This window comes from Trichomycterus rosablanca, chromosome 3 (genome assembly GCF_030014385.1).
Source record: "Trichomycterus rosablanca isolate fTriRos1 chromosome 3, fTriRos1.hap1, whole genome shotgun sequence".
In the NCBI taxonomy this organism is placed as follows: domain Eukaryota; kingdom Metazoa; phylum Chordata; class Actinopteri; order Siluriformes; family Trichomycteridae; genus Trichomycterus; species Trichomycterus rosablanca.
This window is the reverse complement of record NC_085990.1, coordinates 55,336,696-55,480,874: the sequence shown is the minus strand read 5'-3', so window position 1 is coordinate 55,480,874 and position 144,179 is coordinate 55,336,696. Positions and strand designations below refer to the sequence as shown.

General features: G+C 42.0%; 4 protein-coding genes across 4 annotated transcripts in view; all 4 read right to left on the bottom strand.

The window, feature by feature from the left end:
* Nucleotides 1-7,832, bottom strand: part of LOC134310001 (NACHT, LRR and PYD domains-containing protein 3-like) — a 21,070-nt gene extending 13,238 nt beyond the window's left edge. Inside the window, exons 1-6 of the mRNA XM_062991503.1 lie at nt 7,727-7,832; nt 6,965-6,970; nt 2,448-2,559; nt 2,192-2,255; nt 1,163-1,361; nt 1-954 (exon numbers count right to left, since the gene is read on the bottom strand). The exon at nt 1-954 is cut by the window's left edge and continues 826 nt beyond it. Of these exons, the coding sequence (XP_062847573.1) occupies nt 1-954; nt 1,163-1,361; nt 2,192-2,255; nt 2,448-2,559; nt 6,965-6,970; nt 7,727-7,817 (1,426 nt within the window). The 5' untranslated portion in view covers nt 7,818-7,832. The remainder of the gene's footprint in view (nt 955-1,162; nt 1,362-2,191; nt 2,256-2,447; nt 2,560-6,964; nt 6,971-7,726) is intronic.
* An 18,070-nt stretch (nt 7,833-25,902) lies between these two features.
* On the bottom strand, nt 25,903-53,767 carry LOC134309985 (NACHT, LRR and PYD domains-containing protein 3-like). The gene is made up of 10 exons (XM_062991494.1): nt 53,727-53,767; nt 49,690-49,806; nt 49,435-49,495; nt 48,444-48,642; nt 46,473-48,255; nt 45,307-45,480; nt 44,687-44,860; nt 29,076-29,249; nt 27,166-27,339; nt 25,903-26,080 (listed from the first exon to the last, which is right to left on the bottom strand). Exons 1-10 carry the CDS (start codon nt 53,765-53,767, stop codon nt 25,903-25,905), a joined length of 3,075 nt encoding a protein of 1,024 aa, XP_062847564.1.
* A 21,112-nt stretch (nt 53,768-74,879) lies between these two features.
* On the bottom strand, nt 74,880-102,781 carry LOC134309980 (NACHT, LRR and PYD domains-containing protein 12-like). Its single transcript, XM_062991484.1, has 13 exons — nt 102,640-102,781; nt 100,430-100,546; nt 100,181-100,297; nt 99,179-99,242; nt 98,113-98,311; nt 95,918-97,712; nt 94,220-94,393; nt 83,488-83,661; nt 82,221-82,394; nt 79,056-79,229; nt 77,156-77,329; nt 76,262-76,438; nt 74,880-75,404 (listed from the first exon to the last, which is right to left on the bottom strand). Exons 1-13 carry the CDS (start codon nt 102,684-102,686, stop codon nt 75,395-75,397), a joined length of 3,396 nt encoding a protein of 1,131 aa, XP_062847554.1. The 5' UTR covers nt 102,687-102,781; the 3' UTR covers nt 74,880-75,394.
* A 25,897-nt stretch (nt 102,782-128,678) lies between these two features.
* LOC134309978 (NACHT, LRR and PYD domains-containing protein 3-like) overlaps nt 128,679-144,179 on the bottom strand; it is a 259,037-nt gene continuing 243,536 nt past the window's right edge. The window contains exons 18-19 of the mRNA XM_062991482.1: nt 132,767-132,943; nt 128,679-129,335 (exon numbers count right to left, since the gene is read on the bottom strand). Coding sequence (XP_062847552.1) covers nt 129,329-129,335; nt 132,767-132,943 — 184 coding nt within the window. The 3' untranslated portion in view covers nt 128,679-129,328. The remainder of the gene's footprint in view (nt 129,336-132,766; nt 132,944-144,179) is intronic.

Here is a 144,179-nt window from a genome sequence, read left to right as displayed (position 1 = left end):
CCTTGTGTTTGATCTGAAAGATCAGGAAGTGGCTGAACATTTGAGTCAGAGTTTTGGGGATCTCTCCACCCTCTGCTTCACCCAGCATTCTCTCTAGAACAGAGGCTGAAATCCAGCAGAACACTGGAATGTGACACATGATGTAGAGGCTTCTTGATGACTTCATGTGTGTGATGATATTACTGGCCATGTTCTCATCACTGATCCTCTTCCTGAAGTACTCCTCTTTCTGAGCATTACTGAACCCTCGTACCTCTGTTACCTGGGCTACACACTCAGGAGGGATCTGATTGGCTGCAGCTGGTCGAGAGGTGATCCAGAGGAGAGCAGAGGGAAGCAGGTTCCCCTTGATGAGGTTTGTCAGCAGCACATCCACTGAGGCTGATTCTGTTACATCCCACACAGTCTCATTGTTCTGGAAGTTTAGAGGAAGTCGACACTCATCCAGACCATCAAAGATTAAAATGATCTTGTAGGTGCTGCAGTTTATTGATTTTATTTCTTTTAATTCTGGAAAAAAATAATGAAGAAGCTCCATCAGACTGAGATGTTTCTCCTTCATCAGATTCAGCTCTCTAAAGGGAAGTGGAAACATGAAGAGAACGTCCTGATTGGCTTTTCCTTCAGCCCAGTCCACAATGAACTTCTGCACAGAGACTGTTTTTCCAATTCCAGCAACTCCTTTAGTCAGCACAGTTCTGATGGACGTGTCTTTAAAGAGGTTGTTACATTTGATGGGTTTCTCCTGTGTTGTTGGTCTCCTGGATGTTGTTTCAATCTGTCTCACCTCATGTTCATTATTGACGTCGCCACTCGAACCCTCTGTGATGTAGAGCTCAGTGTAGATCTGATCCAGGAGAACTGATGATCCAGGCAGTGAGATTCCTTCATTAATTCTTTTATATTTCTCTATCAGTTTGATTTTGAGGTTCTTCTGATAAACAGAGACCAGCTCTAATAAACAGAAGAACATGAAGATAAATATTTTACTGTATGAACCATAGTATCAAATCTAATGTTGTTTAATCAAATCTGTCTATCTTTTTTCATTAGTTCTCATTATTATTATTAAACATATAAAAACTGAACTGATCTGTGATTAAATCTGGACCAGTTTTGTTATTCCCAAATGAAAGTGATGGAATAAACCAGAAGCTCTTACTGGTTTGCAGTGTGTTGGCTAAATCTGTCTGGTTCATCTTCTTCAGGACATGTAGAGTGATCTTCAATACCTCCTCTCTGAAACTACACTGATCCTCCTTTACCTTCACCTCAGGGCATTCTGGGTAATCTGAACTCAGTATTGTCTTATATTTATTCAGCTCATTCTTCAACAGGATGACGACTTTCTGCTCCAGCTCCTGATTAACAAAACACAATAATAAAGCATCTAGAAGAAAAACAGGTACATTCAGGTCCAGAATTATCGTCACCTTTTGTAACAGTGAGTAAAATAATCATGATAAAATCTCTGTAAATCCTCCAGGTTTCAAAGTTCTTACATGTGGACTCCTTTCATTAGCGCACTTCGTAACATTACATCTACATTGATAATCAGATGCAATTCTCAGACAGAGCTGTTTACAGCAACTGATTAACACATCAACCACTACACTTTTATTAAGCTAAGCAGAGAGGTCAACACTCCCAGTAGTCACAGTACAGATACTCTAAGTAAGCCCACTTAAAAAAAAAACATACAGATAGGTAAAAATAATAACTGAGACCTGGATGGTAAATTGCCAAAAACATATATCCATGAACACTAACTTAACCTATTTACATCCAAAGCCCTCAGACAGGACCCAGTGGGTGTGGCGTAAATGCACCAAGTGCCACAATATTTATACAAATAAGGAATTGTAGTGTTATTGTTACATTACAGCTTTTCAGTGTGTTTTTTTTGTCAGATGACTAAGTATCAAAACAAAAGCTAACCCTAACCCAAACATGTCCTGAATAACTAAGTAAAATATTTTTTAAAACATTTAAAAAGAATTACACCACCAAGGGGTGGCAATAATTTTGAAGGTATGTGACTGTTCTATGAAAGAAAGGACAGAGTTACTATTTATTACAACAGATAAACTTTAATCATCTCTTATTAACCATCACACAGTTACCAGTATGAACATGGACATTTCTGCAATATAAAGAAGCACAAATTCCACACAAAGACTCTGATACACACCTCGAAAATGGAGTCCAACTTATTTCTGCTGCTTCTTCTTGATTTCTTTAATTTCTTTTGGTCTCTGTGAACAACCGAATCATCAATTTTAATGTAAACCATACAACATTTTTACATCTGCACAGCAAACAACAATAAACATCCAGCAGCTGTTTAACATCAGAACAATGCAGTACAATCAGAAACTCTCAACTTTCAGCAACAAATCAAGTTAATGAATTTAATCAGGTTAAATTATATAAAATATAATTCTGACCTCAGATCAGTAGAATAATCGCCTTCTCTGAATTTTATTGGAGGTTCCAGTGACTGATCACTCTTCATGGACACACAGCTGGGTTCAGGTGAGTCTGATCTTTTTCTCTTCACTGATCTAAAACACAGAAGAACAAACACTGGATTTTAATATGTGATTAATAAACATGTACAAAATGTTGAATGTTATTACAAATGGCATTAAACTTGCATGGTAATAAAATGTTAAAAATAATCTCCACCTATAAGTTATATAAAAAAATCTTAATAAATAAGGTAATAATGGAGCAAAATACATTTTACACATGGCCTACACTAGCATTACTAGCATGCTACATTTGGTATTAAGAAACACCTGATTTACCATTTTAAACTCACAATCTCAATTTATAAGTCTTTACATTTTATTTAATATATAAATACACTATATTGCCAAAAGTATTTGCTTGTCTGTGTTACACGGATATGAACTTGAGTGACTATCATTCTTAATCCACAGGGTTTAATATGATGTCGCCACCCTTTGCAGCTATAACAGCTTCAACTCTTCTGGGAAGGCTTTCCACAGGGTTTAGGAGTGTGTTTATGGGGATTTTTATCCATTCTTCCAGAAGTGCATTTGTGAGGTCAGACACTGACGTTGGACGGCCTGGCTCACAGTCTCCACTCTAATTCATCCCAAAGGTGTTCTATCAGGTTGAGGTCAGGACTCTTCTACAAGTTCTTCTACACCAAACTGGCTCATCCACGTCTTTATGGAGCTTGTGCTTTGTGCAGTGGTGCGCAGTCATGTTGGAACAGGAAGAACCATTCCCAAACTGTTCCCACAAAGTTGGAAGCATGAAATTGTCCAAAATCTCTTGGTATTCTGAAGCATTAAGAGTTCCTTTCACTGGAACTAAGGGGTCGAGCCCGACTCCTGAAAAACACCCCCACACCATAATCCCCCCTCCACCACACTTTTCACTCGGCACAATGCAGTCAGACAAGTACCGTTTTCCTGTTTTATACACCTGTGATTGGAACACAATGATTTGTATGGGTGAGTGAATACTTTTGGCAATATAGTGTGTATAGTAGGGCTGGCTCAATACCACTTTTTTATGTCCAGTACTGATACTGCATATTGAGTATCTGCCGATACCAATCTAATACTGTCATTTTTCCTCTCGAACAACTAAGCAGTAATAATACATGTCTCAATGCACCATGGGTAAAGTAGCTCTCTAAATAATGATGCTCAGACTGTGAAACAAATATTCTAAAGGTATAAATACAGAAGCTACATCATCAAAGTTATACAAAACTGCTGTTTTTATATTCACTTTTACACACAGAACATTTAGCACCATTTTTGGCTTGTTTAACAAAAGCATCTACAATTGGAAGATGTGGATGTCAATCAAAGTTCTGTCACGTTTTTAGTTTATGAAAAACCAAAGTGCGCTTATTAAAAAGAAAACCCTGCTGGATTTGTGCGAGGATAATGGTGCAGTTTTTTTTTTTTTCAGAACACTAATGGATTAGTCGTTGAGGATGTCAGAGAATCTCCAAGCTGGGACAAGACGATTTATACTGTGATTTTTATTGTGTTTAAACAGTGTGATTAGATGTGGCAGTAGTAGATTATTTTTATTGTGTTTAATAAAAATTAGACATTAGGTATTATTTACATTAGGTGTTACATTAGCTGTTACTTGCATTAGGTGTTACATTACACCTAACACCTACATTAACACCTAATGTAAATGACACTTAATGTAACACCTAAAGTAAATAACACCTAATGTAAGTGTTATTTACATTAGGTGTTACATTAGGTGTTTTTTACATTAAGCAACAGTATTGGATCGGACTAAACATTTATTTACTTCCAATATCTGATCCAGTGATTTTGGCCAATATCGGACCGATACAGAGTATAGGATCAGTGCCAGCCCTAGTATGTAATATATAGTTACAGATAAATATAATGGCAAAGCATTAAATATCCTGATATGTAAGTATATTCATTTATATCTTTTGTAAAACCATATTTGATGTGGGCGAAACCTCCTCCTGGAGTGAAGCACAATATACATTTGTCATGCTGACATGCAAAGAAACAAGCAGGCCTCGAAATACTGTCACAGGTAAATCAATGAACTGAAATGATGTCAGAAGCTTCAAAGCCAAGGCAAAGTTTTTAATATAGTGAATTATAAGTGTAATTATCTGGTTTGTTTAAATGTTAGAACTAAAACTGTAGTTTGCTCAAATAGAAGCTGTGAAGGAGATAAATATGAGTTTTATGTCTAGTTCACACTACACGATTTATGCCCCGATTTTTGCTCGTTGACTGATGCACCAGTTCGAAGGCAAACCAGCATTTATTTGGGCTCAAAAATACATAATTTTTTATAAGGGATAATCACACCGCTTTTCCATTTAATACAGCTTTCATCCCACTGGAGATATGGAACACATCACAGACTTTTGGTATCGCTATTCCACCAGTAAACCGACACAGGCAGCGGAGGGAAAGAAAACAGAAACGGGGAAAATGAGCTGGACTCTGCGTGAGGCTGAAAATAAAACCCTACAGACCGGCACTTCCAAGTTTGTTCCTTGCCAACTCCAGGTCTCTCGTCAATAAAATGGACGAGACTAGAGTGAAAACAACTCCTCACTGTGCGATGATCATCACAGAGACCTGGCTGAACTCCAACATCCCGGACGCTGCTATTGAACTCGCCGGCTACACCGTTTACAGAGCGGATCGGACCCGAGACTCCGGAAAAAGCCGAGGAGGTGGACTGTGTGTTTATGTCAACGACAACTGGTGTACAGCCACAGTCATCAGCGACATGCACTGCTGCCAAAACCTGGAACTTTTAACGGTAAGATGCCGACCATTCTTTTTACCGAGGGAATTTACCACAATAACAATCATGGCAGTATACATCCCCCCCAGACGCTAATGCCAAGTTAGCACTGGAAAAGCTACATGACAGCATTAATAACCAGCTGACTGCGCACCCGGACGGTGTTATTATTGTAGCAGGGGATTTCAATCATGCGGATCTAAAATCGGTCATGCCCAAATTCCACAGGAATGTACATTTCCCGACGAGAGAGAACTAAACCCTGGACCAAGTGTACACGAACATCTCAGGGATGTTTAAAGCCTCTCCAGCTGCACATCTAGGGCAATCGGATCATATTTCTCTTACTCTGATCCCAGCTTACAGACCAAAGATCTGCAGAACAAAACCAACTATCAGGACAGTACAAGTGTGGTCTGAGGAAGCCACCTCAATGCTACAGGACTGCTTTGATAGCACAAATTGGGACTTGTTCTCAGAGGGGACAGACCTGGAGGAATACACTGCTTCAGTCATAGGATACATAAACTTTTGTACAGACAATGTGCTAACACAAAGAACAATAAAGGTGTTCCCCAATCAAAAACCATGGATAAATGGCATGGTGAGGACACTACTTAAGGAGCGTGACGCAGCATTCAGGTCAGGTGACAAACAAACCTACAGTGAAGCACGAGGGAAACTTAAAAGAGGCATCAGGGAGGCAAAATGGAAATACAAACAGTGCATTGAGGACCATTTCAACAACAACAATGCACACAGCATGTGGAATGGTATAAAGGCACTGTCCGACTATAACACCACCAATGTCCTGCCTAATGATGATCCGACACTGCCCGATGCTCTGAACCAATTCTTTGCCCGTTTTGACACTCAGAATGTGACTCTGCCCATCCCGCCACTCACCAACCCAACTGCTGGAGAACCACCACTGGTTCTAAAGCACCACCAATGCAAGCAAAGCAGCAGGTCCAGATGGAATTCCCGGCCGGGTGCTGAAAGCATGTGCTGACCAGCTTACAGAGGTGTTTACCAGCATATTCAACCTCTCACTTCAACAAGCTGCTGTCCCAACATGTTTCAAATCCTCCACCATCGTTCCTGTACCCAAGAAATCAGCTTCATCATGCCTGAATGACTATCGTCCAGTGGCTTTAACACCCATAGTCATGAAATGCTTTGAGAAGCTGCTGCCTTCACACATCAGAACAGTCATTCCACCTGGCCTGGACATGTATGAATTTGCCTACCGACCAAATCGCTCCACAGAAGATGCCGTCACAGCAGCACTCCACACCGCGCTGACACATTTGGAGGAACCTGACAGCTATGTAAGGATTTTATTTGTGGACTTTGACTCTGCATTTAATACTATCATCCCCAATAAACTGGTCAGCAAACTGGTGAACCTGGGCCTGAATTCCTCAATGTGTACCTGGATTATGGATTTTCTTACTGGACGTCCACAAAAGGTCAAAATTGGCAACCTGATTAAGAAAGCTCAACAAAGACTTTTCTTTCTCAGGAAGCTGAAAAAGGCCAAGCTACCACAGAAACTACTAGTAAACTTTTACAAGAGCACAATAGAAAGTATTCTGACCAGCAATTTCACAGTGGGGTATTCAAGCTGCACTGCGGCCAAGAACTTTCACACGTGGACGTGTTGTATGCTGGCCGACTCAGGAAGAAGGCTAGCAGCATCATCAAAGACACCACACACCCCGGACACTCACTGTTCCAGCTACTACCCTCAGGCAAAAGATTCAGGACAATAAAAGCACGCACAAATAGACTAAGGAACAGCTTTTTTCCTAGAGCTGTGGCCTCCATCACACACCACAGAACTGGAAAAGGCTGAGCACACACTCACACACACACACACAGGACTACGGGTCACACACGGACTATGCAGCATTTGCACACACACAGTTAATATTTCATATTTAAAGCAAAAATGTAAATTCACTTTACAAGAGTGCAAAGATTTTTTTATTTTTATCTTTTAGAGTGTAAATAATTTTTCAGTGTAAATAATTTGAATTGTGATTACTACTACTGTCTTTCTTCTACTGTTGCTACTCTATTGGAGAGATGCCACTCGAAATTTCATTGTACTTGTGTGTATAGTGACAATAAAGGTTCTATTCTATTGTATTTCTAATTTAACATAGAATATACTTTTGATTTCTTTAATTTCTCTTTGTTTTTTATGAACAAGCGAGGCATCGAGTTTAAAGTAAACAATAATACATTTTCACATCTGCAAAGCAACCAGGAATAAACATCCAGCAGCTGTTTAACATCATCATACTGTAACAACACAACAATTCAGTACAATCAGAAACTCTCATCTTTCATAAACTACAAACCAGGTCAATAAATGTAACCAGGTGTGACTGGGAGTAAAGAACCTAATAGAATATAAAATATAATTCTGACCTCAGATCAGTAGAAGAATTTCCTTCTCTGAATTTTATGGGAGGTTCCAGTGACTGATCACTCTTCATGGACACACAGCTGGGTTCAGGTGGGTCTGATCTTTTACTTTCCATCAATCTAAATCACAGAAGAACAAACACTGGAGATTAAAATGTGATTATTAAACATGTACAAAATATATAATTATTACACTTGTGAAAATTTTTAATGTTATTAAAAATGTTATCCTAATTAACTTCAAACTATTTTGATTTAAATCTGATGCATGGTGTTTTTGCATGGATTAAAGCTCATTAGACAGAAGTGTATCACATTAAGTAATAAGGAACCAGTCTGGAGATTAGTGAATAGATTAGACAGTTACACACTGATGTAATGTTGTATATTAATTATAAACATTTCTGATGAAAGATGTTGCAATGTATGAAGTATAAAATATTAGTAAAGTTATTTTATAGTTTTTAAGTCTATATATATATATATATTTAAATATATAAATAAATATTCAATATATATAGAAAATGTTTTGTAATAATCATCTATCAACACTTTCCTAATTTAACATAAAATGTACATTATGTGTGTGATCCATTAATATCTGTCACACTGCTAGCCTTGGTGTGCTCATATGTGCCACGCCCCTCTTCTCCGTGAGCACACTCACTCCTGCCATGCCTCACTCCTGATTCGTCCCCCTGAGCAATCAGCCCCAGCTGATCCTAATCAGGGACCAGTTTAAAAAGGAGAGCTGAGGAACAGGCTGGCAGGGGTTATTTTGGTTTATGGTGGTTATTTTCCAGTGTTCCTAGCCTGCGTTTAGCCAGTGTTCCTAGCCTGCGTTTAGCCAGTGTTCCTAGCCTGCGTTTAGCCAGTGTTCCTAGCCTGCGTTTAGCCAGTGTTCCTAGCCTGCGTTTAGCCAGTGTTCCTAGCCTGCGTTTAGCCAATGTCCCTAGCTTATGTTTAGTTTGTGTTCCTAGCCTGTGTTTAGCCAGTGTTCCTAGCCTGTGTTTAGCCAGTGTTCCTAGCCTGCGTTTAGCCAGTGCTCCTAGCCTGCGTTTAGCCAGTGTTCCTAGCCTGTGTTTAGCCAATGTCCCTAGCTTATGTTTAGTTTGTGTTCCTAGCCTGTGTTTAGCCAATGTCCCTAGCTTATGTTTAGTTTGTGTTCCTAGCCTGTGTTCCTAGCCTGTGTTTAGCCAATGTCCCTAGCTTATGTTTAGTTTGTGTTCCTAGCCTGTGTTTAGCCAGTGTTCCTAGCCTGTGTTTAGCCAATGTCCCTAGCTTATGTTTAGTTTGTGTTCCTAGCCTGTGTTTAGCCAGTGTTCCTAGCCTGCGTTTAGCCAGTGTTCCTAGCTTATGTTTAGTTTGTGTTCCTAGCCTGTGTTTAGCCAGTGTTCCTAGCCTGTGTTTAGCCAGTGTTCCTAGCCTGTGTTTAGCCTATGTTCCTAACCTATGTTTAGTCTGTATCCCTAGTTTATATTCCCAGTCCGTGTTCCCAGTCCGTGTACCTAGTTCATGTTCCATACTCTTGTCATTCCCTTGTTTAGTTCATTAATAAATATCTTGCCCTACATCTCTGCGTGTGTGTCCGCCCCCTTTGTCTTGTCTTTGTTTAGTCCTTAGCCCCACCGTGACATAATAACCCCTCTCTAGGACACAGCGAGATGTTTAGTCTTAGTAATTTTCCGGAGTTTGACTCCATGAGGTTTCCTCTAATCTTCTTACTTTACAAGCCAGCTCCCTATGATGGAAGCGACCTTTTGGTTGAGGGCTTTCTGCTTCAGAGCCAGCTCTACCTGCAAAACCTTCTCGACCCGCAGCCTTCTGAAACACAAAAGGTGATGTTCATGATGTCTAGGCTGAAGGGTGCTGCGCGAGAATGGGCGAGGCAGCTCTGGACTGAGAAGGGAGCAGTGCTGAACTCTGTGCAAGAGTTTGAGGGCCTCATGCGAGCTCAATTTTCTCGTCGTCACCCCAAGGGCTCCAGGGGTCTTTTTGTTTGTTCACCGGCCCCAGTGCCGTGTTCTCAAGTTCGGGTCAGTCCTAGGCCGAGTTCGTCTGTCCAAGTCTGTCCAATGTCTCCAGTGTTTTCGCAGCTGAGTCCAGTTTCTCCAGGGTCCAAACAGCTGACTTCTGACGCATATCCAGGGTCCAAGCAGCTGATTTCGGACGCCTCTCCAGTGTTTTCGCAGCTGAGTCCAGTTTCTCCAGGGTCCAAACAGCTGACTTCTGACGCATATCCAGGGTCCAAGCAGCTGATTTCGGACGCCTCTCCAGTGTTTTCGCAGCTGAGTCCAGTTTCTCCAGGGTCCACACAGCTGAATGACGTTTCTCCAGTGTTTTCCCAAGTGACTTCGGACGCCTCTCCAGGGTCCTCACAGCTGAGTGATGTTTCTCCAGTGTTTTCGCAGCTAACCCCGGACGCCTCTCCAGGGTCCTCACAGCTGAGTGACGTTTCTCTAGTGTTTTCGCAGCTGACTTCGGACGCCTCTCCAGGGTCCTCGCAGCTGAATGACGTTTCTCCAGTGTTTTCTCAAGTGACTTCGGACGCCTCTCCAGGGTCCTCACCGTTGTTTCAAGGAGTTTCTCAAGGATTTTTGCAGCTGACTTCGGACGCCTCTCCAGGGTCCACGCAGCTGAATGACGTTTCTCTAGTGTTTTCGCAAGTAACTTCGGACACCTCTCCAGGGTCCTCACGGCTGAGTGACGTTTCTCCAGTGTTTTCGCAAGTGACTTCAGACGCCTCTCCAGGGTCCTCACCGTTGTTTCAAGGAGTTTCTCAAGGATTTTTGCAGCTGACTTCGGACGCCTCTCCAGGGTCCTCACAGCTGAGTGATGTTTCTCTAGTGTTTTCGCAAGTGACTTCGGACGCCTCTCCAGGGTCCTCACAACTGAGTGATGTTTCTCTAGTGTTTTCGCAGCTGACTTTGGACGCCTCTCCAGGGACCTCGCAGCTGACTGACGTTTCTCCAGTGTTTTCGCAGCTGACTTTGGACACCACTCCAGAGTCCTCACAGCTGAATCAAGGAGATTCTCAAGGATTTGTGCAGCTGATTAATGACGTTTCTCCAGTGTTTTTGCAGCTGACTCCGGACGCCTCTTCTCAAGGGTCCACGCAGCTGACTCCGGACGCCTCTTCGCCAGGCTCCACGCAGCTGATTCCGGACGCCTCTTCTCAAGAGTCCACACAGCTGACTCCGGACGCCTCTTCTCAAGGGTCCTCTCAGCTGACTCCCGAAGCCTCTTCGCCAGGCTTACCGCAGCTGACTCCCGACGCCTCTTCGCCAGGCTCACCGCAGCTGACTCCCGAAGCCTCTTCGCCAGGCTCACCGCAGCTGACTCCCGAAGCCTCTTCGCCAGGCTCACCGCAGCTGACTCCCGAAGCCTCTTCGCCAGGCTCACCGCAGCTGACTCCCGAAGCCTCTTCGCCAGGCTCACCGCAGCTGACTCCCGAAGCCTCTTCGCCAGGCTCACCGCAGCTGACTCCCGAAGCCTCTTCGCCAGGCTCACCGCAGCTGACTCCCGAAGCCTCTTCGCCAGGCTCACCGCAGCTGACTCCCGAAGCCTCTTCGCCAGGCTCACCGCAGCTGACTCCCGAAGCCTCTTCGCCAGGCTCACCGCAGCTGACTCCCGAAGCCTCTTCGCCAGGCTCACCGCAGCTGACCCCCGAAGCCTCTTCGCCAGGCTCACCGCAGCTGACCCCCGAAGCCTCTTCGCCAGGCTCACAGCAGCTGACCCCCGAAGCCTCTTCGCCAGGCTCACCGCAGCTGACTCCCGAAGCCTCTTCGCCAGGCTCACAGCAGCTGACTCCCGAAGCCTCTTCGCCAGGCTCACCGCAGCTGACTCCCGAAGCCTCTTCGCCAGGCTCACCGCAGCTGACTCCCGAAGCCTCTTCGCCAGGCTCACCGCAGCTGACTCCCGAAGCCTCTTCGCCAGGCTCACCGCAGCTGACTCCCGAAGCCTCTTCGCCAGGCTCACCGCAGCTGACTCCCGAAGCCTCTTCGCCAGGCTCACCGCAGCTGACTCCCGAAGCCTCTTCGCCAGGCTCACCGCGGCTGACTCCCGAAGCCTCTTCGCCAGGCTCACCGCAGCTGACTCCCGAAGCCTCTTCGCCAGGCTCACCGCAGTTAATTTCTGTTCCTGAGTTGGTGCCCCCTGATGGCACTCCTGTTCCTGAGTTGGTGTCCTCCGACGGCACTCCTGTTCCCGAGTTGGTGTCCTCCGACGGCACTCCTGTTCCCGAGTTGGTGTCCTCCGACGGCACTCCTGTTCCCGAGTTGGTGTCCTCCGACGGCACTTCTGTTCCCGAGTTGGTGTCCTCCGACGGCACTTCTGTTCCCGAGTTGGTGCCCCCTGATGGCGCTCCTGTTCCTGAGTTGGCGCCCCCTGATGGCGCTCCTGTTCCAGAGTTGGAGTCCTTTGATGGTGCTTCTGTTCCCGAGTTGGCGCCCTCCGATGGCGCTCTTGTTCCCGAGTCGGTGCCCCCTGATGGCACTCCTGTCTCCAAAGGCGCTCCTGTCAAGTCAGCACCCCCAGAGGGTGCTCCTGGTTCTTTATCAGCACCCACCGACGGCGCATCTGAACTTTTGTCATGCCTGCCTGAGGACATTTTTAATGACTTCAAATTTACCCCGCAGGGCCCAGGACCTCCTTGTTTTTGTTTTTTTTAGGCACTCCAGGTGTAGTGCCTTTGGGAGGGGCATCTGTCACACTGCTAGCCTTGGTGTGCTCATATGTGCCACGCCCCTCTTCTCCGTGAGCACACTCACTCCTGCCATGCCTCACTCCTGATTCGTCCCCCTGAGCAATCAGCCCCAGCTGTTCCTAATCAGGGACCAGTTTAAAAAGGAGAGCTGAGGAACAGGCTGGCAGGGGTTATTTTGGTTTATGGTGGTTATTTTCCAGTGTTCCTAGCCTGCGTTTAGCCAGTGTTCCTAGCCTGCGTTTAGCCAGTGTTCCTAGCCTGCGTTTAGCCAGTGTTCCTAGCCTGTGTTTAGCCAATGTCCCTAGCTTATGTTTAGTTTGTGTTCCTAGCCTGTGTTTAGCCAGTGTTCCTAGCCTGCGTTTAGCCAGTGTTCCTAGCCTGTGTTTAGCCAATGTCCCTAGCTTATGTTTAGTTTGTGTTCCTAGCCTGTGTTTAGCCAATGTCCCTAGCTTATGTTTAGTTTGTGTTCCTAGCCTGTGTTTAGCCAGTGTTCCTAGCCTGTGTTTAGCCAATGTCCCTAGCTTATGTTTAGTTTGTGTTCCTAGCCTGTGTTTAGCCAGTCTTCCTAGCCTGTGTTTAGCCAATGTCCCTAGCTTATGTTTAGTTTGTGTTCCTAGCCTGTGTTTAGCCAGTGTTCCTAGCCTGCGTTTAGCCAGTGTTCCTAGCTTATGTTTAGTTTGTGTTCCTAGCCTGTGTTTAGCCAGTGTTCCTAGCCTGTGTTTAGCCTATGTTCCTAACCTATGTTTAGTCTGTATCCCTAGTTTATATTCCCAGTCCGTGTTCCCAGTCCGTGTACCTAGTTCATGTTCCATACTCTTGTCATTCCCTTGTTTAGTTCATTAATAAATATCTTGCCCTACATCTCTGCGTGTGTGTCCGCCCCCTTTGTCTTGTCTTTGTTTAGTCCTTAGCCCCACCGTGACAATAACAAACACAACATATAAGATAATGTACAGTAAATACACCTGACTGGATCTTGTGATATCTGGCTGTACAGTATCTTCATCATTATCATGTAAATCAGACATTTTTATACCAAACATCTCATGAAACAAATATTTAAATTTTTGTTAAATTTTTAAAAAAATATTTAACATTTTCCTTCTTTTATTCAAATAACAAAATCAAAACCTTCGGTGGTTGAACTGGACAGGAGGAGATACCATAATGTCTCAGAATTCAGTGTTCAGAGTTTATTTTTTACTGCTGTAACAGGAGTAAATACTGAAGATTTGTCTCTGAGCAAAAGAAGGAGAGAAATGCTAATAATGTAGTGATAACATGAACCAGTGCTGTATGGATTACTGTTAACACTACAGGTGATTATCAGTGATGTAATGTGTGGATTTTAGATTTAATTTTAAATGTGGCTGATAAACGATGAACCAATCAGAGAGTAAAATACAGTTAAGATTCTCTCAGAGAGTAAAATACAGGTGAGATTCTCTCAGTGAGTACAATACAGGTAAGATTCTCTCAGTGAGTAAAATACAGGTAAGATTCTCTCAGTGAGTAAAATACAGGTAAGATTCTCTCAGTGAGTAAAATACAGGTAAGATTCTCTCAGAGAGTAAAATACAGGTAAGATTCTCTCAGTGAGTAAAATACAGGTAAGATTCTCTCAGTGAGTAAAATACAGGTAAGATTCTCTCAGAGAGTAAAATACAGGTGAGATTCTCTCAGTGAGTAAAATACAGGTAAGATTCTCTCAGTGAGTAAAATACAGGTAAGATTCTCTCAGTGAGTAAAATACAGGTAAGATTCTCTCAGTGAGTAAAACTGATGAAATGTGCTGGAGATAAACAGTAAAAATCAGCCAGAACTTGTTAGTGTTACATACCAGCAATATCGATCTTAAATCACTTTACATACACTACATACTGACTACATAGTGAATAGAAGGCATTGTTATTGTACCCTACATAGTGTACAGGAGTAGGAAGTAAGAAACTATTTGAGATTCGGACTGACGGTTGAAAACTTATTTATGGAGTTTAATGAAGCTTTTATTTACTTTTCTGGAGCTTTTATACCAAATTACTTTAATCAGTCAGTAACAGAAACACAGTGAAAAATTTTTATTAATTATCAACATTATTTATTATTTATACTGAGAAATGAAGATAAGATAGGATAAGATAAGATAAGATAGCCTTTATTGTCATTGTAGTTATACAACGAGATTTGGTTTGGTAGCTCTCAGTGAGATCAGCAGCAATAATAAAATAAACATAGGATAAAAATATTAAAATATATTAAAAGAAATGTACTATATATACAGTATATATAAATTTACTCACCTTTTCTTCTCTTCCTCAGAGAGATTCATTTCAGAGCTCATTTCTCTTCCTACAGCAGCTCAACAGAATTCTTCTTTATGAAGTCTAGATTTATAACATTCACATATTACAGCTTTAAATTCAGTTTCTCACTGTGATTTTCTCCTGAATAACTTTATATTCCTCTCTTCAATAAACAGAGCTGATACTTTCACTTCCACTCAGAGCAGGTTGTTCTGGTTTATTCAGCAGAGGGGAGAGGAGAGTAGAGACAGTAGAGCACACACACCCATACACATACCTGTACACACCTGTACACATACCAGTTAACACACCCGTACACATACCTGTACACACACACACACACTAACACACAGATACTATACACACACACACACACACACACACACACACACACACACACACACACAGATACTATATACACTATACTACACACACACACTAACACATATACTATACACACTTTACTACAAACACTAACACACAGGTACTATACACACTTCACTACACACACTCTCAATTCATTTATTTTGATAAAAAAAACACCCAATCAGCTAATAGCAGCGCTGAGATTTTTTAGTCACAGTCTGAAGCGTTGTGTAACTACAATCTAGTGGCTTTTCCCTCTTTAACGTAATGAGGTAAACAACTCTCAACTCTCATGTAATTGCACAGCTATTATAAATGTGATGTCAGCAGATCATGTGGCACAATTTTGAAGAAGTAAAAAAAGAAAGCAATAAGTGGTTGCCACTACTAATACTCTAGTACAGTGGTTCTCAAACTTTTTAGACCGAGTACCACCCATTATCAAACCGAAACTTCCAGGTACCACCTATGTTTCTCATCACAGAACCATATAATATATATATATACTAGGGCTGTCAAACGATTAAAAATTTTAATCGCGATTAATCTCAGAATTTCATATAGTTAATCGCGATTAATCGCATAAAAAAAAATCTGTGTAAATGTTATAGAAAACAAGGATTTTTAAGTGAAATGTTACAATTAAAATGGTGAACACATTTTATGCTAAATGTACTGATGTTAAAAACTGCTGGGACAAGAGAAAACTGTAAGGGAGTTTTATTCACTCACATACTAGGCAGTAATACTATCCAATGGTTTAATGGACGTTTCTACACGAAGTGAGTGTGTTTTGACCCTTTGGGGCTTCCATAGTTCATGGACAACGTGCTTGACTCAGCTGTCCGGTGTTCTTTACCGTAACAGAAGAAGTTAATAAAAGTGTTCTGCTCCTGACAACTTGTGAATATAGTGTGTATTTATTTCTTTATTATGCAAGTACATCACTACGACACTACGACGCTCGGTTACATTATGTTAACAAACCGCAAATGAAAAACGGTGGCAAGTCCGACATTAAAACGTTTGTTCTACCAGTCAAGTCTCAACATGAACTAGAATCTGCGTTAACGGCACTATTTTTTTTAATCGCGTTAAATTGAGATCCCGTTAATGCGTTATTATCACGTTAACTTCGACAGCCCTAATATATACTGTATATTAGTGATGGGAATTATGGCTTCTTGACGGAAGCTGGATCTTTTGGCTCGGTTTCTTTCAAAGAGCCGTTCAAAAAGTGACTCTTCACGCTACTAGGTAAACTAGGTAAGACACCCTCGATATTAACATCAAATTTGCATTAAATGTAGGGCTAATTCAAACATCACTTAAATGAGAAAGATTCATTTCAAAAGGCAAAAACTGTTAAGCTTGGCACTGAGCCAACACAAAGGTTTTGGAGGAACCCCGAGGCGAACACCACACCACAGACACAGAGATGAGTATAACAAAAATTTTATTGAAACACGAGGCCAGGGGCAAATGAACTCAAAAGGGACAACTGGGAAACCAGGAAGCAACGGAGGATGAGAGTGGGGGAAGCCTGGACACCGGAACAGCAGTGAGGGAACCAAGGGGCGGGTGAAGCTGTCAGCAGAGAACCAGAAGCCTGGGTGATGAGGCTGGCGGAGCTCAGGAGAATCAGCAAGGAACCAGAAGGCTGGAGTGGCGGCCGAAGGAACTTGCAGGAACTCCGGAGACTGGAGAGAGGCAAGGAACCAGGGAACCAGGAGAGGAGGCGGCTGGGACCGGAACCGAGGAGGCAGAGAGTCCAGGGAAGAAAAACTGCAAAAACAGTCAAAATAGCATCAGAAAAACAACCAGTAGAGCTGAGCAGCAAAACGCCCACTTCAACGGACGATCTGGTAGTGAGTGAGTGAAAACCAGGGGCTTTTAAAGACTGAGTGGAAATGAGCTGATTGATGACAGGTGTGTCTGATTAGCTTGGGAGGAGATCCATTGGCTGAGTCAATGGGGTGAAGTTCCCCTCAGCTACACCAGAAGTCGCCAAACCTCTCCAACAGGTGCCTGATGAATAAGCAGCATAGGTGGAACTCCTAACAAGAACACTACAGGGAAGAGACAGACTGTGGTTGCATTTCATTAAGTTTCAGAAAAATCCTCTCTTGTACAGAGATGCGAGTGTGTTTGTTTCTGCTTTAAAACAGCAGCACAATGAAATAATCTGATTTAACAGAATTAAACAAGTTTATAGTTTATTTCTCAATTATTTGTAATTATACTACCAGCTCTCTCTCTCTCTCTGTGTGTGTGTGTGTGTGTGTGTGTGTGTGTGTGTGTGTGTGTCTCGCTCTCCGCAATACTGAAAGTGTTTCGGATTTAAATATCGACAATACACAGCTTTTATTACGATTTACGATTAATTCCCCTTTACTGATGGAAGCTGAATGGGTGGATTACAGCTGATAAGAACTGTGCAGAAATAAAAGATTCGGCTCCTTTCGTTCATTTCAAAGATCCGTTCAATAGAATCGGCATGTGAGTGAGTGGGATGCGTCTGTTTAGCGGAGCAGCCAGGAACCAGATCAGTGAGCTTCAAACGCAGATCTGATCTGATAAAAGCGAGAGATCTACTGATAACTTTACTGATAACTTTACTGATAACGTTTCGGAAATTTCCAGATGGAAACCGCGAACGTGAAGTATAGACGTAATGAAGTACGGTGTCTGCGTAGCCCCGAATGTTTTAAATAACACATAGTTTGAATACGATTTGTTTTAATTTACAGTGTATCACAAAAGTGAGTACACCCCTCACATTTCTGCAAATATTTTATTATATCTTTTCATGGGACAACACTATAGACATGAAACTTGGATATAACTTAGAGTAGTCAGTGTACAGCTTGTATAGCAGTGTAGATTTACTGTCTTCTGAAAATAACTCAACACACAGCCATTAATGTCTAAATAGCTGGCAACATAAGTGAGTACACCCCACAGTGAACATGTCCAAATTGTGCCCAAATGTGTCGTTGTCCCTCCCTGGTGTCATGTGTCAAGGTCCCAGGTGTAAATGGGGAGCAGGGCTGTTAAATTTGGTGTTTTGGGTACAATTCTCTCATACTGGCCACTGGATATTCAACATGGCACCTCATGGCAAAGAACTCTCTGAGGATGTGAGAAATAGAATTGTTGCTCTCCACAAAGATGGCCTGGGCTATAAGAAGATTGCTAACACCCTGAAACTGAGCTACAGCATGGTGGCCAAGGTCATACAGCGGTTTTCCAGGACAGGTTCCACTCGGAACAGGCTTCGCCAGGGTTTACCAAAGAAGTTGAGTCCACGTGTTCGGCGTCATATCCAGAGGTTGGCTTTAAAAAATAGACACATGAGTGCTGCCAGCATTGCTGCAGAGGTTGAAGATGTGGGAGGTCAGCCTGTCAGTGCTCAGACCATACGCCGCACACTGCATCAACTCGGTCTGCATGGTCGTCATCCCAGAAGGAAGCTGACGCACAAGAAAGCCCGCAAACAGTTTGCTGAAGACAAGCAGTCCAAGAACATGGATTACTGGAATGCCCTGTGGTCTGATGAGACCAAGATAAACTTGTTTGGCTCAGATGGTGTCCAGCATGTGTGGCGGCGCCCTGGTGAGAAGTACCAAGACAACTGTATCTTGCCTACAGTCAAGCATGGTGGTGGTAGCATCATGGTCTTGGGCTGCATGACTGTTGCTGGCACTGGGGAGCTACGGTTCATTGAGGGAAACATGAATTCCAACATGTACTGTGACATTCTGAAACAGAGCATGATCCCCTCCCTTCGAAAACTGATGAAGATGACAACTGCCTTGCTGAGGAAGCTGAAGGTAAAGGTGATGGACTAAACCCAATTGAGCACCTGTGGCGCATCCTCAAGTGGAAGGTGGAGGAGTTCAAGGTGTCTAACATCCACCAGCTCCGTGATGTCATCATGGAGGAGTGGAAGAGGATTCCAGTAGCAACCTGTGCAGCTCTGGTGAATTCCATGCCCAGGAGGGTTAAGGCAGTGCTGGATAATAATGGTGGTCACACAAAATATTGACACATTTGGGCACAATTTGGACATGTTCACTGTGGGGTGTACTCACTTATGTTGCAGCTATTTAGACATTAATGGCTGTGTGTTGAGTTATTTTCAGAAGACAGTAAATCTACACTGCTATACAAGTTGTACACTGACTACTCTAAGTTATATCCAAGTTTTATTTCTATAGTGTTGTCCCATGAAAAGATATAATGAAATATTTACAGAAATGTGAGGGTACTCACTTTTGTGATACACTGTAACTGATTTTATTAAAACAGAATTATAAGAATTTTATTAGTAATTTACACAATTTGTTATTTTTTTATTTATTATTATTAATTTTTTTTTCAGTGCATGTAATTACTTTTCCGAGATTATCTGGCGTACCACCTCGTGCTGCTTCACGTACCACCAGTGGTACGCGTACCACAGTTTGAGAACCACTGCTCTAGTAGGTAGTGTTTACATCATGTTTACAGGCAGTGGTTTAGTAATTGAAGGGTCCCTGGTTTAAGCACCAACACTGTCAGGTTGTGTCTGTTGGGTCCTTGAGCAAGGAACATGGACACTGGGAGAAATCGAACCCAGGCCCTTTCTGCTGTAAGGCAACAGCGTTACCCGCTGTCCCACCCTATGAATACGCCAACATAGAACATATTTTTTCTATTTCTCTCATTATCAACCCGCAAAAATGTGGATAAAACAGTCACACTGTCTGACTTGTACAGTTTTACACCTGATACTGACTCAGTTAGTGCACTAACCTACTGACATGAAGAAAAGCTTGGTTTAAAGAAACTCCAGTGACCCACACAAACCTCAGCCCCACTGACCAGTTTTGGAATGAACTGGAACATCAATCTAGGTATTCTTGACTAAAATCAGTGCCCAGCCATACAAATGCTCTTTTGACTGAGTGGGCACAAATTCCCACAGACATACAGTGGGGCCAAAAAGTATTTAGTCAGCCACTGATTGTGCAGGTTCTCCTTTTTAGAAAGATGAGAGAGGTCTGTAATTTTCATCATAGCTACACTTCAACTATGAGAGACAAAATGAGAAAAAAAAATCCAGGAAATCACATTGTAGGATTTTTAAAGAATTTATTTGTAAATGATGGTGGAAAATAAGTATTTGGTCAATAACAAAAGTTCAACTCAATACTTTGTAACATAACCTTTGTTGGCAATGACAGAGGTGAAACGTTTCCTGTAAGTCTTCACCAGGTTTGCACACATTGTAGCTGGTATTTTGGCCCATTCCTCCATGCAGATCTCCTCTAGAGCAGTGATGGTTTGGGGCTGTCGCTGGGCAACACGGACTCCACAAATTTTCTATGGGGTTGAGGTCTGGAGACTGGCTAGGCCACTCCAGGACCTTGAAATGCTTTTTACGGAGTCACTCCTTCGTTGCCCGAGCGGTGTGTTTGGGATCATTGTCATGCTGGAAGACCCAGCCACGTTCCATCTTCAATGCTCTCACTGATGGAAGGAGGTTTTGGCTTAAAATCTCACGATACACGGCCCCGTTCATTCTTCCCTTAACACGGATCAGTCATCCTGTCCCCTTTGCAGAAAAACAGCCCCAAAGCATGATGTTTCCACCCCCATGCTTCACAGTAGGTATGGTGTGCAACTCAGCATTCTTTTTCCTCCAACCACGACGAGTTGAGTTTTTACCAAAAAAGTTCCATTTTGGTTTCATCTGACCACATGACATTCTCCCAATCCTCTTCTGGATCATCCATATGCTCTCTGGCAAACTTCAGATGGGCCTGGACATGTACTGGCTTGAGCAGGGGGACACGCCTGGCACTGCAGGATTTGAGTCCCTCTCGGCGTAGTGTGTTACTGATGGTAGCCTTTGTTACTTTGGTCCCAGCTCTCTGCAGGTCATTCATCAGGTCCCTCCGTGTAGTTCTGGGATTTTTGCTCACCGTTCTCATGATCATTTTGACCCCACGGGATGAGATCTTGACCCCAAGGGAGATTATCAATGGTCTTGTATGTCTTCCATTTTCTTACAATTGCTCCCACAGTTGATTTATTCACACCAACCTGCTGCCTATTGTATATTCACTCTTCCCAGCCTGGTGCAGGTCTACAATTTTCTTCCTGGTGTCCTTCGACAGCTCTTTGGTCTTGGACATGGTTGAGTTTGTAGTCTGACTGTTTGAGGCTGTGGACAGGTGTCTTTTATACAGATAACGAGGTCAAACAGGTGCCATTAATACAGGTAACAAGTGGAGGACAGAAGAGCTTCTTAAAGAAGAAGTTACAGGTCTGTGAGAGCCAGAAATCTTGCTTGTTTGTTATTGACCAAATACTTATTTTCCACCATAATTTACAAATAAATTCTTTAAAAATCCTACAATGTGATTTCCTGGATTCTTTTTTTTTATTTTGTCTCTCATAGTTGAAGTGTACCTATGATGAAAATTACAGACCTCTCTCATCTTTCTAAGTAGGAAAACCTGCACAATCAGTGGCTGACAATACTTTTTGGCCCCACTGTAGTTCTGTATTAATAAATTCAGAAGCTAGAGGTGAATCTTAAGATGAAACTAAATCAAGAGATCAGACATAATTATTATAAAAGATTATTACAATTCCATCTTCATTATAAAGCAGGAGGTAATATAATTACTACATGCAGTCTAACTACATGGCTTATCACCTTCTGCTGTTGAGTGCTTAAACATCTCATATAGAGATCATACACCAACTCGGTATAACGGTATGAGCACTGGAATAACACTGATTATCTCTTCATCACGTTGCCTGTTAGTAGGTGGGATGTATTAGGCAGCAAGTGAACATTTTATCATCAAAGTTGATGTTAGAAGCAGGAAAAATGGACCAGCGTGAGGATTTGAGCGAGTTTGACGAGGGCCAGATTGTGATATCTAGACGACTGGGTCAGTATCTGTCAAAAGTGGTCCAAGGGAGGAACAGTGGTAAACTGTTGACAGGGTCATGGGCGGCCAAGGCTCATTGATGCACATGGGGAGCGAAGGCTGGTCTGTGTGGTCTGATGCAACAGACGAGCTACTGTAGCTCAAACTGCTGATGAAGTTCATGCTGGTTCTAATAGAAAGGTGTCAGCAAAAGGGGGACCAATACAGTATTAGGAAGGTGGTCATAATGTTATGCCTGATCTGTGTATATCCAAGTACACCCGATATTGTGTGTGTGTCTGTTTACAGTGATGCTAAGATTCCTTTGGGGCGTTGGCAGCGTATGATGATTTTTATGTTGGCTAACACGATCAGCTGCATCTTCACATCTACTGTACTGAACATCGTCGACCGCAGAGAGGTACGCATTTTTATTTATATTTTTAAAACAGAGACGATTACTTCAGGACGTTTTCAGACCTGCACTGATTTTTAGGTTGGAGCCACTGAAGGGAACTGTTAATGAATGCTTTAAAAGCAGCCCCAGAAACTAACATTTAAAATGCTGTATTTTGGAGGTCCTAAAAATGTTTTTGTGGCTCCAGATTCTGATCTTTGGCTCACCAAAAAGGTGCTCTGGAATTCACAAGACTATGTTGATACTAAAAGATATTCACTCCACAAGACAGCAATCATGTAATATGATTGGCTAAATTAGTGACCGGTTAAATTGCACCCAATTTAGATATAACCAATGTCCCTGTGTGCTGTGTCGACATATGGTGAGCAAATATAAAGATGCAGTGATTCAAAAATCCAGTGCATTTATAACATTTACATTTTGCAAATTTAAAGCGCAATCAAAGGGTGTTTTTTTTGGGATACCCCCTCCCCCACCTGCCTTGAGTATTTGAACTCTAAGTTCAGTAAATACTATGTTAGGTTGTGACAGTCAGGCATTTATGTGGGGGAGAAAAGAGTTTAGGGTCTGAATGCTTTTTCACAGCACTGTTTATGATTGTGTGTATAGGGGGGAACACTAAACAAGATGACGAAGAGATCGGCGGTGCAAAGCGATGAGGCTCAGACTGACAGAGAGCCGCTGGTTAGTGATGGAGATACAGGAGAGGAGGACAGGAGCAACAACACCTCTGTCAACTCCTAAACCCCTAAAGCTGTCAGTGGTTCAAACTAAGACTCGATCCGCACCAACATGGGTACATTAAACACATGGTTTAGTGTTTTATCTACACAAACGTGTTGAGTGTTTTTAAAGACATTAAATAGACTTTGCACATCTCACCCTCCTCTACCTACCATCTCTGCTTCTCTGGTTTTCTCTGTCTATATATTTTTCCTGTTCTGTGCTGTATAAATTTAGATGCTGAAGGGAAATGGATAAACACACACTTGGTCACGTGACCCAGTAAAATTGTTCAACCACAAGGTGTTACATAAACTATAGGGCCAAAAGTATGTGGACAATAAACTTGTTGGACATCCCATTCCCATTGCACTTGAGTGGAAACGTGCTGCATGGCTCATTTTAGGTTCCAGCACTGTGGGGTGAAAGGAACCTGGTTTAAGATGAATAAAGTTATTTTAATAAGGGACGTGTTTCATTTTCATTTGAATGTGAATTTTTATACTGTAAAATAAAAAAAAGATCTGCCATGAACAGAGTTGTTGTGTTGCTGTAAGCTCCTTTGTGACCCAACCGTCCACCCAACAACAGAAAAGTGGTCATCAGCTTTATTGACACTCAGTGCCTTATCAAGGCACTGGCCATACCCACGATGCCCTTGGCGGCTCCATTACCTCTCCCCACAATCGTGGTTGATCACTGGCTTCCGGAGTGGTTACCCAGCAAACTTGCTCCATCATTCTGCCGCTGGGTAACCACACTGAGAGGATCTCTCTTCTCCTCACCCAGGCTCCAGATTTGCTACTGATTCTGGGGTTCCCTTGGCTCCAGCAACATAACTGCAGGATCTCAATTGGTGCACCCATTCAGTGTCCATTTGGGCACCTCTCTGTCAGAAGACATGCTTCAGAGAAGTACTGGGTTCACCTCTCTCGACCATTTTTTCAGGCATTTTATCCACCACTTTGGTACCAACGTGGTGCCCCTGACTATCCTGCATAAGAAAACCTCAGGTGGGTTTCAGTGGATGTACAAAATCCTGAAAACATTTGATGAATTAGAAAGGTGTCTTGTTACAACCCAGCCAGGTGCTCAAACTGCCTGAGCCCAAGGTAGCTTTCACTGTCAAGGTTGATGCCTTTGATTTATTAGTCAGAGCAGTCCAGTCCCAACATGCAGACCTGACAACAGACTACATCCCTGCACATACGTCTCTCATTGACGTCTTGTCTCGTCATCATCGGAGATGAATTACTGTGTTCGGTCAGGAAGTTAATAGCAGTTAAGCTCGAACTGGTGGAGGAGACACCAACTGAAGAGGGCCAAACATAAATTTGTGGTCTGGACCCATCTCAAGTACAATCTCTGTACAAGCCCTTTTCAGACAGTGGGAACCTTCATCCGTCTATTTCCCCAGTGCCCAAAATTTTGGGATGCTATATGAAAAGACCATTTGGGAGACTCAGTGGCAGAAGCCTGATCAGGGAAATTATGTTCTGTCCCTCATACAACTGTCCTTGCAGTCCACCCTGGGCCTGGGGGGACACAGGACTTTTTGTGCAAATGATTTTGGTGACCTCTGTTGAACTGGGATGTAGAGGAGTTCTTTGTGGAATGCTAGGTTTGTGGTTGTAACAAGGACACTCAAACTCATTCTGCAGGCCTCCTACACCTCCTTCCCAACCTGTCTTGTCAAAAAAAAAAACAGAATACAGAATTCCCCTCATTGAATATTTAATTTTATGCTTAATATTACCCAAGTATTAGTCTTAGAGGATAGTGGAGAATGTGTAGCAACATGACTGTTTGTAAGTCATTCAAGATATACTGCCGCTTTATTTTATTATTTAAATGCTTTATTATAATATTTGTTACAATATACATTAATAATTACATAATGATGTTCAACATAATGTTAAAAACATCTGATGAAGTAAATCTAAGGGTAGAGCATCATGTAAATACAACATTTACATCTATAATACCCCCCCCCAAACTATGGTGTTTGTCACACCTCGATAGACAGACAGACAGATAGATAGATACTTTATTGATCCCAAAGGAAATTAGAGTCCCAGTAGCATTGTACATCAAATCAAATACACACTATAAAGAAAGAAAAAAATTACAACAATATAAATTCAAAAAAGTACAAACACTTTTGACTGATTGAATGTAACCTGAGTTTTACATATACTGCATAGCTACAGAGCAGTTATTAATGATGAGGATGGATTGAGTGTGAAAAATATATATATAATGGAATGGAATTAAAAAGTGCAGGAGGGTGTAGTTCCAAGTATATAGTAATATGGTACAGATTAAATATAGATTAAATATTAAATATAAGGTGATAAGTGAATATGTATTAAATGGTGGTTTCCTGTCCTCACACAGAGCAGCCAGCAGAAGATCAGTGTGATTACTGTATTTTGCCAAACATCCAGTTGGGACCCATCATGTCCAGGTCAATTCATGTGTGCATCATTATACTGGGGTTCCACTGTTGGTTAAACTGAAAGATGATGCTGATGCACCACTTCATATCTCTGCTCATGGTGAAGCTTCGGCCTGCCAATGAAGCAGCTCAAATTAAGGATAATTTTGTGCAGGTCACACACTGTAGTAGTGGAAGAGAGAATAAATATGAACATTATGTAACAGATGAGCAATAAAAATACAACAAAACACAAACAGCTCAGTAACTCACTATAGTGTCTCCAGTTTACAGTGAGGATCCTCCTGTAGATCAGTGAGAAGCTTCACTTCTGATTCTCCTGGATTATTGTCCCTCAGATTCAGATCTTTCAGGAGTGATGAGGAGTTTGATCTCAGAGCTGAAGCCAGAGATATAAGACCTTCTTCTGTAAGATAGCAACGTTCCAACCTGCAAGGAGAACGAGAACTCATCACAATTACATCTCAGCACACACACACACACACACACACACACACACACACACACACACACGACAACAGAATTACTCACAACAGACATAATCAACACATACACATATACACACATCCAACACACACACACACACACACACACACACACAATTCAATTTAAAAAGCTTTATTAGCATGATTGTTATTATTTGAGTTTTAATGCAACATTATACACTTGATTGTGATATTTATGATGAGTTGTGTTATGTTTCCATTTGTCCATTTATTTCTTTGTTTTCATTTTTGTTCCTTTTTCATTTGTTCATTTTTGGGATATACTACGGTGTCTAGTATGTCCCTCTATTTAATTTCTATGTCCTTGATTGTTTCTGCTTTTCACATATTGCAGTCTGGGGTTTTTGCTGTTTTGTCGCTTTTGTTAGTTGTTTCTTCTTGTGGTTTGCTAGTGCTGGGAATCAGCTGTGGGACAATGTTTAGGCTCTGGTACTTTAGCAGAGTTGACTATTTGTGATTTATCTCTATTTAGCCATGTGTGGTCAGTTTGGCAGCTGTCTCCTAAGTCACGACATCAAATGACTCCCTTGGTGCTGTTTAGGAAAGGGACGTGGGAAGGTCTTTACGTTGATATTTGCAAAAGTCTTTGTCAAAGATTTGCCCTGATATTAGTTTCTTTGCATCTTTTATGGTGCCTGCAATACCCATAATGCCTTTTTGTATTGTATTTTGTATAGTTTACTTAGTATCATGTCCACTCTGGTAGATTCCATCAACAAATATCTTGGCCAGTTGTCTATTGGTCCATGATGGTTCAAGCATGTTGTCAGTTCTGGATCATTCTTGTAGTCAAGAAGTTTGCATTTTGACCAGCCGATTTATTGGAGGGCCTCTCACCTCAGTATCTCTAGTTTACAGTGTGTGTGTGTGTGTGTGTGTGTTATAATCTCACCTCAGTATCTCTAGTTTACAGTGTGTGTGTGTGTGTGTGTGTGTTATAATCTCACCTCAGTATCTCTAGTTTACAGTGTGTGTGTGTGTGTGTGTGTGTGTGTGTTATAATCTTACCCCAGTATCTCCAGTTTACAGTGTGGATTCTTCAGTGCATCAGAGAGCAGCTTCACTCCTGAATCCTGCAGCTTATTGTGACCCAGGTTCAGATCTCTCAGATTGGAGGAGTTTGAACTGAGAACTGAGGACAGAGCTGCACAACTTTCACCTGTTAGATCACAACAAAACAACCTGAGAAAGAAAAGATAAAACATCAGATTATTAGAATCAGTGTGTGTGTGTGTGTGTGTGTGTGTTATAATCTCACCTCAGTGTCTCCAGTTTACAGTGCATGTGTGTGTGTGTTATAATTAGGGGTGGGGCGACTCGTCGACGTAATCGATTATGAAAATACGGCGATTTGCAAAAACTTCGCAAAGATGGCCACCCCCACTAAAAACATGGATTTTTCTGAGAAAGCTGGGGCTAAAAAAAACTCACACACGAGCATCTAAAGTTTTGGAGTGTTTTAAACAAACCCAACAATATGGTGCATCCCAGAATGCTTTTTTCTTGTTCTTTTTTTTGTTCTTGTTCTTTTCCCCCTTTATCTCCCATTTTAGCGCATCCAACTTCTGCCCGTCAATCATTTCTTACTAATGCTGGTCCCCGCTCCTGATTGAGAAGGACGAGGCTGCTCCACGCCCCCTCCACACATGCACAGCAATCGAACATCTCATCATTTACACTTGACGAGTGCAGTGCAGCACAGCGAATTATACGGAGGGCCACACCCTCTACCGCACTCCTTCCCATCTCCGTGCAGACGCCACCAGCCAGCAGAGGTCATAATCACACTAGTCTGAGAGAGAGTCCCCCTCCGGCTTAGTCCCGGTCCTATCGAACAACCGGCAATCATTGTTCATGTTGCTGCTCAGCCACAGCCGAAAGGCAGAGCCGAGATTCAATACGATGTATTCGTGATCTCGGCTCTGGTGAACAGCGTGTGTTTTACCGCTGCGCCACTTGAGCAGCTCTGGAACGCTTTTTTCAAGTCGGCATCAAAACACAACCGTAAGTTTGGCCATTTTATATTTTTCTGTTTACTTTAATGGCGCGCTGGAGGAAGACAAAAGTTAAATCTAACATTACAGCCTGTTGCTACAGCCTGTAAATAGTTTTATTTTCTGTGCATTTTATCAATGTAAAAATACGTTTACCAGTGATTACCTTAACTACATAAAAATACATATTACAACAGAATGAAGTAGTTCCAAGTTCTAACCATTTTAAGTAGAATGTTGATACTATACTGTATGTTAGGTGAAGAGTTGCTGTGACATACAGAGATAAAATAAAACTGTCACAGCAATTTAAATGTGAGGTCTAGTGTTTTTGAGACATCTATATGAGACATCTGACAACACAGTAGTGATGATGCCACTATCATTGTAATTCAGGTATGCTTTATGTTCTTTTTAAGGGTAAAGCGTTTTTCCACAAAATAAACCCATGCATAAATCCATGCTCACCAAGATGGCTGCCGAGCTTTCTGACAGCATTTTCCAGCTGATTGTTAAGACAAAAGAGTATTATTTGAACTGCACCATGTCTTTTACTGAAAAACTATTTTATTTTGTTCAGTGAATTCTATAATTCTCTGGTGCTGTTCATCCTTAAAGTGACTTTACATTGTTGTTGTTAAATGTTTTGCACTACATTTCTTTACTTAACTTTTACAAGCTCTTGCTTTCATTTTATAGATTTTATGTTAGTTGGAATACTGCCCTGAAGTGCATACTGTGTTAAGAGAAGATCAGAGAAAATATTGAAACATTAAGATAATTTAGTTTTTTCATTATTTTGGGTACATTTATATTTTTAAAAAATGAATAAATTTGTTATTAGATTAATATAATAATCGAAAAAATAATAATTAGATTAATCAATAGCAAAATAATTGCTAGGTGCAGCCCTTTTAATCTTACTTCAGTGTCTCCAGTGTACAGTGTGGATTCTTCAGTGCAGCAGAGAGCAGCTTCACTCCTGAATCCTGCAGCTTATTGTTACTCAGGTTCAGATCTCTCAGATTGGAGGAGTTTGAACTGAGAACTGAGGACAGAGCGTCACAACTTTCACCTGTTAGATCACAACCATCCAACCTGAGAAAGAAAAGATGAAACATCAGATTATTCACACTGTAGCGTTAAGATATTATCGATTAATTATACAATTAATAGTCCTTATACTGAGCACCAACGGCAGTTTAAGGATAACACACCGGTAAACCTTTTTCATAACACCTCAGTCCCTTTCAGTTGTTGAAAGTGCATGAAACTGATTATTTTCTCACCGAAGTAATTAAAACCACAGCACTAAGTTTCAAATTGTAATAAAGTTTATTAAACAAACAAAAACATAAATACAATGACGGTTACTAATTAAATGGCATAACTAGGGGTTAAGGATAGAATTATAATTCTCTAGGTGAGCCATTACATAAAATTAGCAGATGATTGAATGGTAGGTGGAAACCAGATATTTACAGCCTGATTAAAGCATATGCAACTGATTAATAGCGATAATTATTAACAATTGTAGCAAAATCAACCATTCACCGTGAGCATCTGAAAACGTGCACCTGCTGAAGGATAGCTGCAGGGGCGGATATGGCGCCGAAACACACCCCAACATCGGTTTCTCTTCAGGCCCTGATCTCTGGAGAAATAACTTTCTCCCAAGCACCACACCACAGCGACTGCTTGTTCAAAGGTGTTCAAATCGGACCGAAGTGCTCCCATTTCATCTCCAGAGGTTTCCAGATGTGGAACACTGGTCCGCATGTTTCTTGCAATTCAATGAATAGTTGAATTCTCCACATGCGATACCGATGTTGTTATCGGAATCGGATCGATACTTTAGTTTCATTTTTTTCTCCGCTACATTTAGCACGTTTCTCCCGTTTTATCAAAAAGTAAACGTGTGTGTGTGTGTCCTTCACATCTAACATGCACACTTTGCTCCTCCCTGCTCCACTGTGTTTTACTGTCGTTCGACCCAGTACAAATACATACAGCAGTGAGAGGCAGAGAGAAAAAGTGGATATTTTCATCAGTAAATTAAAAAGAAAGTTTTAAAACGTGTGTTTTTCAGTTTTAATGTTGTACTTTGTTTTAAGCCAGATAAGAAGTGTATTGAAAAAAATTAATTTAGTTTTATTATATTATTGTTTATGAACAAAAACCTTTCTATGAAAAAATAATTGAGGTTCTTTAATATTTTTCTGTACTTTATTTTACAAAAAAAAAAGAGTGTGCAATGAGAGGGGGGGGGGGGGGGGTGCTTTCTTATTATACAGTACCAGTCAAAAGTTTGGACACACCTTCTCTTCAATGGTTTTTCTTGATTATTTTTATTTTCTACATTGTAGATTAATTCTGAAGACATCCAAACTATGAAGGAACACATATGGAATTGTGTAGTGAACAAAAAAATGTTAAACAAACCAGAATATGTTTTATATTTTACCAACTCTACCTCTGCACAACACAAGTGATGTTCTCAAACACATTAAAAAAGCAAGAAATTCCAGAAAATGAACTCTAGACGAGGCACAAACGTTAATTGAAAACCATTCCAGGTGGCACCTCATGAGCAAAGCTGTCATTAAAGCAAAATATGCTACTTTGAAGAATATAAAATATAAAACATATTCTGGTTTGTTTAACACTTTTTTGTTTACTTACATAATTCCATGTGTTCCTTCACAGTTTGGATGTCTTCAGTATTAATCTACAATGTAGAAAATAAAAAAAAAATCAAGAAAAACCACAGAAATGAGAAAGCGTGTCCAAACTTTTGACTGGTACTGTATAATTGTTTCTCAACAAAACCCCCAGACTTCAATAAAGTTTATTACATTAATTAAATTACTGTTTATTCGCCTACAAACTGTAGTGGGTTATCACATGCACATGATTTAATAAGTAATTAACACAAAATCATTTATTAGTGAAAGCAAATTGATGATACATTCACCTCATAAATCATGACACACTAGGGCTGCAACTATCGATTTTTTTTGTAATCGAGTATTCTATCGATTATTCCAGCGATTAATCGAGTAATCGGATAAGAAATACCTTTGCTTTAATAAAGAGCAAAAATAAATACATATAAGATTAAATATGACGTGTCACAATGAGCTCCTGTGTGCCACGCCCCCCCTCTCCGTGAGCACACACTCACTCCTGCCATGCCTCACTCCTGATTGGTCCCCCTGAGCAATCAGCCTCAGCTGATTCTAATCAGGGACCATTTAAAAGGAGAGCTGAGGAACAGGCTGGCAGGGGTTATTTGGTTTGGTTTGGTTTGGTTTGGTTTGGTTTGGTTTGGTTTGGTTTGGTTTGGTTTGGTTTGGTTTGGTTTGGTTTGGTTTGGTTTGGTTTGGTTTGGTTTGGTTTGGTTTGGTTTTCTGCTTTTCTGGACTCTGTTTTGTTTTTGCTTGTATCTGTAAGGTTTGTTCCTAGCTTGTGTTTCTAGCCATGTCTCTAGTTTGTGTTTCTAGCCATGTGCTTAGCTTGTGTTACTAGCCATGTGCTTAGCTTGTGTTACTAGCCATGTCTCTAGTTTGTGTTATTAGCCATGTGTTTAGCTTGTGTTACTAGGCATGTGCTTAGCTTGTGTTACTAGGCATGTGCTTAGCTTGTGTTACTATGTTCCTAACCCTTGTGTTTATTAATAAATATATTTAGTTCACATCTCTGCGTGCGTGTCCGCCCTCCGTGTCTCGGGCCTTTAGCCCCCTCGTGACATAATAACCTCCCTACTGAGGACACAGCGAGATGTTTTGTGTTGGTAATTTTCCGGAGTTTGACTCCATGTGGTTCCCGCAGACCTTTGCACTTGGTAGGCCAGCTCCCTATGATGGAAGCAACCACAGTGTTGAAGCCTTCCTTCTGCAGAGCCGGCTCTATTTGCAGTACCTTAGTGACCCTCAGCCCACTGAAAAACAGCAAGTGCTGTTTATGATGTCTCGGCTGAGTGGTGCAGCTCGCAAATGGGCTAGGAGGCTCTGGACTGAGAAGGGAGCTGAGCTGAACTCTGTGCAAGAGTTTGAGGGCCTCATGCGAGCTCAATTCCCAGGTAGAAACCCTTATGTGGTTGGTATAGGGAGGTCTACTCAACCTCCCATACCCATAGGAGACGCTCCACGCAGCAAAGCGCCCACTGCAGCTTATACCCGGCATTTAGTGCCTACTGGGGATGTGACTATTTCCCCAGTACCCACTGCTGATGTGGTCCGGGTGCCAGTGCCCGCTCAAAATGCTCGTGATCGTCCCAGATCTTTGTTAGGTCAGTGTTTCAGAGATGGTCTGTCCAAACAGCTGACTTCTGACACATATCCAGGGTCCAAGCAGCTGATTCCGGACACCTCTCCAGTGTTTTCGCAGCTGAATGATGTTTCTCCAGGGTCCAAACAGCTGACTTTTTACGCATATCCAGGGTCCAAGCAGCTGATTTCGGACGCCTCTCCAGTGTTTTCACAGCTGAGTCCAGTTTCTCCAGGGTCCAAACAGCTGACTTCTGACACATATCCAGGGTCCAAACAGCTGATTCCGGACGCCTCTCCAGTGTATTCGCAGCTGAGTGATGTCTCTCCAGTATTTTCGCAGTTGACTTCGGACGCCTCTTCAGGGTCTTTGCAGCTGAGTGATGTTTCTCCAGTGTTTTCGCAGCTGACTTCGGACGCCTGTTCTCAAGGGTCCTCGCAGCTGACTCCGGACGCCTCTTCTCAAGGGTCCTCGCAGCTGACTCCGGACGCCTCTTCTCAAGGGTCCTCGCAGATGATTCCGGACGCCTCTTCTCAAGGTTCCTCGCAGCTGACTCCGGACACCTCTTCTCAAAGGTCTACGCAGCTGACTCCCGAAGCCTCTTTGCCAGGCTCAACGCAGCTGACACCCGAAGCCTCTTCGCCAGGCTCTACGCAGCTGACACCCGAAGCCTCTTCGCCAGGCTCTACGCAGCTGACACCCGAAGCCTCTTCGCCAAGCTCTACGCAGCTGACTCCCGAAGCCTCTTCGCCAGGCTCTACGCAGCTGACACCCGAAGCCTCTTCGCCAGGCTCTACGCAGCTGACACCCGAAGCCTCTTCGCCAAGCTCTACGCAGCTGACTCCCGAAGCCTCTTCGCCAGGCTCTACGCAGCTGACACCCGAAGCCTCTTCGCCAGGCTCTACGCAGCTGACACCCGAAGCCTCTTCGCCAGGCTCTACGCAGCTGACACCCGAAGCCTCTTCGCCAGGCTCTACGCAGCTGACACCCGAAGCCTCTTCGCCAGGCTCCACGCAGCTGACTCCCGAAGCCTCTTCGCCAGGCTCCACGCAGCTGACTCCTGTTCCTGAATTGGCGCCCCATGATGGCGCTTCTGTTCCCGAGAAGGCGCCCCCCGACGGCGCTTCTGTTCCCGGATTGGCGCCCCCCGACGGCGCTTCTGTTCCCGAGTTGGCGCCCCCCGACGGCGCTTCTGTTCCCGAGTTGGCGCCCCCCGACGGCGCTTCTGTTCCCGAGTTGGCGCCCCCCGTCGGCGCTTCTGTTCCCGAGTTGGCGCCCCCCGACGGCGCTTTTGAACTCTCGTCGGCGCCCCCCAACGGCGCTTTTGAACTCTCGTCAGCGCCCCCCGACGGCGCTTTTGAACTCTCGTCGGCGCTCCCCGACAGCGCTTCTGCTCTCTTATCATGCCTGCCTCAAGGCATACTAAATGACTTTAAATTTGCACCGCAGGGCCCAGGTCTGCCTTGTTCTAGTCTAGTTTTGTTTGGAAGGCACTCCAGGAGTAGTGCCTTTACGGGGGGGGGGGGGGGGGTTAGGGTTAGGGTTAGAGGCACTCACTCCTGCCATGCCTCACTCCTGATTGGTCCCCTTGAGCAATCAGCCTCAGCTGATTCTAATCAGGGACCATTTAAAAGGAGAGCTGAGGAACAGGCTGGCAGAGGTTATTTGGTTTGGTTTGGTTTTGTTTGGACAGTTTGTCTGTTTTTGTTTGGGCTTTGTTTGACTGCTTTTCTGGACTCTGTTTTGTTTTTGCTTGTATCTGTAAGGTTTGTTCCTAGCTTGTGTTTCTAGCCATGTTCCTAGCCTGTGTTCCTAGCCTGTGTTTCTAGCCATGTTCCTAGCCTGTGTTTCTAGCCATGTTCCTAGCCTGTGTTACTAGCCATGTTCCTAGCCTGTGTTACTAGCCATGTTCCTAGCCTGTGTTACTAGCCATGTTCCTAGCCTGTGTTACTAGCCATGTTCCTAGCCTGTGTTACTAGCCATGTTCCTAGCCTTGGTTACTAGCCATGTTCCTAGCCTGTGTTACTAGCCATGTTCCTAGCCTGTGTTACTAGCCATGTCCCTAGCCTGTGTTACTAGCCATGTCCCTAGCCTGTGTTACTAGCCATGTCCCTAGCCTGTGTTACTAGCCATGTCCCTAGCCTGTGTTACTAGCCATGTCTCTAGTTTGTGTTTCTAGCCATGTGCTTAGCTTGTGTTACTAGCCATGTGCTTAGCTTGTGTTACTAGCCATGTCTCTAGTTTGTTATTAGCCATGTGCTTAGCTTGTGTTACTAGGCATGTGCTTAGCTTGTGTTACTAGCCATGTCTCTAGTTTGTTATTAGCCATGTGCTTAGCTTGTGTTACTAGCCATGTCTCTAGTTTGTTATTAGCCATGTGCTTAGCTTGTGTTACTGGGCATGTGCTTAGCTTGTGTTACTAGCCATGTCTCTGGTTTGTTATTAGCCATGTGCTTAGCTTGTTTTACTAGGCATGTGCTTAGCTTGTGTTACTAGCCATGTCTCTAGTTTGTTATTAGCCATGTGCTTAGCTTGTGTTACTAGGCATGTGCTTAGCTTGTGTTACTATGTTCCTAACCCTTGTGTTTATTAATAAATATATTAAGTTCACATCTCTGCGTGCGTGTCCGCCCTCCGTGTCTCGGGCCTTTAGCCCCCACGTGACAACATGTCTCTTGAAACAAACTATATATTTTTATTACTTGCATAGAGGACAGTTTAAAGAGAAATATATACATAATAAACATATAATACATAATATACATAATAAACCAGGGGTGGGCAATTAAATATTCCAAGAGGCCACATAAGAAACTGGGACTGTTGTGGAGGGCCAGACCAATAGGGTGAACTTAATTCTGCTCAATATTAATTATATCTCTTTATTTACATTTACATTTTCAGCATTTAGCAGATGCCTTTATCCAAAGCAATTTACAATATAGTTACAGTTTACAGTCTGAGCAATTTAGGGTTATGGGCCTTGCTCAAGGGCCCAACAGCAGCAACCTTGCTGCCAGCGACCTTCTAATTACTAGTCCAGTACCTTAAGCACTAGGCTACAACTGCCCACTCTTTATTAAAAGCAGTAAATTGTACAGTTCTAATAAGCTGTTAATGTTTAGATGTTTATATCAGAAAATTAGAAGTAGGCAGAGTAAAACATCAACATTATTTCACTAATTAAACAAACATGCAAAAAACAAAAACAAATGTGAACAAAATGTGCAGGTTTTTAAACTTTACACTTTTTTGTTTGGAGTCTATTCACCTCATTTGTTTTTTAGTCCTTTGTTATTGTTGGATATTCTTTTTAAAATCACAAATCTGGTCCTGACTGCTTCAGATCTGGACGTGTTAAACTTTATCAACAATCCTTGTTGCTTGTGCAGTTTAGTTAGTGAAGCTTCAGGTGTGACCCCCCCGCATCGTTCATGTTCTTGTATTTCTGTTTAGTAATACATTTTTAGATGCCTATTTTGAGTGATTTAGAGCCTAGATTGTGATACTTAACCAGCGTTACACCTGACTTTAGTAAATAAACAATTCAGAAGTTCATGTCGTTTTAAAACTCCACCGTCAATCACAGTCAGTTCTGTTCGCATTACAGTGAAGCTGAAACACTCGCGCACACGTAAATCCAAACTTACGGATATTTAAAGACACAGCGCCCCATCAAAATCAGTCCTGTTGTAATGCATATTAGATGTACTTTTATTAACATCCAATTTTTAATTGCCGCAAACCACCTGCACACAGCACAATCGCGTTGTAAAAGTGAAAGTCCGTGCGGAACACCGTGAGCTGTGTATCGGTGTATGGGATAAACGATTCCTCGATGCAAAAAATTTGAATCGATTATTTTTAGTAATCGAATTACTCGAGTTACTCGAGGAATCGTTTCAGCCCTATGACACACTGCTCTTTCTTACATGAAAGTAAGTACAAAGTATCGGTATTGGATCGATATCGGTGATACTGGCCCTGTATTTACTTGGTATCGGATCAATACCAAATTTTGCAGTATTGCACACCACTACTAACTGCTCAGCCCAGGCTGGGCTGTCTCTTTTGAACATCCCCCAGCCGGGTTTAACAGCCGATGAGTTTAAACTTCACTTACGGTCACGTGACCAAAAAGGTTTCTGCCCACCATGCAGCTTAACTACTGATAGCCAGTAGGTGATGCTTAAACCTTAGTTTTGACCAAGAAAACTTTCCAAGTTGGCTCACAAAGGAATTTTGTAAAAGCTACTCTAAAGATTTAATAACTCATTTAAGCCTAGTTAATAGAACAAAATCTACAACTATATATGGGTTAACCAAGTCGAACATACAGAAATCGTTATGTGGTTAAAGCATGCATTTACATTTACATTTACATTTTCAGCATTTAGCAGACGCTTTTATCCAAAGCGACTTACACAATGAGCTGAACACGATTCAATACACGCATGCAATGCACATGTTCTTTTATTTTGGTGTACAGCAATGGTATAACACTATAATTTTAGTTACAAACAGTAAACCCTAAACCCCTATATAGAAGATACAGTTCAAAACTGTGAAAATTATAGATAGGATACATAGAGAGCATAATTATGTGTGTAGCATGTCGACGGTCACTATTCAATTCGATATAATACCAGGTAATAAATGAATTTGTCCTTTTGGGAAGAATTAACATAATTTTATACAAAATTCCAGGTCATGTGTGAAGTCACAAGGATTATGAATAGCCTGGGCATTTTTTACAGCAGGAGAAGTCATTAAGGGATTAAGCTCTTCCAGCCATGTATGTGTGTTAAAGGTTAGAGGTCCAGCATCAGCTTTGGCTAAAAGGGTTTTTATTGTGTGTGTGTAGTGAGAGAGAGAGAGAGGTCATGCTTAAGATGAGCTCCTGAACTATTTCAGTTCTTTTGTGTTTAAAATGAGATAAACTTTTGCAAAAATTTTAACAAACAAAATTTTAAGTTATAACAATTAGGAACTTTAAACAACAGCAAAATATAAAAAGTTAAAAAGGAAAGAAACAGAGGAACAAGAGGAACAACACAAAAGACAAAGTGAACTACAAGAGGAAGAACATTATTCAACAAAGAGGAATAACAGGAGGAAACATCAACAACAAGGAAAAAGGACAAAACCTGAAGGAAATAACGAGGAATTAGGAGACAATTTGGATTAAATACAGAAATCTTCCTGCTTTGTGAACACTCAGGGTAAGAGAGCTTCATTGAAACTACTGATATCTTTATTAAAATGGCTGGAGAAGCAGCAGTAGTAAAACCACGCTCTTTTGACTACCCTAAAAAGTTTACCACCAAGATGGACAAACAGGAATACAAACTTAATATTATGAAAGAAAACCCAGAAACCCTGTTTAAAGACTGTGAGATAATTAATGGAGAAAACATCACAAATCTAACATTCTTCACTGAGAACAAGAAAACCTGGCATCCAACGATCTGCTCCTACTTTAAAAACATCACCAAAAATGGCTTTGGTAAAGGACAGCAGATTCATATCTATGAAAACGGTGAAGAACTTTTAATTATTAACATCTACCATATTGGATCTGTGGTAATAAAAGGCAGTGAGGGGGCTCTGAAGAAACTTGAAGAGGTTTTTCCAACTCTCAAAACTCTGTGCCATATGGACACCCCGGCACCGTCCCCCTCCGCCAAAATACAAAACAACAGGACCAGTATAAAACCAGGTGTGAAGATCCCATCCACATCTAACAGTGGGAATCACACCTCAGACAGAGGAACCGAGCTAGGTGTGAAGTCCTGCACGACTTCACCACCAAGCCCACACCTCCACACCACCGTCACCCAGATCAAAGACTCTGTGGCTCTATTAGAAGTGGAGATAACAGAGTTAAAACAGAAGTTCCTCGCACACACTTTTAACAATAATGCACCAGAACCATTCAAAGAACAAATTGGACAACTGGAAAGGACAGTACAGGAACTGAGAAGGGACACCCAAAATTTAATAAAGGAGAGAGAAACACTACAGGCTGAACTGGTACACTACAGAGAGAACATGGAGAAAGAACATTCAATCCTCAAAACAGAACTAACAAAACTCATACAGGAGATGCACAAACATGACAAGATCATGGAAAAATTAACAACAAAGATACAAACATCTCCATCACATCTGGAAACAACAGCCTGCGCCACCCAGCTCACCCCTGGACCACCATCACCCACCTCCTCAGAACAACCCACTCCTGGGCCCTCTGCACAACCCACACCCAGAACGCCACTTCAGCCTCCTTCTGGCATCTCAAAACCAAAGGAAGGCACCTTACAGGAAACACCCCGCACCACACAGCTGGACGATCATCCACAACAAAGTGACCAACCAGCTGTGTCCCACACAGACACTGAGATCGCCATTCTCATAGACTCCAATGGCAAATTTTTAAACATGGAGAAACTTTTCCCAGGACAAAAAACCTCAAAAATCTGGTGTCCAAGGACACGTGATGTTTACGCATCTCTCCAAAATAATACCCTGGGTGAGCCCAGGTGTATAATAATCCATACGGGCACAAACGACTTGAGGGCGGAACAAGAGAGAGTCGGAGCGATGGTGTGCAGAGCTGCAAAGAGGACTGCTGAGACTTTCCCAAATACTAAAATTATAATATCTACTCTCCTACCACGACGAGACTTTCACCCAGACACAATACAAAGAGTAAACACGGACATTACCAGAGGATGTGCACACATCTCTAACATTCACATTGCCCACCACACCAACATCTCGCTCCATCACCTGTACGACCACGTGCACCTGAATAAACACAGCATCAGTGAATTCGCAAGAACTCTGAAAACTGCAGCACAGGGAATAAACGGAGCCACACACACACCAGGACAGCGACCACATCAGAACCACAGCACACCCATCAGGAGACCACCGACACACCCGTTTTCAACTGGACCTGCACAGCACTCCAGACCAGCACCTCGACGCCGCCCAATCCTTCCAACCCCTCCGAATCACCCAACCAGACCAGGACCAACCGGATCAGCACCTACACCAACGAACCACCAACCACAGAGAACCCCAGCAGCAACCCTGCAACGCCTCACCCACACCTCAGAAACGCAGCGCAGCTACGCTGAGGCCCTCAGAGGACCAGCGCAACAAAACGACATGGGTGAGATCAGTCAATTATTACAGTACATCTGCAATAAACTAAACTAAAGTAAAACACTGGACAGAATAATAACCACTTTGAAAAAATGTAACAAAATGTATATGCACATATATACAGTTATATAAATATCTATATTTAAAGATAAACATAAGTATATACATATGTATAAACACAAAAAAAAAAAAAAAAAAAAATATCTGATATTTTTACAAAGTTTATCTCATTTTAAACACTATACACTGTAATCTGCACAATGTCACTTACCGTTAGTAATTGGAACATCCAAGGCCTGAGCTCCTCAGCCTTCGGATTAAAAAGCGTACACACTGACTTCCACACACACATTAAAAACCTTGACATCATCATCCTACAGGAAACATGGTGCAAGGCCGACATGGTCACTCACTGTCCCCGTGACTACAGAGAAATCATATTACCCTCCCAAAAACTTAGCACAGTGCGCCAAGGCAGAGACTCAGGAGGTCTCATAATCTGGTACAAATCACACCTACACACGCTAATAAACACCATGAAAATTGGAAAATACCACATTTGGCTAAAAATAAACAAAACTATACTATCATCACAGAAGGATCTGTTTCTCTGTGCCATTTATATTCCTCCGTCAGAGTCTCCATACTACTCTGAAGATATGTTCTCAGAGCTGGAGAGAGAGACCTGCCATTTCCAAACCCAGGGAAACGTGCTCGTCTGTGGAGACCTGAACGCCAGAACAGGAACCCAACCTGATATTATAAATGAACAGGGAAACAGATTAATCAGTAACAACCAAATTCATAATACCAATTCGAACCTAAACCACAGAAACAATTATGATCATGTTACTAACAAAAATGGTAAAGACCTCCTGCAACTCTGTCGAAGTTTAGGTCTGTACATCGTCAACGGTAGAACTCGAGGGGACTCATTAGGAAGGTACACGTTCTGCTCACCTCTTGGTAATAGTACAGTAGATTATGCAATAACAGATTTAGACCCTTTCTCTCTCAGTGCATTTACTGTTAAACCTCTAACCCCTCTGTCTGATCACAGCCAAATTACTGTGTTCATCAAAAAGACAGAAACTAACCCCACCACACACACACGGCCCAGTAAGCTGTACAGCATCCCCAGATCCTACAGATGGGCCGAGAACAGCGTAGAAGAGTTCCAGAAAGCAATTAGCAGCACAGAAATCCAAATTAGCTTAGATAACTTTCTGGACACTGCGTACATTCACAGTAAAGAAGGAGTAAATCAGGCAGTTAAAAATATTAATCAGATCTTTAAAAATACAGCAAATAAAGCTCAATTAAAAATTAAATCTAAATCAAAACCTAAATCTACAAAAGATGACAGCTGGTTCGACAAAGACTGTCAAATGTTAAGAACAGAACTCCGTAAAATATCAAACCAAAAACACAGAGACCCAAACAACAGTAACACACGACTTCTTTACTGTGAAACCCTCAAACAATATAAACGTACACTCAGAACCAAAAAAGCTCAGTACACCCAAAAACAACTAACAATTATTGAACAATCAATCAACACACATCAATTCTGGGACAATTGGAACAAATTAAAACATAGAGAACAGGAAGAATTGGCCATTCAGGATGGGGATATCTGGACAACCCATTTCCAATCACTCTTTAAAAATGTAGAATTAGATTCAAATCCTGAACAAAATCAAATTATTAGTAAGTTAGAGGAACTGGAACGGGCTGTTAAAAACCACCAGAATCCTCTAGACTCTCTCATTACTGAGCAGGAACTTAAAGACAACATTAAAAAACTAAAAACAAAGAAATCATCAGGACCTGACGGGATCCTGAATGAAATGATCAAACACAGCAGCTCCAAATTTCACCTGGCGATGTTAAAAGTCTTTAACCTGGTTCTGAGTGTCGGTTCCTTCCCTGAAATCTGGAATCAAGGTCTCATAACACCCATTTACAAAAGTGGAGATAAATTCGACCCTAATAATTACCGGGGCATCTGTGTAAGCAGTAACCTGGGGAAGTTATTCTGTAGTATAATTAACTCACGATTATTACACTTCCTTACCGAACACAACGTCCTGAGTAAAAGTCAGATTGGTTTCCTACCAAATTACCGCACTACCGATCATATTTACACCCTACACACCCTGATCCAAAAATATGTAGTTCAAAATAACTCTAAAATATTTGCATGTTTTATTGATTTTAAAAAAGCTTTTGATTCCATTTGGCATGAAGGATTGTTTTATAAAATGTTAGAGAGCGGTGTAGGGGGTAAAACATATGATCTTATTAAATCCATGTACACAGAAAACCAGTGCGGAATAAGAATCGGCAGTAAGAGAACACATCTCATCTCTCAGGAGCGTGGAGTGAGACAGGGCTGCTGTTTAAGTCCAACTCTATTTAACATCTATATTAATGAATTGGCCTCCATGTTAGAGCACTCGGCCACGCCCGGTCTCACTCTACACGACTCAGAGATTAAACTCCTGCTGTATGCAGATGATCTGGTCCTGCTGTCCCCCAGCGCTCAGGGTCTCCAGCACAAACTGGACCTGCTGCAGCAATACTGTCAGACCTGGGCCCTGACCGTCAACCTCAAAAAGACCAAAATTATGACCTTCCAGAAAAGAGCCAGATCTCAGGGAACCAAACACACATATAAAATAGGACAGCACGAAATTGAGCACACTAAAGATTATACTTACCTCGGACTGAACATCAGTTCCACAGGAAACTTTAATCCGGCAGTAAATGAACTGAGAGAAAAAGCTCGCAGGGCCTTCTACGCCATAAAACGTCAAACATTCGTGGAAATTCCGATTCGAATCTGGCTTAAAATTTTTGAATCAATAATTGAACCGATTGCTCTATATGGCAGTGAAGTTTGGGGTTCGCTTACACACCATCAATTCCATAATTGGGACAAACATCCATTAGAGACCCTGCACACAGAGTTCTGTAAAAGCATCCTAAAGGTGCACAGACACACCACGAACAATGCGTGCAGGGCAGAATTAGGCCGATTTCCACTAATTATAAACATACAGAGAAGAGCAATCAACTTCTGGAACCATCTAAATGAGAGCGACCCCCAAACTTATCATTATAAAGCCCTGAAACACCAAGAGCTGAGCAAACATACCAGTCCCCTCATCCAACTGGTCCTGAGTCACTGCACCCACACACCACTAACACACACAGATACACCACTAACACACACAGATACACCACTAACACACACAGATACACCACTAACACACACAGACACTGTAATAACACACGCTGACACACCACTAACACACACTAACACAATAAAGACTCAGGAACAGGAGAAATCTGTAAACCCAATTAGAATAAATCAAATTACAAAAAAACTCAGAATTAAATATCTGAATTATTGGGAAACTGAAACTAAAACTCAAAGTAAAATGCTGTGTTATTTGGCCCTAAACAGACACTACAGTGCAGCAGATTATCTGAGCACAGTATCCGACCCTAAATTAAGAAACACCCTGACGAGGTACAGACTGAGCGCACACGACCTGGCCGTGGAGACGGGGCGACACACCCGGTCCTGGCTGCCCCGGGAGGAGAGGTTGTGCCAGCACTGCACTCTCAGTACAGTAGAGACGGAGCTGCACTTCCTCACCCGGTGTACCAAGTACCACCACGTCCGCTCCCAATTCTTCCCTAAATTTAACAACATCATCCCCAACTTCACCTCCCTCCCAGACCCCGACAAACTGCCCCACCTACTGGGGGAGCACAGAGAGAGCTGCACACTAGCAGCACTCTATACACACACCTGCCACCAGGTGAGGGACAGTGGGTGACCATGTCTCATACACACACACACACACACACGCACAAACTGATTGTTTTTACTACCTCATTATTGTAAATATTATACTTTTTATTGTTATTATTTTGCACTGTTTTTATTAATATTTTATTCTATTCTATATTTTTTGCACATGTAGCTGTTCTGTTTATTTTTGTTCTTTCTTATTTTTATTGTTTATATTTCCCTGTAACTTGCTTTGGCAATACGAATGTCATTATTTGTCATGCCAATAAAGCTTCTTTTGAGTTTGAGTTTGAGACTGCAGAGGGTCTGGGATGAATACACATGTAGAGCAACTCTGGATGCACTAAACTTCTTCGTAAGCAAACAAAAGGTCAGATTTACGTGGGGTGTGAAGAGCCATCTGGCTGGTCTGATTGCTACAAAAGCTTAAAGGAATATCTCAGTTTAAAAACTCTTACTTATACTTTCCTGATGTCCTCATCCTTGGCCCTTGTAACAATGCAGCTGTAAAACCTTAGGATAACACAGAAGATGCTAGAGCCTAGGTGTGACCTGTGTGTCTGACGGGAGGTAATTAAGTGTGTGCAAGTTGTAAATGTTGGGGAAGAAAGGTTTTTAGAAGTCATTTGAAAATGAGCCCATCCTGGCAGGGATGACGAGGTGAAGAGAACAATATAAAAAGAAATTAATAATGATTGAGGAAATATTCCTTTTTATCAGAGTTCCACTACAACACACAAGAATTAATCTTTATTTTTCTTCCCTTTTCATGTTGAATTTCATGAATGAATACATGTATGCAGTGTGGTTCTTAATTTCTCAATTCATGCTCTGATATATGTTGATAATTATAGATGAGATCATAAGAAAATGGACTGTTATAATTATTAAAATAATTAAAATAAGTAACAAATAAATAATTTAGATCCAAAACCTTTCAAACAATTTTTATTTATAACTTTAAAATGAAAACAGTTCTAGAAACGAGGGGTGGATGTTCAGTAGATGTTCTGAACCAGAGTGAGTCAATCAACACTTCATGTGCAGCAACATCTGATCAACTATGAAAGATTTGATCCTGAAGACCTGGACCAAACTGGTGGACATTTAGACCTTGCTCTCTCACAAACATGAACATTTCACTCCAGTATCTACAGTGTATGTGTGTGTGTGTGTGTGTGTGTGTGTGTGTGTGTGTGTGTGTGTGTGTGTGTGTGTGTGTGTGTGTGTGTGTGTGTGTGTGTGTGTGTGTGTGTTATAATCTCACCACAGTATCTCCAGTGTACAGTGTGGATTCTTCAGTGCAGCAGAGAGCAGCTTCACTCCTGAATCCTGCAGCTTATTGTGACCCAGGTTCAGATGTCTCAGATTGGAGGAGTTTGAACTGAGAACTGAAAACAGAGCTGCACAACTTTCATCTGTTAGATCACAACGAAACAACCTGAGAAAGGAAAGATGAAACATCAGATTATTCACACACACATACACACACACACACTGTAAACTGAAGTGAAATGTGTGTGTGTGTGTGTGTGTGTGTTATAATCTCACTTCAGTATCTCCAGTTTACAGTGTGTGTGTGTTATAATCTCACTTCAGTATCTCCAGTTTACAGTGTGTGTGTGTGTGTGATATAATCTCACTTCAGTATCTCCAGTTTACAGTGTGTGTGTGTGTGTGTGTGTGTGTGTGTTATAATCTCACTTCAGTATCTCCAGTTTACAGTGTGTGTGTGTGTGTGTGTGTGTGTTATAATCTCACTTCAGTATCTCCAGTGTACATTGTGTGTGTGTGTGTGTGTGTGTGTGTGTTATCTCACTTCAGTATCTCCAGTGTACATTGTGTGTGTGTGTGTGTGTGTGTGTGTGTGTGTGTGTGTTATCTCACTTCAGTATCTCCAGTGTACAGTGTGGATTCTTCAGTGCAGCAGAGAGCAGCTTCACTCCTGAATCCTGCAGCTTATTGCTACTCAGGTTCAGATTTCTCAGATTTGAGGAGTTTGAACTGAGAACTGAGGACAGAGCTGCACAACTTTCACCTGTTAGATTACAAAAATTCAACCTGAGAAAGAAAAGATGAAACATCAGATTTTTTGAATCATGGTGTGTGAGGTTATAATTGTTAACTGTGAGTGTGTGTGTGTGTGTGTTATTATCTCACCTCAGTATCTCCAGTGTTTTAATCTAAATTGTCATTAAGAACTAAATTTGGTTTATCGTCTCAGTTCAAAAGTGGAGGAGAATAGAATGACGGGGAGTGGATTCTATTTAGATTCTTTTTAGACTCTATTTAGATTTTATTTTGAGGAATGTAGAGAATATGAAATAGAAACTTTGCTACAAATGATCTTACAGTAAAACATCCTCTTTAATAAAGCCTGATAACAAGTATTAAACAGAGTAACAATCAGCTTACACGTGTCGCCTCAACTGTACAGTTTTAACAACAGATCATCTGTGAATCATGGAAATATTTTTTCCAGTATTAACATTGCTGTTTGTGTGAAAGATCATCTGTAGATGAAGATTTAAAGCTGTGTGGACATTAGAATGCTTGGGAAAATCTGTGGGTTATTGTGACTCAGTTAGCTTAGCTAATGCTAACATGCATCAGAGATACTGGTTTCCTTCTGTTTGATTCAAACAGCTGAGCAATATGCACATAGAACATGAGCTTACGCCACCCGCCACTAGGTAACCCAGCGAGCGTTCAGTTCACCTGGTTATCTTGCCGTACAAGCAAGTGTAGCGAAAAAGCCAAAAGTCAGTGAAGAAGAAGATTAAGTGAAGTTAATTTTTTTTAAGTAGCAATTAAGTTTAGCAATTAAGTGTAGCATAGTGTGTAAGTTAAATTTAGCAATATATTGTAGCATTAAGTGTGTAGCGAGTAAGTTAAGTGATAGAGCATGAAATGAAACACTCCCCCAACTTCCTCCGGCAATCTCCACCTCCACCTCAGATAATCAGCAGCTTTAGCAGAGCTTATGTTGCGTCACTACATTTATAATAATGGTAAAAAGCTGCTGCTGTGATATTAATGAAGAAAATACTTACTCAGCTCTTCTGGATTCTTTCACCACTGGCAGCAGCCTAAGGAGACCTTCATCTGATCTCTTATATTTACTCAAATCAAACTTCTCCAGATCTTTTTCTGAGTTCAGCAACACAAACACCAGTGCTGACCACTGAGCAGGAGAGAGACTGATTTCACTGAGACAACCAGAGTATGAATATTCATAACTGTTCAGGTAAGTTTGGACTTCCTGCACTAGAGAATGATCATTCAGTTCATTCAGACAGTGGAACAGATTGATGGATTTCTCTGGTGAGGGATTCTCCCTGATCTTCTCTTTGATGTATTTCACAGTTTCTTGTTTACTGTAAGATCTACTTCCTGTCTGTGTCAGCAGGTCTCGTAAGAGAGTCTGATTGGACTCCAGTGAGAGACCCAGAAGGAAGCGAAGGAAAAGGTCCAGGTGTCCATTCTCACTTTGTAAGGCCTTGTCCACTGCACTCTTGAGGAAATCAGACATGCTGGACTTGGTGAACAGATCAGACAGATCAGTGGTTTGTTGTTCTGTTGGATTTTTGCTAATGAAGCAGATAAATGCAAATAAAGCAGCCAGAAACTCCTGGACGCTCAGATGAACAAAGCTGAAGACCTTCCCCAGGTCTAACCCAAACTCCTCCTCTCTGAAGATCTGGGTGCACAGTCCTGAGTACACTGACACTTCTCTGACGTCAATACCACACTCTCTCAGGTCTTCTTCATAGAAGATCAGGTTTCCTTTCTCCAGCTGTTGGAAAGCCAGTTTTCCCAGTGCCAGTATCGTCTCTCTGGTCTGATGAGGGTCAGGGTCACATTTCCCATGATACTTTTGTTCCTTGTGTTTGATCTGAAAGATCAGGAAGTGGGTGAACATTTGAGTCAGAGTTTTGGGGATCTTTCCACTCTCTGCTTCACCCAGCATTCTCTCTAGAACAGAGGCTGAAATCCAGCAGAACACTGGAATGTGACACATGATGTAGAGGCATCTTGATGACTTCATGTGATTGATGATTTTACTGGCCAGGTCCTCATCACTGATCCTCTTCCTGAAGTACTCCTCTTTCTGAGGATCACTGAACCCTCGTACCTCTGTTACCTGGGCTACACACTCAGGAGGGATCTGATTGGCTGCAGCTGGTCGAGAGGTGATCCAGAGGAGAGCAGATGGAAGCAGGTTCCTCTTGATGAGGTTTGTCAGCAGCACATCCACTGAGGCTGATTCTGTTACATCCCACACAGTCTCATTGTTCTGGAAGTTTAGAGGAAGTCGACACTCATCCAGACCATCAAAGATGAAAATGATCTTGTTGGTGCTGCAGTTTATTGATTTTATTTCTTTTAATTCTGGAAAAAAATTATGAAGAAGCTCCATCAGACTGAGATTTTTCTCATTCATCAGATTCAGCTCTCTAAAGGGAAGTGGGAACATTAGGAGAATGTCCTGATTGGCTTTTCCTTTAGCCCAGTCCAGAATGAACTTCTGCACAGAGACGGTTTTTCCAATTCCAGCAACACCTTTAGTCAGCACAGTTCTGATGGACGTGTCTTTAAAGAGGTCAATACATTTGATGGGTTTCTCCTGTGTTGTTGGTCTCCTGGATGTAGTTTGAATCTGTCTCACCTCATGTTCATTATTGACATCTCCACTCAAACCCTCTGTGATGTAAAGCTCAGTGTAGATCTGATCCAGGACAACTGATGATCCATGCTGTGAGATTCCTTCATTAATTCTTTTATATTTCTCTATCAGTTTGGTTTTGAGGTTCTTCTGATAAACAGAGAGCAGCTCTAATAAACAGAAGAACATGAAGAGAATCAAATCTAATGATGTTTAATCAAATCTGTCTGATTATCTTTTTTCATTAGTTCTCATTATTATTATTAAACATATAAAAACTGAACTGATCTGTAATTAAATCTGGACCAGTTTTGTTGTTCCCAAATGAAAGTGATGGAATAAAACCAGCAGCTCTTACTGATCTGTAGTGTGTTGGCTAAATCAGTCTGGTTCATCTCATTCAGGACATGTAGTGTGATCTTCAGCACCTCGTCTCTGAAACTACACTGATACTCCTTTACCTTCACCTCGGGGCATTCAGGGTAATCTGAACTCAATATCTTCTTATATTTATTCAGCTCATTCTTCAACAGAGTGAAGACTTTATGCTCCAGCTCCTGATTAACAAAACACAATAATAAAACATCTAGAAGAAACACAGGTACATTCAGCTCCAGAATTATCGTCACCTTTTGTAACAGTGAGTAAAATGATCATGATAAAATCTCTGTAAATCTTCCAGGTTCCCCCTTTCATTAGCGCACTTCGTAACATTACATCTACATTGATAATCAGATGCAATTCTCAGACAGAGCTGTTTACAGCAACTGTTTAACACATCAACCACTATGCTATTATCAAGCTAAGCAGAGAGATCTACACTCCCAGTAGTAACAGTACAGATACTCTAAGTAAGCCCACTTAAAAAAAACATACAGATAGGTAAAAATAATAACCGAGACCTGGATGGTAAATTGCCAAAAACATAAATCCATGAACACTAGCTTAACCTATTTACATTCAAAGCCCTTAGGCAGCTCCCAGTGGGTGTGGCATAAATGCACCAAATATTTATACAAATATGGAATTGTAGTGTTATTGTTACATTACATCTTTCAAAGTGTCAAAACAAAAGCTAACCCTAACCCAAACATGTCCTGAATAACTGAGTAAAATATTTTACAACTTTTTTTCCAGCTATTTTTTTTAATCATATTTTACCACCAAGGGGTGGCAATAATTTTGAAGGTATGTGACTGTTCTATGAAAGAGGGAACAGAGTTACTATTTATTACAACAGATAAACAGGTAATCATCTCTTATTAACCATCACACAGTTACAGGTATATACATGGACATTTCTGCAATATAAAGAAGCACAAATTCCACACAAACACTCAGATACACACCTCGAAAATTGAGTCCAACTTTTTTCTGTTACTTTCTGGTTTCTTTAATTTCTCTTGGTCTCTGTGAACAACCGAATCATCAGTTTTAATGTAAATAATAAAACATTTTTACATCTGCACAGCAAACAGCAATAAACATCCAGCAGCTGTTTAACATCATCACAACAATGCAGTAACTCTCAACTTTCAGCAACAAATCAAGTTAATGAATTTAATCAGATTTAATCACATTAGAATATAAAATATAATTCTGACCTCAGATCAGTAGAAGAATCACCTTCTCTGAATGTTGTGGGAGGGTCCAGTGACTGATCACTCTTCATGGACACACAGCTGGGTTCAGGTGAGTCTGATGTTTTTCTCTTCACTGATCTAAAACACAGAAGAACAAACACTGGATTTTAATATGTGATTAATAAACATGTACAAAATGTTGAATGTTATTACAAATGGTATTAAACTTGCATGGTAATAAAATGTTAAAAATAATAAAATAAAAATAAAAATATTAAGAAACACCTGATTTACCATTTTAAACTCACAATCTCAATTTTTAAGTCTTTACATTTTATTTAATATATAAATACACTATATTGCCAAAAGTATTTGCTTGTCTGTGTTACACTCATATGAACCTGAGTGATTCCCATTCTTAATCCACAGGGTTTACTATGATGTCGCCACCATTTGCTATAACAGCTTCAACTCTTCTGGGAAGGCTTTCCACAAGGTTTAGGAGTGTGTTTATGGGAATTTTTGGCCATTCTTCCAGAAGTGCATGTGTGAGGTCAGACACTGATGTTGGATGAGAAAGCCTGGCTCACAGTCTCCGCTCTAATTCATCCCAAAGGTGTTCTATCGGGTTGAGGTCAGGACTCTGTGCAGGCCAGTCAAGTTCTTCCACACTAAACTGGCTCATTCACGTCTTTATGGAGCTTGTGCTTTGTGTACTGGTGCGCAGTCATGTTGGAATAGGAAGGGACCGTCCTGCATTAAGAGTTCCTTTCACTGGAACTAAGGGAGTTTTCAGCCAAACTCCTGAAAAACACCCCACACCATAATCCCCCCTCCACCACACTTTACACTCGGCACAATACAGTCAGACGAGTACCGTTCTCCTGTTTTATACACCTGTGATTGGAACACAATGATTTGTATGGGTCAGTGAATACTTTTGGCAATATAGTGTGTATAGTAGGGCTGGCTCAATACCACTTTTTTATGTCCAATACTGTTACTGCATATTGAGTATCTGCCGATACCAATCCGATACCGTCATTTTCCCTCTCGAACAACTAAGCAGTAATAACACACATCTTAATGCACCATGGGTAAATTAGCTCTCTAAATAATGACGCTCAGACTGTGAAACAAATACTCTAAAGGTAAAAATACAGAAGCTACATCATCAAACTTATAACTGCTGTTTTTATTTTCACTTTTACACAGAACATTTAGCACCATTTTTGGCTTGTTTAACAAAAGTGTGTACAATTGGAAGATGTGGATGTCAATCAAAATTCTATCACATTTTTAGTTTATTAAAAACCAAAGTGCGCTTATTAAAAAAAAACCCTGCTGGATTTTTGAGAGGGAAACTGGAAGCGGTGCAGTTTGTTTTATTTCAGAACACTAATGGATTAGTCGTTGAGGATGTCAGAGAATCTCCAAGCCGGGACAAGACGATTTATACTGTGATTTTTATTGTGTTTAAACAGTGTGATTAGATGTGGCAGTAGTAGATGATTTTTTATTGATGACTTCATGTGATTGATGATTTTACTGGCCAGGTCCTCATCACTGATCCTCTTCCTGAAGTACTCCTCTTTCTGAGGATCACTGAACCCTCGTACCTCTGTTACCTGGGCTACACACTCAGGAGGGATCTGATTGGCTGCAGCTGGTCGAGAGGTGATCCAGAGGAGAGCAGAGGGAAGCAGGTTCCCCTTGATGAGGTTTGTCAGCAGCACATCCACTGAGGCTGATTCTGTTACATCCCACACAGTCTCATTGTTCTGGAAGTTTAGAGGAAGTCGACACTCATCCAGACCATCAAAGATGAAAATGATCTTGTTTGTGCTGCAGTTTATTGATTTTATTTCTTTTAATTCTGGAAAAAAATAATGAAGAAGCTCCATCAGACTGAGATTTTTCTCATTCATCAGATTCAGCTCTCTAAAGGGAAGTGGGAACATGAGGAGAATGTCCTGATTGGCTTTTCCTTTAGCCCAGTCCAGAATGAACTTCTGCACAGAGACGGTTTTTCCAATTCCAGCAACACCTTTAGTCAGCACAGTTCTGATGGACGTGTCTTTAAAGAGGTCAATACATTTGATGGGTTTCTCCTGTGTTGTTGGTCTCCTGGATGTAGTTTGAATCTGTCTCACCTCATGTTCATTATTGACATCTCCACTCAAACCCTCTGTGATGTAAAGCTCAGTGTAGATCTGATCCAGGACAACTGATGATCCATGCTGTGATATTCCTTCATTAATTCTTTTACATTTCTCTATCAGTTTGGTTTAATAAAAATTAGACATGTTATTGTATATTAGGTGTTATTTACACTAGGTGTTACTTACACCTAAATAACACATAATGTAAGTGTTATTTACATTAGGTGTTACATTAGGTGGTACTTACATTAGGTGTTATTTACATTAAGCAACAGTATTGGATCGGACTAAACGTTTTTTTACTTCCAATATCCGATCCAGTGATTTTGGCCAATATCGGACCGATACAGAATATAGGATCAGTGCCAGCCCTAGTATGTAATATATAGTTATAGATAAATATGATGGCAAAGCATTAAATATCCTGATATGTAAGTATATTCATTTATATCTTTTCTAAAACCATATTTTATGTGGGTGAAACCTCCTCCCGGAGTGAATCACTGCATACATTTGCCGTGCTAACAAGCGAAGAAACAAGCAGGCCTTGAAATACTGCCACAGGTAAACCAATGAACTCAAATGACATCTGAAGCTTCTAAAGCCAAGACAACGTGAATTATAAGTGAAATGATCTGTAGAACTAAAACTGTAGTTTGCTCAAAAGGAATCTGTGAAAGAGATAAATATGAGTTTTATGTCTAGTTCACACACTATACGATTTATGCCCCGATTTTCGCTCGTTGACAGATGCACTAGTTCGAAGGCAAACCAGCGTTCATTTGGGGCTCAAAAATACATACAGAGTATATTGTATATAGTTCTGGTGAGAGAGAGACAGATAATGCAACGTTCAATTATTAACACATTTCTAATTTAACATAAAATATATTTACTTCTTTTTGATTTCTTTAATTTCTCTTGGTTTTTGTGAACAAGCGAAGCATCGAGTTTAAAGTGAACAATAATACATTTTTACATCTGCAAAGCAACCAGGAATAAACATCCAGCAGTTGTTTAACATCATCATACTGTAACAACACAACAATGCAGTACAATCAGAAACTCTCATCTTTCATTCAAATCTTTGGATTTTTAGATTTAATTTTAAATGTGGCTGGTAAACAATTAACCAATCAGTGAGTAAAATACAGGTAAGATTCTCTCAGTGAGTAAAATACAGGTAAGATTCAGTGAGTAAAATACAGGTAAGATTCTCTCAGTGAGTAAAATACAGGTAAGATTCTCTCAGTGAGTAAAATACAGGTAAGATTCAGTGAGTAAAATATAGGTAAGATTCAGTGAGTAAAATACAGGTAAGATTCTCTCAGAGAGTAAAATAGTGTTACATACCAGCAGGATCGATCCTAAATCACTTCAGATACACAACATACTGACTACATAGTGACTACATAGTGAATAGAGGAGATTATTATTGTACCCTACATAGTGTACAGGAGTGGGAGGTAAGAAACTATTCAGACTGACGGTTGAAAACTTATTTATGGAGTTTAGTGAAGCTTTTATTTACTTTTCTGGAGCTTTTATACCAAATTACTTTAATCAGTCAGTAACAGAAACACTCAGAGTGAAGACTTTTAATGAATCCTCAACATTATATTTATACACTATTTATATACACTATTTATACTGAGAAATAAAGATAAGATAAGATAAGATAGAATAAGATAAGATAAGATAGCCTTTAAGATAGCGTCATTGTAGTTATACAACGAGATTTGGTTTGGTAGCTCTCAGTGAGATCAGCAGCAATAATAAAATAAACACAGGATAAAAAAAATTAAATATATTAGAAGAAATGTACAATATATATATATATATATATATATATATATATATATATATGTCATATAAAAACCGGCTAAATTCACTCACCTTTTCTTTTCTTCCTCAGAGAGATTCATGTCAGAGCTCATTTCTCTTCCTACAGCAGCTCAACAAAATAGTTTTTTTATGAAGTCTATATTTATAACATTCACTTATTACAGCTTTAAATTCAGTTTCTCACTGTGATTTTCTCCTGAACAACTTTATATTCCTCTCTTCACTAAACAGCGCTGATACTTTCTCTTTCACTCAGAGCAGGTTGTTCTTGTTTATCCAGCAAAGGGGAGAGGAGCTACAGTAGAGGTACACACACACACACCCATACACATACCTGTACACACCTGTACACATACCTGTAAACACACTCGTACACATACCTGTACACACCTGTACACATACCTGTAAACACACCCGTACACATACCTGTACAGTTGTGTTAACATTTCATTGACTACAAATGCGTTAGAACACGTTCATCTCAAAGACGAGTTCGTTCAGAATCAGCTACTTATCACAGATCGACTGACTTGAACTTCTCATACGTTTCCGGAGCCTCAATGCATTTGCCCACAGAAGCTGAGCGTCTCTTCACTTCAATGGGGCTGTATGGGAGGTTTTTTTTTCATTGCTTCGATACTCGCCGGTCATTGGATAAACGATTTTGTCCCGCCCCCAGACGCTGAACGTCTCTGGGGGTGAATGGAGCTGTGGGCGGGTCTGGACGCTGAGCTTCTGCAAGATGATTGGAGGATCAGTTGAAAGGCTGAATCCCGTTTTGATTGACAGCTATCACTGGGAGCTTCAGTCCCATCGCCGATTTTGCGAGTGAAGTCGAAAGACAAACTGCAACCCATTTCAGGCCATTTTCTTTAAAAGGAACAGAGGGCACAATTTATATATAAATAAATTGACAAATTTTATGATGTAAGCCGACAATGAGCTTCCCCTCTTTGAAGAACCAGCAGCCGCCACTGCTGTACACATACCTGTACACACCTGTACACATACCTGTAAACACACCCGTACACATACCTGTACACACACACACTAACACACAGATACTACACACACACACACACACACAGATACTATATACACTATACTACACACACTAACACATATACTATACACACTTTACTACACACACTCTCAATTCATTTATTTTGATAAAAAAAACACCCGACCAGCTAATAGCAGCGCTGAGATTTTTTAGTCACAGTCTGAAGCGTTGTGTAACTACAATCTAATGACTTTTCCCTCTTTAACATAATGAGGTTGTCACGCGATAAACATGAACCAGACGCACGCGGAAATACCACAGAGTAAGTTTATTAACAAAAGGGTAATCCAAAAAACGAATTAGAAATAACAGGCAGAGTTCAAAACCAGAATATCCAAAAACAGGCAACAAACCAGAGAGCACAGGCAAATACGGAGGTCGGAAGACAAAAGAGGTCATACACGATAAAGACAAATGTATAGTAATTCAAAACGCTCGGTACGCACGCAAAACAACGGCAATACTTCGCAATGTGTCAAACAATTCACGGAGTTTAAATAAGATTCTGTGAATCGGTTACAGGTGTTGCGAATCAAAACACTGGTGACGCGGAACGAGAGAGTCGATCGGGATTGGCTGAAGGAGGGCAGGTGACCACCGCGTGAGAGTCCGAGGAACCATGGGGAATGTAGTCATGTAGATGTGACATTACCCCTCTCCAAGGAGTGTGGGACAGCTGAGGAACGAGGGCGACCATGACGACCACTGCCCCCAATACCGGACGCAGGTCCTGTTGTTCTCCTAGGACCATCACGACGCTGAACAGACGATCGTCCATTAGGTGGGTTAGCTTGTCATCTGGGACGTCCACGGGGTCTGGGAGCAGGTCTCTCAGGGTATCGCCGATGGAATTCCTCGATTAACTCAGGATCCAGAACATCGCTAGAAGACACCCAGCACTGTTCCTCCAGCCCATACCCCTGCCAGTCCACGAGGTACGGAAGCACACCCCTTCTGCGTCTCGAAATTATCAGCCGACGGACAGCATAGACTGGAGTACCCTCAATGTTGACCGGAGGTGGAGGTTCTGCATCCGGCGTGGCATCATCCAAAGGACCTGGAACAACCGGTTTTAGCAAGGAAACATGGAAAGCATTAGAGACACAATACTGACAGGGTAGTTCTAGTCTATACGTCACTTCATTGATTCTTTTTATAACTTTGAATGGCCCAATGTATTTAGGTAGTAATTTTCTACTTTCCTCAGATGTTCGGAAATCCTTAGTAGATAGCCAGACACGGTCCCCTGGGAGATATGTGGGAGTCTCTCCTCTACGTCTGTTGGCTTGACGCTTATAACGTTGCAGAATGTTCTCAATTTGGTGGGTCTGTTCCCAGATCTGTTCGCTTCTTTGCATCCAGTCATCAACGGATGGCACGTCAGATGGTAAAGCAGACCAAGGCATTAGAGGAGGTTGAAAACCTAACATGCACTGAAACGGTGTCACACCAGTGGTAGAGTTCACTAAGGAATTCTGAGCTATTTCAGCCCATGGTAAAAATTGTGACCAATCTGATGGGTTTTCATAACAGTAAAGTCTTAAAAACTTTCCCAGTTCTTGGTTAGTACGCTCACATTGTCCATTAGACTGAGGATGATAACCAGAAAAAAGACTAACGGTAACACCCAACCGTTCGAAAAATGCTGCCCATACTTTTTCCAAAGTAAATTGTGGGCCTCTATCTGAGACTATATCTTCCGGAATACCAAAAATACGGAACACAAAGTGAAAGAGACACTCAGCAGTTTGAAATGCAGTAGGTAGACTATGAAACGGAACAAAGTGGACTCCTCGCGAAAACCTATCAACAATGGTTAAAACCACGGTGTTCTCCTTAGATGGAGGTAAGTCAGTAACAAAGTCAACAGCCAAGTGGGACCAGGGACGGGATGGTACAGATAATGGTAACAATTTACCTGCAGGGAGTGTTTTTTGGTATTTTGCATTGTGCACAAGTGGTGCAAGAGGCTACAAAGCGGTGAATGTCCAATGACATGTTCTCCCACCAATATTTCCCCTTTAGTAATTGGTGCGTGTGAGTCTCCCCTGGATGGCCAGATGTTAACGAGGAATGAGCCCATTTTAAAAGTTTCTCTCGGCAGTTGACAGGTACAAAGGTTTTGTCTACCGGACATTGTTCAGGAACTCTTGTGGAGGAAAGTTCTCTTTGAATCTGCTCATCAACCTCCCATCTAATGGGTGCTAGGACTACTGAAGCTGGCAGGATGTTCAGAACCTTTGAACTGGAGTGTGGATCTGGGTACCTACGAGACAATGCATCAGCTTTGGTATTACGTGTTCCTGGGCGATAGGTGATCGAAAAATTGAAGCGTGAAAAGAACAGAGACCAGCGAGCTTGACGAAGTCTTTTGGCTGAACGCAAGTATTCCAGGTTTTTGTGGTCTGTTAGCACCACAAAGGAGTGTGAAGCTCCCTCTAGCCAGTGACGCCACTCCTCAAGGGCTAATTTTATGGCTAGGAGCTCTCTATCCCTAATGGCATAATTTCTCTCAGCTGGTGTCAATTTATGGGAATAGAAGGCAACTGGATGCAATTTGTTCTTCTCTCCCAAACGCTGAGAAAGGACAGCACCCACACCTACTTCAGAGGCATCTACCTCTATGATAAAGGGTTGTGTGGGGTCAGGATGTTTAAGAATGGGGGCAGAAGTGAACACACTTTTCAAGGTTACAAATGCCTTTTGTGCCTGCAGGTTCCAATTAAGTCTTTTAGCATTGCCCTTCAATAAACTCGACAAGGGGGCAGCAATTGTGCTGTAATTGTGAATAAACCTGTGATAGAAGTTAGCGAACCCCAGAAACCTTTGAAGCTCCTTTACCGAGCAGGGATTGGGCCATGTAGTAACGGCCTCAATCTTATGATCGTCCATAACCACTCCCTCAGGACCGATAACATAGCCTAGGAAGGAGACAGATGACAGGTGAAATTCACATTTTTCCATCTTGATATACAAATTGTTCTCAAGTAAACGTATTAAAACTGAACGAACATGCTGAACATGAGTCTCTAGATTAGGGGAATAGATAAGTATATCATCAATATATACAATTACATAACGTCCAAGCATTTCTCTTAACACATCGTTAATAAACGACTGGAATACGGATGGGGCATTGCGTAACCCAAAAGGCATCACTAAGTACTTGTAGTGCCCCCTAGTGGTGATGAAGGCCGTCTTCCACTCATCCCCCTCTTTAATTCTCACTAGGTTGTAGGCACTTCTAAGATCTAACTTAGAAAAAATAGATGCCCCACGAAGTTGTTCTAGGGCAGCAGGCACAAGCGGGAGAGGATAAGGAAACGGTTTAGTTATCTGAGTCAAGGCACGGTAGTCAATACAGGGTCGAAGACCCCCGCCCTTCTTTTTAACGAAGAAAAACCCCGCAGCAACAGGAGACTTAGAAGGTCTAATAAACCCCTGGTCTAACGCTTCTTGTATGTATTTCTCCATGGAACTCTCCTCTGCTTGGGTTAAGGGATATACTCTGGCCTTAGGAAGTGTGCCCTCTATCAATTCAATCGAACAGTCATACTCTCTGTGGGGTGGAAGCACAGTTGCTCTTTTCTTACTAAATACTTCCATGAGGTCGTGATACACCGAAGGAAGAACAGCGAGTACCTCACTTTTGTGACTCTCAATCGTAGTAGGGGAAACGGCAATCCTGGGAAACAGAAGACAGTGTTCCATACAATAATGAGACCAAGAAACTATTTCCCTATCTGCCCATGAAATACAAGGGTCATGCATACGAAGCCATGGCAAGCCTAATATAACATCATAGTCAGAGAGGTCCAGAACAAAAAACCTTATTTCTTCAGAATGAAGAGCACTTGTTGACATCAGTACCGGCTTGGTGAGGCGGGAAACAACACCTTTTCCAACCGGATCCCCATCCACTGCAGACAGTTTCAATGGAGAATTTAAAAGTTCCACTTGTAGATTAAGCTGTTCCACCAGTCTGGAATGAATAAAATTCCCTTCTGCTCCAGAATCTACCAGTGCTGGAAAGTCGGACATAGAACCAGTGCAAGTAAATGTTACAGGCAAAAAAAAAGATTTTGAAACCAAACCCAAAGCTGGTACACTCACCACATTATCGTGTGGAATGGTTTTCATGCGCTTTCCGGGGGTCTGCGCCTGGGGTTTGTGTGGGCGAACCCGACACTCTCGCAGAACATGGCCTGCTGTACCACAGTAAAGGCACAAACCACTGTGGAGACGTCGAATACGTTCATCTGGAGTAAGATGGGAAGCATCACACTGCATGGGTTCTGTAGACTCAGACTCCACATCATTCCTTGAACTGTGAGTAGGCCCAGATTGACGAGAACGTCGTTCTGAGTACACTATTGGAGCAGGAGTTTGGGAATTATACGAGACTCGGTGGCTCTTTAACTGATCCAGCCTAATGGACAAGTTAATTAATGCGTCCAGAGAGAGACCATCATCCTTACAAGCTAATTCTGACAGAATATCAGAATTGAGTCCATTTCTATAAGTAACAATGAGGGCTGGCTCATTCCAGCCACTACCAGCCGCCAACGTGCGGAATTCTAACGCATAGTCCGCAACTGAGCGACGATTCTGGCGTAAACGTGACAGAAGTTCCCCTTGTGAGCAACCCTCGTGAGGGTGATCAAAAACAGTTTTTATTTCTTCCACAAATGATGTATAACTGCCAGTTTGTACTCGGTCCCAGACAGTGGTAGCCCAAGTTAAAGCTTTACCAGTTAAACGTGAAGTGACTAACGAGATGCGTTGGTTATCGGTGCTAGGTGGAGAATTGGCTAAATAAATGGAGCACTGCAACAAGAATCCACGACAAAGATTAGGTGTGCCATCAAACATTTCGGGCAAGCTAACGGGAAAAACGTTACTTGTGTTAGCAACTGGCAAAGTTACAGCAGCCTCAGGACCTAAAGAAAGTTGCTGGAGCTGGCTAGAGATTTCTCTCATGCCCTCGGTCATTAGAGTAAGTTGTTCTTGCTGCTTACCCTGTTGCTGGGTGAGGGTGCTGACCGACTGCGTTATTGAGTCCAGAAGTTGGTGGTGTTGTCCCAGCATTTGTCCCTGGCTACTAATAGCAGTTTGTAGGTTGGTACTTTCCGCCGTCTGCATGGTGGCGAAGTATTATGTCACGCGATAAACACGAACCAGACGCACGCGGAAATACCACAGAGTAAGTTTATTAACAAAAGGGTAATCCAAAAAACGAAGTAGAAACAACAGGCAGAGTTCAAAACCAGAATATCCAAAAACAGGCAACAAACCAGAGAGCACAGGCAAATACGGAGGTCGGAAGACAAAACAGGTCATACACGATAAAGACAAATGTATAGTAATTCAAAATGCTCGGTACGCACGCAAAAGAACGGCAATACTTTGCAACGTGTCAAACAATTCACGGAGTTTAAATAAGATTCGGTGAATCGGTTACAGGTGTTGCCAATCAAAACACTGGTGACGCGGAACGAGAGAGTCGATCGGGATTGGCTGAAGGAGGGCAGGTGACCACCGCGTAAGAGTCCGAGGAACCATGGGGAATGTAGTCATGTAGATGTGACAGAGGTAAATAACTCTCAACATGTAATCGCACAGCTATTGTAAATGTGATGTCAGCAGATCATGTGGCACAATTTTGAAGAAGTAAAAAAAGAAAGCAATAAGCGGTTGCCACTACTAATACTCTAGTAGGTAGTGTTTACATCATGTTTACAGGCAGTGGTTTAGTAATTGAAAGGTCCCTGGTTTAAGCACCAACACTGTCAGGTTGTGTCAATTGGCTCCTTGAGCAAGGACCTTAACATGGACACTGGAAGAAATCGAACCCAGGCCCTTCCTGCTGTGAGGCAACAGCGTTACCCGCTGTCCCACCCTACGAATACGCCAACATAGAACATATTTTTTCTATTTCTCTCATTATGAACCCACAAAAATGTGGATAAACAGTCAGATTATCTGACTTGGACAGTTTTACACCCGATACTGACTCAGTTAGTGCACTAACCTACTGACATGAAGAAAAGCTTGGTTTAAAGAAACTCCAGTGACCCACACAAACATCAGCACCACTGACCAGTTTTAAAATGAACTGGAACATCAATCGAGGTATTCTTGACTAAAATCAGTGCCCAGCCATACAAATGCTCTTTTGACTGAGTGTGCACAAATTCCCACAGACATACTTCAGAGGCTTGTGAGAAGCTTCTCATAAAAGTGTCTGTTCTAGCTGAAAACATCACATAGAGGTCACTCTGTTTTATTACCATTAGTGTTAGTAATGGGACGTCCGAGAAGCTCATGGTCAGGTGTCCACATACTTTTGGTCATGTAGTGTATATATGAGTAGGTTGAATATAAAGTGAAGATAATAAAGGCTGTAAATGAATGTATATGTTGATGTAGTGATGAGTTTGGGATGAATATAGTAAAAAGGTGGTGGGTTTTGGAGACGGTGTTAGTTTACAGTAGGGCTGGGTATCGCCACTAATTTCCTGGATCGATTCGATTCCGATTCACAAGGTCCCGATTCGATTCGATTTTCTATTCGATTTTCTATTCGATTCAACACATTTAGGCATATTTTAGTTACATTAACAGGTTTTGTTTAAATATGTACAGATGTTTAGAGAATGAATGTGATAATTGTACAAAGAACACTCATTATTAAAAATATTTGTTTTTACATAAATAATTGATCCAAAACAAAAAACAGTAACATAAATTTTTTTATTATTATTTTATATGTCTGACACGCTACAATAGTGTACAGTATATGTAATGTAAACATACACCTGGCTGTTGCACAGCTTATGACAAGTTCACACTACACGACTTTCTGATTTGCCGGTTCACACTACACGACTGATCGGTGATGGGGGGTTTCACACTACACCATCAATCACCAGAAGGAATCTCAGATGAGTCTGTCTGGTCTCCCAAACTACGTTTTGTCACGAAAACACACGTGAGAAGTGATGAGGGGTTTAACACTCCAACAAGTAGCGAGAGATCAAAGTTTGTGCGCTGATGAGCAGCGTAATATCAAGGAGAGAAAAAAGGGAACCTGAGTGGATTTGGCAACACGACCAACAGGGATTGTTCTGTAGTAAGTTGGAGGTTAATAATAAATATTTAGTTTTGTAGAGAACGATCAGGTCAGAAATACTGTAAAACTCGTGTGTGTGCTGATATATTCTAATAGAAACTATATTACGCCCCTGCCCCACCCGTTTACAACCTCTCCCATGTGTTTCCCCTCGCTGTTTCACACAGTGATTGAGAGCCAAGTTTTGATCGCTGTTCCTCCCGAACGTAGTGCCGACCAGTCGCCGAGTGAAAATCAGGGCAAAAATCGTGTTGTGTGAACCAGGCATTCATTACTTGAGCTTCTGCCATGCTGAACTGATGTGCAGGTCGGATCTCGTTGCACGAGTAAACAGTGGCTGGTCACGCGAGATTAAAGGGGGTAACAGATTTCCGTGTACACCCTGAAAAGGGGCTCATTTCAAAGATTGATCTCGCGTTTATATGAATCGATATCGGATCATTCAAATAAAGATCGATTCGAATCGAAAAATCGATTTTATAAACCCACCCCTAGTTTACAGCACAGCCTGTATGGAGCGTTTAACCCTGTAAATAGAGAAAGTTCTAGAATCTTCTCACCTGAACGTTCCTCACTAAACTGGCTTTGATTCTCTCTATATGCAGGTATGGAATCATCTCTAAATCACTTCAATACTTTCTACAATTCCTATATTGGGATTGTTTAAAGCTTATAACATTTAATTTAACTGTTTGATAGTAATAAAGTTCATTAAAAAGTAGGGCTGTAATGCAATTTTTTTTAATCGAGATTAATCGCGATCAAAGAGCCAGATTAATCGCGATTAATCGCAAACTAATAATTAAGCAAAATTTGAACAGTTATGCACATTTTTATTGCAAGAACCATTTCAAGATGCAACACCAGTGGTGTAGGAGCTCATGGGCCCCAGTTAAAAAAAAAAAAAAGTTGGGCCCCCTGGTGAGTGTGAGTTAATGTCATGGAGAACCCCAGAAGACCCCCTTCCCTGGGCCCTGGTGCTTAAGCTTTCTGGCTAACCCAGAAATCATGCTTTGCAAAATATTTTAATCTAATATTATGCATCAATAACAAAACACAGATATGATTATTTCATAGATCTATTAAGAAAAGCTTTTAATACTGTGTTGTGCAGAAACATGAGTGGGAAATATTGTTCTAAATTACCATTTAAACACCTATAAATACCTAAAACAATCAATCAAGTTACCAGACATTATATATAAGTTATTGACTGTAGCTATAAAAAGTGTTAATTAATACATTCCATGTAAACGCTTAATCCATTTAAATATCAGATATAAATGTGTTTTTAAAAAACTACAAACATCATAAATCTAAATCATGTTTATAACCATGTGATAGAATAACCTGAATAAACTGTAGAGATGAAGCATCACAAATATAAATCATGTTTATAACCATGTGATAGAATAAGCTGAATAAACTGTAGAGGTGAAGCATCACAAATATAAATCATGTTTATAACCATGTGATAGAATAAGCTGAATAAACTGTAGAGATGAAACATCACAAATATAAATCATGTTTATAACCATGTGATAGAATAAGCTGAATAAACTGTAGAGATGAAGCATCACAAATATAAATCATGTTTATAACCATGTGATAGAATAAGCTGAATGAACTGTAGAGATGAAGCATCACAAATATAAATCATGTTTATAACCATGTGATAGAATAAGCTGAATAAACTGTAGAGATGAAACATCACAAATATAAATCATGTTTATAACCATGTGATAGAATAAGCTGAATAAACTGTAGAGATGAAACATCACAAATATAAATCATGTTTATAACCATGTGATAGAATAAGCTGAATAAACTGTAGAGATGAAACATCACAAATATAAATCATGTTTATAACCATGTGATAGAATAACCTGAATAAACTGTAGAGATGAAGCATCACAAATATAAATCATGTTTATAACCATGTGATAGAATAAGCTGAATAAAGTGTAGAGATGAAGCATCACAAATATAAATCATGTTTATAACCATGTGATAGAATAACCTGAATAAACTGTAGAGATGAAACATCACAAATATAAATCATGTTTATAACCATGTGATAGAATAACCTGAATAAACTGTAGAGATGAAACATCACAAATATAAATCATGTTTATAACCATGTGATAGAATAGGCTGAATAAACTGTAGAGATGAAACATCACAAATATAAATCATGTTTATAACCATGTGATAGAATAACCTGAATAAACTGTAGAGATGAAGCATCACAAATATAAATCATGTTTATAACCATGTGATAGAATAAGCTGAATAAAGTGTAGAGATGAAGCATCACAAATATAAATCATGTTTATAACCATGTGATAGAATAAGCTGAATAAACTGTAGAGATGAAACATCACAAATATAAATCATGTTTATAACCATGTGATAGAATAACCTGAATAAACTGTAGAGATGAAACATCACAAATATAAATCATGTTTATAACCATGTGATAGAATAAGCTGAATAAAGTGTAGAGATGAAGCATCACAAATATAAATCATGTTTATAACCATGTGATAGAATAAGCTGAATAAACTGTAGAGATGAAACATCACAAATATAAATCTTGTTTATAACCATGTGATAGAATAAGCTGAATAAAGTGTAGAGATGAAGCATCACAAATATAAATCATGTTTATAACCATGTGATAGAATAAGCTGAATAAACTGTAGAGATGAAGCATCACAAATATAAATCATGTTTATAACCATGTGATAGAATAACCTGAATAAACTGTAGAGATGAAGCATCACAAATATAAATCATGTTTATAACCATGTGATAGAATAAGCTGAATAAACTGTAGAGATGAAGCATCACAAATATAAATCATGTTTATAACCATGTGATAGAATAACCTGAATAAAGTGTAGAGATGAAGCATCACAAATATAAATCATGTTTATAACCATGTGATAGAATAAGCTGAATAAACTGTAGAGATGAAGCATCACAAATATAAATCATGTTTATAACCATGTGATAGAATAACCTGAATAAACTGTAGAGATGAAGCATCACAAATATAAATCATGTTTATAACCATGTGATAGAATAAGCTGAATAAACTGTAGAGATGAAGCATCACAAATATAAATCATGTTTATAACCATGTGATAGAATAAGCTGAATAAACTGTAGAGATGAAGCATCACACAGTTTCACTTCTGTCTCAATCAGTACCTGAGGGAAGGAGGAGGAGCTACGCGGTTTTGATGGACAGGTCTAGCAGCCAATGGAGATACTCTTTACAGAGCTTGCGTGATTTCATTCATCTTGTCATCAACACGTAAAAATAGTGAAAACCGCCAAAAGTAGTTTTTAATCGGACAGCGACGATAATTTATTACTTTTTTCTGTTTGACTGCGCTGGCAGGTCACAAGTGATGCAGTTTAAAACAGAAGATGCGGGCCGTATAAAAGCAGATCCGGTATCTGACATACTGCTTTATACAGTCCAGTGTGACAGCAGTGTTAGTAAAGTTCCGTGTACAGTTCATGCGCTTCATATCCTAATTCATCTGAAATACAGTTCATTACCACAGAGACACAGATTTACGTGGCACAAACAGCCTAAGAAAAGAAGTTAGATTAAACATTTTAATCTTGAACAATTTTTTTAACCGCGATTAAAATTTTAACGCGTTAATTAACTACAGCCCTATTAAAAAGATGTTAATTTTGGTTCATTAGTAACTAACCGATCTGAGGAATGTGGGCTAATGAGTTCTGCTAAAGAGTGAACATTAGTAGTCTTCATTAATAACGTGTTTATTTATCATTTTTACTTATTTGAAAGTGTTGTTAAATGTTTATATAAACTTCTAGTGGAGAAAAGTCTAATAAAAGTTTGTTTTTGTAGTTAATTGTGTCCGTTGATTCAAATGTAGCGATTCATACTAAGTGATTCAGATTAATTGATTCAAATGTACCGATTCAGACTCTGATTCAGTGAGTCGGCGGTTCTGTTATTATAAACTGGTTGCTGCTTTGTGACTCGTTTATTCAGTTTGCAGCTGAAATGGTATAAATTTGTATGTTCTCTGTATTTGAATGTAAAAACTTTGCAGACTAAACTGGGTTTGATTCTCTCTAGATGTGTCACTAAGGCGAGTTTGTCCAGCTCCGACCTGCAGTAACATTTACAGTTTAGTGCAAAATCATACATCATATGTATTGTATTCCGTGTAGAGATTTCCATTGTACGGTCTTTATTACCACCTAGTGGCGGTTGCCAGTAGCTGCTCTGATTGGAAAGTCTGTTAATAGAAATTGTGTGGAAAGGAAACAGAAGTAGAACAAAAACTCTTTTCTCTTCTCAAGGTTATAGAGTGAGCAGCTCCGTTTATCATCTCCTTTGCCTTAAAGTTCGCACAACCCGGCTTTATCTGTGAGTTTTGCTTTGTTTATAGTAATTGTACTCTGGTTTGTTAATATTTCATTACTCACATTGATTGTAATACCTACATGAGTATTTACCTGTTTGTTCTTTTTCACAGTTTTACAATATAGAAGATTACCTGTTTTTTCCAATAATAAATCCTGCCAAACACAACACTTGCCTGTTTCTTGGAGGATGCGAACTTGAAAATAGTAATTTTTGTTCGCTAGCTGTATAGCTAAATTGTTTTCCAGCGAATTTTAGTGAGGACAGCACAGTAAAAAGATAACCATCCACTGTGGGATTTAGGAATGATTTGAAGATAGACGAGCTGCACTGCAATTTATCATCATGGAAACCACAGACAAGCCAGTAGAGGTTCCAGTTGAAAGCAAAGCAAACAGTCCACAAGATGACGTGGATTCAGGTTCAGTTCTTTCTGACAGCCGTTCCAGGAAATCTCGCTCTTCTAGAGCCAGCTTAGAAGCAGCAAGAGCCCATGCCAAAGCAGAGGTAGCCAAAGCCAGGCTGGCCTTCACAGAGAAAGAGAATGAACTAAAAATGGAGAAAGCCAAGCTGGAAGCCAGGATCGATTACATCAATCTTCAGCGAGAAGCTGAAGCAGCCAATGCTGAAGCTGTAGTATTGGAGACAGCAGCAGCAGACATAGATGGCGCTGATCGAGTCAAAGGATTTGAGTTCCTACCCCTTCAAGAGAATGCACTAAAAAGAACTGATGACTATGTAACTCACCATGCGCTGAATTACTTTGCACAGGAATACAGACATGAGAAGGATGTCCTACCACCCCCTGCCTTTTGTGCTCACACCTCAACCATTCACCCAGGCACCTGACAATGAGAAGGATGTCTACCGCCCCTTGTCTCCAGCAGTTGTCATAGGGCAACAAGACTATAATGGTCAGAGAGGAGCTCAGTCACAAAGCATCAATAGGAGGCCAATGTACCAACAAAAAGATACAAAGCCGCTTCACACAGAGTTACTACAACCAAGAGCTTATGGTCATCAGCACAGTGCTCTCCCCAATAATCCATCACATTCGACCAACACCAATCAAAACACTACAACAGCTGATCTTGCCAAATTCCTTGCTAAGAACCAGCTAGTATCTTCAGGACTGGCAAAGTTTGATGACCTACCTGAACCCTTCCAAACCTGGAGGGAGACCTTCGTCAACACAATTGAAACCCTTGAGCTGTCACCAAGTGAAGAAATGGACCTGATGATCAAATGGCTAGGTAAGGCTTCCAGTGAGCAAGCATTTAGAATTAGATCAGTAAATGTCAGACAACCCGTGATTTGGGAAAAATTTAATAAAACCTATGGCTCTCCAGAAGTGATCGAAAGTGCTCTTTTTCTTAAAATTGAGAATTTCCCCAAGATTCATGACAGAGACAGTAAAAAACTGCAGGAGCTAGCAGACCTAATGATAGAATTGTATGTTGCCAAGAAAGATGGGTACTTGCCAGGGTTAGCTTACCTTGACACAGCAAGAGGAGTGAAACCCATTGTCGAAAAGCTGCCCTTAATTCTCTAAGACAAGTGGTTGTCTCATGGATGCAAATTAAATAGAAAACATGACGTTGCTTTTCCTCCTTTTTGCTACTTCAAAGAGTTCATCTGTAGGGAAGCTGAAGAGAGAAATGACCCCAGCTTCAACCTACCCACTTTCTCAACAACCTCTTATAAAAGAGAGAAGTTTGGTCAAATGAAACCTATCTTTGTACATAAAACAAGCATATCATCATCTGATATTGTACACAAAACAGAAAATCCTGATCGACTGTGCCCTATGCATAACAAACCCCACTCACTGAAGAAATGCAGAGGATTCAGGAAAATGAGCCTTGATGACAGAAAGAAATTCCTAAAAGAGAACAACATACATTTCGCTGCTGTGCTTCTACAACTCACCGAGCAAAATCTTGTGAAACCTCTATCAACTGTAAGGAGTGTAACAGTGATAAACACGTTGCTGCTCTTCACCCAGGGTCTGCTCCACAGCCACAGTTAAGTCTATGCTCTTCTTCAGAGAATGGCGGGGAGAGAGAGGATACAGAGCCACCAGATATTTCATCAAGTTGCACTAAGGTATGTGGTGAAGACTTCAAGGGCAGATCCTGCTCAAAGATTTGCCTCGTGAATGTGCACCCCGTTGGTAATACCAAGCTACAGAAAAAAATGTTTTAGATGACCAAAGCAACATGTCTTTGGTTAGATCAGAGTTCTTTAGCATATTCGGCATCAATGGAACAGCAGTGACATACACACTCAAAACCTGTGCAGGAAGGGTGAAATCAACTGGTAGAAGAGCCTATGGTTTCACAGAAGAATCTATTGATGGAAAAATACAAATTCCACTACCTACACTCATTGAGTGTAACGAAATCCCCAACCATAGATCAGAGATCCCGACGCCAGAAGCTGCATATCACCACCATCACCTAAAACAGATAGCACACAAGATACCACCTCTTGATCCTGCTGCCGACATCTTGCTGCTATTGGGAAGAGACATTATTAGAGCCCATAAGGTTCGTGAACAACACAATGGCCCTCACAGTGCACCATATGCTCAAAGGCTAGACCTTGGATGGGTCACAATAGGTAAAGTATGCTTAGAACACAGCAAGTGTCATTAAAACCTGCATCCTTGACAATGGAAGGCCAACTTGCCTTACTCCATGTGAAAACCTGATACATGTGAAAGAGGAAGAATCTCCCTCTGCAAAAAAACCACACACAGCACATCAGTGGTATCAAATGAAGATAGTCTTTTGCACGACGGAGAATGACAACCTGCTCGCTCACTCCATTAAGAACATAACTTTCTTTCAGATCATGGACAAGGAGTTCTTCCAAGATGACACAAACAGTTGGGTTTCTCCTCTCTCTTTCCACCATCCACGCAGATGTCTCCCTAACAACAGAGAATATGCTTACAGCCGTCTTATGTCATTGCGACAAAACCTGGAATAAAAGTTCAATTTACTGAGTTCATGCAAAAAATGCTTGACAATTAACATGCAGAACAAGCCACCACCGCTCAAAGAAGAGAAAGAATGTTGGTATCTCCCTACCTTTGGAGTTTACCACCCCCAAAAACCAGAGCAGATTCGTGTAGTATTCGATTCCAGTGCTCAGTATGATGGAATATCACTTAATGAGGTGTTGCTTTACTGGACCAGACCTTAACAACAGCTTCATTGGAGTGCTCCTCAGATTCAGAGGAGAACCTGTAGCAGTGATGGCGGATATACGGCAGATGTTCTACTGTTTTGTGGTATGTGAAGACTGTAGAGACTTCTTACGGTTCTTATGGTACAAGGGAAATGATCTTAGTAAAGAAGTGGTGGATTACCGCATGCGGGTTCATGTTTTTGGGAACAGCCCATCACCTGCAGTAGCAATCTTTGGCCTGAGGAGGGCAGAAAAGCACCATGAAGACGATTATGGCAGTGATGCCAGACACTTTGTTGAAAGAGAGTTTTATGTCGATGACGGACTTTGCTCATTTGCAACAGAAGCTGAAGCCATCGATGTTCTACGTCGAACACAGCAAATGTTGGCTAGGTCGAACATAATACTACACAAGATAGCCTCAAGCACAAGTGATAAATGCATTTCCCGCAGAGGAAAGAGCAAATGACATCAAAGACCTTAACCTCTAGCCTTGGGTTAAACTGGAACATTTTGTCGGACACCTTCACTTTCCATGTTCCTGAGATTCAAAAGCCATTCACACGTCGAGGCGTCCTGTCAACAGTAAACTGTGTTTGATCCACTAGGTTTCCTAGCCCCTGTCACTATTAAAGGCAGACTACTCCTCAGAGAGCTTTCAACTCAAGATACAGAGTGGGATACAGCTCTTCCTGAAGCCAAATTTGATGAATGGAGAACATGGCATGAATCATTGTCAGCTTTGAAGGAGGTGCATATCCCACGCACGTATACATCTATCTCTATGTCTAAAGCAAAGCACATAGAATTGTGTGTTTTTTCTGATACCTCTGTCAAAGCAATATCTGCAGTGGCCTACCTGAAGGTTACAAATGGACATGGTCACGGTGAGGTAGGTAAATCCAAGCTTACTCCCCAGCTTGAGCAGACAATCCCCAGGTTAGAGTTGTGTGCAGCTGTATTGGCCGTTGAGATTATGGAGCTTGTCATCCGAGAGATTGATCTTAAAGTAAATGCAGTACAACTTTACACCGATAGTAGAGTCGTATTAGGATACATTCACAACAAGATGAGAAGATTTTATGTCTACGTGAATAATCGTGTACAACGTATCCGACAGTCAACACAGCCAGAACAGTGGAGTTATGTTCTCTCTGAGCTAAACCCTGCAGATCATGGGTCCCGGTCTGTTCCAGCTGCTGAGCTTGCAAGCACTACATGGCTGACTGGACCAGCTTTCTTAACCAAGCCAACCAGTTCAGATGTCAACACTGAGAATGTGTTAGAATCCGCTCTTACCTGGTTACTTTAGTGTTCCCGGGTTGATTATTTTCGTTTGTATTCCCCCTCCCTGTGTACACTATTAGTTCCGTTATCTTCTGCTTTATTTTGTTTTCTTTTAGGTTTATATCGGACTTTCGCTTTTTGTTCTAGTTAGAGTTGTGTGTGTGTGTGTTTTTGCCTGTCCGGCTTCCTTCTCCCCCCAGCGGTACTGTTCCCGGAGATTGCAGTGGAAGCCAACTAATGGATCGCTGGAGGGCGGACCTCACTCACCTGTGCCTCATTTTCCACCTAATCAGCTACTGCTTATAAACGCCGGCTTTTTCACCACGCGTCGCCAGATTGTCTGCTTGTCACCGCGGTACAGTGACACCTGACTCCTGAGCAGCACTTTATTTTGTGAAGAACATTAACTTGTTGCAGTTCTAGCTGTTTTCAACCTTCCTGTTGTTTCTAGCCCAGCGATCCATACACCATCTGGCTTCCCTGCACTCCTGTTGGTTCCTGGACTTGGCTCCTTGCTCCCGTGACCTCGGTTCACCTCTCTCAGCCACTGCCCGTTCTTCCTCAGCCCCGGACGGCTTGGGACACCAACCCCCCCTTGGACCCGGACGAATCTCACAGCTTCTCTTCTCCTACAGAACCGCTCCAGCTGCTTCTTCAGTGTCCTCAGTTGTTTGGGCTCATTACTATTTCCCCTGTTCTTTCTGGAGTTCAATAAATACTCTTCGCCAACTGGTGGTCTTGTCTCCTTTGTTTATCCATACTTGGGTTCCCCTAAGTTACGGGTTCTCTCAACTACTTTGTAACAGTACAATCTGGCCAATATGGAACCCGTGGATGCACAAACAGGCGAGGACCTTACTGTGGGGATGGTCCTGAGCCGCCACAACCAGATGTTGGACACCCTCACCCAGCGGCTCGCGGACCTGACCCAACAGGTTGCCCGTTTTAGCCCTCCAGTGCCAGTTCCTCCCGCTGACCCCCAGGTTCCTTTAGCATCGTCCGCTGTTCCAACGGATCCTGTGACCCAAGAGGTCCCTCTGGAGACACCCAATCCTGAACCCTTTCATGGGGACTTGGACAGTTGCCGAGGTTTCCTGTTCCAGTGTCTGTCCATCTTCCGTCAGCGCCCCGCCACGTTTGCCACCGATGCCAGTAAGGTGGCTTTCATAATTGGTCATCTGAGGGGCAGAGCCCTCGCCTGGGCTGAGGTGGTTCAGTCCCGAGAGGACCCTCGGGGGGGGGGGGGGGGGGGGGTTAAGGTAGTGTTTGACCACCCAGACCATTCGGGAAGCGCCTCCGCCCGTCTATTTTTCCTACGTCAGGGTTCCCGGTCCGTGGCGGAATACTCAATTTTTGGGCCTTGGCTGCCGACTCAGTGTGGAACGAGGAGGCTCATCGGGAGGCGTTCCAGAGGGGCCTCATAGAACCCCTGAGGGACGAATTGGCAGTAAGGGAGGAAAATCCAGACCTTCATTCCCTGGTCGCTCTGGCGATCCGCCTGGACAACCGCCTCCGGGTTCCACTTCCTTGTTTTGTCCCCTGGAGCCCTCTGGCAGCCCCGTTTGCACCCCTTCATCCCCGATACAACAGCCTGAACCGATGCAGTTGGGGCGTGCCCGGCTCACCCCCGAGGAGCAGGCTCGTCACTTCAGGACCGGGCAATGTTTGTATTGTGGTGAGGTGGGCCATATTTTGCGGGCGTGCCCTACCCAGCCAAAAGAAAGGGCTCGTCAGTAGCCATGGGGGTACTGGCGGGCCACTCTCAGCAACCCCCACCACCCAGGGAACTCCACCTCCGGATTCAGGCCACCCTCTGCTGGCACGGTGGCTCGGTCCCCCTTCCAGGCCCTCATGGATTCGGGCGCTGAGGACAATTTGCTCGACGAGGGGCTGGCAAACCTGACTGGGTGCACCTTAGAACCCCTCGATCCCACCGCACCACACCTTTGACCCTTGTCCTCTCTGGAAACCACCGGGAGACCCTTTCATTCGCCGTTATCAAGGCCCCCCAGACCCCCCTAGTTCTGGGCTACCCCTGGTTAGCGCACCACAATCCCTATATTGACTGGGCCCTAGGACGAGTGGTGGTCTGGAGCGATTTCTGTCATGCCAATTGTCTGGTCTCTGCCATCCCACAGCCGGGGAACCCTACTCACATTCCTCCTAGCGCAGAAAACACCAACCTATCCAACGTACCCCAGGAGTATCATTTCCTCCGTGAGGTTTTCCGGAAAGACCATGCCCAGTCGCTACCTCCCCACCGACCCTATGACTGCGTCATTGATCTGTTGCCTGGTGCCCCACTACCTATCAGCCGGCTGTACAATATCTCTCGGGCTAAAAGAGGTGCCCTGGAGACCTACATTTTCGACTCACTCGCCGCTGGGATCATCCGCCCGTCGTCCTCCCCCTTGGGGGTGGGGTTCTTCTTTGTGGAGAAGAAGGACAAGACTCTACGGCCGTGTATTGATTACCGTGGGCTCAATCACTATTAAGAACCGTTACCCCCTGCCCTTGATCTCCTCTGCTTTTGAACCCCTGCAGGGTGCCACTATTTTCACCAAGCTCGATCTACGCAATCCTTATCATCTGGTGTGGATCCGGGAGGGCGACGAATGAAAGACAGCATTCAACACCCCATTGGGGCACTTCGAGTACCTTGTTATGCCATTTGGGTTGTGTAATGCCCCGGGGGTGTTTCAAGCATTGGTGAACAATGTGCGCAGGGACTACCTCAACCGGTTTGTCTTCGTGTACATTAAAGACATTCTCATCTTTTCCAGGTCTCTGGAGGAACATAGAGCTCATGTCCGCCAGGTCCTCTCACGGCTCCTAGAGAACAAACTTTTCGTCAAGGCAGAAAAGTGCGAGTTTCACGTGGACTCCGTGGAATTCCTGGGGGTGATTCTTGAGCGCGGCCAGGTCAGGGCCGACCCCCACAAGATTTGTGCGGTAACAGAGTGGCCTACCCCCACCTCGCGCAAGGAGCTCCAATGCTTCCTTGGATTTGCCAACTTTTACCGGCGGTTCATCCGCAATTACAGCCAGGTCGCGGCACCCATCACTCGCCTTACCTCCACCAAGATCCCTTTTACCTGGCCCCCAGAGGCCGAAGAAGCTTTCTCCCGGCTCAAGGCCCTATTTACTTCTGCCCCCATCCTCATTCAACCGGATCCCGACAGGCAGTTCATCGTAGAGGTTGATGCTTTTGATACTGGGATGGGGGCTGTCCTATCCCAGCGAGCGGGGCCCGATAACCGTTTACACCCATGTGCCTTTTTCTCCCGTCGCTTATCCCCAGCGGAGGCCAACTATGATGTGGGTGACCGCGAGCTGTTGGCAGTTAAACTGGCCTTGGAGGAGTGGAGGCACTGGCTGGAGGGGGCCGCTCAGCCCTTTATCATTTAAACGGATCATAAAAACCTATCCTGTCGGACCGTGGGCCCCAATTTACCTCCCAGGTGTGGAGGGCTTTCTGCAGGGCCTTGGGCGCGACGGTCAGCCTCTCGTCCGGCTTCCACCCACAGTCCAACGGGCAGGCGGAGAGGGCAAATCAGAGCCTGGAGGCCGCCCTACGATGCAGGGCCGCCTGCAACCCCAGGGGTTGGAGCTCCCACCTTGCTTGGGTCGAGTATGCCCACAATACCCTGATCTCGTCCGCCACGGGTTTTTCCCCCTTTGAGGCCTCCCTAGGCTATCAGCCCCCGTTATTTTCCGAGCAGGAAGCAGACGTGGCAGTTCCCTCCATTGAGCACCATCTTCGTAGGTGCCGAAGAGTCTGGAGGACCACCCGGGCTGCTCTCCTCCGGACTCGTGACAACAACCGCCGGTCGGCGGACCGCCATCGGAGACCTGACCCCCCCTACGCTCCCGGTCAAGTCGTATGGCTATCCACCACGAATATCCCTCTTTGTTCGGTATCCAAGAAACTGTCCCCCAGCTACATCGGCCCCTACGTCATTGAGAAAATTATAAACCCCATGTCTGTGCGTCCACCCCACCTTCCACATCTCTCAGCTCAAACCAGTGGCCTCGTCCGAGATTAGTATGTTCTCCAGAACATTTCCTACTGTCATATTTCTAGGTTATGTAAGACAAGCTGCTGCATTAGTATTTATTTAATGTAATTATGATAATATACTGTAACTGTACAACATTTATCAGAGTCACTTTATTGGCCGGGTACACTTTATCTCTGGCTTGGTAAAGACCAAGCCTGTCTCCAACGTGCAGCCCCAGCAACACTTAAACACATCCTGGTGGGTTCCAAGAACAGCTTAACTCAAGGAAGATACACCTGATGCCATAACCAAGTGCTGAGGAGCTTGGCCTTAGCACTCGAGTAAAAGAGAGTTACAACCAGTGCCGCCCCCCTTAATGTCCAGACTACCTTCCCACAGTTCACATCCTTTAGGAAGAGGAAAAACAGCAGACTTATGTACACTGAGCATAGCCAAGACTTTTTCCATCTAAGATTGCAGTTACTGGACAGACTGTCACTAGAAGATTGAAGGGATGTGGAGCTTCTGATCTCTGTTCTGCCCATGATGGAGCTTCAGCTTTCTAATGAAGGAAACATTTCATCTGGATACGAGCTGCAACACACGGGCTGGAGGACTTTGTTACAATATACTGTAGATAGAGAGAAAGAGAAACAAACATGAACAATAAAAATGTGCTTTTTTAAATGAAAACAAATCAAGAACAATCACTTTATACAACACACAGAGCTGCTGTACAGACTTGCTTCAGATCTACTCGTAATGAAGAAAATTTTATCTGTTTTAAAGGAACATTTAAAATCTCATTTTATTACTGCCAAAACCAAAATCCTAGAGATCTGAACCCATACAGCTGATACTTGTACACGGCGCTCCCGTATATTTGATCATCTTTTAAAATGTGTAATATGAGATTTATTTCCTCCTTATTTGCTGTTTTTGTGCTGTTTTACATGGAGACACAAACACATGAGCAGAATGCAGCACTGAATCAGACTGAGAAGGTCAGATCAGGAGTTTACCTGCTATTATTCTTTTATTACACATTTTACACCCCAGATTATTCTGATTTCATTCATCTTTCCTCTTGTGATGATGGAACCAGTTGTACTGACTGGGATGTTGAAGGTGTTTGTCGTGGCTCTGTAGCTTTTTTACTGAAGTTTAGTTTTATTATTTAGTTCCTGAGAACTTCAGGAAGCTCCTTCACCTTCATCATGAAGATGATGCTCACTGTGTGAAATCTTTCCAACCAATCACAACGTCTTATAGAATGAAACCAGGTGAAGTTTGTACCAGAACAGTTTAATATTTTAACATTATTATCTAGAAACGTTCATGTAATCTTTATATTTATACATGTTAATATAGGGTGTGAATACTTTCTCCTCTGCCATGGGAGGAACTCAGTTTAATGTAACAGGAGCTACGTGGCTGTAAAAAGTTTAGGATCCTCTGTTATAATGAAACAGGAAGTCAGTAACTCACTATAGTGTCTCCAGGTTACAGTGAGGATCCTTCTGTAGATCAGTGAGAAGCTTCACTCCTGATTCTCCTGGTTTATTGAGGTTCAGATTCAGTTCTTTCAGGAGTGATGAGGAGTTTGATCTCAGAGCTGAAGCCAGAGATATAAAACCTTCATCTGTAATCCTGCAGTACACCAACCTGCAGAGAGAACAAGAACTCATCACAATTACATCACACACACACACACACACACACACACACACACACACACTCACACACACACACACACACACACACACACACACACACACACACACACACTGTTCTGGTGGAGTTCTCCCTGTGTCTGTGTGTGTTTCCTCCTGATGCCCCGGTTTTCATCTGTGAGACGAACTGCAGATACAAAACTGTGTTTGACATTAAACTGATGCATCATGGGTAGCCTGTAATCATAACCTGTCATAAATGTAAACAGTGTAAAATGTGACCTAAAATATAAAAGCCAGAATTTAACCTTTTTAGCTGAATTACCTGAAATCAATTTACACACAAATTAATTACAATGAAAAGTTTATTGTTTCATTTTCATTTCATTTTCAGCATTTAGCAGATGCTTTTATCCAAAGCGACTTACACAGTGAGCAATTGAGGGTTAAGGGCCTTGCTCAGTGACCCAACAGTGGCAACTTGGTGGCTGTGGGGCTTGAACCGGCAACCTTCTGTTTACTAGCCCAGTACCTTAACCACTGAGCTATCACAGGCCATTGTTTAAAAATTCCTTTTCATTACATCTCATCCACATTCCCATCTAATAACCACAGAGATCAGTGTGTGTGTGTGTGTGTGTGTGTTATAATCTCACCTCAGTATCTTCAGTTTACAGTGTGTGTGTGTGTGTGTGTGTTATAATCTCACCACAGTATCTCCAGTTTACAGTGTGGATTCTTCAGTGCAGCAGAGAGCAGCTTCACTCCTGAATCCTGCAGCTTATTGTAACTCAGGTTCAGATCTCTCAGATTGGAGGAGTTTGAACTGAGAACTGAGGACAGAGCTGCACAACTTTCACCTGTTAGAGAACAACCATCCAACCTGAGAGAGAAAAGATGAAACATCAGATTATTGGAAGCTGAATTTGTGTGAAATAAAAACTGTTGTTTTTGATCTGATTAATTTACCAGTTTTTTGGATTTTGGGGGGTCCAGCATTCAGTCTTTTTGTATCATAAATGATAAATCAACTGCTCTACTGTTCCAGTCTGATTACTAACAAGTTTTAATTAATTTGTTACAGCTAAAGAATGGACAGTTCATTACAGTTTCTACTAACTGACCCACACACACACACACACACACACACACACACACACACACACTCATACCTGCTCAACACAACCCCACACTGTACTGACCAACACCACACTTGTCTTTTAGTCTCGTCCACTTGATTATTTGAGGTTATGTGTGTTTATTTGAAATCTTTGTATTTATTACACTGGATTTGATCTGCACTGTGTATATTGGGATGTTTGTACTGTGTATATTGGGATGTTTGTACTGTGTATATTGGGATGTTTGTACTGTGTATATTGGGATGTTTGTACTGTGTATATTGGGATGTTTGTACTGTGTATATTGTGTTTACGCTGTAGTTCCTCCGGAATGGGATGCATTGTGCCGGCTTGCCCATCGTCCCTCGAATAAACGAAGTATTTGCCACTCTCTTGCATACAAGAAGACTCCATATCCATAGGATATACAATAATACACAAAATACACACTAAACATACACTATATAACAGAAAAAGAAAGAAAAATTGCCGTAATAGGCAACGCGAACACAGAGCTACCAGGAAGGCTGCCACTCGTTGCGGCGCCGGAAGAGAATGTGCTATATATACAGTATATAGCACAGTGTAATTATGCATATTTATATATATATGCATATAGTTTAAAACTGAATGACTGTCAACGTGTGTAGTGTACCTGAAAAGGTGTGATGTTTTAAAGACTGCTGGGTCATGTGCGCTGCCAGGAGAGCCAACACATACATCACGAATCAACAACTGGTCATCCACAAGTGCCTGCAAAACAATCGATGGCCATCCCGTTCGATTTACATAGTCCCTGTACCCGACTGCTGGAGGGAGGATTGGAATGTGTGTACCATCCAGTGCAGCGTACACCTGTGGTATGTGGTGCGCTGCATAATTACGCTGCGCTATTTCTTCTGCCTCCTGCGCATTTGGTAATACGACGTAATGTTTTATTAGTTTTGATGTTATTGCTTGGCATACAGCGTATACACTACAGTGAACTGTTGTTACGCTCACGCCGAACGTCTCGCCCACTACTACTTATACAAGGCAATAGCAATCCTCTTTTCAGTTGGCACGGGTGGCCGGTGACTAAACTTTTGGCTCTACAGATGACCATGTATGGCCAGATGATCATGGTGCACAGCTCATCAAAGGCTGATTTTGACATTCTGCAATTCTAGATCAAAGCTCGTTTGAAAAATGATTATGCTGTATGTGCTCCCAAAACTGTTTAGTGCGTTTACGTTCCCAGATGCGAGGTGAACGTGGCCATGGCCCGGAGATTTGAGCCCACATTAGACGGGCCATTCATTGCTCATTCTGCCCGACGTCTCTCACGTCATGTGAAGGTTTTTTCGCATAACTGTAGTTGATGGAAACACAACATTTTCCGCTTTTTTTCTGCCGATATTTCATAAATGCGCATTACACTTGCGAAACGTTTGGATGGAAACCCAGTTAGTGTGTGTGTGTGTGTGTGTGTATGTGTTATAATCTCACCTCAGTATCTCCAGTGTACAGTGTGGATTCTTCAGTGCAGCAGAGAGCAGCTTCACTCCTGAATCCTGCAGGTTATTGTAACTCAGGTTCAGATCTCTCAGATTGGAGGAGTTTGAACTGAGAACTGAAAACAGAGCTGCACAACTTTCACCTGTTAGATCACAACGAATCAACCTGAGAAAGAAAAGATGAAACATCAGATTATTGGAATCTGAATGTAAGTTTGTTTGTTTATTAGGATTTTAACGTCATGTTTTACACTTTGGTTATGTTCATGACAGGAACGGTAGTTACTCATTACACAAGATTCATCAGTTCACAAGGTTATATCAAACACAGTCATGAACAATTTTGTGTCTCCAATTCACCTCACTTGCACGTCTTTGTACTGTGGGAGGAAACCGGAGCACCCGGAGGAAACCCACACAGACACAGGGAGAACATGCAAACTCCACACAAAAAGGACCCGGACCGCCCCACCTGGGGATCGAACCCAGGACCTTCTTGCTGTGAGGTAACAGTGCTACCCACTTAGCCACCGTGCCACCTGATCTGAATGTAAGTAAAATAAAAGACAGTTATTAATGTTTTAGTTTTATTAAAAATATTTATTTGTATCAATTTTAAAGATTCAAAATTCAAATCTATTCAACTATTCATAATTATTCACCCCCCAGTTTAACACATAATAACTTCTGTTACAATCAGAACTGTTACATTAATACATTAATATTAGTAATACATTAGTAATCTTTAACACGTCATTAATCAGGCCTGTATGGTACTGTGGTAAGATAGAAGCTATTGATGAGGAACTTTGGTGAGGTATTTTTAACTATTTTGAGCAAAACTGTGCTCTTACCCTGCTAATTGAACCTTCACACTCTGCTCTTACTGGTGCAATGTGCAATTAATGAAGATTGGCCACCAGACTGGTCCAATTTAGCCATGAAACCTCCCACACTAAAATGACAGGTGTTTCAGTTTCATTGTCCAACCCCTGTATATATATATATATATATAAAGATAAAAATAAATGTATACATATGTATAAATGTGTATACACACAAAGAAAATCTGATATATATTTATAAAGTTTATCTAATTTTAAACACTATACACTGCAATCTGCACAATGTCACTTACTGTTGCTAATTGGAACATCCAAGGCCTGAGCTCATCAGCCTTCGGATTAAAAAGCTTACACACTGACTTCCACACACACATTAAAAACCTTGACATCATCATCCTACAGGAAACATGGTGCAAGGCCGACACGGTCACTTACTGTCCCCGTGATTACAGAGAAATTATACTACCCTCCCAAAAACTTATCACAGTGCGCCAAGGCAGAGATTCAGGAGGTCTTATAATCTTGTACAAATCACACCTACACACGCTAATAAACATTATGAAAATTGGAAAATACCATATATCGCTAAAAATAAACAAAACTATACTATCATCACAGAAGGATCTGTTTCTCTGTGCCATTTATATCCCTCCGTCAGAGTCTCCATACTACTCTGAAGACATGTTCTCAGAGCTGGAGAGAGAGACCTGCCATTTCCAAACCCAGGGAAACGTGCTCGTCTGTGGAGACCTGAACGCCAGAACAGGAACCCAACCTGATATTATAAATGAACAGGGAAACAGATTCATCAATAACAACCAAATTCTTAATACCAATTCGAACCTAAATCACAGAAACAATTATGATCATGTTATTAACAAAAATGGTAAAGACCTCCTGCAGCTCTGTCGAAGTTTAGGTCTGTACATCGTCAACGGTAGAACTCGAGGGGACTCATTAGGAAGGTTCACGTTCTGCTCACCTCTTGGTAATAGTACAGTAGATTATGCAATAACAGATTTAGACCCTTTCTCTCTCAGTGCATTTACTGTTAAACCTCTAACCCCTCTGTCTGATCACAGCCAAATTACTGTGTTCATCAAAAAGACAGAAACTAACCCCACCACACACACACGGCCCAGTAAGCTGTACAACATCTCCAAATCCTACAGATGGGCTGAGAACAGCGCAGAAGAGTTCCAGAAAGCAATTAGCAGCACAGAAATCCAAACTAGCTTAGATAACTTTCTGGACACTGCGTACATTCACAGTAAAGAAGGAGTAAATCAGGCAGTTAAAAATATTAATCAGATCTTTAAAAATACAGCAAATAAAGCTCAATTACAAATTACATCTAAATCAAAACCTAAATCTACAAAAGATGACAGCTGGTTCGACAAAGACTGTCAAATGTTAAGAACAGAACTCAGTAAAATATCAAACCAAAAACACAGAGACCCAAACAACAGTAACACACGACTTCTTTACTGTGAAACCCTCAAACAATATAAACGTACACTCAGAACCAAAAAAGCTCAGTACACCCAAAAACAACTAACAATTATTGAACAATCAATCAACACACATCAATTCTGGGACAACTGAAATAAATTAAAAACTTGCTTTGGCAATGCGAATGTCCTTATTTGTCCTGCCAATAAAGCTTCTTTTGAGTTTGAGTCGAGTTACAATATCACCTCAGTATCTCCAGTTTACAGTGTGTGTGTGTGTGTGTGTGTGTGTGTGTGTGTGTGTGTGTGTTATTATCTCACCTCAGTATCTCCAGTTTACAGTGTGTGTGTGTGTGTGTGTGTTATGTCACCTCAGTATCTCCAGTTTACAGTGTGTGTGTGTGTGTTATAATCTCACCTCACTATCTCCAGTTTACAGTGTGTGTGTGTGTGTTATAATCTCACCTCAGTATCTCCAGTTTACAGTGTGTGTGTGTGTGTTATAATCTCACCTCAGTATCTCCAGTTTACAGTGTGTGTGTGTGTGTGTGTGTTATGTCACCTCAGTATCTCCAGTTTACAGTGTGTGTGTGTGTGTTATAATCTCACCTCACTATCTCCAGTTTACAGTGTGTGTGTGTGTGTTATAATCTCACCTCACTATCTCCAGTTTACAGTGTGTGTGTGTGTGTGTGTGTGTGTTATAATCTCACCTCAGTATCTCCAGTTTACAGTGTGTGTGTGTGTGTTATAATCTCACCTCAGTATCTCCAGTTTACAGTGTGTGTGTGTGTGTGTGTGTGTGTTATGTCACCTCAGTATCTCCAGTTTACAGTGTGTGTGTGTGTGTTATAATCTCACCTCACTATCTCCAGTGTACAGTGTGGATTCTTCAGTGCAGCAGAGAGCAGCTTCACTCCTGAATCCTGCAGCTTATTGTTACTCAGGTTCAGATCTCTCAGATTGGAGGAGTTTGGACTGAGAACTGAGGACAGAGCTGCACAACTTTCACCTGTTAGATCACAACGAATCAACCTGAGAAAAAAAGATAAAACATTAAATTATTGGAATCTGAATGTAAGTTTGTTTGTTTATTAGGATTTTAACGTCATGTTTTACACTTTGGTTATGTTCATGACAGGAACGGTAGTTACTCATTACACAAGATTCATCAGTTCACAAGATTATATCCAACACAGTCATGAACAATTTTGTGTCTCCAATTCACCTTACTTGCACGTCTTTGTACTGTGGGAGGAAACCGGAGCACCCGGCGGAAACCCACACAGTCACAGGGAGAACATGCAAACTCCACACAAAAAGGACCCGGACCGCCCCACCTGAGGATCGAACCCAGAACCTTCTTGCTGTGAGGTAACAGTGCTACCCACTTAGCCACCGTGCCACCTGATCTGAATGTAAGTACAATAAAAGACAGTTATTAATGTTTTAGTTTTATTAAAAATATTTATTTGTATCAATTTTCGAGATTCAAAATTCAAATCTATTCAACTATTCATAATTATTCACCCCCCAGTTTAACACAATAACTCTTCTGTTACAATCATAACTGTTACATTAATTAAAGCTGATTTATATTATTTTAGTGCTTTGTGATTTTAATAAATAATGAGTTGTGCCACTTAGTTTGGAGGCAGAAAAATCTTTTTAACTCCTCCATAAAGATCATGGTGGTTTATCACCTTGATTTAGTCACAGACACTCGGTCCTCTACAATGTGGTAGTTAATGTGAATGTGTGTGTATCTCCAGTTTACAGTGTGTGTGTGTGTGTGTGTGTGTGTGTGTGTGTGTGTGTTATAATCTTACCTTAGTATCTCCAGTTTACAGTGTGTGTGTGTGTGTGTGTGTGTGTTATAATCTCACCTCAGTATCTCCAGTTTACAGTGTGTGTGTGTGTGTGTGTGTGTGTGTTATAATCTCACCTCAGTATCTCCAGTTTACAGTGTGTGTGTGTGTGTGTGTGTGTGTTATAATCTTACCTTAGTATCTCCAGTTTACAGTGTGTGTGTGTGTGTGTGTGTGTTATAATCTCACCTCAGTATCTCCAGTTTACAGTGTGTGTGTGTGTGTGTGTGTGTGTGTGTGTGTGTGTGTTATAATCTCACCACAGTATCTCCAGTTTACAGTGTGGATTCTTCAGTGCAGCAGAGAGCAGCTTCACTCCTGAATCCTGCAGCTGATTGTTACTCAGGTTCAGATCTCTCAGATTGGAGGAGTTTGAAGTGAGAACTGAAAACAGAGCTGCACAACTTTCACCTGTTAGAGAACAATCATCCAACCTGAGAAAGAAAAGATGAAACATCAGATTATTGGAAGCTGAATTAGCGCTTTTCCACCAAAAGTACCCTGGTTCTGGTTCTTGAACCGGTTCTGTTCAAGTTTCTTTGAACTTTGGTGTTTTGTAGAGAACCGACCCGCGTTTTCACCAGTTTTTGAGAACCAGGCTGCGTCATTAACGGTGGGTGTTACATAAAGAAAGTAAAGAGTAACATGATGGTGTGTAGATTACCTGTGGGGATTTTTGCTGCTGTTACAGATGTTGGTGTTTATGTATAAAGCATGGATCAGCTGTTGGTGATAAGAAGATGTGACATGTTTGTCTCAATTGTTGTTTTCTTTAGTTCATTGACGTGAAAAGCGTTTTGTGCTTCACTCTCACCGCGACTCTCGACGTAAATAACCGATTTGCTCAGCGCTCGACTCAGGAGATAAAACATTAAAGTTCCACGACACGAACAAACATCTGTGTGAAATAACCATCAAACCCAGTATAACAGCTCCACATATATCTGTGTGTAATAACCATCAAACCCAGTCTAACAGCTCCACATATATCTGTGTGTAATAACCATCAAACCCAGTCTAACAGCTCCACATGTATCTGTGTGTAATAACCATCAAACCCAGTCTAACAGCTCCATATGTATCTGTGTGTAATAACCATCAAACCCAGTCTAACAGCTCCATATGTATCTGTGTGTAATAACCATCAAACCCAGTCTAACAGCTCCACATGTATCTGTGTGTAATAACCATCAAACCCAGTCTAACAGCTCCACATGTATCTGTGTGTAATAACCATCAAACCCAGTCTAACAGCTCCACATGTATCTGTGTGTAATAACCATCAAACCCAGTCTAACAGCTCCACATGTATCTGTGTGTAATAACCATCAAACCCAGTATAACAGCTCCACATGTATCTGTGTGTAACTGGATTTACTTCACGTGTGCTGGTTCTGCAGCTCCAGGTTCTGAATCCACAAAAAGCTTCAACTAAATAAACGTGTCTGAATGTACTAACAGTACCACACAGGAACACTCAATTACTCTCCGTTATTACTGGTTATAAGAGCTCTGTACTAGTTATAAGCGCTCTGTACTGGTTACAAGCACTTTGTACTGGTTAAATGTGTTTCTGTATTGGTTATAAAAGCTCTGTAGTGGTTATAAGCACTTTGTACTGGTTAAAAGTGTCTCTGTACTGGTTATAAGAGCTCTGTACCAGGGTTATAATTGTTAATGAAAACGAACGAAATAATGAAAACTGAAATTGAAAAGACATTTTTGTTAACTGAAATAAATAAAAACGGTAATAAAAAAAAAACGCCAAAAGATGCCAAGCGGCTCAACCCTCGCCAGGCCAGGTGGGCATTGTTCTTTGGTCAATTTGACTTTGTACTATCATACCGGCCAGGATTAAAGAACACTAAGCCTGACTCCCTCTCTAGACAATGGGAAACCTCAACTCTTCCCCCAGCGAGCCAATAATACCGGGATCCCGAATAGTAGCCCCAATACGATGGGGTCTGGAGGAGGCTATTTGAGATGCCCCACAACAAGAGCCGGACCCCGGTGGCGGCCCTCCAGGGACATTATTTGTACCCGCATCTGTCAGGGCACGGATCCTCCACTGGGGACACACCTCGCCATTTGCAGGTCACCCGGGAGGCACCCGCACCCTTGAGTTCATTCGGCGAAGCTTTTGATGGCCAACCATGGACAGGGATGTTCAAGCCTATGTAGGCTCCTGTGAAACATGCGCCCACAACAAGGAACCTCGTTCTCACCCAGAGGGTCTCCTGCACCCCCTGCCTATCCCATCCAGTCCATGGTCCATCTGTCCTTAGACTTCGTCTGCCGCCCTCAGAGGGTAATACGGTGATCTTAGTAATAGTAGACAGATTTTCCAAGGCCAGCAAATTCGTCGCCCTATCCAAGCTCCCCTCAGCCAAAGGGACCGCCGAGATACTCTTGGATAAGGTAGTTAGAGTTCATGGCCTGCCTAGCAATCTAGTTTCGGATCGGGGACCCCAGTTCGCTAGTCAGTTTTGGAAGGCCTTCTGCAGGCTTTTGGGGGCTTCGTTAAGCCTGTCTTCCGTTTTCCATCCCCAGTCAAATGGCCAGACTGAGAGGGTAAACCAGGACTTGGAGCGGACCCTGCAATGTCTGGCTTTGGCAAACCTTTCAACATGGGCCAAGCATCTGCTGTGGGCAGAATATGCCCATAACACGCTTTGTCCCCTTTCGAGTGTCAATTCGGATACCCACCACCTATCTTCCCTGAGCAGGAAGCAGACGTTGAAGTTCCATCGGCTCAGCAGCTAGTCAGGCGCTGCAAACAAGCGTGGAGGAGGGCACGAAATACCCTCAGATCAACTACTGCATCCAGGACAGCTATAGCCAACCGGAAAAGGCACCTGGGTCCTTCTCTTAGACCCGGACAACAAGTTTGGCTATCAGTCAAAGACTTGCCATTGCCAGTGGAGTCTAGAAAGCTAAGCCAGAGATACGTGGGACCGTTTAAGGTCCTTAGAAGAGTGAACCCAGTATCTTATACTCCAGCCCTTCCTCAGAGTATGAGAATAAACCAAACGTTCCACATATTATGCCTCAAGCCAGTGCTGTGCAGCCCCTACAACCCCCCAACCAAAACCAAACCTCCCCCACCCTGGTTGATAGATGGGTCCCCAGCCTACACAGTGAAATGCTTGTTGGATGTTCGTCGGGTCAGGAACTCCAAACAATACTTGGTAGACTGGGAAGGTTACAACCAGAGGAGCGCTCTGAACTATCCTGGACCCTGAACTAATTCGGGAGCTGTTCCTGTAACGGGACGAGCTGCTTCAGTGGGAAAGCGGAAGCGCCTATCAGCGCACTGCAGCTCAAAATAACTACATTTCCCACAGCCCACCACGCTCATCAACAAAGACTCGCAACACCTGGGTCTGGCTCTATTTAAACGCCAGTTCCCAACAGCATGGGGCTGAGTCTTTGTTCTTTCAATGATTAAGCCGGTATGCTATCGGGAGGTATATTTATTACATTAAAGTGATCCAAAATAGTTAATACAGAGAGCTTGTGATGAAGAGAAGATAGAAAGACAGAAATAAAGAAAGATAGAAAGACAGAAATAAAGAAAGATAGAAAGAAAGAAATAAAGAGAGATAGAAAGAAAGAAACAAAGAGAGATAGAAAGATAGAAAGTTAGAGCAAGATAGAAAGACAGATGAAGAGTGGAAAGAAATAACTTAAAGGTTCGTATTAAACATGAGCAGGATTGCCTGAGTGATTAGGAAAGCTGTCCACATTCTTTTCAGCAAGAATTCCTTTTGATCGCGTTTGGTGCAATAGGCACGTTTTCGCGATCAGTGTGAGCGGGGGTCCACGCATTCTGATTGCTTCTTTGATTTAGATTTCTTTATTTAAATGCTATTAGTGCTTATCGCTTTTATAAAGTGTGTGCACGCGTGTGAGTGCAGCCACATAAGCTCGTACACTAGCGTGTTGCTACGGTGACGGTATAGCTCAGCTGGTAGAGCGTCGCTCTGGCGCTTCTCCACCCCGAGTTCGAATTCGGCTCGGAGCGGTGCAACACACAGTGAAGTAACACAAGCACACATTTGATCTTTTCTGCACAGTGGGTCCAAACATCGTGCGGATGAGAATAAACCCGGAATCAAGTTAAAGCCCACATTATTCCTCACCCTCACACACCCCCTTACACAGCTGGAGACGATCATTTCCGATATCTTCCCTACACACTTGCTCCCTTTGACCCTATAGTACACTTAACATTCTTAAAGGGCCAGACAATATATTTGTAATTCACATTACATGACAGGTGAGACGTTAGAAAACAACATTTTTTTTTCTTAGAATAGCGCTTTTTTTAAGGAAAAATAGTTCTTGTGTGAATTACAAGGGCATGAAAAACTACGGCAGATACAAAAGATGCACCGGGGCCCATGGCAGGGGGGCCTCCACAACATGAACTCAACCACTCACCTCACTACCCCCCCATTGGCTGCACTCGCAAGGTCGTTATTATTATATTACAATATTTTTGTTAAGTAAAATTAAAAGAACTAAAACTGCATTAAAAATACCAGAGGCAGGAATTTGGACTTAAAGTGTAACTTCTGAGTGACTTTTAATTAATTCTGATCAGCATGTGCAGTTTGTTGAGGGTGCCCAACATTTTTTATCGCGTGACAGCCCTAATTATTATGTTCATGTGTGTCCTTAGTCTATTGACTATTTTCTGCAGCAGTATTACACACATTTTGCACTTAAGGCTGCTATCTTGTGGACTGTTACAGTTTTTGTGGACAGTTGGTTGTTCAACAGTAATTGAATACATTTTTAATGGTATCTTTCGTTGAGTTTTTATTACACAATACTTACTCTGACCTTTTTGAATCCTGCACCTGAAAAATAACCCAAAGTATAAAAAACTAAATAAACAAAAAAAAAACTAAACTAAAACTAATACTACAGTAGAACTAACTAATAAAAACTAAACTAAAACTAAGCATTAAAAATAATACAAACTAATAAAAACTAGCAAACTCACTAAAAACTAATTAAAACTAACTGAATTAGAAAAAAAGTCACAACAAAATAAAACTAAACTATAATTAAAAATCCAAAACTATTATAACCTTGCTTTGTACAGGTTTTAAGTTTCTCTGTACTGGTTATAAGTGTCTCTGTACTGGTTATAAGTGCTTTGTACTGGTTATAAGTATCTCTGTACTGGTTATAAAAGCACTGTACTGGTTATAAGGGCTCTGTACTGGTTATAAGTGTCTCTGTACTGGTTATAAATATCTATGTACTGGTTTTAAGTGCTCTGTACTGGTTATAAGTGCTCTGTAATGTTATAAAGGGAGGTTTTGGACCCAAAGATGCAGAGAAAATTTTTTTTTATTTAACAATAAATAATAATTCCCGAATGAAGCCGCTGGCGCCACAGGCCACTGATAAAGAGAAAAATACAAAAGTGAAAAACCCAAAAAAGTGAGTCGTGAACCCCGATCACCTAAGTGCGAGGCGTTCACGCAACTTGCCGCGCTACTAAGTAGCAGTTGCAAACAAGGGATCTCGCGCTTAAAAGGAACGCTAAAGAAACGGATCCACGGGAACAAAAGGCGGAATCGAGAAACCGAAATTAAACACAGTCTCTGCAAACACCGGATCGGCGTTGTCACCAGCTAGGCAAAGCTTCAGCCGGGAAGGAGCCAATCTGTAATGAGAGGAAGAGAAAAACAGTGATTCTGTTACGAGCAGATTCGAACCGGCACTGTGGGTGGAATATGTGGTTGCTCAACCCACTAGACCAAGCCGGCAGAGGTGAACCCATCTAGCACTACAGGCTATGTGTGGCTGCTGAATCGGCTACCAAGCTACCACTAGCCCTCTGCTAACCATGCAGAACCGGGCTAGCTACAAGCGCCGAAATAAACAGCAGTGCGAGGACTGCACGAAGTCGCACCAACTGTCCCTGGCAGGTAAACCAAAACCCTGATTACCTCAGCCTTCCAGCTTACGCACTCGACTGTCCTATCGACACCCGGGGTACAACTATCCCTGCAAAAGGGGCAACTGCACAGCCATACAAGCAAACAAAAGGTAAAGGTGCGACGCCTGCAGCCGAGCGATGCCCACTTAAATAGGCAGAACGCAGGTCGTTCGCACTAATCAGCTGGCCTCCTATTAGAGGCCAGGCTGTTTGGCGTTCTGTAATGCCTGCGAGGCTGGGAACTGGTGGTACGTGCACCAGATGCCGCAGGCACCCTAACAGGACCCCCCCTCTAGGGACAGCTCCCGAGGTCCCAAAACCCGCAGCCCGGTTCCGTCGGTACTCGCGGATCAGTTTAGAGTCCAGGATGTGACGAGCCGGTACCCATGAACGTTCCTCTGGGTCAAAACCTTCCCAATTCACCAGGTATTGGGTGCTACCCTGCAATTCTTCTGCTATCCAGGAGGTGGCGCACCGTAAATACGGGGGCACCCTGGATGATACGAGGGGCGGGAGGTTGTGGGGGGGGGTGTAGCTCTTCCGCCCGCGAACGGGCGAGGTTGGGGGACGAGGAAGGTTGGATGGGCCTTCATCCTGGGAGGTAGCTCCAACATATATGTCACCAGGTTTATCTGTCTGACTACCTTAAACGGGCCAATATACCTTGGTGCCAACTTGTGAGGGGTACCTTTGACGGGGAGATCCCTCGTCGACAGGAGAACTCATTGGTTCGGCTGGAACGTGAGAGCCGGCTGTCAGTCAGCATTGCGCTTCATGGTGCGCTGGGAGGACAGAAGAGCCTTCTTTGCTTTCCGCCAGGTGGCGCGGCAACGGCCGATATGTTGTTGATCCAACACAATGTCGGAGGGGACCCCATGTGCTCTCACCACATGTTGCAGTATTGCCCGAGCTGTGCGCATGGCAGACGGGAGCTTGGGTAGCGGAACGAAGAGGCAAGACTTGGTGAACCGGTCAACAATCACCAACACCACCGTGAATCCCCTGGACTTTGGCAAACCTGTCACAAAGTCCAGTGCCAGATGGGACCACGGCCTGGAGGGCACTGGCAATGGATGGAGTAGTCCCCGAGGGCACTCACTAGTGCTCTTGTTAGTAGCACAGATCACACAAGTGCGAACAAAGTCCCTCACTTGACTATCCATCCCCTGCCACCAAAACCTTCTTAGAAACTCCTGGGTGCGCCGCAAACGGGGATGCATGGGCCCATTCAAACGCCTGACGACAAACTGTGGTCGGTACGAACAGTCAGTCAGGTGGACTCCCACCTGGGTTGGGCTCCACAGCTTGAGCATCCCTGACAACTTTGAATATACCCCATTTAACCAGGGCAGCAATGTGACTCGGGGGGATGATGGGATCAGGCTCGGGCCTGGTCGCTCCCACTGCCTGGACAAGGCATCCTGCTTACCGTTCTTAGATCCCGGTCTAAAAGACAGGGTGAAATGGAAGCGACTGAAAAAAAGCGACCACCGAGTCTGACGTGAATTCATCCTCTTTGCTTGCTGGATAAACGACAGATTCTTATGGTCTGTCCAGACAAGGAAGGGATGTTTCGCCCCCTCGAGTCAATGTCGCAATGGCGCTTGATGGCCAGAAGCTCCTTGTCTCCTACCGGGTAGTTACGCTCGTATCTATCAAGGGCCTCTCGCAAGGCCTCATTAATAACGCGTTGGAAGACTGCGGGGGCATTCATTAACTCAAAGGGCATCACTTGATATTCAAAGTGTCCCGTGGGCGTAATAAACACAGTCTTCCATTCATCCCCCGCCTGATCCGGAATAGGTTATAAACGCTGCGTAAATCAAGCTTTGCAAAAATAGAAGCTTGCTGAAGGGCTTCAAAAGCCGTGGCCATCAGCAGCAGCGGATACCGATCCTTGATCGTTATGGCATTCAGACCCCGATAGTCAATACAAGGGCGCAAGGTTCCATCCTTCTTCCCCACAAAGAAGAACCCTGCCCCAGCTGGGGAGGATGAAGGACATATAAACCCTTTTGCAGTGCCTCCTTGACATATTCCTCCATGGCGACCCTCTTCGGTCCCGACAGGGAGAAAAGGCGCTCCCCCTAGGAGGGGAAGTGCCAGGGAGCAAGTTTATTGCACAATCAAAGGGTCTGTGGGGGGCAAGTCCTGCGCCCAGGACTTGCTAAAAACCTCATGTAGGTCATGGTACACAGGCGGTACCCGGGCCAGATCAGGTGTTATCGCACCAGGCGATGGTGGTGCCGATGACATACTTGCTGGCAGCAAGTATGCATCTTGACACCGTGTTCCCCAGGCAAAGATTGACCCAGTTACCCAATTAATTTGAGGATTGTGCCTCTTTAGCCACGAGTGCCCCAGAACCACTTGGAGCTGAGAGACCTGGGTCACCAAAAAGGTGATCCGCTTCTCATGGTTCCCCAAACGCATTGTAAGAGGAGGCGTCTGGTGCGTGATGGGGCTTCCGGCTACCGCTCGGTCATCCAAAGCGTGGATCTCAATGGGGACCCGTAGCAGTTGGAGCTTAATCCCCAACCTGTGTACCAGGCGGCGATCAATAAAACTTTCCACCGCGCCCGAATCGACAGACTCGGAGTTCCATGTTCCCCGAACCCCAATGCAACGGCGCGTTAAGGAACAGACCATGGTCAGGGATGATGAATCGGCTCGCCCTCGACTCCCTGCTTCGAGAGCGGCCTACTCGTTTAACCGAGCTCGGGCCCTCGAGACGGAGTCAGGAGATGGTGGAGCCCCCCCTTCCCGAGTTGATCCCAGTTGCATGGGTTCAGGGTTCTGGTCTTGCGACACGGGTCGGGACTGGCCCTGAGGCCGGACAAAGGGTGGGTGAGACCCTCGCTCCCGAGCCCGTTGTCGGGGCCTAGTGTCAATAGCTGTTGCCAGGAGATAAAAGGCCTTAAGTGTGGTGGAAAGATCACGAGTGGCCAGCTCATCTTTAATTTTCTCCCCCAGCCCGCGGTGGAAAATTGTTATTAGCGCCCCCTCATCCCAGCCACATTCGGCCACCAGAGTACAAAACTTAATAACGTAATCGGCAACTGAGCACCCCCCTTGGGATAGTTAAAGCAACCATGGACCCGCCTCCCTTCCTCCCGTTGGGTGGAAAAAAGTGTCCTTCAGAGCCTCCCTGAATGTGAGGGAGCATTGCAGAAGGAATCCCCGGCATTTCTTCGCCTCCCCTGAAAAACGTTCAGGGGGCGGAATGGGGGTCTCAGCTCCTGCTGGTATTCCCAGGGGGGATGGGAGACTGGTCCGGGCTACCTGAAGTGCTCTGTAAAGGTTATAAGTATCTCTGTACTGGTTATAAGTGCTCTGTAAATGTTATAAGTAATTCTGTACTGGTTATAAATGTCTCTGTACTGGTTATAAGTGCTCTGTATAGGTTATACGTATCTCTGTACTGGTTATAAATGTCTCTGTACTGGTTATAAGTGCTCTGTAAAGGTTATAAGTATCTCTGTACTGGTTATAATAAAGTGCTCTACTGTCTGGGTCACTTTTACCACCTGATATCACACAGTTTCATCACTTTGAAAATATCATTGAATCTCACAATTTAATCAGGTGAACATTAAAAGTGCAGCACAAAAGCAATTTACCGGCTTCTCAAACCTCTACACTGTGACATGCCCACAGATTATGTCACAGTTTACCCTGAAAAACCAAGTATTCTGTGGTGCCAGATTAGAACTCTAGTTCGCTGTCTGGAACCTGTTTTTTTCGGTGGAAACACGCAGAACCAGTTCAAAATCAAGTTCTCGAACCGGAACGGAGCCGGATCATCGTCGGTGGAAAAGTGGTAAATTTGAGTAAAGACTGTAGATGTTGTTTTCGTTTTTAACTAATTTAATTGTATTACTTTATGAGATACTAAACTCAAATCGATCATAAATATTCATCCCCCTTGTTTATAATTAATAATAATAACAATAATATTAAATCCTCTAGTAACTGTTACACCAAGCCATCTTTCTTATAATTGATTTTAATTCTTTTACAGTAATATGATGGATTTCTGTCCCTGATCGATATTATTCCCTGTTTTCTGTAGCTTAGTTGAGGAGGGCCGAGGGGAGCATAAGGATATAATAATTTCTGTAATGAAGGGCTTTCTTTTCAACACCTTAAGTCATGTAGTACATAAGATTGTTTTGTACATTGGTCTATTAAAAATAAAATAAATAAATAGATGAAAATGAGACATGTTCAATCCCCACACTGCATTCTAAACCTCCACCTCATGTACAGCATCCATACTGGCCATACTGTTTTAATCTCACCTTAGTATCTCCAGTTTACAGCGTGTGTGTGTGTGTTATAATCTCACCCCAATATCTCGAGTTTACAGTGTGTGTGTGTGTGTGTGTGTTATAATCTCACCTCAGTATCTTCAGTTTACAGTGTGTGTGTGTGTGTGTGTTATAATCTCTCCCCAGTATCTCCAGTTTACAGTGTGTGTGTGTGTGTGTGTGTGTTATAATCTCACCTCAGTCTCTTCAGTTTACAGTGTGTGTGTGTGTGTGTGTGTTATAATCTCTCCCCAGTATCTCCAGTTTACAGTGTGTGTGTGTGTGTGTTATAATCTCTCCCCAGTATCTCCAGTTTACAGTGTGTGTGTGTGTGTGTGTGTGTGTTATAATCTCACCCCAATATCTCGAGTTTACAGTGTGTGTGTGTGTGTGTTATAATCTCACCTCAGTATCTTCAGTTTACAGTGTGTGTGTGTGTGTGTGTGTTATAATCTCTCCCCAGTATCTCCAGTTTACAGTGTGTGTGTGTGTGTGTGTGTGTTATAATCTCACCCCAATATCTCGAGTTTACAGTGTGTGTGTGTGTGTGTGTGTTATAATCTCACCCCAGTATCTCCAGTTTACAGCGTGTGTGTGTGTTATAATCTCACCCCAATATCTTGAGTTTACAGTGTGTGTGTGTGTGTGTGTGTGTGTTATAATCTCACCCCAATATCTCGAGTTTACAGTGTGTGTGTGTGTGTGTGTGTGTTATAATCTCACCTCAGTATCTCCAGTTTACAGTGTGGATTCTTCAGTGCAGCAGAGAGCAGCTTCACTCCTGAATCTTGCAGCTTATTGTTACTCAGGTTCAGATCTCTCAGATTGGAGGAGTTTGAACTGAGAACTGAGGACAGAGTTGCACAACTTTCACCTGTTAGAGAACAACCATCCAACCTGAGAAAGAAAAGATGAAACATCAGATTATTCACACACACACACACACACACACACACACACACACACACACACACATACACTTTGTTTTAATGTTTGAAGTCCTAATTAATTTCCTTCACCTCAACAAAACATGCAGAAGGTGGAATATATGGAGTAAATATGTGAATGTGTGTTTCCCTGCAAATGTGAAGATGAATGAATGAATCAATACATTTATGCCGTGTGGTTCTTAATCTCCAGATTTTTTATGCTCTGTTTAAAACTGACAGAATCAGATTATTATAATAAAGTCATTTTACCAAAGTGTAAAACATGATGTTAAAACCTTAATAAATAAATAAATGTAGGTACACTTGCACAAAGTCAGGGTTTTCTGTAGGATTATAGTCGGGTATATAATTAACCACTTATACCAAACTGGTGATAATGATCATCATTGTCATATGTAGGTGGAAACACAGTCATTATCTGAAACAGAACCAGTTGTGTAGGAGGTTTAAAACTGGGTGAGGAACAGCCAAACTCTGCTACAAAGGTGAGGTTGTGGAACACAGCTTCATGTCACAGGTCAAACACCATGATAAGAGCACAGCAACAAGACACAGGGTCGTTATGCTGCATCAGCAGGTCTCTCTTAAGCAAAGATTTCAACACAGACTGGAGTTCCAAGCTCTTATGAAGAAGCACAAAGAAAAGAGCAACACTGAGGATTGTAGAGGTCGACCAAAGAAACTTAGTGCAGCAGATAAAAGACACATCATGCTTTCCTTTAAAATCAGAGGAAAACCATCAGCTCAACGCCTTTGAAGTGAAGTGGCAAAGTGGTGTGCTGTAGATGGTGGGATATCCAAAGTCAACATTTTTATGAAATTGTTCCACAGTTTTTAGATGCAGTTCTTTACAGATTGCTGAACTTCTGTCCATCTTTGCTTATGAGAGACTCTCTAAAATGTTTTTTTTATACCCAGTCTCGTGACTTACTTGCTAATTGCTTCCTCAGCTGTTTTCTTATTTTTCCAGCCTTTTGTTATAATTATTTTGTGAATAATTTTCATGAAATGCTAAAATATCTTTTAGCATCTAATATGTAGCCTATCAGATGTATCCTAGAAATTAAGGTGCTGGTCCAGTAATTAGAAGGCTGGAAAATGATCTTGTAGCCTCACCACTGCCAGGTTGCCCTTGAACAATGCCCTTAACCCTCAAATGCTTAGATTGTATACTGCCACAAATGTAAATCACTCTGGATGAAACTATTTGCTAAATGCTGAAAATGTAAATATTTGTTTTGTGTTCTATTGTAGATAAAATGTGGGTCGATAAAATTTGCATTCTTTTTTTTAATTTATGTTTATTTACATTTTATCTTTAAAATGTGATCCACACACACACACACACACACACACACACAGGTTAGAATAACTTGTGTTTAGGTGGATCAGAACCACTTCATGTTGCTTTACTACATTTATAATAACAGTAAAAAGCTGCTGCTGTGATATTAATGATGAAAATACTTACTCAGCTCTTCTGGATTCTTTCACCACTGGCAGCAGCTTCAGAAGACATTCATCTGATCTGTAATATTTCCTCAAATTAAACTCCTTCAGATCTTCTTCTGAGTTCAGCAACACAAACACCAGTGCTGACCACTGAGCAGGAGAGAGACTGATTCCTCTGAGACAACCAGAACTAACATGTTCATAATCAGCTTTTATTCTGTTCAGGTAAATCTGGACCTCCTGCACTAGATAATGATCATTCAGTTCATTCAGACAGTGGAACAGATTGATGGATCTCTCTGGTGAAGGATCCTCCCTGATCTTCTCTTTAATGTATTCCACAGTTTCCTGTTTACTGTGAGAGCTACTTCCTGTCTGTGTCAGTAGGTCTTGTAAGAGAGTCTGATTGGTCTCCAGTGAGAGACCCAGAAGGAAGCGAAGGAAAAGGTCCAGGTATCCATTCTCACTCTGTAAGGTCTTGTCCACTGCACTCTTGAGGAAATCAGACATGCTGGACTTGGTGAACAGATCAGACAGATCAGTGGTTTGTTGTTCCGTTGGATTTTTCCTCATGAAGCAGATAAATGCAAATAGAGCAGCCAGAAACTCCTGGATGCTCAGATGAACAAAGCTGAAGACCTTCCCCAGGTGTAACCCAAACTGCTCTTCTCTGAAGATTTGGGTGCACACTCCTGAGTACACTGACACTTCTCTAACATCAATACCACACTCTCTCAGGTCTTCTTCATAGAAGATCAGGTTTCCTTTCTCCAGCTGTTGGAAAGCCAGTTTTCCCAGTGCCAGTATCGTCTCTCTGGTCTGGTGAGGGTTGGGGTCACATTTCCCATGATACTTTTGTTCCTTGTGTTTGATCTGAAAGATCAGGAAGTGGGTGAACATTTGAGTCAGAGTTTTGGGGATCTCTCCACCCTCTGCTTCACCCAGCATTCTCTCTAGAACAGAGGCTGAAATCCAGCAGAACACTGGAATGTGACACATGATGTAGAGGCTTCTTGAGGACTTCATGTGTTTGATGATTTTACTGGCCAGGTCCTCATCACTGATCCTCTTCCTGAAGTACTCCTTTTTCTGAGGATCACTGAACCCTCGTACCTCTGTTACCTGGGCTACACACTCAGGAGGGATCTGATTGGCTGCAGCTGGTCGAGAGGTGATCCAGAGGAGAGCAGAGGGAAGCAGGTTCCCCTTCATGAGGTTTGTCAGCAGCACATCCACTGAGGCTGATTCTGTTACATCCCACACAATCTCATTGTTCTGGAAGTTTAAAGGAAGTCGACACTCATCCAGACCATCAAAGACGAAAATGATCTTGTAGGTGCTGCAGTTTATTGATTCTATTCTTTTAAATTCTGGGAAAAAATAATGAAGAAGCTCCATCAGACTGAGATGTTTCTCTTTCATCAGATTCAGCTCTCTAAAGGGAAGTGGGAACATGAAGAGAACGTCCTGATTGGCTTTTCCTTCAGCCCAGTCCAGAATGAACTTCTGCACAGAGACTGTTTTTCCAATTCCAGCAACTCCTTTAGTCAGCACAGTTCTGATGGACGTGTCTTTAAAGAGGTCGTTACATTTGATGGGTTTCTCCTGTGTTGTTGGTCTCCTGGATGTCGTTTCAATCTGTCTCACCTTATGTTCACTATTGACGTCTCCACTCGAACCCTCTGTGATGTAGAGCTCAGTGTAGATCTGATCCAGGAGAACTGATGATCCATGCTGTGAGATTCCTTCATTAATTCTTTTATATTTCTCTATCAGTTTGGTTTTGAGGTTCTTCTGATAAACAGAGACCAGCTCTAATAAACAGAAGAACATGAAGATCAATATTTCACTGTATATACCAGAGTATAAAATCTAAACTTATTTACTAATCTAATCTGTCTGATCATGTCCATTAGATACTGATTTATTCAGACATAACAGTTTATACTGATCAGATTTAATGACAGTTCTGATATCAGTTTGCTGCTATTAATGTTTTATTAGTATTAGAAACAATAAAACTGAACTGAATATTAACCAACTAACTACCAGCACGCCACACTTTACTATTATACACCTACACTAACTTTCAGAGGTTTGTAAATGATAATTTTTTCAGTTTTGTTTTTTTAGATTATTGTAGTTTTTAATTAAAATAACACTATTGTAGCACTTCTCAAATAAAAGTGATGGAATAAAACCAGCAGCTCTTACTGGTCTGCAGTGTGTTGGCTAAATCTGTCTGGTTCATCTTTTTCAGGACATGTAGAGTGATCTTCAGTACCTCCTCTCTGAAACTACATTGATCCTCCTCATCCTTCACCTCAGAGCATTCTGGGCAATCTGGACTCAGTATCTTCTTATATTTATTCAGCTCATTTTTTAAGAGAGTGATGACTTTCTGCTGCAGCTCCTGACAAAATTACAGTAATTATATATAAAAAATGTTAAACCTACACTGATACAGTCAGCTCCAAAATCATTGGTTCCCTAGTAAAGGTAAGACGTGGATTAATTAAAACATTAAGTAAAATTAAAAAAGGTAAAATTGAAATAAAAATTTCTGGATTTATAAGAGTGCCACAACCTTAATTAAAATACTCTAACAAAGCGTAGGTGTGTACAAGACAACTAGCAGTTGTTTAGAAGAAACTGACTTTTAGGAGTAGGTTATCTAGTTAGGTTTAGAAATAGAAGTACTGATCGATCGTGTGGTAATATGTTGGTGGATCATGTAACTAACGTATCACACTTGATCACAGTTCCAACACAGCGCTCACATCACTGTAGTTTCCTAATTATTATTTTTTAATGAACTGATCAGTGTGTTTGGTGACCTCTGGTTGTTTCCTGGTTAACTCACACTTAGATACTGTGGGGTCAAATCCCACCTTAGGTCATCAGATAACATTTGTTTCCTTTGGCCTCTGATTATGTTCAGTCACTGCTCTTGGGTCTAGAATCAGCTTGGTGATGAGTCTGTGTACCATCTTTCTTCATCACTCATTACATTTATGAAACTTTAAATGAGATTTTTTATATTTTTAGGATAACAAATAAACTTTCAACCACAAATAATCAATAGTGCCAATAATTTTGAAGCTGACTGTAGATGATGAGTTATTGTTTATTACACCACATAAACTGTAATCCTCTTTGATTAAGCATCACGTCACTGCTAATAGTATAACTGTGGAAATTTCTGCAATATCAAAAAGAATAAAATTTTGTAGACGTGCCTGATCACACACAAGTTCCACACAGAGTCTCAGATACACACCTTAAATACTGAATCCAACTCATTTCTGCTGCTTATTTCTGATTTCTTTAATATCTCTTGTTTTCTGTAAACAATCAAAGCATTAAGTTTAATCTACAACCCTAAATCAGAAAAAGTCTGGACAGCTGTCACACTTGAAGCCTCTGTGTGCTCTGGAGCTCATGAGCACACTCTGCCTCCTGCCACACCCCCTCTCATGATTGGTTCCCCATGACTAATTAGCTCCAGCTGCCCTCTATTTAAGAGGTGTGCTGGAGCTCAGACTCTGGGAACTATTTTGGCTGTGTATGGATTCGGTTCCTAGCCATTGTTACTAGCCATTGTTACTAGCCATTGTTACTAGCCATTGTTACTAGCCATTGTTACTAGCCATTGTTACTAGCCATTGTTACTAGCCATTGTTACTAGCCATTGTTACTAGCCATGTTCCTAGCTCTTGTTCCTAGCCATGTTCCTAGCCATGTTCCTAGCCATGTTCCTTGCTCCATGTTCCTTGGTATGTTGTGTTTCTGTTTCTGTTTAGTTTGCCTATTTAGCAATGTCTTTAGTTAGCCTGTTTAGCCTTGTTTAGCTCTCTTTAGTTTTGTTTAGCATTGTTTGTTTTGGTTTTGTCTTTTGTTTTCAATAAATATATTTAGTTTTTGCATCTCTGCGTGTGTCTCCACCCCTTTGTCTCGTCCTTAGCCTTTTTGAAATGTGTTGCAGAACTGAAATGCAGGAATGGATGTTTATTAATAAATGAAATGAAGTTGAGCAGATAAAACATGAACTATCTCAGGTTCATCCTGTCTGACATCAAATAAAAGTCAATGTAAGAAACTCTGTGATTTTATTTTATTTGCATTTTCCATCCTGTCCCAACTTTTTCTGATTTGGGGTTGTAAATTCTGCACAGCAAACAGCAATAAACATTCAGCAGCTGTTTAACATCGTCATATTGCCAAACTTTATCAGGTAGGGCTGGTTGTTAAGAACTTAATAAAATAGAAAATACAAGCTGACCTCAGATCAGTAGAAGAATTTCCTTCTCTCAATATTATGGCTTCTACCATTGACTGATCACTCTTCATAGACACACAGCTGGGTTCAGGTGGGTCTGATCTTTTACTTTTCACTGATCTAAAGCACAGAAGAAAAATCAGTGGAGATTAAAATGTGATTATTAAAACTGTGCTGATAAAATACTAATAATAGGTGGAAATTTTAATAATATAAAAAGATTTTAGTCACATTTCCTAAAATGACCCTCACCTCAGATCAGTAGAACGCTCTCTGTCACTGAACTTTAATGGTTCATACATTGATCTATCACTCCTCCTGGACACACTGCTGGGTTCACGTGGTTCTGATCTCTTACCCTGAATCAGACTGAAACAAGAACAATATGTGAAGAATTTCTGTTTTGCAGGTTTCCATTATACAACACTTTTACTCTCTTCTCTCTTTAATAATCTGATGACGTCACTGTGAAGATCAGATACAACCCACAATCTGTAATGTGAGTCTAATAAACCAAACTTAACCTCTTAAACTCCACAGAGCCGCCGACACGTCCAACATCAATCCTGTTATTCATATCACAGAATATCTGGAGGACTATCAACTATAAAATGTACATTTGCTTTATTCGACTTACACATTTGATTATTAACATAATAAGGGTATGAAATAGTTGTATTTTATAGAAAGCAAAACACTATATGGTGAAAAGTACAGTGAGGAAAATAAGTATTTGATACACTGCCGATTTTGCAAGTTTTCCCACCTACAAAGAATGGAGAGGCCTGTAATTTTTATCGCAGTTACACTTCAACTGTGAAAGACAGAATCTAAAAAAAAATCCAGTTAATAATCCAATTAATTTGCATTTTATTGCATAAAATAATATTTGATACAATGAAAAAACAGAACTTAATATTTGGTACAGAAACCTTTACAGAGGTCAGACGTTTCCTGTAGTTCTTGACCAAGTTTGCACACACTGCAGCAAGGATTTTGGCCCACTCCTCCATACAGATCTTCTCCAGGTCTTTCAGGTTTCGGGGCTGTCGCTGGGCAACATTGAGTTTCAGCTTCCTCCAACGATTTTCTATTGGGTTCAGGTCTGGAGACTGGCTAGGCCACTCCAGGACCTTGAAATGTCCTCCTTCTATACTCAATCATTCTTTCACCTGTTACCAGTTCACCTGCTTAGTGTAGAATGTATCTTCAATATCCTATAAATGTTTTACTTTGATTGTGTTCAGTGTGTTGCAGGCATCATATTTAAAACTTGTTTATACTTATAAAGTAAGTTAAGTTTAAGAATGATGGTAAGATCAAGATTAAGGCACTACCTAAACTCATCACGAACCGTGAAATGAGTCCTTTCTGTGTAATAAGCAATTTAAGGTTTGTGTTTAGTGATTTAACATTTTTTATTCGTGCAGCGTATGTCACAACATGGACGAGAATTTTCATCTGTGAGAATGTAGCTGGATGTTCTAGGTTTACATTCAACTTTTAATGTAGCTGTGCTGTGTGTTGTAGCTTCTATTTATTTCATCATTCAGTTTATGAGTTTAATTTAATGACCGACGTGAAATAACGAGTAGGACCTTTTATATATGAAAAATAATTCTATATTTTCATAGTAATTATACTATAATCAATAAAACTATGATATAATTATATAATAAACAATAAAACCATTTGAAACTGTTTTATTGTTTATTCTTTATTATTCTAATAAGATTTGATGTTTGTTTGCCGCTGTAATGTGAGTAAATAATGAAGAAGTGTTTATAAGCAGCAGGGAGGAATTTAAAAAAGAAATGTACTGTTAACACCACATACTGAAACCCACACTGTTAACAGTATTCCATACAGCACCGGCTAATCTCAGTCTGTGGGTTTTAAATGTGATTTTTAATGTGACTCGTAAAGTATAAACAAATCAGAGCTTAAAATCTAAGTTACAGTGATTAAAACTATTACTGTTCATTCTAATAGTTCTGGTTAGGCTGGAGCACACACACACACACACACACACACACACACTTCATATATCACATTCATGTACATTCTCTGTAGATTATGTTTATAACACACTGATAATAAACATAATCTACAACAAATCAACTTTCACCCACATCAGCATCAACAATAATGAAATTAGTTTAAAATAACCAGTAAAAACCAGCAGCTGATTTAAACTCATTAGTGGTGCAGCAGCAGGATCCGTCCTAAATCACTTCAGATAAGCTTCACTATTGTACCCTATGTAGTGCACAGGAGTAGGAAGTATGAAACTATTGTAATGCGAATCACATAAGATGTCATGTTTTATTATTATTATGAATTATTGTTATTATTATTATAGTTTTGATCCTCTTTATTATTTATTTATTTATTATTATTATTTTTATAGTTTTAATCTTCATCATTAGTTATTATTTTCACTGAGAAATTAATTCACTCACCTCCGGATGTTTCTCAGCCCCTCAGAGAGATTCCTTTTAGAGCTCATGTTTCCTCCTACAGACTGAAGCTTTAAAGCTGCTCACACATGTAGAGAAACACTGCAGCACAACAGAATTCTTCTTTATGAGGTCTAGATTTATAACATTCACATATTACAGCTTTAAATTATCACTGTGATATTTTCCTGAACAACTTTATATCTCTCTCTTCACTAAACAGCGGTGATACTTTCACTTTGACTGCAGGTGCAAAACTCTGTCCTATATGAGAGAGGAAGAGCTCACTCTCTAGAGGAAGAGGGAAGTCGCGCACACGGCTGAAATAAACGCATGAAGTGAAAGAACTGAATAACACAAAGGAGAAATGATTCATGAGATCGGGTTATTGTGTTAACATAATAGTGATGTCAATATGATATTATTGCATGTTTATTGTGTATATAGTAATTATGTGCACTATAACTGTAAATAACACCACCCTAGGTGAACGAATGGTTTAAACCCGAATGCGCTGGCGCGAACTGAAGCGCATTTAAGCGGCTCTTTAGTGGTGCATCGGGGGGGGGGGGATAGCTCATTCTGAGTGTGAGAGAGAAAGGAGGAGGACTGAGAATATAAGTGATTCTGTTGCAGTAAAGAATCCCAGTAGTCCTGGTTAAGAAGTATATATTGTATATATGGTTGTATATAGTGTTGAGTAATTTGGAGCACCTGTATATAGTGAATAAACACGTCTGGTTGGAACATAAGTCTCTTTTGCAGTGGTTTTCCTCGCTCCTCTCCCTGACTGCTATGACTACGCAGTTAACAACATCACACCCTTAACCAATCACATTTTCTTTTAAATTATCATGTGACTTCCACTTTAACCAACGACGATGAATAGTTTCATCATTCGACCAAACTTTTTGATATCTAGGGGGAGTAAGTGAGACAGTGCCTTGCTTTGGGCCACACTGTAGATAGGTGCCATGGTAAGTTAATTTTTAGGTAAATAATATAATCAGATCCCTTGCAAAAAAAATCATGCATGTAGCTTAATATGTTTACTAAAGTCTTTTTTTCCTAATTTTCTCCCCATTTTTTCTCCCAATTTAGCGCATCCAATTTGTCTTCCGCTGCTGTCAGACTCCAGATTTGCATCCAAGGAGAGCACACTTTTCTTTATACGTGTACAGCCCTCCTTTTCTCGTCCGTGCTTCTGCCAATCAGGGTCCTTACACAGCGTATGAAGACCCACCCACACATAGTCCTGTCCTCACCCTGCAGATACGGTAGCCAATTAGTATCTGCTGCAGGCACTGCCAATTATGCCCACCAGATGGTGCCCAGCCGACCGGAGGCAACACCGAGTTTCGAACCAGGGAGTTCAGAAACTCAGTGCTGGTGTGCAAGCGGAATATCCCGCTGCGCCACCTGGGCGCTCTTTAGCAATTTTAACAGTAGTTTATCAAAATCAAATGTTCTTTTTTGACTGGGAAAACATATGTCATGCAGAACTAACAATGTACAATTAGGGGAATAACATTTTACTGCAATGTGGTACCAGTACAGCTACTACAGTCATATGCAATAAACAGTTGTATGTTTTTAGGATACCAGAAATTTTTTTTGCAAAAAAGAGAAAACATTCTCCACCTATTCCTGAGGGCAGTGAAGACAGTGAGGGCTCGATGGAACAGTATCAGATATACAGTGATGCAAATGAAGAAAGTGAGGCAGAAGTTGAAGGTCATGATGGTCAATCAGAGACAGCAAGTCATAGGTTGCTATGGAAGACTCATGCTCGTGTCCACTACCACTATCACAGTCAACTGAAATGTGGCCGACCCAGCTCTGTGGGGTCTGACATGAGATGGAAGAGAAAGAGGGAATCACTGCCACAAGAAGAGGTCAGGAACGACGGCATTGCACACTGGCCATATTATTCAGAAAAGCAACGTCGATGCAAGAAAGTGAACTGCACAGCTCAAACCAGAGTAATGTGCAAGAAATGCGGAGTGCACTTATGTTTTACACCCAAGAAAAACTGCCTACGGGATTTTCATACATGAACTCAAACATGAACATGAAGTCCAAAGTTCAATGAAGATGAACAAATTAAAAGAGATGGTTTGCTTCATTATATAAAAGACTGTTCCTATATTAAATAAAAGACTGTTCCCTTATTACATTAAAGGAAATTACAGTTTGTTTTAATGATGAATGAGACTAGAGGAATAGTGTAGATTACACAATCTTCTAAAGAGTTGATGTAACTTTCAGTTTTTACTTAATTACATTTTTAGAAATAAGCAATTCCAGAACCTCATATCTGTTAACATTGAAAATATTGTTTCATTTCATTTTTAGGTGTTACTTTATCTTACAAGTAATAAAACACTTTTTGAATGCCATTCAGACTTGGATAATCTTTATCCACATCCAGCCAAAATAAAGGTCGAAGGTCAAATTTCAGAAAACAAAATTGATTATTGCTTTTAGGTTCAAATACAATTTAACAAAACTATTTGTGGAATTTTTAAAACTGCTATTTCATAATTACTCCTATAGAGGGTTAAAACCACTGCTTTGTTTTTTTTTTGACACAAGCTTTGGAGCTTCTGTGTCACTTGCAACATCACTAATCTTAACTAAACAATGTGCATTATGTGTGGAATAAATGAAAACCCACTAAACACAACTTCAAAGCAAAGTGAATATTGTGGCTAGAGATGTAAACAGTGTCCATCTTGGTGTATCGAGGATCCGCTGCTGTTTACTCTGTACAGCTGGTGGACATTCCCAGAAGTCAGTGTGTCATCGGCTGGAACATGGAAAGTGTAAATGTATTTATTAGGATTTTACCGTCATGTTTTACACTTCATGACATTCATGACAGAAATGGTAGTTACTGCTACACAAGATTCATCAGTTCAAGTATTTAATATTAAACACAGTCATGTGTCACACTGCTAGCCTCGGTGTGCTCATGTGTGCCACGCCCCTCTTCTCTGTGTGCACACTCACTCCCCTGCCATGCCTCACAGGTGATTGGCTCCCTGAGCTAATCAGCCCCAGCTGCTCCTCATCAAGGAGCATTTATAAGGAGAGCTGGGGCAATGGGCAGGTTGGAGATTATTGAGTGTAACTCTGTCTGTTTGCTCCTGGTAATTCTGTCTGTTTGCTCCTGGTAATTCTGTCTGTTTGCTCCTGGTAATTCTGTCTGTTTGCTCCTGGTAATTCTGTCTGTTTGCCCCTGGTAATTCTGTCTGTTTGCCCCTGGTAATTCTGTCAGTTTGCCCCTGGTAATTCTGTCAGTTTGCCCCTGGTAATTCTGTCTGTTTGCCCCTGGTAATTCTGTCTGTTTGCCCCTGGTAACTCTGTTTTACCTTCCTCCTAGCTCCTGTCGGTCAGTTTAGCCTGTTCCTGTTATGTTAGCCTGTTTAGTCTGTTCATGCCTTGTCTAGTCTGTTTAGTTCTTGTTTAGTTCTGTTCATTCCATGTTTCATCTGTTTAGTCCTTGTCTAGCCTGTTTAGTCATGTTTACCTGTGTAGCTTGGTTAGCTTGTTTAGGTTAGTCCCTGTTTAGCCCCTGTCTGTTAGCCTAGTCCTTGTTTGTTAGCCTGTGTGTACTAGCCTCCGTTTAGCCTTTGTTTAGTCCTGTTCAGTCTGTTTAGTCCTGTCCAGTCTGTTTAGTTCTGTTCAGTCTGTTTAGTCCTGTCAGTCTGTTTAGTCCTGTTAGTCTGTTTCGTCCTGTTCAGTCTGTTTAGCCCTGTTCGTCTGTTTAGTCCTGTTCAGTCCTGTTCTGTCAGTTTAACCCTGTCTTGTCTTTATTATTAATAAATTATAGTTTTTTTACACATCTCCGCGTTTGTGTCCGCCCCTCCTGTCCGTCTAGCCCACAAACCGTTACAGAATAATCTCCCCTAGAGGACACAGCGAGATGTTTTTTGTCCATGTTTTTCCGGACTTCGGCTCCATGAGGTTTCCTCAAACCTTCCCGCTTAGTAGGCCAGCTCCATATGATGGAAGCGACTCAGGCGTCGAAGGCTTCCTTCTACAGAGCCAGCTCTACCTGCAGAACCTTCTGGACCCCCAGCCAGCTGAAATCGACAGGGTGCGATTTATGATGTCTCGGCTGAGGGGTGCTGCTCGTGAGTGGGCTAAGCAGCTTTGGTCTGACAGGGGAGTTGAGCTGAACTCGGTGAAGGATTTCGAGGGCCTCTTGAGAGCCCAATTTTCACGTAGCAAAGTGCCCACTGCAGCTTATACCCGGCATCCAGTGACCACTGGGGATGTTGGATTTTCCCCAGTGCCCACTGCTGATGTGGTCCGGGTGCCAGTGCCCGCTATCTATGCTCGTGACCGTCCCAAGTCCACGTTAGGAGCCAGCCAAAATTATTTAGGTCCTGTTTCCTGTTACGACCCCAAGGGCTCCGGGGGTCCTTCTGTGTGTTCACCGGCTCCAGTGTTTTCGCAGCTGAGTCCAGTTTCTCCAGGGTCCAAACAGCTGACTTCTGACGCATATCCAGGGTCCAAGCAGCTGACTTTGGACGCCTCTTCAGGGTCCTCACAGCTGTTTCAAGGAGTTTCTCAAGGATTTTCGCAGCTGACTTCGGACACCTCTCCAGGGTCCTCACAGCTGAGTGATGTTTCAATAGTGTTTTCGCAGCTGACTTCGGACGCCTCTCCAGGGTCCTCGCAGCTGAATGACGTTTCTCCAGTGTTTTCGCAGCTGACTTCGGACGCCTCTCCAGGGTCCACGCAGCTGAATGACGTTGCTCCAGTGTTTTCCCAAGTGACTTCGGACGCCTCTCCAGGGTCCTCGCAGCTGAATGTTTCTCCAGTGTTTTCGCAAGTGACTTTGGACACCTCTCCAGGGTTCTCACAGCTGTTTCAAGGAGTTTCTCAAGGATTTTCGCAGCTGACTTCGGACGCCTCTCCAGGGTCCTCGCAGCTGAATGACGTTTCTCCAGTGTTTTCGCAGCTGACTTCGGACGCCTCTCCAGGGTCCACGCAGCTGAATGACGTTTCTCCAGTGTTTTCGCAAATGACTTTGGACACCTCTCCAGGGTTCTCACAGCTGTTTCAAGAAGTTTCTCAAGGGTTTTTGCAGCTGATTCCGGACGCCTCTCCAGGGTCCACACAGCTGACTCCAAATGCCTCTTCTCAAGGGTCCACGCAGCTGACTCCGGACGCCTCTTCTCAAGGGTCCACACAGCTGACTCCGGATGCCTCTTCTCAAGGGTCCACGCAGCTGACTCCGGACGCCTCTTCTCAAGGGTCCACACAGCTGACTCCGGATGCCTCTTCTCAAGGGTCCACGCAGCTGACTCCGGACGCCTCTTCTCAAGGGTCCACGCAGCTGACTCCGGACGCCTCTTCTCAAGGGTCCACGCAGCTGACTCCGGACGCCTCTTCTCAAGGGTCCACGCAGCTGACTCCGGACGCCTCTTCTCAAGGGTCCACGCAGCTGACTCCGGACGCCTCTTCTCAAGGGTCCACGCAGCTGACTCCGGACGCCTCTTCTCAAGGGTCCACGCAGCTGACTCCGGACGCCTCTTCTCAAGGGTCCTCTCAGCTGACTCCCGAAGCCTCTTCGCCAGGCTCCACGCAGCTGACTCCCGAAGCCTCTTCGCCAGGCTCATCGCAGCTGACTCCCGAAGCCTCTTCGCCAGGCTCACCGCAGCTGACTCCCGAAGCCTCTTCGCCAGGCTCACCGCAGCTGACTCCCGAAGCCTCTTCGCCAGGCTCACCGCAGCTGACTCCTGAAGCCTCTTCGCCAGGCTCACCGCAGCTGACTCCCGAAGCCTCTTCGCCAGGCTCACCGCAGCTGACTCCCGAAACCTCTTCGCCAGGCTCCACGCAGCTGGCTTCTGTTCCTGAGTTGGCGCATCCCAATGGCGCTCCTGTTCCTGAGTTGGCGCATCCCGATGGCGCTCCTGTTCCTGAGTTGGCGCATCCCGATGGCGCTCCTGTTCCTGAGTTGGCGCATCCCGATGGCGCTCCTGTTTCCGAGATGACGCCCCCAGATGGCGCATCTGTTTCCGTGTTGGCGCCCCCCGATGGTGCTTCTGTTCCCACATTGGCGCCCCCCGACGGCGCTTTTGAACTCTCGTCGGCGCTCCCCGACTGCGCCTCTGGATTTCTGTCGGCAGCCTGCGTCCCACCATTTTTATCACGCCTGCCTGAGGACATTTTTAATGACTTCAAATTTACCCCGCAGGGCCCAGGACCTCCTTGTTTTTGTTTTTTTTAGGCACTCCAGGTGTAGTGCCTTTGGGAGGGGCATCTGTCACACTGCTAGCCTCGGTGTGCTCATGTGTGCCACGCCCCTCTTCTCTGTGTGCACACTCAGATTATTGAGTGTAACTCTGTCTGTTTGCTCCTGGTAATTCTGTCTGTTTGCCCCTGGTAATTCTGTCTGTTTGCCCCTGGTAATTCTGTCTGTTTGCCCCTGGTAATTCTGTCTGTTTGCCCCTGGTAATTCTGTCTGTTTGCCCCTGGTAATTCTGTCTGTTTGCCCCTGGTAACTCTGTTTTACCTTCCTCCTAGCTCCTGTCGGTCAGTTTAGCCTGTTCCTGTTATGTTAGCCTGTTTAGTCTGTTCATGCCTTGTCTAGTCTGTTTAGTTCTTGTTTAGTTCTGTTCATTCCATGTTTCATCTGTTTAGTCCTTGTCTAGCCTGTTTAGTCATGTTTACCTGTGTAGCTTGGTTAGCTTGTTTAGGTTAGTCCCTGTTTAGCCCCTGTCTGTTAGCCTAGTCCTTGTTTGTTAGCCTGTGTGTACTAGCCTCCGTTTAGCCTTTTTTTAGTCCTGTTCAGTCTGTTTAGTCCTGTCCAGTCTGTTTAGTCCTGTCAGTCTGTTTCGTCCTGTTCAGTCTGTTTCGTCCTGTTCAGTCTGTTTAGCCCTGTTTGTCTGTTTAGTCCTGTTCAGTCCTGTTCTGTCAGTTTAACCCTGTCTTGTCTTTATTATTATTAAATTATAGTTTTTTTACACATCTCCGCGTTTGTGTCCGCCCCTCCTGTCCGTCTAGCCCACAAACCGTTACATCATGGATAAACTCTCTGAGCTCTCTTCTCTACAAAGCTGCTGAAAGATTGTCAGACTTTTTACTTTCCAGACTCTAGACTAGTGAGAATTAAGGTGCTGCTGCTTTTTAACTTATGGAATTTGTACTTCTGCTTTTGCTCCACCAAGAATATAACCATTTGTGGTTATAGGTTCTGTTTTGACATGAACATCTTAAAGTTAATTCCTAATTAGATACAAATAACATTAATTAAATTTTACCAAATTTTACACAAAAAATTAATTGCAATAACAAGAACACACATTCAGTGTGTAAAACATAAAACATTCTTACTACAAATACACTTATTATGCCTTATGCAGGAATGGATGTTTATTAATAAATGAAATGAAGTTGAGCAGATAAAAGATGAAAAATCTCAGGTTCATCCTGTCTGACATCAAATAAAAGTAAATGTAAGAAACTCTGTGTTTTTATGTTATTTACATTTTCCATACTGTCTTAAGTTTTTCTTATTTGGGGTTGTACATCTTGCCATTATTCTTACATTAATCTGAAGCCACTATTAAATATTATTAAGCATTTAATATTCTATTTTGTATTTTAGCAACCTGTAAAAATGTGGATAAACAGTCACATTGTCTTGTACAGTTTTACACCTGATACTGACTCAGTTAGTGCACTAACCTACTGACATGAAGAAAAGTTGGTTTAAAGAAACTCCAGTGACCCACACAAACCTCAGCACCACTGACCAGTTTTATAATGAACTGGAACATCAATCGAGGAATTCTTGACTAAAATCAGTGCCCAGCCATATGCTCTTTTGACTGATTGGGCACAAATTCCCACAGACATACTTCAGAGGCTTGTGAGAAGCCTTCTCATAAAAGTGTCTGTTGTTCTAGCTGAAAAGATCACATAGAGGTCACTCTGTTTTATTACCATTAGTTTTAGTAACGGGACGTCCGAGAAGCTCATGGTCAGGTGTCCACATACTTTTGGTCATGTAGTGTATATATGAGTAGGTTGAATATAAAGTGAAGATAATAAAGGCTTATCCAAACAAATAAATCCATTTAAATCTTGAATTATTTGATCAATTAATGTCAAAAATACAAACCTTATTTTTTGAAATAACGTAGTATTTATTTTACATTACATTTAAATAAAGATAAATAAATCTGTAATACATTTATATTTCAAATATACAAATTATATTTCCAAAAATACAAATCATACAAGATTTAAATGAATTTATTTGTCTGGATAAGTGCAGAGTAAATGTTTCCTACGTTTCACCGTAACTCGTTAGATGAAGTGGGAGCTTGATAAAAGGTTTCATTATAACCTTTCTTTATTGTAGCGGGTGGATCTCACCCCGCCTAGTAGGGGTAGAATGAAAACTAAACTTACCCTGGACGACCGCAGAGTGTACAGATCTAGGTCTTCACTCCCCAGTACAATTAGTCTCTGTACTTATAGGTATAAGTATGGTTGTACCTGATCTGCGTGAAATATGTAATTCACTAATAGATGACAGCAGGTGGGCTTCGGAAAATACACACGGTGACAACCCGAAGTTTTGTTGTTAACACCATACCAATATGTATTAATATAACCGTTAACTTCCCCCCCCCTTTCTGCACACCTAGCAGGACAGGTGAGACGCCCCTACTCCAGGATAAGGCAACATACAACTTTTAACACCAAAATTATGTTTATTTAAGAAAACTGTAATGAGTTATGTTAAATAGATCAAATTAATAGCTATAATGCAACAAATTAAAACACAAATGTGACGGTTACAATTGTCATATATCTGTAACAAGCAACGTTTGCTTTATAGATTTTAATTACTCAGCTACTACTGTTAGTAATGAATACTATTCAGTTCCTTACATTTGAACATATCATCTCGTACAAAACACTCAAGTAAGCTCTTGTTACTTTTGAAAACAAAATATCTCTTAATAACAAGTCTCTGAATAACTATTAGAACATTTAGAAGATGATAAACAAAATACTTTGATCACTTCCCTTTATTTGCTGACTGGAGTAGCTGGGAGGATGTCCAAATGGCAGGGAAAGGGCAGTTCAACACAGCAAACAGCTGCCCCGTTTCTTAACATGCAGTTCGAACACACGTGTGCACAAAAAAATCGTTTTTCACACAGAAAGCTGACAACAGTCAGTTCACTTGCAATGTCTCAGTCCCCCCTTTTGTCCCCACACGAGTATCCAATTGAATTAAACAGTCACAAGCACTGGCGCTCTGTCCTGCACTTCACACAGCAGTCCAAAATGGCTCCGGTAAAGTCAAATAAACACGTCCTTACTTCGTTCCAGAAGTTGTAGCACTACCCTAAGTCCACGTTTTACACACAACACAGACGAATCCTCAAACTTTATCAGTCTATTGCGAGGTTAAACGCGTCCGCCATTACACACACTGTATCTCCGTTTTGAGTCAGTTCTCCTCTCTTGTACCTTTGCACAAGGTGACTAAACAAGCCCTAAAACCCCTCAGCCCAACAACAGGTGCAGCGACTTGACTAAACTTCCCAAAACCTTAAGATATTCACGGTTAGACTGGACTGGTTTCTTCTCTCGCACTCGCTCTGTTCACCACAACACTGCAAAAACGGGCGCTAAAACAACAAGGTAAACACACAGTGATTGGCTCTGACGTTAACCCTTGCGTGCCCTCACTACTGCATGAAAACCCATATCCTCCACATTCCCCCTTGCTAAACCCTGCCATATCAGACAATCCTCCAGCAGACTCCAACTCTGAAACACAGAACAATAAACAAGACTTAGAACATGTCTACATGAGAATACAAAACATTGCCAACTATCACAATAAAACATTACATAGTGCCACTTCAAAATCATTTCATAACATAGTCATTTCTATATCTCCAAGGGAGTGTACCCCTACCCTGTCTCTTGGAGCGTCTCAACTCATTTATATGGTCAGCATCAGACTCCTCAGATTCATCAGCATGTTCAGATTCTCCTCCTGATTCTGTACCCCTAACCGCAACCGACCCTCCCATTTCGGTGCGTTCACAGACCTCCACTACTGGGTTCTCTCTAATGTCTGTGTCGAGTGTCTGTCTAGCCTGAGGAATGCAAATAATATCAGTGTGGTCCGAATCTGAAAGGTCTTCATTTCTACACCTATAACTCTGTGTGCGGTGTCTGGTGGTTGACTGAAATGTGCAATGCTTGAGTTGATCTCTGTGCACTACTTTTGTGTCCCCTCCCTTTTCAGGTTGTATGGTGAACACTGGGGTATCTGTGTGGTTTTGTTTTAGCACTACATATGGCTGTGGCTCCCATTTGTCTTGAATTTTATTCCTACCCCTAGGTTTGTGATTACGCAGCAGCACACGGTCACCAGGTCTGACAAGTGGTCCATACGATTTGCGATCATAGGCTCTTTTCCGTCTCCTGGAAGAGTCTTGTGTGGCAGCTCTAGCAACTTCCGTGGCAGTTTTTAGTCTTTCGTGGTGATCTTTCACCCAGTCATCCAAATTGTCTATGTCACTGTTCTCAAGATCTTTTCCACCAAGGACGTCTAGTGGAAGTCTTGCATCTCTCCCAAACAGTAGGTAAAAAGGCGAATAACCTGTGGATGAGTGAACGTGACTGTTATACACCATCACCAACTCGGGCAAGTGTTCTTTCCAGTCTTTCTTTTTCTCGGGAGGCAAGGTTCGCAACATGTCATGCATTGTCCTGTTGAATCTTTCGCATTGCCCATTTCCTTGAGGGTGATATGGACTTGTGCGACTTTTTGATATTCCGTACAACTTGCAAATTTCCTTAACTACATTAGACTCAAAATTTCTTCCCTGATCTGAGTGCAAGCGAGCAGGACAGCCATAATTAACAAACCAGTGTTTTAGAAGAGCTTTGGCTGTTGTATAAGCAGTTTGATTTTTAGTTGGCACAGCAACAGTGAATCTAGTAAACATGTCTGTGAGGACCAACACATTCTCGTAACCTCCTGATGATCTCTCCAGCAATGTGTAATCCATTGCAAGGACTTCCAATGGAGCACTGACACTGCTACAAGTCATGGGGGCACGGATACGCGGGTGCACGTCTTTTGCAAGTGCACATCTCTTGCACTGTTTAATCCAGCTTTGGACATCTTTGGCCATAGTTGGCCAGTAGTAGCTACGCCGCATCATTTCAAGGGTGCTCCTCTCTCCAAAGTGCCCTCCATGTTCATGTTGACTTTCGTAAACTTTATGTTGTAGAGATTCCGGAACCAAAAGTTGCCAAATCTCTTCCCCATCCTTAGGGTGGTATATAAAGCGGAACAACACCCCGTGTCGTAGTTTTAATCGTTCAAACTGTCTGCATAATCTCTTTAACGTTGCATCCATAACACGTTGCTCAGCAGGGCTAGGCTGTTTATCTTTTATAACAGCAACATACATGGGACTGATTACAGGGTCGGACTTCTGTAGCTCTTCGACCTCACTCCAACTGTATCCGCTGACTCCTCCTTGTGTTGAGGCTCTAACAGCAGCCTGCACCACAGTTTCTTTGACTCTTTCCTCCATAGCTGTCCACAAGCATGCACGCACCTCTTCTGATGTTACCGTGATGAAGTCTTTGCCTGTGTCACTTGTCTCTGGCTCCTCCCGAGAAGGAATTCTGGACAAAGCATCAGCGTTGGTGTTTTGTCTACCAGGCTTGTAGTGGACATCAAAGTTGTACTCAGCCAGCTGGGCCATCCACCTTTGTTCTACAGCTCCCAGATTAGCTGTTCCCAGATAGCGCAGCGGATTGTGGTCAGTGATGACTGTAAACTTGGCAAACATCAAGTAGTCCCTGAATTTTTCTGTTACAGCCCATTTAAGCGCAAGGAGCTCCAACTTAAATGCACTGTAATTCTTGTCATTTTTCTCAGACCCTCGCAGACCTCGACTTGCGTAAGCTATAACACGTTCAACTCCCCCCTGCTTTTGGCTAAGCACGGCCCCCAAGCCATGAAGGCTACCATCAGTGGTAAGTGTAAAGGGAAGTGCAAAGTCTGGGTATGAAAGCACAGGTGGAGACATCAAACACCGCTTCAACCCTTCAAAGGCAGCTTGACATTCTCTGCTCCAGGTGATTGGCATAGGCTCTCTCCTTTTCTTGGTTCCACCTGCCACCAAGGCATGCAGAGGCTTTGCGATGTGTGCAAACTTGGGCACAAAGCGCCTGTAATAGCTCATAAAACCAAGCACTTGTCTCACTTCTTTAATTGTACTTGGAACAGGCCATGTTTTTAGGGCCCTGACCTTGTCCTCATCAACTTGGATTCCCTCGGCTGAGATCACATGTCCCAAGAACTTTACTTCTGGTCTTAGAAGGAAACATTTGCTGGGCTTCAACTTCAACCCATGGTGTTTTAGACGGCTGAATACCAGATCAAATCTTTCACAATGAGTCTTAAAATCTCTAGAAAAAATTATGATATCATCAAGATATACTAGCAAGATATCAAAGGTAAGGTCACCTAGCACTACTCCCATAAGGCGCTGAAAGGTGGCTGGGGCATTACATAGCCCAAATGGCATCCGGCACCATTCAAAGAGGCCAAATGGGGTGGTAACAGCTGTTTTGCCTTGATCTTCCTCGCTTACTGCGACCTGGAAATAGCCAGACGTCAAGTCTAAGGTGGAAAATAATTGAGCATTACCCAACGCATCTAGCGACTCTTCCACTCGTGGAAGGGGGTATGCATCCTTGCATGTGACCTGGTTTAGCTTTCTGTAATCGCAGCAAAATCTTACAGTTCCATCTTTCTTGACAACTATCACTGCAGGAGATGCCCAGGGGCTACAGCTCTCTTTGAGTATCCCCTGGTCGACAAGGCTCTGCACGTGCCTCTTAAATTCTTGAAACACCTGGGGTGGAACTCTTCGATGTCTTTGTTTGATTGGGGGGGCATCACCTGTGGGTATACTGTGTTTTACAGCTGTGGTGTAGCCATAGTCATTATCATCTTTTGAGAAAACATCTCTGTGTTTTGCAAGTAGCGTCAGGAGCTCTTCATACTGCGCTTGAGTAAGGCCATCAGAGTTCACTTGAATGGGGACAGGTAGCTGCCCAACACCACGCTCTTGGCATTGGCTTTTATCTTGTCTGATTGCTCTAACATGTAAAGCTCCATTGTCCTCCTCCAACACCACGGTTTCCTTCGGGAACACTTCTTGTGGTTTATGCAGCGATGCCACCCTGGATCTTGGCTTTAGCTTTATAGGCCTCCCACTTGTATTCAGAACTCGTACTGGTACCTTACCCCCTGCTGCTTTAGCTAATACGTTAGCAACCATGAGCCCCTTTGGGATATCAGTCTTAGTTGAAGACTCCACCAGCACCTGACAATTCACTTTGGGTGGTACCCTGCAGCGCCCCACCAGCACCTTTTCGCTGAACGGAGGTATTGTGACTGTCTCTCTCCCTGCCACTCTGACAAAGCCAATCTTACCACCTGGGCAAGGAAACTGGGACTGTTTTTCCACTCTAGCTAATACACGTCTCACGCTGGTTTCTCCAGCGTGCTGACTGTACCGATCCATCTGATTTACCCCTTCTCCTTTCATAAAGAGGTCTCGAAGTCCACTAATCACATTCATCCCAATTATGCCAGGGAGCCCTTTCATGTCTTTTACGTCAGGACTGGTGTCAGTCAACACAAACACACATTTCTTAGGAAGCACCCGGCTCATGCACACTATGTCTGCTTCTAAGCACCCAAGGACTGGGATGTCCAATCCATTTGCTGCCGTAAGCTTCACCCAGTTAGCTGAGGACAACTCTTTCTCTCCAAAGTGCTTCTGAAAGTGAGACTCAGTTATTGTGGTAACTTCCGAACCTGTGTCTAAGAGGCAGTTTGTCTTTATCCCAGCTATCTCCACCTCAATGGTCAAGCAGTCTCCAAAAGCATTTTCTCGCAGAGCATTAGTCAGTTCGTGTGTTAGAGATTCAGCCGTTCGGCTCCAGATCACAGAGGGGTCTGAACCATTTCGCGCACCTGAAGTGCTGTTGATTACACCCTCGACTGTATCAATCATGTGATTTGATGCTGCAACTTTGTTCTTAACTGCTCCACTCTGTGGGCAGTATCGGCTTATGTGCCCAGGTTCTTTGCATGAATAGCAAATGTATCTTCCGTCACTATCTTTTAGGGGTGTTCTTCCTGGTCTTTCTGGCAGAGGCTTTGCTTTTTCTTGACCATGAACAGTCTGATACAATTCTTCTTGACGGGCAGCTATCTCTTGAATAGCTTCATGAAGCTTTTCAAGTGTTAACTCAGTGGAATTATCTGTGGTTGCAGCAGCTGCAGCATTTACAACACCCCTGGAACGAGCGCCACCTCTGGTGCTACTTGGCGACTGGACTTCCTCCTCCTCCTCAGACCAGGTGATTGCATCCTGCATCAGCTCTGCAAAACTCAAACTCTTCTCCTCCTTAACCCTCTTCTTCATTTCGCGTCTCAAAAAATCATCTCTTAAACCCAGAACCAACTGTTCTTTGAGCACTGCGTCAGCATTAGGGACGCGACTGGAATCCCTCTGTACGACTCTATTCAGCTTTTCTTGTAAATCATATGCATAGGAGCGCACTGTCTCACCAGACATCTGCTTTCTGTCATAGAATTCCTTTAGTCTTGTACCAATAAGAACTTTATCTCCATAAGTTTGTAGAAGGACCGAGAATATATCTTCTATACTCGTTTCTTCACCTTTCAGCATGAACTTGACTGTCATTCTCGCTTCATCTCTTAACTGTTGCCTAACCAACTCAATACAATCCTCTTCAGGAACTTTCATGACCTTGAAAGCAGATTTCATTGCTGTAACCCACTCTTCTACACTCAAGTCACCGGCTCTTGTCGAACTCCCACCAAACTCTGGAAGCTTACGATCTCTGGGAATATATATAGCAGCTGGGGTTCGCTGGGCAGCTACTTGGTGGTCAATTACAGCTTTTGCTAGAGAGAGCGCCTCTCTTTGTTCTGTCCTGGCCTGCTGCAAAGCTCCAGACTGTTCCGCCAGCCTTCGCTGCATTTCTGCAAACTCCCTTTTTAACTCTTCTAGCTCAGACATTTTTGGACAGTCTCTAAAACTGTAATTTACTAAAAAAATTATGCCTGGTAATATCCTGTTCGTGACGCCAATTTGTAGCGGGTGGATCTCACCCCGCCTAGTAGGGGTAGAATGAAAACTAAACTTACCCTGGACGACCGCAGAGTGTACAGATCTAGGTCTTCACTCCCCAGTACAATTAGTCTCTGTACTTATAGGTATAAGTATGGTTGTACCTGATCTGCGTGAAATATGTAATTCACTAATAGATGACAGCAGGTGGGCTTCGGAAAATACACACGGTGACAACCCGAAGTTTTGTTGTTAACACCATACCAATATGTATTAATATAACCGTTAACTTCCCCCCCCCCTTTCTGCACACCTAGCAGGACAGGTGAGACGCCCCTACTCCAGGATAAGGCAACATACAACTTTTAACACCAAAATTATGTTTATTTAAGAAAACTGTAATGAGTTATGTTAAATAGATCAAATTAATAGCTATAATGCAACAAATTAAAACACAAATGTGACGGTTACAATTGTCATATATCTGTAACAAGCAACGTTTGCTTTATAGATTTTAATTACTCAGCTACTACTGTTAGTAATGAATACTATTCAGTTCCTTACATTTGAACATATCATCTCGTACAAAACACTCAAGTAAGCTCTTGTTACTTTTGAAAACAAAATATCTCTTAATAACAAGTCTCTGAATAACTATTAGAACATTTAGAAGATGATAAACAAAATACTTTGATCACTTCCCTTTATTTGCTGACTGGAGTAGCTGGGAGGATGTCCAAATGGCAGGGAAAGGGCAGTTCAACACAGCAAACAGCTGCCCCGTTTCTTAACATGCAGTTCGAACACACGTGTGCACAAAAAAATCGTTTTTCACACAGAAAGCTGACAACAGTCAGTTCACTTGCAATGTCTCAGTCCCCCCTTTTGTCCCCACACGAGTATCCAATTGAATTAAACAGTCACAAGCACTGGCGCTCTGTCCTGCACTTCACACAGCAGTCCAAAATGGCTCCGGTAAAGTCAAATAAACACGTCCTTACTTCGTTCCAGAAGTTGTAGCACTACCCTAAGTCCACGTTTTACACACAACACAGACGAATCCTCAAACTTTATCAGTCTATTGCGAGGTTAAACGCGTCCGCCATTACACACACTGTATCTCCGTTTTGAGTCAGTTCTCCTCTCTTGTACCTTTGCACAAGGTGACTAAACAAGCCCTAAAACCCCTCAGCCCAACAACAGGTGCAGCGACTTGACTAAACTTCCCAAAACCTTAAGATATTCACGGTTAGACTGGACTGGTTTCTTCTCTCGCACTCGCTCTGTTCACCACAACACTGCAAAAACGGGCGCTAAAACAACAAGGTAAACACACAGTGATTGGCTCTGACGTTAACCCTTGCGTGCCCTCACTACTGCATGAAAACCCATATCCTCCACATTATAATAGACGTAATCTTAAAATTAACATAAAATTGTTTTTGTAGTATGTTGACTATTTTCATTCGTGTAAGAAATCATAAAATAAGAAGGTCTTAGGTGTTTTTTCAACCACTTATTTAGATGGGAATGCCGAATGTCTGACAAATGTTGATTATTAAACTAAGTTTAGACATTGTTGTTGTTCCTAAAGAAGAATCTTGATCAGCACAACAAGCTGCAAGGTTACACAAGTTACAGCATCATGCTACAGCATCAAGCTACAGCATCAAGCTACACAAGCTACAGTATCAAGCTACAGCATCAAGCTACAGCATCAAGCTACAGCATCAAGCTACAGCATCAAGCTACACAAGCTACAGCATCAAGCTACAGCATCAAGCTACAGCATCAAGCTACAGCATCAAGCTACAGCATCAAGCTACACAAGCTACAGCATCAAGTTACAGCATCAAGCTACACAAGCTACAGCATCAAGCTACAGCATCAAGCTACAGCATCAAGCTACAGCATCAAGCTACAGCATCAAGCTACACAAGCTACAGCATCAAGCTACAGCATCATGCATGTGTGCAAACTGTCTCTCCATCAGCAGATACGCTTCCATCAGCTATGCAGCATTTAAGGTAATTAACTTTTCTCGTTATAACGACATCCTTTTCTCTTTATAACGACATCCTTTTCTCGTTATAACGACATCCTTTTCTCGTTAAACCGACATCCTTTTCTCGTTATAACGACATCCTTTTCTCGTTTTAATGACATCCTTTTCTCGTTATAACGACATCCTTTTCTCGTTATAACGACATCCTTTTCTCGTTATAACGACATCCTTTTCTCGTTTTAACGACATCCTTTTCTCATTTTAAGGAGTTGTGCTGAACTCGGTGAAGGATTTTGAGGGCCTCATGAGAACCAAATTTTCAGGTAGCAAAGTGCCCACTGCAGCTTATACCTGGCATCCAGTGCCCACTGGGGAGGTTAAATTTTCCTCAGTGCCCACTGCGGATGTGGTCCAGGAGCCAGTGCCCGCTTATAAAGCTTGTGACAGTTCCAAGGCCTCTCCAGTGTTTTCGCAGATGAGTCCAGTTTCTCCAGGGTCCAAACAGCTGACTTCTGACGCATATCCAGGGTCCAAGCAGCTGAGTTCGGACACCTCTCCAGTGTTTTTGCAGCTGAGTCCAGTTTCTCCAGGGTCCAAACAGCTGGCTTCTGACGCATATCCGGGGTCCAAGCAGCTGATTTCGGATGCCTCTCCAGTGTTTTCGCAGATGAGTCCAGTTTCTCCAGGGTCCAAACAGCTGACTTCTGACGCCTCTCCAGGGTCCAAGCAGCTGATTCCGGACGCCTCTCCAGTGTTTTCACAGCTGAGTCCAGTTTCTCCAGGGTCCAAACAGCTGGCTTCTGACGCATATACAGGGTCCAAGCAGCTGATTTCGGACGCCTCTCTAGTGTTTTCGCAGCTGACTTTGGACGCCTCTCCAGGGTCCTCGCAGCTGAATGACGTTTCTCCAGTGTTTTCGCAAGTGACTTTGGACACCACTCCAGAGTCCTCACAGCTGTTTCAAGGAGTTTCTCAAGGGTTTTTGCAGCTGATTCCGAACGCCTCTCCATGGTCCTCACAGCTGAATCAAGGAGATTCTCGAGGATTTGTGCAGCTGATTAATGACGTTTCTCCAGTGTTTTCACAGCTGACTTCGGACGCCTCTCCAGGGTCCTCGCAGCTGACTCAAGGAGTTTCTCAAGGGTTTTTGCAGCTGATTCCGGACGCCTCTCCAGGGTCCTCACAGCTGAATCAAGGAGATTCTCAAGGATTTGTGCAGCTGACTAGTGACGTTTCTCCAGTGTTTTCGCAGCTGACTTCGGACGCCTCTCCAGGGTCCTCGCAGCTGAATGACGTTTCTCCAGTGTTTTCGCAGTTAACTCCGGAAGCCTCTTCGCCAGGCTCCACGCAGCTGACTCCGGAAGCCTCTTCGCCAGGCTCCACGCACCTGACTCCGGAAGCCTCTTCGCCAGGCTCCACGCAGCTGACTCCGGAAGCCTCTTCGCCAGGCTCCACGCAGCTGACTCCCGAAGCCTCTTCGCCAGGCTCCACGCAGCTGACTCCCGAAGCCTCTTCGCCAGGCTCCACGCAGCTGACTCCCGAAGCCTCTTCGCCAGGCTCCACGCAGCTGACTCCCAAAGCTTCTTCGCCAGGCTCCACGCAGCTGACTCCCGAAGCCTCTTCGCCAGGCTCCACGCAGCTGACTCCCGAAGCCTCTTCGCCAGGCTCCACGCAGCTGACTCCCGAAGCCTCTTCGCCAGGCTCCACGCAGCTGACTCCCGAAGCCTCTTCGCCAGGCTCCACGCAGCTGACTCCCGAAGCCTCTTCGCCAGGCTCCACGCAGCTGACTCCCGAAGCCTCTTCGCCAGGCTCCACGCAGCTGACTCCCGAAGCCTCTTCGCCAGGCTCCACGCAGCTGACTCCCGAAGCCTCTTCGCCAGGCTCCACACAGCTGGTTTCTGTTTCCTCGTCGGCGCCCCCTGTTGGCGCTTCTGTTTTCTCGTCGGCACTCCTCGACGGCGCTCCTGTTTCCTCGTCGGCACTCCCCGACGGTGCTCCTGTTTCCGAGATGGCGCATCCCGACGGCGCTCCTGTTTCCGAGTTGGTGCTCCCTGAGGGCGCTTCTGTTCCTGAGTTGGCGCATCCCGATGGCGCTCCTGTTCCTGAGTTGGTGCTCCCTGAGGGCGCTCCTGTTCCTGAGTTGGTGTCCCCTGATGGCACTCCGGTTCCCGAATTGGTGTCCTCCTACGGCACTCCTGTTTCCTGGTTGGTGCCCCCAGATGGCGCTTCTGTTCCCGAGTTGGCGCTCCCCGATGGTGCTTCTGTTCCCGAGTCGGCGCCCACCGATGGCGCTCCTGTTCCCGAATCGGCAGCCCGTGTTACAGCGCTTTTATCAAGACTGCCTCAGGACATACTAAATGACTTTAAATTTGCCCCTCAGGGCCCGGGACCTCCTTTGTTTTGTTTCTTTTTGGGCACGCCAGGAGTCGTGCCTTCAGGGGGGTGTACTGTCACGTTTACAGCCCCTCTGTGCTCTGGAGCTCCTGTGTGCCACGCCCTCCTCTCTGTGTGCACACTCGGTCTCCTGCCACACCCTCTCTCATGATTGGTTCATTCGAACTAATTGGCTCCAGCTGCCCTCCATTTAAGAGGTGCACTGGAGCACAGAGGGTGGGGATTATTTTCATTGTAACTTTGCGTTACGGTTTGCTACTAGTTCCTGTCTAGGTGATTTGTTCTGATCCTGTCTGATCCTGTCTGATCCTGTCTGTTAGGTTTAGTCTGTTTAGTCTTGTTCAGTCTGTTTAGCCCTGTTCAGTCTGTTTAGTCCTGTTTAGTCTGTTTAGTCCTGTTCAGTCTGTTTATTCCTGTTCAGTCTGTTTAGTCCTGTTCAGTCTGTTTAGCCCTGTTCAGTCTGTTTAGCCCTGTTCAGTCTGTTTAGCCCTGTTCAGTCTGTTTAGCCCTGTTCAGTCTGTTTAGTCCTGTTCAGTCTGTTTAGTCCTGTTCAGTCTGTTTAGCCCTGTTCAGTCTGTTTAGCCCTGTTCAGTCTGTTTAGCCCTGTTAGTCTGTCTAGCCCTGTTAGTGTGTTTCGCCCTGTTCAGTTTGTTTAGCCTGTTTAGTCTGTTTAGCCTGTTTAGTCTTTGTTTAGCCTGTCCGTTAGCCTGTTAGCTCTGTTTGTTAGCTCTGTGTTAGCTTGTCTTGTTGTACCTGTCTTTTGTTTATTAAATAATATAGTTTAGTTATTCTCGTCTCTGCGTGTGTGTCCGCCCCTCCTGTCTGTCTTAGCCCACACAGTGTTACATGAAATGTTCACTATGGAAGCACTTCTGTAAGTCGCTCTGGATAAGAGCATCTGCTAAATGCAGAAAATGTAAATGTAAATGAAGAATTATTGGTGTATATCTGCAGGTGTTGGATGATACATTGAATGTAGATGATGAATTTTTAAGACCCGGTGCGGTTGTGACTCTCCACATTCATGGTCACACAGTCAATTTCTCAAATCATGTCGAGTTAAATGACGGTAACTTCACATCCAGTCTATTCTAACACTGCTTATAAACATCATGCAGAGCAGTTATGGAATATTTATTGATGAAACATTTGAAATAGTGATTTAAATTGTAAACCCCCCACAAGCTGGAGTTAGTAACAGGAGTAGAATATCCAACATGGAATTATACAAAGTTAAAACATTTGTATGTTTTTAACAACACTAACAACAATCTTTGCTCTGCATTAAGTGTAACTCAGCTTCTTAATCCTGAAAAAAACATCTGTACAAATCACATCCAACATCATGCTGGATTTTCTGTGAATGACGTGATTAGCTTTGCTCACATTACACGATTTGAAAGTAATTTAAAGTTAAAATCGTGGAGCTGTACCGGTCTTCAAACAAACCCGATGTTCATTTTTTTAGTCTACACAGACGCCCCACGTCAAAACTATTTATCTGGTTTTTACATCAAGAGCATTATTATGGTGTAAAATCACTGTATGCTGTTTTAGGCACCTCATACTTGGGTTGTGTTGTAACAATGGTATTAAACTGTGGTTGGTGTTTGATTTCGAAAAAAGGACATTTAACTTAACTGTGTTGATGACGTTTGCATTTTGAAAAAGGGCTGCAGACGTTTCAGGTATGAAATCGTGTCTATTGCAGATGTTGTGGAAAAGAGAGGTTAGCAATTAATGATTTAATTATATAATTAATAGCTAATAATTAAATACGGGGAACCACTGGCATTTTTAGGGAAAAATTACCAGGAAAACCGAATTTTTAACAGATCAGTCACTTTCTGTTGGAGTAAAGTCCGTTAGTCGAGTATTTCTCTCACACAGGTAATCAAAACTCACAGTGCTATATTTTGAATCATTATAATGTTTATTTAACTAACAAAACATAACACACAATATGACAGTTATTAAGTAAATGGCATAACTAAGTGGATAGTGGATTGAATTGTGGGTAGAACCAGGAGGTTTAGAGCCTGATTGAAGCAAATGCAGTCGATTAATAGTGGAAGCGAATAGAAAGGCTATCAAAACCAACACTTTACAGCAAGCACATGAGGACGTGTACCTGTCGGCTTGCTGAAGATAGACTTTGCAGGAAGAGGCCCGTAGCTAAATCACCTCACGTCTGTTGGTTCTTCTCTCTGGCTCTGTTCTGCTGAGAAGTGGGCTTCGCTTAGGTGGCTTGACCCAACCACTGTTGATTGTGAGGTGTTTAAATCGGATTGAAGCACTGTCCTTTTCTTTGTCTCCGAAGATGTACAGATGTGAAGCACACCGGTCACCGCGCTTTGTGCAGTTTGATGAAGAGTTGGATTCTCTACATGAAGCCGAATAGGAACTTTACCTTCATTGGCGGTAAAGTTCAGAAGCGGACGATTCAAGTCAAATCCAAACTTGCAAAAACATGAACTGTGGACTGAATCAACTGAGCCGATTCTTGTGTCAGCATCAGTAGCACGAACTCTTTAACCCTTTTGAGGGAGCTGCATTCTGGAAGAGCTGTAAAACTTCTAAACCTTCTGAACTCCAAAAAAAACTGTACTTTTTACTTTTGAACTTACTTGAACTGACTCCGAATGCAGTGCCGCCTCTTTTCAACTCGGTTAGATAGGATTGGCCTTCAGGAGTTGAGCCAATGAAAGTTGAACTTCACTTAAAATCACGTGACAGAATGTTTTTGTCTAAACTAAGTTTTTAGCATCACCTACTGACCACAAGTGGTTTACTTGCATGGTGGATGGAAACTTTTCTAAGTTGGCTCCCAGAGGAACTTTTGTAAAAGTTTGAAAAACTTTATGTGAAAGTTGAACTCTTAATATCACTAACTTAATAAAAGAACAAAATCTAAATACGAATATGTAGATTAAACAGGTCTAACACAGAGAAATCGTTACATATGTGATTTAAGCATGCAGTACACATGTTCTTTATCCTTGTATACAATAATGGTACAACATAATTCTTAACACTAGTCAAGGACAGTAAACAAAATATAAAAGATAAACTTATGTGGACATTATGTTTAAGAATAATATTCAATTCCATACAATATAATGTAATATAATGTAATTGTTGAATTGTACATTTTGGTAGAATTAACTTGGCTTAGTTCATTTCCAAATCTTTCCAGGTCACTGGAATTTCAGATGAGTGTATGTGAGTGTGTCTTTGGTTAAGGGAAACAAATTGTCTTGGGCCTCTAGTCCCAGTCTCTGGTGTCTTCAGATGGGTTGTAAACAGAGTTAAGATATAGCACGTGGTGAATGAGCCAGGTTCCGAGCTGTGACACTTGTGGCTTTTGGGGTCATAAATGTGGGTGCAGAGTGCTTGTAAGTGTGGAGGGGGGAATGCGTTTGAGGTTCCGTTTTGGGGTCGTAAAAATCTTGAAGATAAACAGATCATGGCATAAAGGCCACAGGGTGAAATAGAAAACTGCAAAGAGAAATTTAAGAATAATTCATGGAATTCTTTTAGCAGCGTTCCGCTACACAGACATAGACCCATTCAAATGCATCACCATGGCTGCTGTCTGTATTAAAATCTTTAGAACCAAATTTCTTCCTAACTACAACCCCAACTTTAGAAATAGTTGGGACAGTGTGGAAAATGCTAATAAAATAAAAACACAGTTTCTTACATTTACTTTTATTAGATGTCAGACAGGATGAACCTGAAATATTTCATCTTTTATCTGCTCAACTTCATTTCATTTATTAATAAACATCCATTCCTGCATTTCAGGCCTGCAACACATACATCAGAGACAATTTGTTTCCCTTAACCAAAGACACACTCACATACACTCATCTGGAATTCCAATGACCTGGAAATGAACTAAGCCAAGTTAATTCTACCAAAAGGACAATTAATTTCATTTATTAATAAACATCCATTCCTGCATTCCTGGCTACATCTCGTGAATGCCACACCTCTCTAAGTAAGTTGAAAAGTGGCGGCACAGCCATTCAAAGTTTAGTTTTGAAAAGTTTTTCAGCAGTTTTAGAGTTCCAGAGTTCGGATCACTGGCAGGTGAGGCAAAATGCAGCTCGCTCAGAGAAGTTAAAGAGTTCACGTAGCTGATGCCGACACATAAATCGACTCAGTTGTTGAGTTCAGTGTTCGTGTTTTTGCAAGCTTGTATTTGAATTGTCTGCTTCTGAACTTTACCACCGGTCAGGGTGAAGTTCCTATTCGGCTGTGTGTAGATGATCCAAACGCTTCACCGAATTGCACTGTGTGTGCTGACCTTTGTGCTACTAATCTTTACATCCTCTGAGAAAGAAAAGGAGAGTGCTTCAGTTTGATTAAACACCCCAGAAGCAACAGTCCTTGAGTCTTTGGCCGACCGAAACACACCACACATGCTTGTTTTTTTTTATTTGCTTCCACTATTAATCGATAGCATAAACTTAAATCAGGCTCTAAACCTCCTGGTTCTACCCACCATTCAATCCACTCTAGATAATCAAGTAATATTATATATAATTATTTATTATTTCCTTAATTATACCATTTACTGTCATTGTATGTGTTCTGTGTGTTTAGTTCAATAAACATCATAACAGTTCAGAATTTAGTGCTGTGAGTTTGATTCGCTGGGTGAGAGAAATAATCCACTAACGAACTTTACTCCAACAGAAAGTGATCTGATCTGTTATGAATTCAGTTTTCCAGGTAATTTCTCCTTAAAAATGCCAGTGGGGCCCCAAATTTGATTATTAGCTATTAATTATATAATAAATTAATTAATTGCTAACAACTTTTCCCCAACACTCACAACATAATATAATTGCTCCCCTCACCCCTGTTTCCTACATGCCTTTTATTCTGTCTACTTGTTCTGTTTGATCCCCTTTTCATCTCCTCTACTCACACCTTTTGGGTTGGGGAACATCCTTTTGTCTCAAACTACCATAATCTTTGTTTACCAGACCTTCTTTGCAATCTCCTCATTCTTCATTCCCAGGATAGCTAAAGCCTCCCCAAAAATATGTGTATTTAGATTTGTTGGTCAACCAAGCTGCACCCATACTTCTGTATGTGTTAATAAAACACCATTGATCAAGACCCCGTGTCTCCTGTATGCTGAATTTTTAACAACTTGGTTCTGTGAGCCATGTGGCAAACTAAAATGTATTTGTGAGTAAAGGCCATTTTGAACATAATGCACTGTGTTACTGATATTGTAACTGGTATCCTCTCTGAAAGGAGAAAAGATTAATGCATTGTGTTACTGATATTGTAACTGGTATCCTCTCTGAAAGGAGGAAAGATTAATGCACTGTGTTACTGATATTATAACTGGTATCCTCTCTGAAAGGAGGGGAGATTGTAATGCACTGTGTTACTGATATTGTAACTGGTATTCTCTCTGATAGGAGGAAAGATTAATGCATTGTGTTACTGATATTGTAACTGGTATCTTCTCTGAAAGGAGGGGAGATTGTAATGCACTGTATTACTGATATTGTGACAGATATTGTATCCTCTCTGAATAGAGGATACCAGTGTTACTGATATCAGACAGGCTCTGGTAACAGCTGTTCCAAACTGGCAAAAAATGTGGGGAATTCCAAAGTGTGGAATAGATCACAGAGAATAGATCTAACTCTGGTTCCAGTCTGCGGTTCTATAATCAAAGATTGAGTGTGCTTACTGTCATAGAATAGGTCATTTGAGTGGTAGGATCAGTAAGAAAAGAGGTGCACAGAGCCACATGGAAGAACTGTAGTTTGCTATGAGGGCCACCCCTGTTGGTGAAGATTTTCCACACACTGTGCTTTACCAAAGCAGTCTCTTTTAAAGGGGAAGACAATGAGGAACAACATCATGTAACAATAAAAATAATTAATCAATTAATTATTAAATAGAAAACAATTAGCAGGGTTGTTCAAGGATATGGAAAAGGAAGTCAGCACCATCAGCAAGCTACGACTGATGAAAGTCTTTGTCAGGCCAGTAACCACATATGGATGTGAAGTCTGAACACTGAAGGAAGACGCATTTAGGCTTTTAAGAACAAGTGTATCAGAAAAGTGCTAAAATATCACTGAGGAAGATGACGACCACTAAACATTTGTGTGAGATGGCCAGAACAGAAAAGGAGCCACTGAACCACATTAATTCCTGCAAACTATGTTACTTCGGGTGTGGCACCACATTACAAGACTGAAGGTAGTGTTATGACAGGACTTATGAAAGAACAAGATGGATTGCTAACATCATGATGTGGATTACATTATCAGTGGCTCTAGTCTGCTACAAATGACATAAGACGGAGGATAGTGGAGAAAGTGCAGCATCATGACATTGTTTCTAAATTATTTAAGACACACTGCTGCTGTATTTATTTATTTAATTTAAATGATGATTATACTTTCGTTACAATATTAAAAAAAGTTGAAGTTTAAAATGTTATGTATGTATGTAATTACTGAATAAACAAAGCTTGTATTAAGTGTAAATCAAATATTAGTTCAGAAAATTAATCAGAATGTAATGATCTAAATACAGCCCCACACTTATGCTTTAAGAATTTCATTTCTTACAGTTTGTATAATTAAGTAAAAAAATGAGAAAAATCGTTTCTACACTTAAACAGATACAATAAATCTGAGTGTAAAGCATCCAGTAACATCATTTACATCTACTACATTTACAATAAATCTTACCAGAAGTATTTTTTTTCCAAACTAAAGTATTTGTTACACCAGCTTTTATCGTAATATGTATTAAATGGTGGTTTACAGTCCTCACATAGAGTAGCCAGAAGATCAGTGTGATTACTGTAACTGACCAACCAAGAGATTGGCTGGATTGGTTGTAGAGATCTTGCCAAACATCCAGTTGGGACTCAATTCATGTCTGTATCATTATACTGGGGTTCCACTGTTGGTTGAACTGAAAGATTGGGGTGATGCATCACTTCATATCTCTGCTCATGGTGAAGCTTCAGCTGGCTAATAAAGCAGCTCCAATGAAAGATCGATTCACCTGAACATGAAGTGCTGGTCACACATGGGTCGAGGTGCTGTGTCACTTATACACTGTAGGAGTAACAGAGAATAAATATAAATAAAATTATGCAGCAAAGATAATCACTAAAACTACATTTTTCTAAATTTACTGTTAAATGCATCAAAATCACAACAACACACACACAGATCTGCTGTAACGCTGTTTATACCTAATGCTAATGAGGTACCTCAATAATTCATAAACTGACACAAAACTCACCAGAATGAGCTACTGCTAAATCATTTAGGTACATTAATGTCTAAAGTGGATGCCACTAACCACCAAATTCACCATCATTCCCCCCTGCACGCCACATACCAATAGCTTAGCATATAGTGTATCCTAATTTAGCTTATCAATGCAGCAATGCTGTTTATAACAGTGTAACATTCTAAAAGTGAGTCTCTGTCCTTATTATCATAAACACTAAATGATTTAATACTAAACCTCTTCTGTACGACCGACACTGTGGACTGTTCACGTCATATCAATCACATCCTGCTCATTAATCTGTACTGAATCAGAAAACACAACCATTACAGTTTAATCTTCACCTCCAACATCACTACAGATCTAGAAACAGCAGCTCAGCTCACAGCTCCTTCAGTACCAGTCTATATCTACAGCAGGCCAAGAGTCCTAGAGATCTGCACCAATACAGCTGACACTTGTATGCAGCACTGCAGATATTTTATCACCTTAAACATGTACAATATGAGATTTACTTTCTTACAGGACTGTTTTTGTGGTGCACAAAGAATGCAGAACAGAATGCAGCACTGAATCAGACTGAGAAAGTCCAATCCGATTCAGGAATTTACATGCTGTTATTTTTTATTTATCAGATTATACAACAGGTTACCCTAATTTAATCAGATATAACTTTTGCTCATCTGGGCCTTAGATGAGTTTATTCTGATTGAGGTGTAAACATGAATATTTTCTACTCAGATTAAAGCATCAGTCCATTTATTATCAGATTATTAGGCACATGATAGATCATTCTGAAACATCATCAATGTCACAGGGTCTAAACATCTACAAACCTCTCAACCGTAACAGATACAGAAAATGTACCCAGTGACATCATCTGCAGGTTTTATCACAACAACAGGTTTTATTGCCCCCATGCAGCAGGATGTTTTCATTTGTCTAAATGCTGTAAACAGAATGATGTTTTGGGAGATGATTGTGGTGCAGTTCATTCTTTATTGTTCACCGAGTAACTGCTGTTCCCGCTGCTTTCAGGTCATCCTGCTACTCATTTTGAATGAATACTGGCTTCTCTCTTACCTTCCTCATCATTAGTCTGACAGCAGGTTGTGTTACTGATGTACTGACAGGGATGATGAAAGTGTTTGTCATGGCTCTGTAGCTTTTTCCAGCTTTTTTTATCTTTACCATGATGATACTCTATGTGTAAAATCACCAACCAATAACTCCGTCTTTTGTAATGAAACCAGATACAATTTGCACCAAAATGTTTTTAATATTTCAGCATGTACAGTGTATCACAAAAGTGAGTACACCCCTCACATTTCTGCAGATATTTAAGTATATCTTTTCATGGGACAACACTGACAAAATGACACTTTGACACAATGAAAAGTAGTCTGTGTGCAGCTTATATAACAGTGTAAATTTATTCTTCCCTCAAAATAACTCAATATACAGCCATTAATGTCTAAACCACCGGCAACAAAAGTGAGTACACCCCTTAGTAAAAGTTCCTGAAGTGTCAATATTTTGTGTGGCCACCATTATTTCCCAGAACTGCCTTAACTCTCCTGGGCATGGAGTTTACCAGAGCTTCACAGGTTGCCACTGGAATGCTTTTCCACTCCTCCATGACGACATCACGGAGCTGGCGGATATTCGAGACTTTGCGCTCCTCCACCTTCCGCTTGAGGATGCCCCAAAGATGTTCTATTGGGTTTAGGTCTGGAGACATGCTTGGCCAGTCCATCACCTTTACCCTCAGCCTCTTCAATAAAGCAGTGGTCGTCTTAGAGGTGTGTTTGGAGTCATTATCATGCTGGAACACTGCCCTGCGACCCAGTTTCCGGAGGGAGGGGATCATGCTCTGCTTCAGTATTTCACAGTACATATTGGAGTTCATGTGTCCCTCAATGAAATGTAACTCCCCAACACCTGCTGCACTCATGCAGCCCCAGACCATGGCATTCCCACCACCATGCTTGACTGTAGGCATGACACACTTATCTTTGTACTCCTCACCTGATTGCCGCCACACATGCTTGAGACCATCTGAACCAAACAAATTAATATTGGTCTCATCAGACCATAGGACATGGTTCCAGTAATCCATGTCCTTTGTTGACATGTCTTCAGCAAACTGTTTGCGGGCTTTCTTGTGTAGAGACTTCAGAAGAGGCTTCCTTCTGGGGTGACAGCCATGCAGACCAATTTGATGTAGTGTGCGGCGTATGGTCTGAGCACTGACAGGCTGACCCCCCACCTTTTCAATCTCTGCAGCAATGCTGACAGCACTCCTGCGCCTATCTTTCAAAGACAGCAGTTGGATGTGACGCTGAGCACGTGCACTCAGCTTCTTTGGACGACCAACGCGAGGTCTGTTCTGAGTGGACACTGCTCTTTTAAAACGCTGGATGATCTTGGCCACTGTGCTGCAGCTCAGTTTCAGGGTGTTGGCAATCTTCTTGTAGCCTTGGCCATCTTCATGTAGCGCAACAATTCATCTTTTAAGATCCTCAGAGAGTTCTTTGCCATGAGGTGCCATGTTGGAACTTTCAGTGACCAGTATGAGAGAGTGTGAGAGCTGTACTACTAAATTGAACACACCTGCTCCCTATGCACACCTGAGACCTAGTAACACTAACAAATCACATGACATTTTGGAGGGAAAATGACAAGCAGTGCTCAATTTGGACATTTAGGGGTGTAGTCTCTTAGGGGTGTACTCACTTTTGTTGCCGGTGGTTTAGACATTAATGGCTGTATATTGAGTTATTTTGAGGGAAGAATAAATTTACACTGTTATATAAGCTGCACACAGACTACTTTTCATTGTGTCAAAGTGTCATTTTGTCAGTGTTGTCCCATGAAAAGATATACTTAAATATCTGCAGAAATGTGAGGGGTGTACTCACTTTTGTGATACACTGTATTTAGAACGTGATTTATTTTATGTGATCTTTATATTTATACAGTTAACTTTAGGGTCTGAACGTTTTCTTTATAATTCCTCCTGTGTGTTTATTTATACATTTATACTTTTTTGTTTATACTTACAAGTAGAAAGTTAAGACATGTGCGTAAATGTGGAGGGGTTAAATACTTTTCCCTCTCACTGTGTGTATAAAGACACTGTGTGTGTATTAAGGTAAAAGGAGGAACTCAGTTTAATGTAACAGGAACTACGTGACTGTAAAAAGTTTAGGATCCTCTGTTATAATGAAACAGGAAGTCAGTAACTCACTATAGTGTCTCCAGTTTACAGTGAGGATCCTTCTGTAGATCAGTGAGAAGCTTCACTCCTGATTCTCCTGGTTTATTGTAGATCAGATCCAGTAGTTTCAGGAGTGATGAGGAGTTTGAGCTCAGAGCTGAAGCCAGAGATATAAAACCTTCATCTGTAATAGAGCAACTGTCCAACCTGCAGAGAGAACAAGAACTCATCACAATTACATCACACACACACACAAGAACTCATCTCAACACACACAAGAACTCATCACAATTACATCACACACACACACACACACACAAGAACTCATCACAATTACATCTCAACACACACAAGAACTCATCACAATTACATCTCAACACACAAGAATTCATCACAATTACATCTCAACACACACAAGAACTCATCACAATTACATCTCAACACACACAAGAACTCATCAAGTCAAGTCAAGTCAACTTTATTTATATAGCGCTTTTTACAATAGACATTGTCTCAAAGCAACTTTACAAAATCCAGGACCAACAGATACAAAAACCCCTGTTGAGCAAGCCGAGGGCAACTGTGGCAAGGAAAAACTCCCTGAAAATTACAGGAAGAAACCATGAGAGGAACCAGACTCAGCAGGGCCCATCCTTCATGGGTGGCCTGGAGGATACTTTAAATAAATACACGATTTACACAAATCATATAAACACAGAATTAAATGATCTAAAAGTCATAACTGGTAATAAATAGATAAATAAACAATTAAATAATAATAGAGTTGTTATCCGCTCTAGTCTTCAATAAAGTCTGTAGTGATTTCTTGTCGTTGCAATTACTCCAGACCCGTCACATCTGACAGGAGCAGCATCGTTGTCCCGGCAGTCTCGACTTCAATCCTTAACCTCGGCGGGTAAACAGGTTTCCATCAGAATGCCCTCGGGGTAAAACAACAGAGAATGTAGTTAATAATGTACAATGCTAGTTGACAAACAGTTTTACAGAGAGTTTTAGACTCCGGCAGCCCTAATTATTACAGCATAACTAAAAGGGAGAGCAAGCAGGTAACAAGGTCATGAAGGCTTTCACAGGACATCAGCGCCCATCTCCCCACCGTCACCAAACCTGAGTGATCGGACAAGAGAGGCAGAACGACAGCAACCCAACATCCCTGATCACCACAAGTTTCTATGACCAAGAACCCCCAAGCTCTGCGCCTTTGTCTATATTAATCAAAAGCCTGAGAAAATAAATATGTTTTCAGTCTAGACTTAAACATTGAGACTGTGTCCGAATCCCGAATAGAGGCAGGAAGATTATTCCAGAGTTGTGGAGCTTTGTAGGAAAACGCTCTTCCACCAGCCGTGATCTTTTTAATTTTAGGAACTATAAGTAACCCTGCATCTTGTGAACGAAGTGGACGCGCTGGGCTGTAGTGATTAATAAGTTCACTCAGATACTGTGGAGCCAGACCATGTAGCGCTTTATAAGTTAGTAAAAGTATTTTGTAATCAATGCGAAATTTAACTGGCAGCCAGTGTAGAGATGATAGAACAGGAGTAATATGGTCAAATTTTTTTGTTCTAGTTAGCACTCGAGCTGCTGCATTTTGAACTAACTGGAGTTTGTTTAAGGATCTACCAGAGCATCCAGTTAGAAGAGCATTACAATAATCTAACCCAGAAGTTATAAACGCATGGATCAGTTTTTCGGCGTCATTAACAGATAGTATATTTCTTATTTTAGAGATATTACGCAAATGATAGAAAGCAACTCTAGTAATATTATTAACGTGTGTATCAAATGAGGGATCTGAATCTATTGTGACACCTAAGTTTTTTACATCTGGGCTGGGAGTAACAGAGAACGTGTTTAAGTTTAGCACCAGGTTAGACAATTTGTCTCTTGCAGCTTTAGAGCCAACAAGTAAAACCTCTGTTTTATCTGAATTAAGTAAAAGAAAATTACACGACATCCAGTTTTTTATGTCGTTTACACAATCTTCAATCTTACTGATTGTGTCAGTATCATTTGGTTTGGCTGATATATACAGCTGTGTGTCATCTGCATAGCAGTGAAAGTTTATGCCATGTTTATGAATAATTTCACCTAGTGGAAGCATATAGAGTGTAAATAATAGCGGTCCCAGTACCGACCCCTGTGGAACACCATACTTTACTTTTGTAGTTTCCGAGCATTTATTATTTACATAAACGAATTGAGAGCGGTCAGTCAGATATGATTTAAACCAAGAGAGTGCGAGTCCTTTAACACCTACTGTATTTTCTAGCCTCTCCAGTAAAATGTTATGATCGACCGTATCAAACGCTGCACTAAGATCTAATAGAACAAGAAAAGAGACACATCCATTATCAGAAGACATTAACAACTCGTTAACTACTCTAATTAATGCGGTTTCGGTACTATGGTTGGGTCTAAATCCAGATTGAAATTTTTCATGAATACAATTTTCATTCAAATAAGAACATAACTGTTTGGAAACGACTTTTTCTAATATCTTTGAGACAAAAGGAAGGTTTGAAATTGGCCTATAATTAGCTAGTACATGTGGATCAAGATTAGGTTTTTTAATCAGGGGTTTAATAACAGCACTTTTAAACAATTTAGGTACATATCCAAGGCTAAGGGATGCATTGATTAATGTAAGCAGGGGCTCTACAATAGCTGGGAGTAAACCTTTAAGTAAACGAGTTGGAACAGGATCGAGTATACACGATGATGACTTCGATGATTTAATCAACACAGTTAGTTCATTTTGGGAGATTGGATTAAAGGAATTTAGTTGGATTAACTCGTTACTATTATCACCACTGTTATCACCAATGCTGCTCGGAGTGAGTCCATACTTAACATTGGCAAGTGACACAATCTGACTCTGAAGTCGTATTTTTTCTATCTTGTCATTAAAGAATTTTAAAAAATCATCGCTGGTACAGTCGGGTGGTATATTAGATTCAGTTTCATTAACGTTTTTAGTTAATTTGGACACTGTCTCAAAAAGGAATCTGGGATTGTTTTTATTTTTCTCTATTAGGGATGAATAATATAAAGATTTAGCTTTTATAAGTGCATGTTTATACTCAGTTAGAGCATCTTTCCAAGCAATCTTATACACTTCTAGTGTAGTGTGACGCCACTTGCGTTCTAATTTTCGTGCTGCTTGTTTAAGTGCGCATGTGTGGTCATTGTACCAAGGAGCAAGTTTTTTCTCCCTAATCAGTTTAGTTTTGAGTGGGGCTACGTTATCTAAGGTTGTGCGCAGTACGGTCTCTAGGTTTTGAGTTGCCTGATCTAGTTCTTTAGGTTCTGATGCTGATATATTTGGTAATTCTGGTAGGCAGTTTATGAACGCTGCTGCAGTTGCAGATGTAATAGTGCGCTTATATTTAAAACGATTTGGTTGCTGTATATTATTTGACAGGGACACTTCATATATTAGTAGGGAGTGATCAGAGATTAAGTCATTCTGTGGTATAATTTCCAGGTTGTCTATGTTTATACCATAAGTAAGTATTAAATCTAAGGTATGTTTACAGCGGTGAGTGGGTCCTGTTACATTTTGGGTGATGCCTAAGGATTCTAAAATAGAGTCAAACGCAATTTTGAGTGGATTACACTTATCCTCATAATGAATATTAAAGTCACCAACAATTAAAGCTTTCTTAGTTGATAAAACTAATTTAGAAAGAAAATCGGCAAATTCGTTAAGAAATTCTGAGTAAGGACCAGGGGGTCGATAAACAGTAACCAGCTTAAACATACTATTTTTATCAGATGAACATTTATTGGTTATGTCAGAGATAAGAACTTCAAACGAGTTTGTTATGGGAGATGATTTTACAGTAAGACCTATGTCTTTATCATAAATTGCGGCTATTCCTCCACCACGACCGCTAAGACGTGGCTTATGTTCATAACTGTAACCCGGAGGAGATGCTTCATTTAAACCTAGATACTCATCAGGTCTAGCCCAGGTCTCGGTTAAACAAAGTGCACTAAGACAATTATCTGTAATTATTTCATTTACAATTACTGTTTTGCATGCAAGTGACCTGATGTTTAGAAGTCCTAACTTTAGTTTAACTTTACTAGGGTTTTCATGATGCTCATTTAGATTAATTTTAATTAAGTTATTATGACATACTTTTTGATTTTGTTTTGGCTTACACCTGCCACGGTAAACAGACACAGTCTCAATGGTTTGTGACCTAAGGATTCCAGGTGACGTCCGATGGCGACTCGCAGACAGTCGGTTAGGCCTGTTAGTCTGCTGCCTGGTCTTGGCTCTGGATAGTCATTTAACACTATCTGCCGCTACACTAACGCGGTGGTAAAGCCTGTCACCTATGCTGCAAGAAATGCGAGCAGCACCCTCCCACGTGGGGTGGACACCATCCCGCTTCAAAAGACCAGGCCTTCCCTCAAAGGTGGACCAGTTATCTACAAAATCAATGCAGTTTTCTGAGCACCATTTAGACATCCAGCGGTTCAGCGACAACAACCTGCTGTAGGTTTCGCCACTGGGTGGAATCGGTAAGGGGCCAGAGCACACTACTGCCTCAGACATCGACCTAGCTAACTCACACACCTCTTTAACATTACTCTTAGTAACCTCAGACTGCCGTAAACGAACATCATTAGTGCCGACGTGGATAACAATCTTCGAAAATCTACGATTAGCATTAGCCAGCACTTTTAGATTTGCTCTGATGTCAGGCGCCCTGGCCCCCGGAATACAGGTGACTATGGTTGCTGGTGTCTCTATGGGGGTTGCAATACGCACGTGTCGGAGCTGAGAATCTCCTATAACCAGAGCACTTACATTAACAGGCTTCTCAGCGGGTGGCTCACTGAGTGGGGAAAACCTGTTGGACACGTGCAACTGAGATGGTCGGTGCTTTTCCCTACGACTATGTCGCCGAGACGTCACCCAGTCGCCCCGCTGTGAGGGCTCTAATGCCGGAGTCTGGGGTTCTACACCTGAACTGCTGGCATTCGGGACTGCTACAGCTGAATCTAAGCCCTCACTACTAATAGTCTGTTCTAACGCCCGAATGCACCCCTCTAACACTGAGATCTTCTCTGTCAGACTAACAACTAATCTACACTTATCACATGTAAAGTTATCACTAAACACGGAGAAGGAATAACTGAACATATTACACTCGGAACATGGATATAATGCTCCTGCTGGGGCCATAGTAGCAAAGAAATGTACTTAGCTTTACAAGATGAGTTGGAGATGATGTTAATGTTGGATTCACCGGCGCTTCTGCTGGTAGTCACAGAAGAACGGCTTTAATTCCGGATGAAACAGGCGATGATGAGCTGGAATACAAAAACCACCAACCAAACAACACAAACGCGCTTCGTTCGGACAAAAGCGGCTGTAATTCTAAAGGAAAACGGTGTTATGCGCTGGTGTACAAAACAAATAAACGCGCTTCCTACGAACAGAAACGGTTATAACTCCCCACAAAACAGAGGTGTTTTAAGAGCTGAAATACAGAACACAACCAAACACAAACGCGCTTCATGCGGACCGAAAACGGTTTTAATTCTGGATAATTATGATGTTTATGCGCTGAAGTACAAAAACAAACAAAACCGGCTTCGTTCGGATGCCGGTAGCAGAAGTTTCCTAGTTTCCAACACAGCACGAATTTACGTTAGTAAACACAAGCGCTTTTTTTTACGATAAACAAAATAAAACTAAATCAACAACACACGGAAGATTAACGTATAAATTATATGTTTAAAACATACGTATATAAAAAGTTATTTAGCTAAAGGCTACAAACAAACAACTAGGCTAGCGTCTCAGCGTGCCAATCACAATTACACAATTACATCACAATTACATCTCAACACACACAAGAACTCATCACAATTACATCTCAACACACACAAGTACTCATCACAATTACATCTCAACACACACAAGAACTCATCACAATTACATCTTAACACACACAAGAACTCATCACAATTACATTTTAACACACACAAGAACTCATCAAAATTACATCTTAACACACACACACAAGACTCATTAGAATTACTCTCAACAGACACACACACACCTAACACATATACACACAGCCAAACACACAATTTAATTCAAAAACCTTTATTAGCATAACAATTAAAATAATTAGTTTTGCCAAAGCATGGACGTAACAGATTTATATAAATGATAAACATTTTTATATATCTATATACGTACATATTTTGCTTATAAGGAATGAAAAGGTACAAAAACAGGTGTGCAAAACAAGCATTATAAACATCCAGGTTTTATATTGATGTTGGGCAGGCAGAGGGGGCTTGATGGGGCCCTCCGGGATATTTAAAGTGGTCAGTATGTGGCTAATATGCAGTCCAAGGGGTCTAATAAGCTGGGGTCTGGCATCGTAGAAATGAGCAAGTGAGTCACCAAAGATGGCTTGATACGTGGGATTATTTTTGTTATCCTGAATTCCGAGGGCTGTTTGTAAACCAATCTGAAGTCCTCTGATTGGGAGAGGGGGTTCATTTGCTTCAACATACAGCCGGGGGGGGGGTACATAATCTTCTAGGGAGGAATGTGCTCAGAAAAAAATCTTGAATGATGGTGATCGGCGATCACTTAAAAGTTTGGTGAAATCAAATGGTAGAAAAACTCCAGAACTCAGGGAGATGTTTAATAGTGAAAGAAAGAGCATTTCCACACACACAATGTGAAGGGAACTCAAGGGATTGGGACTAAACAGCTGTGTAGCCGTAAGAAAACCACTTGTCAGTGAGGCTAACTGGCAAAAACGGCTTCAATTTGCTAGGGAGCATAAAGATTGGACTCTGGAGCAATGGAAGAAGGTCATGTGGTCTGATGAGTCCATATACAGTATATTTAGCATATATAATATATACATATGTATATACAACCCCAATTCCAATGAAGTTGGGACGTGTAAAACATCAATAAAAACAGAATACGATGATTTGCAAATCCTTTTCAACCCATATTCAATTAAATATACTACAAAGACAATATATTTAATGTTCAAACGGATAAACTTTATTGTTTTTTGCAAATATTCACTCATTTTGAATTTGATGCCTGCAACACGTTCCAAGACAGTTGGGACAGGGGCATTTTTACCACTGTGTTACATCACCTTTCCTTTTAACAACACTCAATTAACTTAATTGTTGGAGCTTTGTAGGTGGAATTCTTTCCCATTCTTGCTTGATGTACAACTTCAGTTGCTCAACAGTCCACGGTCTCCGTTGTCGTATTTTGCGCTTCATAATGCGCCACACATTTTCAATGGGAGACAGATCTGGACTGCAGGCAGGCCAGACTAGTACCTGCACTCTTTTACTTCGAAGCCACGCTGTTGTAACATGTGCAGAATGTGGCTTGGCATCGTCTTGCTGAAATAAGCAGGGACGTCCCTGAAAAAGACGTTGCTTGGATGGCAGCATATGTTGCTCCAAAACCTGTATGTACCTTTCAGCATTAATGGTGCCTTCACAGATGTGCAAGTTACCCCTGCCATGGGCACTAACACACCCCCATACCATCAGAGATGCTGGCTTTTCAACTTAGCGCTGATAACAATCTGGACAGTCCTTTTCCTCTTCGGCCCGGAGGACACGACGTCCATGATTTCCAAAAACAATTTGAAATGTGGACTCGTCAGACCACAGGACACTTTTCCACTTTGCGTCGGTCCATCTCAGATGAGCTCGGGCCCAGAGAAGCCGGCGGTGTTTCTGGGTGTTGTTAATATGTATGGCTTTTGTTTTGCATGGTAGAGTTTTAACTTGCACTTGTAGATGGAGCGACGAACTGTGTTCACTGACGATGGTTTTCTGAAGTGTTCCTGAGCCCATGTGGTAATATCCATTACAGAATGATGTGGGTTTTTAATGCAGTGCCGCCTGAGGGATCGAAGGTCACGGGCATTCAACGTTGGTTTTTGGCCTTGCCGCTTACTTGCACAGATTTCTCCAGATTCTCTGAATCTTTTAATGATATTATGGACTGTAGATGATGAAATCCCTAAATTCCTTGCAATTGCACTTTGAGAAACGTTGTTCTTAAACTGTTGGACTACTTGCTCATGCAGTGTGTGAACGTGGTGAACCTCGCCCCATCCTTGCTTGTGAACGACTGAGCCTTTCGGGGATGCTCCCTTTATACCCAATCATGACATTTACCTGTTTCCAATTAAACTGTTCACCTGTGGTATGTTCCAAACAGGTGTTTTTTGAGCATTCCTCAACTTTTCCAGTCTTTTGTTGCCCCTGTCCCAACTGTTTTGGAACTGTTGCAGGCATCAAATTCAAAATGAGTGAATATTTGCAAAAAACAATAAAGTTTATCCGTTTGAACATTAAATATCTTGTCTTTGTAGTATATTCAATTGAATATGGGTTGAAAAGGATTTGCAAATCATCATATTCTGTTTTTATTCATGTTTCACACAACTTCCCGACTTCATTGGAATTGGGGTTGTACATATTCTGAAATCGCTTTGTCAAGAACTCTTAATTCAATTGACTGCTAATATACTATATTTAAAAAAGAAGCCTTTGTGAAAGTTATGGTGCATAAAATGATATATTCTTTCCAATTTTAATGTGTATTTACAGAAATGAGCCAAGCTTTGATGCCAGCTACATGATTTTCTGTGAGGAAGTTTCTGTCAGATGGAAAAAAGAAAGAGGCACTGGCAGAATTAATGAGACAACATCGGCAATGGATGGCACCTTGAGGATGGACAGCTAACAGTGACCTGGATGACTAAAAATCCTGCCCCTGAAAGTGTTGCAGGTAGTCCACTGCAGTTATAAGCAAGGCAAATGTGAGACAGGAAGATATTCCTGTATGTCTTTAATGCCAAAATTGTGCAAATGTTTCAATGGAATCGGTAGAAGGAGCTACATGGAATAATGACTCTGATGATAGTGACATGGAGGAATTATCATGATGAGTAAAAGATGCACTGTGTTACCCAGGAGATGGACTGCACCATGACAATCTATGTGATCAGGCACAGGGTGGCTAAGAGGGTGACTTACAAGGTGACATGATTGGAGAGTTAGAACACCTGGTAGCTCCAGCTACATTGTACTAAATGCTAGAATGAGTCATGGTGTGACATTACCACGTGTTTGAATGTTATGTTTGGACTGATTTTAAGTTGTATTGCATATAGTTCAAAATTCTCCGTTTTTGCCATTATTCAAAACTAAAGGGGTTGAGTAATGAATTGACTAATTTCAAACATCTTGAACAAAAGTGTATTTTTTGTATTTCCTTCCTCTAAATGCCCAGTCATTACTGACAATTTTGATGTGTAAAACATCAGTGTTTTGCAAAATTTGGCATGTGTATGTACAGTGTATTACAAAAGTGAGTACACCCCTCACATTTCTGCAGATATTTAAGTATATCTTTTCATGGGACAACAGTGACAAAATGACACTTTGACACAATGAAAAGTAGTCTGTGTGCAGCTTATATAACAGTGTAAATCTTTAAAGACGAATTGTTGCGCTACATGAAGATGGCCAAGGCTACAAGACGATTGCCAACACCCTGAAACTGAGCTGCAGCACAGTGGCCAAGATCATCCAGCGTTTGAAAAGAGCAGGGTCCACTCAGAACAGACCTTGCGTTGGTCGTCCAAAGAAGCTGAGTGCACGTGCTCAGCGTCACATCCAACTGCTGTCTTTGAAAGATAGGCGCAGGAGTGCTGTCAGCATTGCTGCAGAGATTGAAAAGGTGGGGGGTCAGCCTGTCAGTGCTTAGACCATACGCCGCACACTACATCAAATTGGTCTGCATGGCTGTCACCCCAGAAGGAAGCCTCTTCTGAAGTCTCTACACAAGAAAGCCCGCAAACAGTTTGCTGAAGACATGTCAACAAAGGACATGGATTACTGGAACCATGTCCTATGGTCTGATGAGACCAAGATTAATTTGTTTGGTTCAGATGGTCTCAAGCATGTGTGGCGGCAATCAGGTGAGGAGTACAAAGATAAGTGTGTCATGCCTACAGTCAAGCATGGTGGTGGGAATGCCATGGTCTGAGGCTGCATGAGTGCAGCAGGTGTTGGGGAGTTACATTTCATTGAGGGACACATGAACTCCAATATGTACTGTGAAATACTGAAGCAGAGCATGATCCCCTCCCTCCGGAAACTGGGTCGCAGGGCAGTGTTCCAGCATGATAATGACCCCAAACACACCTCTAAGACGACCACTGCTTTATTGAAGAGGCTGAGGGTAAAGGTGATGGACTGGCCAAGCATGTCTCCAGACCTAAACCCAATAGAACATCTTTGGGGCATCCTCAAGCGGAAGGTGGAGGAGCGCAAAGTCTCGAATATCCGCCAGTTCCGTGATGTCGCCATGGAGGAGTGGAAAAGCATTCCAGTGGCAACCAGTGAAGCTCTGGTAAACTCCATGCCCAGGAGAGTTAAGGCAGTTCTGAGAAATAATGGTGGCCACACAAAATATTGACACTTCAGGAACTTTCACTAAGGGGTGTACTCACTTTTGTTGCCGGTGGTTTAGACATTAATGGCTGTATATTGAGTTATTTTGAGGGAAGAATAAATTTACACTGTTATATAAGCTGCACACAGACTACTTTTCATTGTGTCAGTGTCATTTTGTCAGTGTTGTCCCATGAAAAGATATACTTAAATATCTGCAGAAATGTGAGGGGTGTACTCACTTTTGTGATACACTGTATGTTTTTATTTAGTGCCAGTTTCTGAAGATCAACCATATTTTATTCAAATTTGCCATATTTTATGGTCTGATTCCACACTTGTGCATACTAATGCATGAATACTTGTCTTTGATGTGTAGGTACATGTATGAATGTCAGTTTGGGATATATTTTGTGTTATTAAACTAAATATAAAGTAAGTTAGAAGCAAAACCAGCAGCATATAGTTTTTGTTTTTTCAATTTTACATGTACTGTATATACATTTATGGGCTGTGAAAAAAAAACTGCAGTATATTTTGTGGAGAACTTTTAACACAAAGTCTGTAACAGCATTGTCTATGCAAAAATGCATTTGAAAAGCAGTGCCCAGACGTGGGAACGAAAATCACTTTCTAGGCACTTTTTCTTACTTCACCTTATGGCCTATTTATAGCTTACTTTTTTGTGGTGGCGAATCTTTTAGATTTTCTTTTCTTTTTGCCACACTGGAAAGTCTTTTGCTGCAGCACTATGGTTACAGGAGCAATTTGCAAATTTTGGTTGATTTTGACATCCAGGGCCATGATCTTCCTTTCACAATTGTAGCAAATGTTGTATTTTTGCAGTGTGTAGCACCATGCCCATATCTCTGGCACTTGAAACATCTTAAGGGGTTAGGAATACATAGATCAACTGGGGTCTTCAAGT

Excerpts from the sequence above, each read along its gene's own strand:
- LOC134309985 (XM_062991494.1), bottom strand. The coding sequence starts at position 53,767 with ATGAGCTCTGACATGAATCTCTCTGAGGAAGAAAAGAAAAG. Across the intron at positions 27,340-29,075 it reads TGTACACTGGAGACACTGAA|GTTGTTTTGTTGTGATCTAA; the intron begins GTAAGATTAAAA and ends TTTCTTTCTCAG. Across the intron at positions 26,081-27,165 it reads TGTAAACTGGAGATACTGGG|GTTGGAACGTTGCTATCTTA; the intron begins GTAAGATTATAA and ends TTCTCCTTGCAG.
- LOC134309980 (XM_062991484.1), bottom strand. The coding sequence starts at position 102,686 with ATGAGCTCTAAAAGGAATCTCTCTGAGGGGCTGAGAAACATCCGGAG. Across the intron at positions 98,312-99,178 it reads AGTTGGATTCAGTATTTAAG|GAGCTGCAGCAGAAAGTCAT; the intron begins GTGTGTATCTGA and ends TAATTTTGTCAG. Across the intron at positions 77,330-79,055 it reads TGTACACTGGAGATACTGAG|GTTGGATGGTTGTTCTCTAA; the intron begins GTGAGATTATAA and ends TTTCTCTCTCAG.